The following is a 121,896-nucleotide window of genomic DNA, read 5'->3' as shown; positions in this document are numbered from 1 at the left end:
AACCCAACTGCAGTTTGATTGAGATTAATTGGACTGCACAATGAAGAAACATGATTTCTGAGAATTGTTAAAAACATAGATATCGGTTTTTTGCAAATGAACTCTTCATATGCAGATGTTGCACTGTAAATAGCTAATTATAAAGATATAATATACAGAGTTAGCTTAAATGTCTTTTTGATTGTATCCGTCATGTTTATTTAAATTTCATAGGGGATATTAAATGAATGCCGATCCATTTTGTTTATATAGCTATTACAAACATTTTCAATAGGCTAATAATAATAATCTTTAAAAAACCATTACATTTATAATAAGACTTTACCTCGCTAATAACGCCTCAGTCAGATAACATAAATGTTTCATTAGTTGCTTTTCACACGTAATCTGATACAATACAAAACACTCAAAAAAAGTCTTCATAGAGAGAGAGAGCTCTCGTAAAGGAATGGATGGCATGTCTTTAGCCATTAGATCTATCTCCAGGGATTTAACCTGCATATGAATAACACACAAAAAATAGAAATTGTCAGCTTTGTTACCTTGTCCCCGACCGTGTGTGTATTTATTTGTAGGACATAGGACTGACTGTAAAAACCCAGTATAACCCGGGATATCGGGTCTGGCTAACAGAACCCCGACTGACAGGATTGTTTTTCTTCTTTTTATTTGTATACGGTATAAAAAATTATGTCCCCATATTTTAGTAGGCCTATAACTTTTATAGTCTGTCACGTAGGCCTATAGCACAGAGAGTGGGAACGAAAAATAATATTTGATTCATGAACGAATTATTGACAGAACTATAAAACTATTATGGAAAAAAAAAAAAAAAACAAGACAATAGAACCCATTTTTTCATAAAGAACAAACTAAATTGTAATTAGAAGATTTGTATTTCCAAAACGAATCAAACTAATAAAAAATAAACTTGTTGATTCAAAACTACGCCATCCTTGATTTAAAAAAGTTTCAATAGCCTGCACTACTGGTTTAAAATCACAGTTTACTATAATTAGTTTACTATACATCTCGTAATTACAGTTTAATTTACATTTAATACTAGCTTAAATGACAGCCCCATTTAAAATCAAATACTGCACATGCGCGCAAAACATCCACTACGTATTGGATCTGATCCAGTACGTCATCGAGGACAGACTCGCGCGCGCCAGCATCAGTGGTGCGCTCGCTTATTTATGGCATAGATTTGCCCCCATAAAGCAGTCTGAGTGTTGAGACGCGGCCAGAGACAGTCAGTGTGAGGGAGAAACGCCAGCAGGGCAACTAACACAGTAAGTTACTCAACTTATTCAACTCTTCAGAGGACTTTTGGGTTTATCAGATTGTGTTGGTTTTCTTTCTACAAACACTGAGGCGTTTGGCTCTAATTTATAGCGACGATGGAGTAACAAACATTCTCCCGAGCGTGATTAGAAGATGTTTCATCCATCAATGCGTTAAGAAGTGTTAGTTTACATTAGCATTTAGATATCCTGATATAAAACGTTTTTGTTTTCTCTCTTTCTGTACGAGCAAGGTTGAGTTAATACTCATCAGTGTTTTGTGAGAGACGCTGGTCATGTGATATGAGTGTTTATTTGCAGTCGGAAGCACTTATGATTGATTTCATATGTTTGATGAATGGAGGCTAGAGGTGATGTGTTAGCGATATTTTACAGATTTATTCGAGATAAAATATCGGATCACCGCTAAAACGTGTACCTGTTTTATTAATATTTTGATTTATGAGAGTATTATTAGCAGTCTAAGACATCCTGAACGTGTGTATGCTTGTTTATGTTTGGATTAGCATACTCCTGCTTGCTGTGTAGTACAGTATGCAGCATACATAATGCATGGAAACCTGTATCGGCTACTAGACCCTGCTTGTTGAGGGTTAACCTCTAATATCAACTGTAGTCTTAATATATTAGTCTTAATGTGCAATTTTGAAGGAAAATGTAGTGATGGCATCACTTGAAGAGTGTTTATCTTTGCTTATAAGTATACAGTATATACTGTGCAGTATGCAATTTGTTTAAAACTTTCACAATTTTGGCAGTCCAATTTAATAATAAACAGATGTTCAAACTGTAGTTTATATTAGCTGTCGTAATGGAAAGTTGTATTGAACACATTGCATTATGGGATACAGTATTCCACGCTTAACTCTAGCATATACTGCATATTTTGACTTTTTCATGCATTCTGCATACACTATGCATACTTAAGGTCATTGCACACAGAGTCCAAAATTTTCGCACATTAAAAAATTAATATGACCTCACTTCATGTCAATACCGTTTACACACTGCCTCCGAAACTTTCGTCTGTCACAAAAAAAATTCAAATCAGGTTAGATTTTCTGTGTTTTTGCATCCGTAGCATGTATTTTGATAGGAAAGGATGAGGAATACGGAAAAACTGAAAAACGCACGTGAAAAATTCATACTCCGTGTGCAATGACCTTTAGTCGCACATATTATGGTATGCTCAAGTCTTTCTGGGAAGTTCGTATATATACACAAGATGGGGAGTCATTTTTATGACGTGTGTTAAATTTTAGAGCAAGATGGTGAAGATGGTGCATTTTCTACAAATATTCAGCAAGACTGATGAATAAAGACTGCGCATCAGGAGTGTTTTTGCGTTTTTTTTAATTCAGTTTAGGAATATAAGGTTTAAGGTGGTATAAATTGAATTATGTATTCTATCATAAGTGCTATTTTTGAAGGGTTGCAAAGGGGCGGAAAAATTCAGAATGTTTAAAATAAAAAAAATGGGGGACGTTTCCAGGAATTTTCTGTCCCTTTGCAACCGTAAACTAGCTTAGCTGGCTTTCTAAAAAAAATAGGTGGGTCCCAAATCGCGTACTTATGCACTATTCTATGACGTTTTGTAGCATAAACAGTGCAAGTAGTGTGTTCACACTGAAAATTCGGAAGAGAAAAAGTGCATTTTAAATACCTGGATGATGCACTTAAATCAGTGGTTCCCAACCACGATGCTGGAGGCCCCCCAACACTGCATGTTTTCCATGTCTCCTTAATCAAACACACCTGATTCAGATCATCAGCTCATTAGTAGAGACTCCAAGACAGGGGTCTCCAACCCTGCTCCTGGAGAGCTACCATCCTAAAGATTTCAGCCCCAACCCCAATCAAACACACCTGAAGCAGCTAATCAAGGTGTACAGGGCTACTTGATAATTACAGACAGGTGTGTTGCAGCAGGGTTGGAAATGAAGTTTGCAGGACGGTAGCTCTCCAGGAGCAGGGTTGGAGATCCCTGCTCCAAGACCTGAAATGGTTGTGTCAGACAAAGGAGAGATGCACTTCATTCACTCAACTGTCACAGCTTTAATTACGTCACGAAAGGGAAAGGGCTATCAGACTCCAATAGGTTGTTTACAAACACGTGAATCTGATGATGCGCGAAATGCAGCTGGAGGGCAGGAAGTCATTTTTTCTCCACAGGAATCAGTAGCGTGCATGTATTGTGCGTTGTTTATGAATGCTCAAATTGGTCAAGTGGAGATTTTATCGTGTACGAAAATGTGTTGCTCATAAGGAAGGAAAAATCAAGAAATTGACTGAAAAACGCAGGAAAAAGTGGCTTGTAAACCTGCGTCTGCGGTCAGGAGGAGCCGATCGGATAATGCTGGTGTGTGCAAATTGTTAATATAAGTTATAATAATATATTAATAAAGACATATATAAATATGCCACAGCAATGACGTCATGTGCAAACAACCTATTAGTAAAATAACCTAATATAATTCATACACTACATTGTTGAGTACATAGTGTATAGTGTGTCATTTGGGACGCAGCTAATGTGATTAATTGGATCTAATTGCGTCCACACACTGAAACTTCGCCAACCCAGAAAGTTAAGAGTTCCTGTATTTATGACTTTGTGATGGTGTTCATCATACGTACAGTCTTTTCAACATGACTTGAATGCACTTGAATGCACTACTAGAAATTAAACCGATAATATAATATACTTCTGTAAATACATGTTATAAAAATGACCATCCTTTTATTTAATATTCATTAGTTCACTTATATAAATATTTAGTTTTGGAAAGAACTTCCAGTCTGGGCTGATGTGTAGATGTGATCCCTTAAAGCGAGGCAATTCCCCGTCTGCATTGCTGGGCTAGATAGGAATGTGTGGTTTTGACTTAAAAGGCCAACCCAGACACTAAGAAATGAATCTCTTACATTGCTTTTCCAAGTCTTTAATTGGTTCAGGAAGGTGAATCCGTCTGCATTCCTGATCATAACTGAGCCAGTGCTGTCTGACTCTATGTAAGACCGCTCACGCTGTGGTCATATTCTTCCTCTCTCATTCTGGAAGGCCTTCATTCTTCACTTGCAGCCTGTTTACAAGCGCATGTTATCTGTTAGAGCAGTTTCTGGCCTTTCATTGTGGAGGAGTGTGTGGTTTGGATGCCATTGTCAATGCTGAGCTTAAAGTGATGTCAGGACAAAATACCTCAACAATGTCTATGGGCGGCTGTTTGCTCATGACCTCCAAGCATTTGACTAGATTACAGTGGATGAAACTTGCTTATTTTGAGTGATTGTGTCGTCTATGTGCTTGTAGTTACAGGAAATGATTCCTGCTGCATTGACCCCGCCACAGATGTGGAGGCTTTTATAGTTTGCAGTGGCTCAAAACTGGCTTTCATTTTGATTCCCTAACTAATATTCCACAGGCCTTGTGTCTCACTGTCTCTTCAAGAGCTTATATAACTAAAAGTCTTACATTATTATAAAAACACTATTTAGTTGTCATCTGTTGGGCTCAGTGTTTTGACTTTTTGGGAAGTCCAGAGGGTTCCACCCCAGTTCTGCCACATTTTCCCTCATAAAGCCTCCGAACTTTTAGCCTTGACATGCAACAGCAATGCAAAAATAGGACTCGGTGTACTGTGTTAAAATGACATTTTTTTGTGTATTTCCGTGTATTTTTGAATTATGCATTGCACTGTGTTGTGTTTCAGGGTTAAAGGAATACTTCGTAGACTATAATAATGTCCTGGCAGAAAATTACTAGTGGTTTTTTTTTTCTGTTTTTGTGCATAAGACCTTTATTACGCTTGGAAAAATAGAATAAAATACATAATTAAATGTTCTAAAGACAATGTCAGTTGTTTTTGCCATGGAGAAATGGCCAGCGTGACTCTAGAGCTTTGCTATTCAGTTGGTGCATAACAAGGACACTTCAATGCCTTCACCCGTTACATTTTTATAGCACAACACACACACAAAGCTGTTAAATGGTTTATCATTGCATTGTATATAATACTACTGTCTGCAAAAAAAAGGTTGATGCGCCAAACACTCGTCCAAAAATCAATCAAGGTGCGTAGATCCAAAAAATACAAGGATACAAAGATAAAAGAGATCCGTACTCATCCAGATAAAGCCTAAAAGGCTTATTTAATTTATTTCTCAGAGGTCACACAAAAATATGTGCAAAACTGTTTTTTGCCCTGTCCTGCACATATTTTTGTGTGACCTCTGAGAAATAAATGAAATAAGCCTTTTAGGCTTTATCTCTTTTATCTTTGTATCCTTGTAATATTACTGTAAAACACTGAAAAATGTTTGGCCTTTGCAATTCTAAAATATGAATTGCTATATAATTTACAGTAAAACATATGCTTTTATTCTAAATGGTGTTGTTTATTATAATTATTGACATTAGGGTGTTTTGTGTTAGCCTACATGTTCTGTTAATTAGTAAATGTTTATTGTACTGCTGTCAAGCAATTAATCCCATCCAAAATGAAAGATTTTGTTTACATAATATATTTTTGTGTACTGTCCTTATATATTATGTATATAAATACACACACTTGCACATATTTAAGAGTTTATTTTTGTTAAATATGTTATGTTATTAAATATATTTATATATAATAATATTTATTTATATCAATTACATGAATATAAATATATACATGTAAATGTTTTCAAAATATACTGTATATTTGTGTATTTATATAATAAACATACGCAGTACACACACATTATACAAAACCTTTTATTGTAGATGCGATTAATCGTTTGACAGCACTAGTTTATTGCCATATTCTCGTGTTGTGTGTTATGATGGTGTTTGTGTGTGTGTGAGCTTGTGCATGTCTGTAGATTATTATGGGCCATGTATGATAGATCTCTGATTCATCGTGTGGCTTTCTATTGCACCAGCTGTATTATGGCGTTAGCAGTACATGTTTATAGTTAGGGGTGGGAGAAAAAATCGATGCATCGCGATTCTCTCTCCAACGATTCTGGATCGAGCTTAGCTTAGTTTTTAACCAGATGTGCAATGACGCCGAGTTTGCTTTAGAAACACCCGTATTCTGCTTCCAATTCCTCACACACATACACCACTCGAACCTTCCGTAAAATAATCTTTCGGAAAGGTTGAAGCGAATTACAACGACATTCACGAGCTTCGTTGCACAGGATGCGCTGTGAGAGACGCGCGCTTTGGTTGATGTTACACTTGAAGTGTGCGGTCTCGCCCGCTGGTATTTTCTTTACAAATGCTCTACGAAGTCATCATTTATGTGGTTTGGAATGCAGTGGACTTAGGGGTGTGCGATATGACGATTTTTGATCGTGGACGATAAAAATGTCTCCACGATCTGCTTTTGAAGAAATATCGTAGTATCGTGCTACAGCACACATTATGTCAAATACAGTTCTGGCGCCGCCGTCTCTATATACTGTACAACACGACATACAGCAGTAGAGTTACTCTGACAGGACACTGCACTTATTCGCGATCGCAAAAGTACATTATTTGCACACAAGCCTTGCTGGTTAAATGTTTAATTCGCGCGCTGGTCTGACGTGCGCTTGTTCTGAGCACATACACCTGAAGCACGCGCACTAAAACGCCTGTCTAACAGCGCCTGATTACTCAACTAAGTTATATTTTGCGCTAATACTGTCAAAACACACAAGGTTTACATACAGACTGAGTTGGTTATCTCTAAAATGAAAGTAAATAGTTAAGAGAGAAACGGATGCGTGCCTGTATATTAGATGCGTGCAGCTCTTAAAGGGACAGGACACTAAACATGCTGTCGACTGTCATTAAAGGGATAGTTCACCCTAAAATTTAATTTCTGTCATTATTTACTCAGTGGAAAACCAAACAGTTGCTGGTCTACATTGACTTTGATAGTAGGAAAGAAAAATCCTATGGAAGTCACTGAGGACCAGCAACTGTTTGGTTTTCCACCTTCTTCAAAATAGCATTTATAAATGTTCAGCAGAAGAAAGAAACTCATTCAGGTTTAAAACAACTTTTGAGTAAATGATGATATAAAAATAAAACATTATGACAGAATTGACAGACAGATGACAGAATATTAATTTGTGGGGGAACTATTCATTTAACGTTAACAAAACAACAAAACACAAAGAGAAAAATCACTCACTATTCTTGACTGAAAATCTTTAGGAATCAGTCTATCTAGTGTTTTATTTTTATATTTGTTCATTCAATTTCATTGAATGCTCTGCTAAATACACCTATTGTACCTGGAAATAAAGCACTGTTTGTTTTATTTGTATATTATGTGTATTTGTAATGTGTATCTTTGTTCTTATTTTTTAATAAGAAAAATAAAATAATGACAAAGATTTTTTATCTTCACCCACTTTGGCCTAAATATCTGCCATGCATCTTTGTCTTTCTAGTTTGGCTGTAATGCTCAGACAACTTGTAAAACCAAAATAGTAAAACTAACAAAGAATCGGGATAAAAATCGTGAATCGTGATATTTCTATAAAAAATCGTGATATGATATTTTTCCCATATCGCCCACCCCTAAGTGGACTTATTTATTTAAAATATGAACCTCACTAACAGAAGGCTGCTTTCAATTTCAAATGCTGACGCTCGTGGAAAATGTAATGGATTTAATGGTTATGATGGGAATTGTATTGGTTTTAATGGAAATTATAATGGTGTCTACTGGTATGTGATGGATTCTATTGGTGGGATGTTAAATCCTATTGGAAAAATGCCCAAAACACACCACATTTTGTAATGGTTTTACTGGAAAAAGCTAATGGTTTATAATGGTATTTTAATGGAAACCATTAGAATTTCTGTGATGGTTTCTATTGGGCTTCTATTGTTTTTTTTTAGCAGGGAAAGATGAAGAAAAATCACTCTCAGTTCTTGAATGGAAAACATTAATTTAATCTTAAATACTGAAAGCACTCTTTGTTTGTTTGTTTGTTATGTTTCTATGCTCCTCTTTATTATTTGCTACTTGCTAGTATGTTTTGAAGTTATAGGCTATTAGTTTAAAATTCTTAACATACAACTGTTTTAATAATTTTTTTTATTTGTAATTATTTTAAAAAGTACTTAATTACTTATGTAAGGGTATGTAAATGTAAGGATTTAAAAATTCTCAAGTCAGTAAATTAATTAATTAATAAGTGGGGAATCGTTCTAGAATCGGAATCGGATCGAATAGTGAGGTGACTAAAGATTCCCACTCCTATTTATGGTACAATGCAAATACTTTAAGTAGAAAAAAACTGATTAAAAACAAATAGTTTGAAGAAGGTTGCACATTCTGAAAGTTTAGTGTGGAATGAGAACTTGATTTAGGCTAAACTCTAATATCCTGAGTGTACCGTTCATTATCTGCACAGCCCTGAGTATCAGAATGATGTTTGTGCAGCTGCTTGTAGAAGCAAACGACTTTATTCTGTCAGGAATCAGCTGAGTTAGAGCAAGATCTCTTGAAAACAAACCCTGATTGATCCATTGAAAACTACCGTACTTCGACGACAAAAATGTCAGACCGGTAGTTGGCCTTTTTCATGTGGTTTTGTAGCACTTCATTGGTTTATTCATGCTTTATGATCTATGATAAACCGGTGGAGGCTGTAGACTAAACACTCCTGGTCTGACTACACAAACCTGCATTCACCTCAAACGGACACTTTTATGAATCTGAACGTTGTGAATATTGGTGCTCTTCTCTTGGCCGGACCTCATGTTCCTATCTTTTCTTCATTGTTTTAAGTTCTTTCTGAACTGAATGGTGGGAAGGGGTCATATCAACAATCTACAGCTATTCCTTCCTCAATTGTATTGTCCGACTCTGAACCCCATTTGGATTGTAAAGTGCCCAAGTTTATCAATGTTCTTCATGAAGTTTAGAAACCGTAAAGTTCACGTCACTCTGTTGGTCGATTTCATCACTTAAAAGCTGATGTTTTGAATGGGTCTGGCTGAAAGATTGAGTTACATAGAGCCGTTAGGAGTAGTGTTGTCAAAAATATCGATATTTCGATAAATATCGATACTGAAATATCTGAACGGTACCAATATTAATTTCCCGAAGTATCGATACACCGATACTAGCCGAGCTGTCACTTTCACTTCTCTCCAAAGGCACGTGGACAAACACCACACGTGACCGCACTCGTCTCCTTCGCTCTGGTTAAATAGCACAAGTGAAGTGAATAGAAAGATGGCGAGTGCGGCGCCCCCCCGACCTCCCGACCTGCTCTGGTTGATAAAGAACACAGCAGGAGCGCTTTCTGTGGGGCTCTATGATTTCAGGCATTCACGGCAACCCGTCAAAATAAAAGTTTGGCTTAACTTATTAAAGACATTGTGCCAGAAATAGGCTATATTACTATTATTTAGTAGAATGTATTATTTAGTAGAATGTTAGTTTTTTTTTTAAAGAAATAATCACAAAATATTTTAATTTTAATAGTAAATCCCCTTCATTTGCCAAAAATATAAATGTTTAATTTTCATTAATTCAAATATAAATTAATTAAAATTGTTTTATGCCTTCATCTGATATCCAGTAAAATTTCAATACACAACACAGAATTTTCCCCCCACAGAGGGGGAAAACACATTTCATAAGGCTACTGTAAGAATAAATAAAAATAATAGACATGCTAAAACACAGAATTTGGTAACAATATAACATAAGGTGAGAAAAAAAAAAAAAAAAATTTAGTACGGCCCAAAACGTGTCAAAATGTTTAAATTGTATAATTTTCATGATTTTAATGAATTAGACATGCTTTTTGATTAATAGCATTTAATTTGACCATTAAAAAAAAGAGTCCAGAAAAATTCAAACGGAAAAAAATGGAATCCAGAAAAATTAAAATGGAAAAAACTGAATGTAGAAAAAAATAAAACAGAATTTGGGAAAAAATAAAACGGATTTCATAGGGCCCTATATCTGGAAATATTTTGGTTCTGAAGCAAATGAGTTGCTACAGAGCAGCGCTAACCTGAAAGACAGACACCCGGATCGATATTAAGAATTTCGAGAGGTTGGTAACTGTTCTCATTTTAACATTACTGAAACATTAACCAAGATGGCCTAGTATTGTTGCTGATATGAGTGTTGTCTCATTTTTTCATTGTAATTCTTAAAGTTAATATAATCTGACTGAGGAATCTTAGACAAGTAAATACTTTAACTGTGGTCAAATGTAAATTAACTGGTGCTTATTTAACTTTATTCAAAAAATGATTACTTAAATTCTGCAATTTGTCTTCATATCGCTCCACTGAGCATTGTTTTCACGTGTGATGCATGCATGTTTGCATTTAAATCTGTTCATCAAATAACGTTAATGTATTAACCAGCATTTATGAACGATGAGCAATGCATTTGTTACAGTATATTTTAGTCTTTGATAACAGTGCGTAATAAAAATACAACGGATCATGTTAGCTCTGGTCCAATGAAAAAAATATCAACAAATATAACTTTGGATTTTAATTAGTACATTTATTAGTAAATGTTAGTTTAAATTAACATTTAACTAAGATTAATAAAAGATTAATAAATAAATCAACAAATGCACTACTTAAAGACATTTTTTGTTCTTGTAAAATATACCGCATGTTCTCGACTTGTTACATTTATCTTTAAATTAGTTCAGTTTTTTCTCCGTGGTATCGAAAATCGATATTTTTCAAGGTATCGTATCGAAGTTAGAAATTCCAGTATCGTGACAACACTAGTTAGGAGTGAACAACTCAATAAATAAACGTAAAACACACAACTAATACATTATCCATTCACCACACTTACTTATTTTATTTTCTCGTTTCTAATTTGCACATACTTGACCTGTACATACATAGTCGCCTATATTATATATTATATATTGTGTATTTTTTTTTTTTTTTGCTGCTTGTACATTGGTCATTGGCTATTTCCTGTTATTTTGTTTCATTACCTGTGTCCTGTCCTGTTACTGTCCTTCTGTTGCACTGTGGAGCTTCTGTCACTACAACAAATTCCTTGTATGTGTAAACATACTTGGCCAATAAAGCTCATTCTGATTCTGATTCTGATTCTGACATGTTTGCTGGTAGTGTCAGGTTTACTGTGCCATTCAAGTTCCTCCACCTGCACTGAACTTATCTCAGAACATTTCCTGTTTAAGTTTAACTTGAAATCAAAATAAAAACAAATAAACTCAGGTATATATGAATGCTAAAGTATGGAATTAATACTTTAATACTATGAAGGTAAATATTATTATTTTATATTATTTTTTCATTTCTTTCAACCCAGACAGGTTGTTGACAGGTGAGTCTTGTTTTTATTCAGCTGGCCAGGCTGTTATTCCTTGGTTTACATACAGAATATAAAATCATATCCCATGTGCAGTTCAGGTTGAGTTTACAAAAGGACCTGGCAGTGAACACCTGTCTTCTCTGTTTGCACTGAAGTAGGCTTTATTCTGCTCCTTCACACTCCACATGATTTTTCCTCAGGCAGCAAGATGCTAAGTTTCAGCTACCTTTGTGAACAACAGAGATGAGAGTGCTTTAACATCTGATTTGTCGTTGTGGATTTTGAAGAGCCAACCAAACTCTGACTCTGATATTTTCCACTACAATTCTGCCTCTTAAAACTGAACGTTCCTGATTTTCAAGATCTGACTTGTTTAACAGGTGATGTGTTGTGCTGTAGTCTGATCTTCAGGAATGTCAAAATCTCATTGAATTCTTCAGTGGTCTGGTAACACATTTAGCCATAATGAAAGGAACCTTTCACTTCTGTCTAGAAATGTGTGCAAAGCAGGGTTGCCAGGTTTTTGCAACTAAACCCGCCCAATTGCTACTCAAAACTATCCCAAAATTAGCCCAATCGCGAAGCTCCTGTAAGCATTCTTGCTCCCAAAATGCTTTTAGTTAATTTATGAGCAACCAGTGTTATTAAACAACATTAGCAAAATGTCATGAAAATAGTCATTATGTTTGCATTGTTTTATTACACTGGTTGAAAGTGTCCGGTGAGTGGTGCTAAAATGTTAATGCTACTTACTTGACACTAAATCTGACCCTAAAGCCTACCCGATAGTGTTAGCAAAAGCAAACGTGAGATAAAAACACTTGTGTTGCCATTTTAGATTGCTTGTACAAGTTTTTGAGCTCGTTTATTGTGACGTGTTTCATGGACCTCAGCGCTATACCATGTGGGTTACCGAGCAAGTTTACTTCAGAAAAGCCATATACTTGCGGAGCTGGTTATGTGAATGTCATAATTTATTAGTTTACAAATCATGCGCTATAGGAAAATTAAAAAAATACGTTTCAGAATCAAAGTTGTTGGAACGTTTTACTGCCGCTAGTGTTCATTTCAGCTGGAGACTGAAGTCAGTTGTATAGGTAGGTAGGGTTTTAGATGAATGTAGGTTGCATGTCGTAGAATGAGTATGTTGCTTGTTATATGTAAATGAGATTGGCTAACCTCACTGCATGTGAAGCACAACATGCTTCACAATGTTGTTCATAAAGTTGTGGCCATGTTTCTGCTGAAAAAAACATTGATGTATAAATGTGAACAGTCATATGTAAACGAGTTTACGTTTCTGTTGTCATGCAACCCCCCCATAACCCAGATTTTGAGAGTTGTGCCATTGGTTTTCATAAAGAATTACGTGAAATGGGCCAAAAAAAAAGAGCCAGTGCCCAAAATATGTGAAGGTGGGCTATTTTAACGCATTAGCAAATGCATGGCCATGCGCTAAAACCCTGTGCCATTTGTAACCCATTTGCAGTTTGCCAACAGCTTGTGCTTTAGGCTGAGTAAGATTATGACAGACACCAAATTTGATTAATATAATGCTGAATTAAAGCAGTAAGTATGTGTTTTGAGGTCATCATGCCCTCATGTAAGGTCTGTCTCTGGGAATGTTCTGTTATTTCTCATGTGGCCCATTTCCTTAGCAAATGAATCAGTCTTTGTTACATATACCAGCTCAGACGTCCTTGAAATTAGTTTACCATTGATAGATTGGGAGGATGTTTGGTTTATTTTTGAGCCCAACGTTGGCAGTTTTTGCGCTGACACTATGTATTTTGAACTATATGAAAAGCACAATCTGTTTATTTTAACTTTCTGCTTGAACATACACCGTATCACATGTTCAGCATGTGTTTCCAAGTGATTCAGTGGAGTTTCAAGTGATTCAGCATATGTCTGTCCACTGTGTTATTTTTCCTCTCCAGTAGCGACTTTTTAAAGCAACAGGATGTTTTAAGACGAGTGACGGTATGTGGATTTAAGAGATGCATTGAGCTTTTCCCCACCCCTTTTTCGCGATTTTATTGCATTACTCAGTACATCTGGGATGGAAACGTTGGTAGTAAAGAAAAAAGAAAAGCATGCTTTCCCCTCCCCCTCTCCTTCTCCGTCTGTGCCTGCCTATCCCTCCTCCCTCTCCGGCGGACACGCCGACCGCTACTCCCATAGCCTGTCAGGAAGTGTTATGACTTGCTGCCGTAGGTCTTTGTGAGGCAGGCAGGAATGCTGGTGTTTCAGATCAGCCTTGAAGGGTGTGGAGTGAGTACTGCGTCTACTGCTGCGACCGCTGGTGCCTACAGCTCCATTCTCAGCTCACATCGGGACGGTTTGTCTCTATTTTTCTCTCTTTTTTTTTTTTGCTGCTTCCTGTCTCCCTCTACATCCCCCATTCTCTCATTAATGTTATACACTGGGGAAAAGCATTTTCTCTGTGTCTGTCTCTTTTCCTAACGGCACAGCATCTGTAAAAGCTCTCTGTTGTTTGAGTTCAGATTTGTTGCATCTGTTTGGAGTGAAGGAAGCAGCTTTGGGGTAAAAGGGCGGTTGTTTTAAGTGAGATTTTAAAGTGTATTTTGCATCTCGTCAGACTGGTAAATCCATTTTGTGTGTTAGAGCACATGGTCAGGTTTCTGTTTTTGAATAAAACCCTGAGAAAGCAGTTCGGTGGCAGTTTTCTTTTGCTTTGTAACTTAACATGGCATAATGGTTTTGACTTTGTTCAATCACTCGTGCAGTGTTGGCAGTCCTTAGAGACACTGAAAACTAGTGACTAGACAGGATTCTGTGGTTGCTTAGATTTGTGCATGACTCAATCCCATGAGGTCACGCTACTCTTCACTCATTTGGGAAGTAAACAAACCTTAGTCAAATTAGTCTACATCTATACTTTGAATTGTGAAGAAACTTATTAAAGCATGAATTCTGGAAGAATCGATTCAAACTGATGATTCATTGAAGGTATGTAGCACACAATGCTGTCTCAGGGAAAGGAGTGCCACAAGGGTGGACAACTGGCCCGTTTGTTTTTGTCTTTTTTTCTAAAAGAAATTCCAGTGAAGTTTCCATGTTGGCTTTCTAAATAGCTGAAGGATGACATCAAATGTAGACCTTGAGACAAAATCAGCCAATAACCTTAGTCTGGTGTTTTCTTTGAGGGTTATTCACACAATAAACAGTTTAACCGTTATGTAACGCTGGCATCGCCTTATTTTTGAACATTTTTAGAAGTCCATAACTTCATGCTGTTCTACTGGGGTGTGGTGGGACGGATTGCACCGTTAATGACATAAAGTGTTGGGGGAAAAAAAACAAGCTGGAGTGGCAACTATGGGAATGAAGATGTTGACATGCGCAAATGTCCTGATTCATTATAACTTCTTGTAAGGAACAGGAAGATACATCTTCATACTTGGGCAGCTTATAGTGCTGCAGTGCTGTGATCGCTGCATGTAAGAGCAGATCTCAGGTCGGAGCATGATTGAAGCTGAGATGCTGCATCTGTTCTCGGTTCAGTTGCTTAGGTTGGACTCTGCTCAACAGTTTTGCTTTTGTTGTGTCCTTGATTCAAATGGTTTGTCACCATAATCTGTTCTTTACCGCTCACTGACATGTTGGGCCAGTGCCATAATACTGCAATCAAATGGACTCTATTAATTATTGTGATATCCTGGACAAATATTTACCTTGGTTTTAGTGTATTGTGTTTAGTGCATTATTGCTTATTGTGTGTTTGGGTGATAAGGTTTATGCTATACTGTAAAAAATAAAGGTTATTTATCGACAGCTATGGTTCTAAGAACATTTAACATCCACAGAGTCTTTCCATTGTACAAACGGTTCTTTATAGACACAAACAGTTCTTTAGATTATTAAAATATTATTCACAGTAAGTTAAAAAAAATGGTTCTTTTAAGAATTGGTTACTGAAAGTTTTTTTTGGGGAGCCAAAACTTGTTTTTCTATGACATTGTTGCAGAAACCCTGTTTGGAAGCTTTATTTTTAAGAGTTTAGTTAAAAATAAATAAAAAATAATCCTACTGACTGTAGGACAGGGCGGACGGCATCTGGTGTTCAGATTTGTACACATCTTCATAACTCGGTGATAAAAAAACACGCTGATCTTCCAATGAAACGCATCCAGACTTTGACTTTTGGCTGTGGTTTCTTCATTTTGGTTGATTTATTCCAGCTTTTCTGTAGTCGTCTCTGTAGTTGACTAAACACAATGAAGCGGGATTTCAATAGATGTAGTAGTGTTTCAATCTTTGTCATGGCAAAGAATCACGTCACTGCGTTACTTGCATTACGGTGAGGTTGCATTCAAAAGGACCTGCCTTAACACACCCTCTCGAACATGCATTTTGCCCAAATATAGTCTACTCTGTTGCATGCTTGATAGACGTTTGCATGTCGTTTGCATGTCTTATCATCTTACTGTACAATCCCTCTTCCAGGTTTCTCTCTCAGAAGACAGTGTTCATTTACCACAGCTTGGAGGTTCAGACAATAAAGTTTTTGTCCTTCTCTCCCCAGAAGGACACACTTTATTCGACTGAGAGAGCTTCAGGTGGTTAGGAGATGGCAGGAAAGATATCCAAAGAAGAGCTGGAGGAGTTGCGGGAGGCCTTTGGGAAAGTCGGTGAGTGTTCTTCCTGTCTGACCAGTTTTGCCTATTCTAATCACCACTTGGCGTGCTACCCGTGAAGGTGCCTTTTTCCTTCACGTTTCTTGTGATTTCTACTGATTCGTCTTTGTTTTCTTTGCATATATGAAAACAGCTACGTGCAAAGCCGAAAATTAAGATGAGCAAGTTCTTCAAATAGCGTTTGGATTCTGGTTTAAAATGACATTGATTGGGAAACTCCAGACTGTTGTTTTTTGTGATGTGATTGTTCTGTAATGTTGTTTTCGGTCCTCCTAACTGCTTGTGCGGCTTGTTCCGTAACATTCTGCATTGTTGTTGCTCAGAGAGACATCTGGGTTTTTCATCTGACCTCATGAGTTGTTTGGCATCACCTGTTGCTTGGCGCTTAAATGGTCCTCATGGACTCTTGTACTCTTGTCTCCAAACAAACAACTGCTTACTGCCATTATATTTATTCTCCAAATATATTATGTAGTTTCTCTGAAAGATTCACTTTGAATGGGACTTTAATCTATTAACAAGTAATTATTTTTATTAATTCAGTAGCATTTTACTGTGCATGCAGTGTGAGTGTCAGCTACAAAATAAGCTCTGTTACAGTACCAAGTGTCTTGAAAGTGTTAGTTCATCCAAACACGACATTGTTTCTATACAACGCTGGCTGATGCTCTTTTCTTGAACATATATACTCACATAAGCTCTTAGTGTACTTCAGACGTGTTTTTTAAATGCCTGGAACATCCATTTCAGCCACTACCTGAGTTTGAGTATTGCATAGCGTATCAGAAGAGAATTAAAATGGTATGTCAGTAGATTTACAGAAAGCAATGCATTTAAGAGTGTAGTGCAGTTTTCTGGGTTTTAAGGTTTGTTGAATTTGAATGTTTTTCGTGGTCCTTGACAAGAATGTGCTTCAGACTACATTTTCCCATTTATCTGATTTCTCCAGCAGACAGCGCAGAAAATTGAGGCCTAAACTGTTGCCAAAGTCATGGTGTGACTTTGTGAATGCACGTACTAGAACAGTTCCTGATGATTTTTTTTTTAATGTTGTTTCATCTGTTTTAGTATTGCAGATGGCATATGTATATAGATCCTATAACACAACAGCTCTGTTTCAAACCCAGTGGCCTGTCTACTGCAGCCAGCTTTTAGCAAAACAGGCATTCTGTGCTTCCACATATTTGGCAAATACCAAGATACCTTCTGGCCAGAATCTAAGGCCATGTTGGGTCTCTTTTGTGGATAATACCGGAATGCATCACATCATTAAAAAGTGGCCTGTGTTTTAGTCATCAGCATACATTCTATAAATATAAACATTTTCATTGTTTTTGCAAAGTTTTATTTGTGTATAGATGTATTTGTTTTTGTATTAAAATGTATATTTATATTGACGTTATTAAGCAGCCTAAAATGCACCCAAGAGATATTTTCACATTTCCATAATGTATTATTTTGCGTGCATATATGCAGCAAAATGCAGGTTTTCTCAGAATTTGTTGCGGATCATTCATCTAAATTGCATTTCCTCACATTTTTTTTTCTTTGTAGTTGAGGTTTCTTTTTTTAAGCTGTTGAACCGCAACGTAACCCAATTGTAACCAAAATGTTTTGTGCTTTTTGGAAAGATTGAAGAAGTTGACACTAAACCAATAATTAAAATTTTTCTCCATAGATTTGAACGGCAATGGCTTTATCTGTGACTATGAGCTCCATGACCTGTTCAAAGAGGCTAATCTGCCCCTGCCGGGGTACAAAGTCCGAGAGATCATCCAGAAACTGATGGAAGAGGGTGACAAAGACAAGGACAATAAGATCAGCTTTGATGAGTTTGTGTCTGTAAGTCTCTCCAACCATTCTGTTCCTCATGGATGTGGGCCATATACATTCCTATAATAATTATACAAATGCCTCCTACAAATAGGATTTATATCTACATAAACATCCAAACTATGCTAAAGACTTGCTACACACGTAAATCACTTTTTTTCCCAAATTTTCATTGTAATGTTTGGATAATAAAACGTAGCCCAGTGAATCTACGCTTTGTTCTGTCTATAGATTTAAAATGTACTAATCAAATGTTATTGTTGTAAGAAAAAAAAACATTTACATGATCACATATACTGCTCAGATATTGTGCTGTGCACGCATGAGATTTTAATGGGTGAATTTAAATTACATCTTTTAGAAAACAGTTGAATAAAGTAAAAATGTTTACTTTAGCACGATTAACTAATTAGAATTAGTAGATTAGTAAGAATTGTATGTGAGTTTTAGAATTTAAAAACCAACTAATTATTCAGAAAGCACCATTACAGCTTTAAATCCCTCATTTGCATAATCAGCAGTATCTTTTAGCATTAGTAGGCAATACATTGTACATTGAGATTAGAGTTTCAGTGCTGAATCCAGACGGCATTTTGACATTGCATCATTTTAATTAGTGTAACTAAAAGAATGATGGAATAAAGATAATCAGTATTAAAGACTGTTTTGGAGCTCATCCCATGTGCTACAGACATGATGCTTCAAACTGTGTTAGTTGAATAGAGTTGTGCTACAAATATTCTAGATGATACAATAGGTTTAGAAATCCCCAAAAACTAATCTACTGGTCAAAAGTTTGGAATAACTATGATTTGTTTTTGAAAGAAATCTTGGTCATACTTTATTTTAAGGTCCAATTCTCAATGTTAACATACCATTAACTGTGAATTTTGCCTCAATAAACTCCTAATTTGCTGCTTATTAATAACTAAGGTAGTTTTAGTTTAGGTGTTGCGTAGGATTAGGGATGTAGAATATGGTCATGCAGAATATGTGCTTTATAAGTACTAATAAACAGCCAATATGTTAACAGGCATGCTAATAAACAACTAGTTAATAGTGAGAATTGGTCCCTATACTAAAGTGTTACCGAAATCTCTTATACTCATTAAGGCTGCATTAATTTGAAGAGTAAAAACAGTAATTATGTGAAATATTACAATTTAAAAGAGCCGTTTTCTATGTAAATATATTGTAAAATGTAATTTATTTCCGTGATCAAAGCTGAATTTTTCAGCATCATTACGCCAGTCTTCAGTGTCACATGACCATTCAGAAGTCTAATTATGTGGATTTGCTTCTCAAGAAACATTTCTTCTTATTATTATTAATAATGCTGAAAACAGTTTTTGCTGCCTAATGATTTTCTGTTTTTGTGAATGGTTCTGTGAATATTTTTTTTTTTTTTATTTTTCTGGATTTTTTTGGTTAACAGAGCATTTATTTGAAATAGAAATCTTTTGTAGCCTTATAAATGTCTTTACTGTCCTTTTTGAATAAAAGTATTAATTACAGTTTTTCATTTGTATTTTTTTTTACGTCTTAATTTTAAGAAATATTTCTTGAGCAGTAAATCAGCATATTAGAATGATTTCAGTTTTGGTGAGCATAAGAGACTTGTTTTAAAAACATTTTCAAAAATCGTAATTATTCCAAACTTTTGACCAGTAATGCACATTTAAAGGAGAGACCCAAGGCATATCTATAGATTCTGGTCTATACCTTTTTTGCAGTCAGTAATTGTTGATAACATTAAAACTCTTTCATTGAGACTGTTGACGTTTCCTGTAAATAGAGCGTCATCCCATTGAATGACCCTGTGTTTGTTTGCACTGCTACGAGGAGGTTATGAGCAGCTGCTAGCAGCCTCCATTCACTAGATGTTCCACTTGGCACTGACAGTCATGCTTTAATTGCCCTCACATGCCACATGTCAGAAAATATGTGCATCTGTTTAGTTTCAAAGACCTTGTGTGTGCTTGACCACATGTATTTTTAAATTAGTAAAATATGTTCTTCATGTGTGAATCAGTTGGTTGTATTCAAGCAGTAAGGTACAGTCAATGCTGAAGTCCCATGCTAAAGGTGCTATCAGACACATTGTGCAGTGACTATATTCACAATATAGCATGGCGTCAAGTGACAGATTTGACATAATAAAAGGTTTATTTTATTATTGTGTCATTTTATTTTGATGGTCTATTCTACTGACCATAAATAGCTTTGCAAATGCTTGTCAACTCATCCCACTAAGTATAACCCTAACCTAACAGTCAACTAATACTGTAATGAGAGTTAGTTGACATGTAGTTGCAAATTAATGAGAGTCAGGGTGTATTGGTGCGGATCTTTTGGGCAGATGGGAATACAGCAATCGCACTCGGGTGCGCACCAAACAACTGTACCGAGACCCAGCTGAAGAGGTGGTCTAGGTCCACATCCAAACGAACTCTGGTATGGTTTAATGGATGAACCAATGATTGGACGACCTTAAGCACACATGTGGTTTTGTTTACAGTTTCTGGTTCACTTGCAAAAAGGGCAGTGTGAAAGCGAACCGCACCAAAGCAAGTGAATTTTCAGACTTTCCTGGTGTGAATACACCCTTAGTTAACACACAGAGAAGTTGCAAAGCTACTTATTCAGTAGTTAGCAGAATGTCTCAAGTGGACTATCAAAATAATGTGCATCTTATCAAAAAATATCAAGGAGAACGTTTTATATATATTTTTTTTTATTAAGCGAAGTAGTTTCAGACGTGCAAACTAAGTAAATAGTTAGCTAATATTTGCATGTATGGGTACTGTACAGTTTCTGTATCATGTGTCTGAGCATTTGAGAATTATTTTAAAATTAATCTCATGGCCCCTGTGTCTGCACAGATCTTTCAAGAGCTGAAGAGCAGTGACATTGCAAAGAGCTTCCGGAAGGCCATCAACAGGAAAGAGGGTATCTTGGCTATCGGAGGTACATCTGAGCTCTCCAGTGCGGGCACACAGCACTCGTTCTCAGGTAAAAACGCCTCTTCTTTAACTGAATCAAACAAACCACTGCTTCCTTTTGATATAATTACATTGCACCACACTTCCCACTGGCTTGGAGTGTACAAGGTAAAGTAATGGTTTCAGATGGTAATCATATAGTCTTTGTGTGGATTGCCATATTCTTATCTTGAAAAGATACTTCAAACAATGATATGGTAATACCAGTTCCAAAATCCCATAACATACTTTACAGTAAGTACTGTACTATGTTTTTAGTTTTTTTATGTGATGTGATCTTGTTCTCTGTGTCTTCATCCAGAGGAGGAGAGGTTTGCTTTCGTGAACTGGATCAACACCGCGCTGGAACAAGACCCTGACTGTAAACATGTGTTGCCCATGAATCCCAATAAAGATGATCTTTTCAAGGCTGTAGGTGACGGTATTGTGCTCTGGTAAGTCAGACACACTCCTTAACATCATGTCTGTGGTTTTATTATTTTATATTGTTTAATAAACCAAATAAATACACATGCCTTTGCTTCCTTTTAGTAAAATGATCAACCTGTCAGTACCTGATACTATTGATGAGAGGACCATCAACAAGAAGAAACTAACACCATTCACAATACAGGTTTGGTTCTGATTTTAAGATTATTTTTTGAAATATGACTCTGGAACACTTCCATGGTTTTAATCCTTTTTTTCCCCCAGTGCATTAAAGAACATATGTGTTGGAGAGGGATTTGAGTCTAACACAAATCATTGTTTCTGTCTTGCAGGAGAATCTTAACCTGGCTCTTAACTCGGCCTCAGCCATTGGCTGTCATGTGGTCAACATCGGGGCTCTGGACCTTAGAGAAGGCAAACCTCATCTGGTATTGGGCCTGCTGTGGCAGATCATCAAAATTGGTCTGTTTGCTGACATTGAGCTGAGCAGAAATGAGGGTATGTGTGTCTGTTGCACAAACACGGTTTTCTTGTCCAAATAGAGCTGGCATTGTCATGGATGATGACAACATCCAGGAATCTTGACAAACAGATAAACCGTCTCTTTTAAAGACGTTAACTGTTAACCAAACTGACTGTTGTGGCAGACTTGAACTCTTATATCTGACCTCATTACTGGACTGAATGGTTTTTCTCTTCCAAAATTGAACTTAAGGGAGTTTAGACCTGTCTCAGAGGCTCTGTGCCTTAACAGTCCGGTAGAGAGTTGTCTAGCCTTGAGTCTGAACCTTGAATCATGCTTGAAAGGATCAATAAACATTTATATTATTACATAAAATTGCTTTTCATCCGACAGACTGCCAGAAATGATTAGTCACAAAGCAGGACTGGGATGACAAATTATGTAAACAAATTATATAATTGCCTTGGCTTGACATTTATAGATCCAGTGATGGTTCTGTATAGAAGCATAAGCGTCTTGAACTGCAGGCAGCAACCATCAGTAAAAGTGAGACAAATGCGCTGTCTTCTGGGTTCTCATTGGGTTAAAAACCCATAAACATGTTGCTATGTTCTGGATCAGAGGTTTGATATGCAGAGGTTGATATGCAGAGGTTTGTGTGCATAATCAGGGAGAATAGCTAAAAGAACACAGCAGTAATCTAGCCTAAAATGGTGTTGTTATTAATGGGCCTTGCTAAACAGTGATTAGTGAATAGCTAGGGGATGTTCCTTCATTTAGGCCAAAGTTTACCAGCCAAGCTGAGATCCATGCAATTACCTTGTTGTCCTTAGTGTAGCAGTAGCAGGAAAATCCATGTGACTGGGGGTAGATAGCAGCAACATTGTGTAAATGACAAAAAGGAAAGGGACCCAACACCGAACCTTGAGGTACTCCAATGGCTGGTTTGATCTGTGAAAGGGAAAAAGAGACCTGGTAGAAATATGAACAAGAAAACTGAAGCTGGTCTGTAATTTTCTGCTAGTATAGAGTTTTGAAAGTCGTGGGTTTACCTTTGCCTACTTGAATGTGGTTGGAAAAGTATGGGCACTACAGTAAACACTGGAGAAACCGCTGACAGAAATGTTTAACATAACAAATGCGTTGTGGTGCACTTTGAGGATGTGGAAAGAACCTGGTCAGTTTGAAATTAAGTGAATTGACTTTCTGAAGCACAACAGGGATTGAGAAATTGTCAGTGTTCAGCGAATGCCTAAATCTTATAAGTGACTGTGTGGCAAAAGTTAATACACATTAAAATAATTGGATTCGCAGCATTCTGGTTAACTGATACACATGGTCTTGTTTTAGCTCTGGCGGCACTGTTGAGGGATGGAGAGACATTAGAGGATCTGATGAAACTGTCTCCAGAGGAACTGTTGCTTCGCTGGGCCAACTTCCACCTGGATAATGCCGGCTGCAGCAAGATCAACAACTTCAGCCATGATATTAAGGTCAGTCTTAATGTGTTTGTTTACTGTGCTCTGATTGTGTGTCTGCATGCTAATAAAGTATCAGATCTCGGTTTCTACTAATGTTTTCATAAGGTTATTAAGCATGAGAATTGTGGTGGTAGTCACATATCTTTTATATTCATTTAGTTGTAAGATATGAAAACTGTTGGTCTGAGTACCACTCTCATATGAGGGCTTTTATTCTATTATCAAGATAATTGATATAAAATTGATTTCCTGCTTATTGGCGTAACATATTAGTATGTACAGATGTATTATTATCTTGTAATGGATGATAATGTTCATAACGTTTCTCTTGTAACACATGTAACTGAAATTGGAGCTCCAGAGGAAACCAGTTGTCAGATATCTTTTCTACGGTCAACTTGACTGCATTCTAATTTCTTAATGTGATGTATTCCAGAATAAAAAAAAAAAAAAAAAAAAGATTATAAAAAATATTTAAAAAATGATTTTCAAATATTTTCCCTTAAATTTTATGCGCATCAGTATTGATGTCATGTTCACTTTCAAGGAAAAACTAAAATGTCATGACTTGGCTTTACTAATCATATTATGTATTGTAAGAGTCATAAGCACTTTCATGGTCAAATTTTAGTGAATATTTCCATTACGGTCCTGTTGTTTTGAATAATATTTGCCAATCAGTGCAATAGTGGTTAAACGGTCACAGATAAATATGTTGATTTTTAGTGTTGTGTATTAAGGAAATCACTATTAGTGTTGCTCATACTTTAAGTTAGTGTTTCTATTAAACCGCAATGGTTCTTAATTCTGGTCCTGGGGACCAGTTGATCTCATAGAGCCTCATGGTTCCTTAATGAGCTGATGATCTGAATCAGGTGTGTCAGATAAGCAAGACATGCGCTGTGTCTGAAAGCTGAAAAAAGCTGCCTTTTAAAGATGTATTCCAAGGTAGAAAGGCATCAAGGCACATCCTAATCTAATGTTAGTTTCACTTCCTGTCTCCTGAGATGCATTTATCTGATCGATTTTTGAAGGCAGCAAAGATCTATCCTTCGCTGCCTTTGATATCCCACAATCCTATGTGTTCGATTCTGTGACAATTGAGCTAAAACTAAAGATGGCGTCTGAAAGTTGCTGTTGTTGGTCAGTTTGTGTAAATGTAGGTTTTTGACCAACTTTATCCACTTTTGATGTCATTTCTAGCAAGAAATTAGTATTGCAGTAATTTTGTTGTAGATCATTAAACTGTTACACTTCCCCAGACGCCTGTCTGAAATCAGTTCATGAGGTAGCTATGTTCACGCACAAGCGCAGTCTACAAAGTCATTGCCTGATAAGGCAGCGAGTCATCAAGCTTTCAGACGCAGCCACAAAATGTTCTGAGCAGAGGGACATGGCTTATTGAGAAGAGGCATTCTATTATTTTTCTATTCAAATTCAGAGTTATATATAGAGCACACCATATTATAAGGACTTGGGAGTGGGTGGACTATTTTGACTTCAGAGCACCACAACATCAGCATATCATCACCCTAGCATTGTGAAAGGGAGTTTTTCCATGTACTTATAGTTCTACAGAGACTTTAAATGATGTACTACTAGAGTATATTAAATGACATGTACCTGCAAAATATACATATATATTTTTGAATAACATAAAACGTGTAAATGTAAAATGGAAAGGTTTATGTAGACATGTTGCACTTTTTAAATCTCTTGAAGAACTAATGGATAGATGACAGATTTACTTTAGCTTTCCTTAAAAGGTGAAATAATTCTCAGCCTCAAATGAATGGAGTCATGTTGCCAAATGTATCCAAATTAGAATTTACATAACAGCTAACTCCATTTTCTCTTTCATAAAGGCAGTTCACCAGAGTGAAAGGGCAGTTACTTTGACTCTCAAATGCTCTGGCATACCATGAATTTTATAAAACACGCGAGGGGTCATTTAGTATCTATAAAAGATATGTGACCTGAGCTGTTACGTGATTTCCCTCTTGACTCATTCGTTCTCAAAAAAGGGGTTTGGTGATAAAGACTCAGTGAATCTGATCTCTACTGAATGATTTAACTAATATCTGTCTCTATCTCCCTCTATGCTGCAGTTAACAGATTTGTCAAACTGTGTAAAGGTACTTTTCCAAATGTACTGTAGATCGGTTACAGTATGCATTTTTGTTATTGCTTTTGTTTATTCATTCACATCTACCACATTCATGTCCTTAGGATTTCATGCATGATTGTGTGTTTCTGATATTTTCTCAAATCTCTATTGTGTCTGGTCTAAATATAATTTGTAATGTAAATGTATTCTGCTGCCTTCAAGTCCTTTGTGATTTTGGTCAAAATAAAATGGATTCATTGGACCATTATGTAGTTGCAAAAGCATGTTGCCTCATAGTATTTTTGGCAAGCCTTATCATTATTCTTCAACAACAGCGCAAACTAAATGCATAGAAACTAAATTGTACCAGCAACATTCAATGGAAACCTAAATGTGATTAATACCACCTTATGAAATGATTATTTTACCCCATAAAGCCTGCTTTATCACATTTGAAATGGAAATATCTCAGGCCTCTAAATGATCAGCATTATCAAAACTTGAAAAACCCGTGGCACACAATCTACTACATGCCTTCTGTCATAAACAGTGACAACCCATGTTTATATGCATTTTAAATGTGACCCTGGACAACAAAACCTGTCATAATTATTAAATTATATTACATCATCTGAAAGCTGAATAGATGAGCTTTCCATTGATGTATGGTTTGTTAGGATAGGACAAAGCTGAGATACAGCTGTTTGAAAATCTGGAATCTGAGGGTGCAAAAAAATCTAAATATTGAGAAAATCATCTTTAAATTTGTCCAGATGAAGTTCTTAACAATGCATAGTTTTGATATATTTACGGTAGGAAATTTACAAAATATCTTCATGGAACATGATCTTTAATTAATATCCTAATGATTTTTGGCATAAAAGAAAAATTTATAATTTTGGCCCATACAATGTATTTTTGGCTATTGCTACAAATATACCCCAGCGACTTAAGACTGCTTTTGTTGTCCACAGTCACATACAAGTAGCCTGCTATACTGTTTTAAAGATCTCATTGATATACATGACAAGCTAACAGCATTTCATATGCACCAAATTGCATATTTTTGCTCAGTTTGGGTCTAAAATGAAAGAGATTTTCCTCCTTGAGTGTGAGCTCCATATACATATTATATGAGCTAGAAAATCCTGTATCAAATATGATACTTAGCAAAAGGCACATTTGCAAACTTTTAACATTGTCAAATTTCAGTAAGTCTGGGCTCAAAGAAAATCCCACATGTATTTTGTAGAGATTTTGTAGAGAAAATAATTTTTTAATCACTGAAACACTAAAAACTGTTTTTTAAGCCTCTGACAATCAATAAATGTTTTATTTCAGCTTTTAACACAAAATTAAGTAAACATTGTTTTTTGTTGAATGCAGTGGCACAATAGATTGTGTCTCTAGTAATTATGCCATTTATGGCATTCGTGTGCTTTCAGCTCATAAATACAATCCTACAGGCAGGACTTGAAGGCAGCATCACACTACATGTTCATTGAAAGATTTCTTTATTTTTTTCTCTTCTCTTCTCGCTCTTGCAGGACTCGAGGGCTTATTTCCACCTGCTCAGCCAGATTGCGCCTAAAGGTCAGAAGGAGGGTGAAGATCGTATTGACATTGACATGTCAGGCTTCAGCGTGAGTTCAAATTATACAATTTCAAAATGCACATCATTCACTATGCATTTCTGTGTCTTAAACCAGCCCAAAAATGTGGGGCCGGAAACATAAGATCAGCTTCACCATATCTATGGTCTTATAATGCATTCACAGTAGTGAGCTACTCTCAGTAGAGGAGGAAGGTTTGTATCAGAATATCAAAGCTTCAGTCACTGTATCAGCTCATTGTAAGTCAGGACGGAGGCAGTTCATCTCAGATGTGTGATGAGGCACCTTAGGGACTTCCTGAAAGCCTCTGACCGGGAGCTTCCTGCTTTTTGGAGAGCAGTTGTCGAGCATCAGCAGTTCAAACACAAGTGTTTCTGTGGGAGTCTAAACTTGGCATCAGAGGGTGAAAGTGTATGCAAACCTGGGATTGATTCTTGTAATCATTGCCAAAATGAAGAACTACAAATTCTAAGCAGGATGGGTTTCGATGATAGTGAGTTCCATTAGAAATCAGCAAAAAGCCACTGTTTATTGTACATTGTGTTCCAGTCTGTGGCCCCGTGGCAGTCATAACACTGCAAATGCCACAGTCCACCCCCAGTATGCCATGATTCAAGTCATTCACTGGTTTGGTTCAGGACAATAACAGCATTGCCCATTTCCTAGCAGCATCTAAACAGACAGAGGTCTGATGTTTGAGTGCTGGGTGTCTCATGTGAGTGTATTTAACCCCGCACGCTGGCCAGAGCAGCTGTTATTGACTGTGCTGAATGAGGTGGCTGTGGTCCGGCCGGCAGCTGCTGTAGCGCTGGGACACGGTCAGGGCCATTTCATTATCAACATTACCCAGTGTTTCAGCTTTCTGCTGCCGTCGTGTTGTGTCAAATAAGGTTTGTTTTCAATGCTTGAACTTCCATGTATTACGTTCTGTTTCAAACTAGTGAATCGCCTCACATTTTGTTGTTTACTTGTGCAGTTCAAGTGCACAATAGCTATAAAAAAATAAATAATAAATCAATAAAAATACATTGTTGAAATGTGTATATACCTGTACACTAGCATTCAACAGTTTGGGGTTGGTGAGATTTATTAATGTTTTTAAAGAAATCTCTTCTCACCAAGGCTGCATTTATTTGATCAAAAAAGACAACAATAATGTTATGAAATATTACAGTTTAAAATAACCTTTCTATTTGAATATATTTTAAAATGTAATTTATTCCTGTGAATTTTCAGCATCATTACTCCAGTCTTTAGTGTCACATGATCGTTCTAATATACTGATTGTTATCGATGTTGAAAACAGTTGTGCTGCTTCATATTTTTGGATGCATAGTGATACATAGTTTTCAAGGATTCTTTGACAAATAGAAATGTTTAAAAGAACAGCATGCATTTATTTTTTTTATCTTTTTTTTTTATACATAGAGTAAATCAAAAAATGACTGATCCCAAACTTTTGAAGTTTATTTTCTTTAAACAACCCATCCTTTCAAAATATAATAATAAAGCAACAAACAATGCAGTAAAAAGTATTTTAGAGGTTATAAGGCATCGCAGCTCCTTATCGCTTGTCTTCTTGTCATTGCTTCATTTGAAAGTCCTAAAAATGCAGCCTAGGTAGGCGGCTCGCTAGGGTTTGGGATGAAGCCTTAATGTACACGGCATCATTTTGATTAGAGTTCTGCACTATTCCACATGTAACTGATTCTGAAGATTGTGAATCTGGCTCAAGTAATCTACTTTTATTGTCTATGCAATTTCTCATAGTAGTGTTTGTTTGATTTGTGCCGTCTGTTTTCTCACTAACCCATGGGATAGAAAAGGAGATTGTTTTGCATCTGTGGCTTAAGCAAATGTGTCCAATTGAAGCAGAGAGGGAGAGATTAGTTAATTTGTCAGCACCTGAATGCAGTGAATTCTGTTTGGCAACGATCTCAGTTTGTCCTGGTGTGTGTTCTGCAGGAGAAAGATGACCTGAAGAGAGCCGAGTGTATGCTGCAGCAGGCAGACAGGCTGGGCTGCAGACAGTTTGTCACGTCTACTGACGTCGTGTCTGGCAACCCTAAACTCAACTTGGCCTTTGTGGCCAATCTCTTCAACAAGTACCCGGCGCTGACCAAACCCGAGAATCAAGACATCAACTGGGGACTTCTGGAGGGTGGGTGTTTTGCTCATGATTGTTGTTCTTTCCTGTCTCATTTTGCCTTTTTAGCATTTGCTAAATACATGTGCCACGTAATGACTCATGAAAATGGGTGGCATTTCTTCCAAACACTTACTTCTAAAAATACACTGGATGGCATCACAGAAGGGACATTCGGGATTTGTTCTATGGAAACTGGTGAAGCGCGTCGTCAGACAGAGATTCGAAGGGAGGGCCTGGTTGCCTCATTTCCTGAGGCCTGAGCAGTTTACGCCCTTTTGGTGAAGGTTGCGCCCTCTTGTGGTACAAAACACACAAAAAACATTTAGACCTAACCCATGTTTTATAGATAGCATTCTGGTCATTCTATAATTTAGAGTACATTTCATGTCTATTGATATTGTTTGTTTTTTAACCATTTTCTTTAATAAATACAATATTTTACTCATTAATAGAGCACATAATATAATGTCTCACACATTTTATGCTGCCTGTTTTTCCCCCGAAATGTCCACCTCTTGAATTGATGATTCAAAATAATGAATAAAACATGTTAAAGTCAAGATTATCTATATTATTTTAGAAAAATAGGTTGTTTAAATGTTTTTTCAAAGCATGTGACCAGCGTCATGTAGTCATTTTCTTCTTTATTGTATATTATGTAGGTTTATGTATGTGTATTGTGAATTCGGATGTCTGTGAATATGCTGCAAACTCACTCTTCCAGTGGGGATAAATAAAGTAAACATGATTAATTTCATGCAGTCACTTAAGATTGTCTAGAAATATTGATAACCGTATACAGTAAGTTTGTATTTGTCAGTAAACTACATTAGTCAAACAATGATAAATGCTTCTAAAGCATTTGATTTCTAGTTAATGTTAGTTGCAACACTTACTAATGCATTATTAAAATCAACGTAGTATCTCTTATCATTATTATTTAATGGATCTGCGCTAACATGAACTGAAAATGAACAGTTTTGTTTTTGTTAACTTGCAGATTACTAGCAGATAACTTTTATTAAGAAAGATATAATATATAAGGTATAATAATAAAATGTATTGCTCATTATTAGTTAATGCATTAACTGATGTGTTATGGCCGAAATGTTCTCTGTGTTAGTAAGTCCTGTGTTGGAGGACAGTGAGTAACTCCTGCTTTGCTTGGTTTTCTCTAGGAGAGACTAGAGAGGAGAGGACTTTCAGAAACTGGATGAATTCTCTGGGTGTCAATCCTCATGTCAATCACTTATACGTGTAAATCACACGCTCTCATACCTTCATGTCTTAAGCTGTTTCGTGAAACCCTAATCAAGTTGATAATGAAATTAAATGCATGTCAAGTGTAACATTGTAACTGTAAATGAAATGAGATGTCAGTGCTACATTTGAACGTTTCGGTCTTTTCCTCCCCTCTCAAGTGATCTTCAAGATGCTCTGGTCATCCTGCAACTTTATGAGAAGATCAAGGTTCCTGTCGACTGGAACAACAAAGTCAACAAGCCTCCATATCCTAAACTAGGGGCCAACATGAAAAAGGTATTTATTCTACAGTCATTACCCTTTCTCCAAAACCTGCTCTCTGAGGACACACACATGCAGAATGGTTGACCGAGAGAGAGAGATAGTGTTTCTAATCAGCTCGTTTTCTGATTGGACATGCATGTGTGTGTTTCTGTGTGTCCAGCTGGAGAACTGTAACTACGCTGTGGAACTGGGGAAGACCAAAGCCAATTTCTCGCTGGTGGGCATCGGGGGGCAAGACTTGAATGATGGGAACCCCACGCTCACTCTCGCCCTGGTCTGGCAGCTCATGAGGAGGTACAACTCAAACTATTAGCACAGATATGTACCCAATAAGAAAATTAGCATGGACAGTATAGTAAATATCAAAATGTAATTCATAATTAATATTGTAAAACAATTTGTATACACTATCATTCAAACTATTTTTGAAAGGATGCTTTTATTCAGCAAGAACACATTAAATTGATCCTCAAAGTAACAGTAAAGACATTTATAATGTTCTGAAGGATTTGTCTTTCAAATAAACAAAATGTATCACAGTTCCACAAAAAATATGGTAGCACTTTATTTTGATAGTGTACTTTACATTCTACTAACACTGTGCAACTACATGTCAACTAGCAGTCATTAGAGTATTAGTAAACTGTCTGCTTAATAACTTCTAACACTTTATTTTGATGGGTCCACAACATACTGAGTATGAGAAACTTTGCAAGTATATCTCAATTTATTCTACTAACCCTAAACCTACCCTACTGAGAGTTAGTAGACATGTTATTGTGAATTAATGAGAATTAGTTGACATGTAGTTGCTAAGTTACTTATAGTTAGTAGAATGACTAAAGTGGACTATCAAAATAATAATCAGAAATGTTTCTTGAGCAGTAAATTAGCATATTAGAATGATTTCTGAAGATCATGTGACACTGAAGACTGGAGTAATGATGCTGGAAATACAGCTGCGCATCACAGGAATAAATTACAGTTTAAAATGGATTCAAATAGAAAAGTAATATTTAAATGGTACTATTTCACAGTTCATTTTTTATTTAAATGCAGACATACCAGAATTCAAATTATTAGTTGCAAAAAAGCAACCTAAATAATAATTTATTTATTTGTTCTATTTTTTCTTATTAGAACATGAATATAAAGCTTGAAGAGTTTATTTATTAGTATAAATGTGCTAGTAAACTGATTCTGAGGAGTCTTTGTGCTGTGTTTCTCCAGATATACTCTGAATGTACTGGAAGGCCTGGGCGACGGCCAGAAGGTCAACGACGACATCATTGTCAACTGGGTTAATAAGACTTTGTCACAAGCAGGAAAATCAACCAAAATATCCAGTTTCAAGGTGCACAAGCCTTCATTTATCTGCTAAAGCAGCCCTGTATTCATGTAGCTGCATGTGTTGGTTGAACATCAGAAGTAAGTGTAATGTTCTGGACTCTAGGACAAAGAGATCAGCTCCAGTCTGGCGGTGCTGGACCTGATTGATGCCATCCAGCCCGGCTGTGTCAACTATGACCTCGTGAAGAGAGGAAGCCTTAGCGATGAAGACAAACTGGACAATGCAAAGTAAGCTTTCTAACTAACTAAATATAGCTTCCAAAAACACAAGCATATATAAAGTAATAAAGGGCAACTAAGAAACTCATCCCGATACTCTCCATTGACTTTGTATTGCAGAAGGCTGCCTCCTTGTCATTTCTGACTTTTAACAAAAAACTGAACAATGTCTAAAAGCTGCTGTGTGACAAAGTGTTCAGTAAACAAGTTAAAAAACCCAGAACTACATTTTAATAAACCGTTGACCCCAAAAAACAAGCGTTTTAGGACACAAAAGTAGAGAGCAATATGTCTGAGAACTACGCTCACTGGAGGAAAACGTAATCAGGAAATATTCATTATTTTTAACCATGCCAAAGGATTATTTCTCCACCCGATGTGAACCTGAGAGGAAGAGATATATTGAGAAACTTAATTTTATTGGTTTTTGTCAGTGCTCCTTTTCCTTTTGTTGGAGAAATGATCCAAAATGAATGGTCCAACGTGAAATATAACACGTCGCGCTGTACTTTTGTGTCATTTTTTGGGGGTCAACAGTTTTTTAGCTTGTTTGCTGTACACCTTGTCATGTAGCAGCTTTTAGGCATTGTTCTGTTTTTTGTTATAAGTCAGGAATAACAAGGAGGCAGCTTCCCGCAATACAAAGTCAATGGAGAGAGTTGGATTGCCCCCCCCCTCGCTGTGTCTCTATAGCGAGCTTATTTCTGTCCGTCTCTTGCAGGTATGCTGTATCCATGGCCAGGAAGATTGGTGCTCGTGTGTATGCCCTGCCTGACGATCTAGTGGAGGTCAAACCCAAGATGGTGATGACCGTGTTCGCGTGTCTAATGGGCAGAGGGATGAAGAGGGCATAAAACGGGACCCTGCGGACAATCAAACGCTGATGTCCCACCCAAAAGCCATTTTGCTGGTTGAAAGGCTTCTGGTTCAGTAAATTTATTACAACCACAATAAAATAAAAAAAAGCCAACAGATGTTAAAGAATCAAGTTTAAGTTTGGCAGGACTACAATGTTCAATGCTTGAAGTTTTTGGAAAGGGAGGGTTGGTTCTTTTAGACCAAAACAATTACAATTCCATCTGCAAAAGGGACAAATTAATACCAAATTATATCTTCGAAGAAATGCAAGATGACTAAAACATATCTGCTCTGGATCCAAACCATGTCAGACTCCGCTTTGCAATACTCTATTTACATAATTGTTAAAGGATGTATGTATGAGTGATAGGTGTAGTTTTTGGACATTTAGAGTCACGACTGGCCTTACTAGATGCAGTATTGCCTCTATGCAGATTGATGATTGTGTTTGAATCATTGAATTGGACCGCTTATTCTCCTTATGTTTTATATGTTACAAAATTTACCAGAAACGTTTCAGTGAGACACTTTAACACATTCCGTAGTTAAACCTCAGTGTACTATGTGTCTTATGTATATGTATACTCTTTTTACGTACAAGAGACATCCAAACAGAATGAACTATGCATGAGCTATATTTTTATTTAAAACAATACACTCCTCAGAAAATGCCTTTAAAAGCTTTAAGCATTAACCAATCCATGCTGTGTTCAATACGAAGATGACAAATAAACTTTGGTGCAGAGGAAGGTCATCGCGTGTGTTCAATGTCAAACCTGTTAGCGTTGGTTGATGATAAGTGACCATGTTGCCGGGAATGAAACTGGAAGTGGCTGGTCATATGGCAGCATGTTATCTATGGACCGAATCAGCTCAATCCAAATGTCTGTAACTCAAAAACATCATACAAATAAAGCAGAAAATGCAACTGTGCATAGTATTTCAGCTTCAGCATGTCTTCTTTTTTCTTTCTCTATGAATGGTGTTGTGTTGTGAGGGTTTGGATGAATTGTGCTGCTCAAGTAAACCGTAATGTCATGGTGTAGAATTAAACATTTTACTAGTTTACTAATCAAATACCTGAATCGGATTAGTGCAAATTACAGACATTGATCATGTTAATAGTATAATGGCAAACTGAGTATACTTGTTTTAAATACTGTACACAGTATGCTGTTTTTTTGTTTTTTTAAGGCATTTAAATCCACAGTTTATCAGTAATGGCTAAATAATAGAAAGGATGGTTTTGGGGGTCAAAAGCCTTGTTGAAAGGCATAAACGGTCTCTTATGAATATACTTCTTCTGGTTAAATAGTCCAATAAAAGACTGTTAGGTCTGTGATTATTTTGGAAATGACTATCATTCTAGCTCCAAAATGTCGAGTCAGAAGTTTGGAATAATTGAGATGTTTTAATGTTTTTGAAAGAAATCACTAAGGCTGCATTTATTTGATCAATAATCCAGTAAAAAGAGTAATATTGTAAGGTAACCCTATAGATTAGGGAACACTATTCACTAAGTACGGTAGTTGCTTTTTAGCATGCATATCAGCTGTTTATTAGTACTTATAAAGCACATATTAATACATGATCACATTCTAGATCCCTTATCCCTACAATAAGCAGCAAATTAGTAGTTTATTAAGGGAAACTATCTCAGGTTATAAGAGTAACCATGGTTCTCTGAGAATGGGAACAAGATTGTGTCTGAGATGAGGGACTGCCTCCAGCATGTCTGGTGTCTGAAGCAGGTCAAAACACAACATTATTGATTGACGACAGTCCATGGCATCACTACCAGTGTGACCTTGAGTATGAAAGGGCATCAGTAGTGTCATCCTCTTTTGTCTGAGGAAGTAACTAGGCAGTCCAAAAATGAGCAATAAGGTGTGTCTCATTGTCTTCTCATTGAGCTCTTGAGATGTGGAATTTTATGGGCAGGAGTTTGAGGGCACTACTTTGCACTCAACCCTAAAGACTTGCATGTCAAAAAGCACTAGCTGCTAACACTTGATCTTGCTGTCTTCGGGTGGTGTGATTTCAGGAACCTGACAAAGCTCATTTCAGGGTGACGATCCTGGGGCCTCATTTATAAAGCATTCATATGCTCAGATTTGATCTTAGAGTGTGTATACGCTTAAATCTATGTCAGTGCTCATATTTGTAAATCAAAAACTGACTTTGACGTGGAAAATTGCTTAGCGTCACGTCAGGGTCTGAGCAGAGGTACGCACTTTTTCTTGTTCAAGTACTGCAGGTATTTGAAAATATAAGCTGTTCTAAATTGAAGCATTTGGTGATCTTTTACATGTTAATGACATTAATTAGGAGTCGTTTACAAGGTACAGCTGAAACTGATCATTTGTGATGCATAGATTTCGCATCTAAAAGAGCCATGTACGTGTGTTTTCTGTACGTACGTTCATTTTATGAATAACACGTATGCGTATTTGAGAAATGATTGTAAGATTCCATTTTAGGATCGTTTCTGTGCAACATTTTATTAACGAGGTCCCTGAAGTCCTGATGGGAAAAGGAAGTAAGCTCAGTATTAACCAAAACTGTTCTCAGGACTCCGCACAACAATAAGGGCATGCAAACCTTGTTGCAAAAAAAAAAAAAAAAAAACCCTCTTTAAGGGGAACAGTCTGAGCTTGTTTCGTATGACAGGTTTTAGTCATACCTAGCTATTCGAATGAGAGGAGGACCCTTTTTTTGTAAGGGTTGTGTAAGGATCGTAGCTCACGCCCATAGCAAAGACACTATTTAAGGGAACTCACTCTGAACCGCAATCTTTACAAGTACTCTACAGCAACAACTGTTAACAATTTGTGAAGAAAACTTCCTGCTGGGTTGTAGAGTTCAGAAAAGCTCTTCTTGGGGAGCAGAGGACGCGCGTAACAGGGGTACACAACCCGAGGATGCACCAAACAAATTAAGTAGAAAACCACGTCCCTGAGGTGGTGCTATGAGGGAGCTTCCAACTTGAAAGACCCCAATATCTCGGGGAGTAAGCTACAACCTTAGAAAAAAAACAAAAAAACATCTTGTCTGCTAATATAGGTGTTTATCATAGCAAACTAGGCATGTTTTCAGAGCTCACTTTCTTCTCCCTTTTCACATCTTGTCTCTTCTGCAACTTACCTCTCGGTGAAGGAGGAGCTTGAGTGGTGACACTCACCTTCTGGCTTCCAGTCCTCAGATCGGGACGGGCCAGGGCCCTCAGAGGCTTTGGATTTAGACCGGCATGGAATGTACCTCTCAAAGGCAGCCGACTGTTCTTTCACCTCCTCCTGAACTTTCCAACCACTGTTTCAATGGATGTGCCAAACAGCTCGGAAGGCAAAATGGTGCAAAGATGAGAAAGCTATCAGAAACCCCACACACCTCCTGAAAGGTTTTGCCTGAGAGGATTCTATGGTGTTCGCCTAGAGACCAGCTACGAACTAATGGCTCCTGAAGGCACAAAAGAGCATGACATGTACTACTGACACTTTTATTTTCACAGTTGAATAGAGAAAAGTGACTTCATTCTCAAGCCCCTGCCCCTTTAATTGCCAATGGAAAAGTGCCCTTTTGGTCCAGTCTAGGTGGTTTAGTCCTCCTGGAGGCCCCACAATGCATGCACTTGCTTCCGCTTCAAGTCGATTTTTTTTTTCTTTGCACACAAAAAGTATTCTCATAAGCTTTGTAAAATTACGGTTGAACCCCTGATGTCACATGGACTGTTTTACCGATGTCCTTGCTACATTTCTGGACCTTGGAACATTGCAGTTGTGTTGCTGTCTATGGAGGGTCAGAGAGCTCTCGGATTTCATCAAAAATATTATTAATTTGTGTTCTGAAGATGAACAAAGGTCTTACAGGTTTGGAACGACATGAGGGTGAGTAATTAATGACAGAATTTTCATTTTTGAGTAAGCTAACCCTTTAATTATAATAATCAGAAATGTTTCTTGAGCAGCAAATCAGTATGTTAGAATGATTTCTGAAGGATCATGTGACACTGAAGACTGGAGTAATGATGCTGAAAATTCAGAGGAATAAATACATTACAATAAACAAAAAGAAATGCATTACACAGGGAAAAATGCATGAATATAGAAAACACTTCTTTTAAATAGTTATAATATTTCACAATTACTGTTTTCAATGTGGTTTTGATCAAATAAATGCAGACTTGGTGAACATAGTAGAATTATTTAAAAAAACAAAAAAAAAAAACATATACTGGTAGTGTAGATCGTCCTATATGGATACCAGGTGCCTTTTGGTCCATACTGGGTGATCTTTGACCCCAAACACACCACCTCACTGCATATGATTCAAAATTAACTTTGTCCTTTCACATAAGTAGTTTTCAGTAAATACATTTTTAATAAAAACATTTCATAATGTATATAATAATTGTCATTCAGTTGGAAAGACACATTTTAATGTGGGCCTTTAGATGTAGTATTATGAACAAAGTATTTGATTTACGTCAATATTTCTGTAATCATTTCTCTTGTGTGGTAAATCAAGACAGCAGCAGTAAAAATACTGTTCTTTTTTTTACCACTGAGGACATGGTTGAGGATCCAGCAGCAAACAGTCCCTGTATGTGTAATCAAGTGCTGACCAGAGCAAAGCACGAGCATTAAAAACACAGCGCTGCAATCAGAGCACTTCAAACACACAAGCATCTGCTGGAATAACAATAAGCCTGAGCACAGCGCTCGCCCTCTCAGAAAACCACAGGAGGAGCTTTCAATCACACAACTGCGCTGGACATGCAAACACATCAGAGTTTAAAGAAACAGAGGACAGAGAAAAAGACATAGAGATTGATGTTGAAGCTGCTGGGAGAGACGAGAGAGCGGTGAGGAGGTGTGTGATGTCTGAAGTGCCGTATGGTAATGTGTCTCTCATCCCCCTCCTGCCTCCAGACACGCATCTCCCCTCTCAGCCTCATTTCAATCACACCGCAGCCCTTCACATCAGATTTCTCTGGAATAAACGCACAAATCCATCAAACAAGCAGGTAAAACATCACTGCGCTGAAGTCAGAGGAAGATTCTTCAGAGTTTAGGAAAGGAAGGATGTTTGAAGACTTCAGAAGCATGTTCTTCAAACTCATGAAGAATTAATACACCACCACTTGAACCTGAAACAGCTCAAAAATACAAGCAGGTAAGTGAATAAACACAACACTTCTATTGCTTAATCATCAATGTACTGTTTTAGGAAATCTTACATGTGCATATTCTAAGTAATTGTAATTATTAATCATCTAAATAATAATTTGAGATATTCCCTGTTAGATCCGTTGATGTTCAGTGCTAAAGCAATGGCTTCAAACTCAGCCATAATGATCTGGAGTCTAAATTCACTTTTTGTCATCTTATGATAACAATATTTTTTAAAATGCTTACAATTTTAACAATATTCAATTCAACTGCGGCCTAGCACATTCTCAGGAAATGATGCCATTTTTGCATGGAAATTTCAAAATGGTTTCATAGTTACTGCCAGATGAAGCACAATAGTCTCCATAGACATTGAAGAGCCACCGTAAGAGGACGACGGGCCAATTCTTAAACTATCAAGGCCAGTCGACTTACATAGTGAATAAATATATACAGTATACTACCAGTCAAATGTTTGGAATTAAGATGGGGTTTTCTTTCATGTTTTTTGAAAGAAGTCTCTTCTGCTCATCTGATTTTATTGGATCAGAAATACAATCAGAACAGAAGTATTGTGAAATATTATGCAGTAACTGATCAAAAATAAAGACATTTATAATGTTACAAAATATTTATATTTTAAATAAATGATGTTTTTGTAGATTTGAACTTTCAATTAATCAAACATCCTTAAAAATGTATAATGTTTGTAGTGTTTTTGTATTGCAGCATTACTGTATTTTAATTTGTACAAAGGTATTATATGATTATATATATATATATATATATATATATTTTTTTTTTTTTTTTTTTGCAGGCTAAAATAACATACAAGCAAAGTGTGCCAATTAAATATCTGCTTGAATTTGTACACTGAAAAGCATCTTTACCATCATAGGAGTAAGGTACATTTTAAAATATATTAATAAAAGAAAATATTTATTTTTAACTTTAGTAATATTACACAATATTACTGTTTTACTGTGTTTTAATTAAATTAATGTTGCCTTGGAGCACTGAAGTAAAACATTTTAAAAAGAGTTTAACACATTTAGGTCATATTCTTGCATTCAAATGCAGCTAGATGGAGGCAATTATTATGATTTAGACTAGAGCATGTAGTTGTTGAATGGAGACATGTCTTATTCCAGGACAAACTCTTTTACAGCATGACCAGCCAAGTGTTGGTGGAGAGCATGGATTTATCAGCTCACAGACTGTCTGTGAAGACGTCTGTTGAAGATGAGTCAGAGCACGCTGATAGCACTCTCAGCCGGTGAGATTGCAGTTACAGCTATTTTTGAACTCAACAATTACTGTCAATTGTCTAATGGTCAGATACGGTCTGTCAGTCTGTATAAATCCCCATTTTGACTCTTTTGCCAATGCAGTGGTCAGTCCATATGTGATGACACATCCTCAGAATTACAGCGAGTGGCCACCCTCGAACCGCGTGGACTGAACTCACAGAATTCCTTCCACGGCAGAGGGGCGCTGTCAAGGTGAGCGGCACGGACAGACAGTTTCTTCAGCTCATTTGGATTTACAACCCGAATTCCAGAAATGTGGGATTTGAAAAAAAAGAAAAATAAAAGATTTTTTCAAATCACATGAACCAATATTTTATTCACAATAGAACATAGAGAACATAACAAATGTTTAAACTGAGAAATGTTACACTTTTATCCACTAAATGAGCTAATTTCAAATTTTATGCCTGCAACAGATCTCAAAAAAGTTGGCACGGGGGCAACACAGGGCTGAAAAAGCAAGACATTTTGAAAAGATTCAGCTGGGAGAACATCTAGCAACTAATTAAGTTAATTGACATCAGGTCTGTAACATGATTAGCTATAAAAGGGATTTCTTAGAGAGGCAGAGTCTCTCAGAAGTAAAGATGGGCAAGGCTCTCCAATCTGTGAAAGAGTGCGTAAAACGATTGTGGAACACTTTAAAAACAACGTTCCTCAATGTCAAATTGCAAAGGCTTTGCAAATCTCATCATCTACAGTGCATAACATCATCAAAAGATTAAGAGAAACTGGAGAAATCTCTGTGCGTAAGGGACAAGGCTGAAGACCTTTGTTGGATGCCCATGGTCTTCGGGCCCTCAGATGACACTGCATCATCAGCATGATTCTGTCATTAACATTACTAAATGGGCCCAGGAATACTTCCAGAAACCATTGTCGGTAAACACAATCCACAGTGTTATCTGCAGATGCCAACTAAAGCTCTATCATGCAAAAAGGAAGCCATATGTGAACATGGTCCAGAAGCACCATCGTGTCCTGTGGGCCAAGGCTCATTTAAAATAGATTTTTTTAAAGTGGAAAAGTGTTTCATGGTCAGACGAGTCCAAATTTGACCTTCTTGTTGGAAATCACGGACGCCGTGTCCTCCAGGCTAAAGTGGAGGGAGACCTTCCAGCGTTTTATCAGTTCAAAAGCCAGCATCTCTGATGGTATGGGGGTGCATAAATGCATATGGTATGGGCAGCTTGCATGTTTTGGAAGGCACTATGAATGCTGAAAGGTATATAAAGGTTTAGAGCAACATAAGCTCCCCTCCAGACGACGTCTATTTCAGGGAAGGCCTTGTGTGTTTCAGCAGGACAATGCAAAACCACATACTGCAGTTATTACAACAGCATGGCTTAATTGTAGAAGAGACCGGGTGCTGAATTGGCCTGCCTGCAGTCCAGATCTTTCACCTATAGAGAACATTTGGCGCATCATTAAATGAAAAAGACGACCACAAACTCTTCAGCAACACCAAAACTCCAGAAACTCAACCTCGATGCCCAGACATCTTCAAACTGTTTTGAAAAGAAGGAGAGATGCTACACCATGGTAAACATGCCCCCTTCCCAACTATTTTGAGACCTGTAGCAGGCATCAAATTTGAAATTAGCAAATTTTGTGCATACAATTGTAAAAATTTCTCAGTTTAAACATTTGTTCTGTTATCTATGTTCTATTGTGAATAAAATATTGGCTCACGTGATTTGGAAATCTTTTAGTTTTTATTTTATTCAAATTTTAAAAAAACATCCCAACATTTCCAGAATCCGGATTGTATTCAAGTATGGCCTTTGGAATTTAAATCTGAAATGGTGGTTTTTAAAAAACATTTTTTTGTATTTTCTGGTGTTGTACTTCAAGTGCACAGAAAATATATTATATGAAGTCAGTATCATATAATATGTCATTTATGTCATAGAATATAGAATATGTCATTTAAAATCAGTCTATTTTCTAAAAGTTTTATAATATATATTATTATTTCTATAATTTTTATGTTTTATAAATGCAATTGATATAGCTTATTGTGAAAACTTTGTCAGTGCATGTTTCATTTTTTGAACATTTGAAAATGTTTTGACCTCATAATGTTTGATTAAAATGCCATAACTGACACTATCAGACTTCTCTCTGGTAATGTATGCTGGACTTCTCCAATCGTTTTGTCCTCTTTAACTTGTCCTGTAAGCTCCTCCCCACCCACCTTTCAACATCCAAACCACAACCTATGGATAGAATCAAGTCTGTTATACTCAGATCGGAATATGGAAGAAAAGATGTGTTCTTAAAGCTGAACAAAGATAAATCAGTGACAAAAAAGACTAAATAAACGCTGGTCAAACACAAAATATTTTAACCAAATTATTCAAGCAATTTCTGAACAATACAGAACACCCCATAACCAAAGGATAGAGCACTTATGTTGAGATTATTTGGCATGGTGCAGTACCTTTCAAAGATCACCATACTTTAAGTCAAAGAACTCGAGAAGATTTTTTTTTAGACTTAAGGTCAAGACCTTAGTTAGTTGTGTCTTAGTACCAGTTTTGATGAAGGAACTCATGAGAATTTACCTACAAGTGTCAAGCACCAAATCTCTGGATTATTTACCATTACTGTATTTCTGTTATAACCGGGTGGGAAGATGAACTCTTATAGTACAATTCTAGTGATACAGAGAAGACTGTGATTGCTCAAGATGGATATTTTCACACTGATTCATTAGTTCCCTTTGTTTCCAAGGCTGGTGAGTATGGTGGTCACTCTTAGAGAATGGGCCCATAAAAGCCTTCAGGAAGAGGAAGAAAGGCCAGATTCTTTCTTAGAGCGCTTCAGAGGACCTGAACTCCAAATTGCTCCCAGTCGGATAAGCATCAATAGACCCGATCATGATGGAAACAACAGTGCCAAAAGCAAGTGAGTTTGTCGTCTCACAACATTATGTACAACTGTATAAAATTTCTACTGCCTTGCTTAACACCCATGCAACCACAACATTTATTAAAATGTATTTGGTTATCAGGAAAAAGTCTGATGTTTTCATATTGGCTCCCGCTGATGACCTGTACTACCGCTGGCTGTTTGTTATTGCCACAGCAGTATTGTACAACTGGTGCTTTGTGGTGGCTAGGTAAGACAAAATAAATGTCTGTTTTTGGAATTTAAAGCTCAGTACTGAACATTTCTGAGCTAAGATTCTAAAATGAATCCAGTGATTCCAATGGAAAATTAGCCAGCAAATTATACAGTAAAATAATATGAATACTATAAGTGGAAGAAAGAATAAACCTACTCGTTTTGGATTCTGAATGCTGAATGCAGGGCCTGTGTGGAAGGTATTTGTAGCAGCTGTTCTTCCATTAAATCCAAACGGTATAATTAGACCTCAAGAGCAAGTGTGTGATCTAGGCTCTCATTTGGATGATGATTCATGTAAATAAGCGTTTTTGTGTCATATGTGAAAGGGTTAGTCCTGACTCAAGCTGATGGTGTTTCATTATTCATATCCCAAACACAGGGCCTGCTTTGATGAGCTTCAAACCAGGAACTTCATTCTGTGGCTGGTTTTTGATTATCTCTCAGATGTCATTTATATACTGGACACCTGTGTGAGACTGAGAACAGGTCAGAATCTTCTATAATCTTCCATGTTTTTGGAAGCGATGTTGTCACACTTTGCTTTAATAATTCAATAGGTGCTTCGGTACAGTGTATATGAGTAATCATAAAGAACTGACAATGTATATCTTCACCATAGGTTTCCTTGAGCAGGGTCTTCTGGTGAAGGACCTTGTCAAGTTAAGAGAAAGCTATTTTCACACAATGCAATTCAAGTTAGACCTGCTATCCATACTACCCACTGATCTAGCCTACATCGCCGTTGGCATTCATGTGCCAGAGCTGCGTTTCAATCGACTGATGCGCTTCTCACGCCTGTTTGAGTTCTTCGACCGCACAGAGACCCGCACAAACTACCCTAACATATTCCGCATTTGCAACTTGGTGCTCTATATCCTAGTCATCATTCACTGGAACGCTTGCATCTACTTTGCCATCTCCAAGTCTCTGGGATTTGGATCCGACCAGTGGGTCTACCCAAACATGTCTGATCCTGAGTTTGGGACACTCACTCGAGGATACGTCTACTGCCTTTACTGGTCAACCCTCACACTGACAACCATTGGTGAAATGCCAGCTCCGGTGCGAGATGAGGAGTATGTTTTTGTTGTTTTTGATTTTCTTGTTGGTGTTCTCATTTTTGCCACCATTGTTGGTAACGTAGGAGCCATGATATCAAACATGAATGCCACACGGGCCGAGTTTCAGGCTCACATCGATGCCATCAAACACTACATGCAGTTCAGAAAGGTCAGCAAAGAGCTGGAAGCCAGAGTCATCAAATGGTTCGACTACTTGTGGACCAACAAGAAAGCAATTGATGAGCAGGATGTCCTGAAGAATCTGCCCAACAAACTGCGGGCTGAGATTGCAATCAATGTGCACCTGGATACACTGAAGAAGGTCCGTATCTTCCAGGACTGTGAAGCTGGACTTTTGGTTGAACTGGTGCTCAAGCTGCGGCCTCAGGTCTTCAGTCCCGGAGACTACATCTGCCGAAAGGGAGACATAGGAAAAGAGATGTACATCATCAAAGAGGGTCGCCTTGCGGTTGTGGCTGATGATGGGGTGACCCAGTTTGCACACTTGACGGGTGGCAGCTGCTTTGGCGAGATTAGCATCCTCAACATTAAAGGCAGCAAAATGGGCAACCGACGCACTGCTAACATCCGTAGCATTGGCTACTCTGACCTCTTCTGTTTGTCAAAGGATGACTTGATGGAGGCTGTAATGGAGTATCCGGACGCTAAGAAAGCTCTGGAAGAGAGGGGAAGACAGATCCTTCTGAAGGAGGGTCTGCTGGAGGAGTTGGACGCAGGTGGAATGGGAGAAGAACGGGTTGAGGAGAAAGTGGAGAGGCTGGAAGCTTCTCTTGAAATACTACAGACTCGGTTTGCTCGATTACTGGCCGAGTACACAGCGACTCAACAGCGACTGAAGCAGAGACTTACAGTACTGGAGTGTAGCACACGGCACTCTGGCAGCGGATTCCTCTCAGATGGCAATGAAAGCACTGTTGATGGTGACGGTACACACAGTGAGGTCAACATCCAGTTCTGAGCACTTGCCTCTGAGATAAAACCTTATACATTAGTCTTAATGACAATTCAATAGCAATAATGTATGAACACTTTACAACAATCATAGAAGTCAAAAGTTACACAATTATTCACATGCGTGTGGAATTGTGGACAGTAAATGTCATGGAACTGACCTGATTGTCAAACAAAACATATAATAACAAGGTTTTACCCAACCCACTTAAAGGTGTACTTTTTGTGTGATGTTTTGCTAATAAAAAAAAAAAGATTCACACATAAAAAAGAACAGCACTTATATACCATTAATTTGTATAAACAGATGAGAGTCCACACATATCAGTGGCATAATTAGGGCATAATAGGTCTCCTTTAATGGTTCAGTTTGACCAATAATTCACTAATTAACTTATGTTTGTGGGGCAGAAGTATACTGTGGCAGATTATGTTGGTTGTTTTAGGCCTTGTATTGCTAAATAAAAAGTATGATCAATGTTTTCTCTTTAATGATTACTTGCAGTCTAATTACTAAGCCTCTGTTCTTTGATTTGGAAGCATCAGCCTTTGTGCAAAGACCAACAAGTCTGCTTTGGTGAGTCAACCAACATATTGCCCAATAAAAGTATGGTCACTCAGCCTGTAACTTTGTTGTAATTTATTGGAAAAATGTCAAAGGTAGTTGACTGGTAATTTTCTGAAAGGACATTATTTGTGAAATTTTCAGATGTTTTCTTTGACTCTAAAACAAAGCACAATTCAAAATACAAGTAAAACAGTAAAGAAAATTCCTTCATATTAATATGTTAGTACATTGGGCCCTATTTTTATGGACTTTTTTCAGAGTGCAGGCAGATATTTTTAGTTTGTGTATTCAAAATAACAAATAGATACAATTGATACCTAAATTCTGCAAACTTTAAACTTGATCTTTGTATTTTATCAATGCAAGCAACTGTTTTGGTTACCAACATTTTTCTAAATATCTTATTTTCTGTTCAACAGAATAAGGAACTTCATACAGGTTTGGAACAAATTGAAGATGGCCAAATAATTACAGAATTTTCATTTATGGGTGAACTATCCATTTAAAGGTTTGTCATGGAACTATTGATGTCTAAAAGAGCCTTTACTTTCAAGAGTGCACATCATGAGCCTGTCCACCCCTGATGATTTCTCATACATAGAACTGAATTTATCAAGAAAAGGTGTTAAATTATGTGTTTGATAACAACTATACACTGTTAGATTATACACTGTTCATACCAAATATCAAGTTCCTAATAAATTTTCTTTTGACCCAGAGCTATAGAGAAAATCTTAAGTGCATAAGTCGTAACTAGTTTTATAACTGGCTAACCAAGTGTGAGGTTCCCCCAATGACTCTGTCCGCTGTGATTAGTTTGATTTCTCATTTCATTGTCTTCAGTCAGGTACCGTAATAGTGGGAACGAAATTAAATAATAATAATACAGCAACTCTACAGATGAGCACAATTTTATGTTCCTTTGTTGGCGTATTTTCTCACAACTAGTTAATTATCTAATGTTAGTTTTCTTTATTTCTATAAAAGTAAATTTACACAGGATTGTGGCCAATGCGTATAAAAGTACAAAATAAAAGTGAAAATTCCAAGCAGTCAAGAGATGAATCTTTTTTTTTTTTTTTTTTTACATTTTCATAGCTCCAGGGAAAATGTCAGACTTTCTAGTGACGTATGCCTGACATCTCCAATCATTGAATCTCAATAAACCCCGTCCTTCCTCAATCAACTGCAAGCTCACATTCATTTTTGAGTGTAATTCCCACATTTCAAAATCCAGTTAACAACTGGGACCTGTTGCATCATCAGTGTTCTTCTTCTTCTTCTTCTTATTATTATTTTGTAAATTTTTCATCAACTTTTTTTGTCTTATAGCCTACATGGTATTATGTCTTAATTTGTCACTGGAGTTGTACTTTCAGTGCACTGAAATGCATCATTTCCACTACTCAGTGAGGTCTTAATAGGCAAGAAGATTACTAAAAACACTTTATTTTACTTATATGACTTACATATCTTTGTAAATGTCTGTTCAAATATATATTTAATTAATGTATTTTTGTATAGTTGTATAGTTGACGGGACCAATGAAACTCTAGAAACTAAAGGCTTATAAAGACATAGAGACTAATGAGCAAACGAGATGAACACAGGTGAGAATACTTAACGATGATAGACTAATAATGAACTAATGAGAAAAACCGGAACAAAACCAAATATGGGCAAACAGGAACCAAACCGTGTCAGATATCGGCCCCTCCCGGAAGGTGCGTCCCACACCGTAACAGACACATCGGGGAGGGGGGGGGGCGGGCACCCTGGAGGCTGGAGCAGGGCCAGGACAGGGAGGAGACTGGGGAAGCCAGGGTGGATAAGGAGATTAGGGAGGCCATGGCGGGACTGGACACTCGGGAGGCCATGGCGGATCTGGGGACTCAGGCAGCCATGGCCCTATTATTTTTTCAGGAGGCCATGGTGGGACTGCAGACTCGGGAGGCCATGGCGGGACTGGACACTCGGGAGGCCATGGCGGATCTGGGGACTCAGGCAGCCATGGCCCTATTATTTTTTCAGGAGGCCATGGCGAATCAGGGAGCTCCGTGGCCTTGGCTGTTTAGAGATCTGCTTCTAAACAGTTAAGCACATTTTTGAAAAAATGATGTGGGAAGTGTGTTAAGATAGCAGGTTGACGATTTAAGGGGCTGAACTATTTCTTCCAAAATGTTGCTATCAATTGCCAACTTGTGTGTAAGTTGGCAATTGATAATGTGTGACCTCTATATAACTGGAAGTTGAGCCAATCTCCTTTTTGATATTATTGATCTTCTCAGAAAAGAAGGAAGCAAACTCATTGCATTTGCTGTCGGAGAGCATTGTCTTTACATAACTGCTTTTGGTTTTCTCCAAGATTATTTTTTCAAGCTGACCTTTCCCGGAGCAATATCATCAATAACATTCTTAACTTTTGAGTTAAATGAATCCAGGAGAAGATCAACAGAGTCTACAGAAATGCTTGGAGTGAAAGATATGGCCTTCATAAATAGCGCACCAGTGTTCTCGTTAATGCATCTCTTTCTAGATTCAGTGGTAACAGAGATCAATATATCAAAGAAAATACAGAAGTGATCAGATAGTGCTACATCCTTGATTACAATGGATGAGATGTTTAGACCTCTACTGATAAGTAAATCTAGAATGTGTCCACGATTTTGTGTGGGTCCATGCACATGCTGAATCAGGTCAAAAGTGTTTAAAACAGTTATACCGTCATGGCCAAAAATATCGGCACCCTTGGTAAATATGATAAAAGAAGGCTGTGAAAATTAATCTGCATTGTTAATCCTTTTGATCTTTTATTTAAAACATTCACAAAAATCTAACCTTTCATTGGATAATAAGAATTTAAAATAGGGGGAAATATCATTATGAAATAAATGCTTTTCTCTAATACACATTGGCCACAATTAACGACACCCTTTTATTCAATACTTTTTGAAACCTCAATTTGCCAGTTTAACAGCTCTAAACTTTCTCCTATAATGCCTGATGAGGCTAGAGAGCACTTGTGCCCAGTGACCCATTTTTGTGTTGTGTTTGGATTATTGTTTGATTGGAAGATCCAAACATGGTCCATTATAAGATTTCTAACAGAGTCAGTCACTTGTTGATTTTTTTATCTGTTGCTATTTGATAGAATCCATGATGCCATGTGTCTAAACAAGATGTCCAGGACCTCCAGCAGAAATATAGGCCCACAACATCAAAAGTAAAGCAGTATATTTCATTGTACACATGGGGTACTTTTTATCCCTGTGTTCACCAAACCCATCTTGAGTGTTTGCTGCTAAAAGCTCATATTTTAGTTTCATCTGACCATAGAAGCCAGTCCCATTTGAAGTTCCAGTCGTGTCTGATAACTGAATATGCTGGAGTTTGTTTTTGGATGAGTGAGGAGATTTTTTCTTGAAACCCTCCCAAACAACATGTGGTGATGTAGGTGCTGTTTGATAATTTTTTAAAAGGTTTTCTGACCCCGAGACTCAACTATTTTCTGCAATTCTCCAGCTGTGGTCCTTGGAGAGTCTTTAGCCACTCAAACTCTCCTTCTCACCGTGCATTAGGACGATATAGACACACGTCCTCTTCCAGGCAGATTCATAACATTTTATGTTGATTGGAAATTCTTAATTATCGCCCTGATGGAAATGGGAATTTTCACTGCTCTAGCTCTTTTCTTAAAGTCACTTCACTAATTTGTGAAGCTCAGTTATCTTTTGCTGCACATCAGAAATATATTTTTGGTTTTTCTCATTGTGATGGATTATTAAGGGAATTTGGGCATTGTTTTCCCCCCTATTTATATTTCTGTGAAACAGGAAGCCATGGCTGGATAATTTCACGTTCGTAATCACCCTGGAGTGCTCAAAATTGTGAATATTAATAGGAATATGCTTCAGAGATATTTTACTCATAAGAATTTCTAGAGATGCCAATAATTGTGTCCAAATGTATTTGAGAAAAACATTTATTTTATAATGATATTTCCCCCCATTCTAGATTATTTTTCTGTTCCTGTGTTTACATATTTTCTCACAACCAGTTAAATAATTAATGTTATTTTCCTTTCATTTCTATAAAAATAAATTTATACTAGATCATTGTTTCCAATGAATATAAAATAATAATAATAATAAAAACTAAAATGGAAATTCCAAGCAGTCAAGTGATGTATTTTGCTTGTAGTTGACATGAATCCATGTGTAATTTTCATTTATTAAAAAAAAACAACAACCAAAAAACCTTTTCATGATGTCAGACTTTCCTCTGGTGATGTACGCAGGACTTTAGCAGTGATTAAACCCCATCCCTCCACCATCAACTGCAAGATCACATTCATATTTGAGTGTAACATCAATCAAAATTAATCAAATCTAAAAATCAATCAAAATCCAGTCAACAACAGATGAACAGAAACAAGACCTGCCCTACATTTTTTCCTTTTCGATAAAAACAATAAGAAATCCATAATAAATGTGAAAAAAAATTATTAGAGTGGCTTGAAGAACAGTTTGAGTCAGTGGTGGACAGTAACGAAGTAGCTTTATCTGTACTTTAGTGGAGTAGTTTTATTCTGACTAACTTTACTTCACTACATTTAATAAAACACGTCGTTACTCCTTATAATAAATCACGATCAAATATATCTTATAATAAATCACAATCAAATATATCTTATAGTAAATCACGTGCTCCGAGACGCAGAAGCGGTGTCTGATTCACGAACAAACTAGCCCTGCCTCCCAATGTCAAGTCAAGTCACCTTTATTTATATAGCGCTTTTAACAATGTAAATTGTGTCAAAGCAACTGCACAATATCAAAATCAAAATCCTCTGGCCAACAAACCAGCAGTTCAATTTAACTGCAGCAAAGTCAGATTGTAAGGTCTCAACTAGTTCCAGTGGTCATTTGGTAATTCTGTATGTTGTCTGAGCGTTGGCATCCTCTTAGGTCCTCTGAGGGGTTGGCATTATCTTTTCTCAGGTGTTCGGTCATCTCAGATCATTTAGGGGTTGGATCCAGACTGAAGCTTCTGTCATTCCTAGTTACCACGGGATGTTAATCCCGTGGCAGAAACAGAGACAAATAGAGACATAATTAGCGTAGCTGCTGTTCCATCTAAGCAAAAATGATTTGTTCAACCCAAGCTAAAGAATAATAATAATGTACATTTGATCAGATATACTACAGTACAAGATTATAAAATGCATTATGTGAATGCTTGGCTAAAGAGATGTGTCTTTAATCTAGATTTAAACATAGAGAGTGTGTCTGAACCCCGAACGTTATCAGGAAGGCTATTCCAAAGTTTAGGAGCCGAATGTGAAAAAGCTCTACCTCCTTTAGTGGACTTTGCTATCCTAGGCACTACCAAAAGTCCAGAGTTTTGCGACCTTAAGGAGCGGGTTGGATTGTAGCGTGGTAGAAGACAAGTTAGGTACGCAGGAGCTAAACCATTTAGGGCCTTATAGGCAAGTAATAATATTTTGTAAATGATACGGAACTGAATAGGTAGCCAGTGCAGAGACTGTAAAATTGGGGTAATATGATCATATTTTCTTGATCTGGTAAGAACTCTAGCCGCTGCATTTTGGACTATCTGTAGCTTGTTTATTGAAGATGCAGGACAAACACCTAGCAGTGCATTACAATAGTCCAGTCTAGAGGTCATGAATGCATGGACTAGCTTTTCTGCATCAGAAACAGGAAGCATGTTTCGAAGCTTGGCAATGTTTCTAAGATGGAAGAATGCTGTTTTTGTAACATGGGAAATATGATTTTTAAAGGACAAGTTGCTGTCTAATATAACACCCAGATTTTTGACTTTAGAGAATGTGACAGTGCACCCGTCTAGTTGTAAATTGTAATCCAAGAGATTCTGTGTATTGTTTTTTGGTCCAATAAGTAATATCTCTGTCTTATCTGAATTTAATAGGAGGAAATTATTGGTCATCCAATCTTTTAAATTTTTTACACAATCTATTACCTTAGATAGTTTAGAAGTTTCACCTGGTTTTGTTGAGATATATAGTTGAGTATCATCAGCATAGCAATGAAAACTAATCCCGTATTTTCTAATAATATTACCAAGAGGCAACATGTATATTGAAAATAGAAGAGGACCTAGGACTGATCCTTGTGGTACTCCATACTTTACTGGTGATAATTGTGATGACTCTCCATTTAAATGAACAAAGTGGTAGCTATCGGACAGGTATGATTTAAACCACCTTAAAGCCTGCCCTTGAATACCAATATGGTTTTGTAGTCGATCTATGAGTATATCATGGTCTATAGTGTCAAACGCAGCACTAAGATCAAGTAATACTAGCAATGAGATGCAGCCTTGGTCTGAAGCAAGAAGCAAGTCATTTGTAATTTTAACAAGTGCAGTTTCTGTGCTATGGTGAGGCCTGAAACCTGACTGAAATTCTTCATAGAGATCATTTTTTTGCAAGAAGGAGCACAATTGAGCAGACACAACTTTTTCTAAAATTTTTGACATAAACGGAAGATTTGAAATGGGTCTGTAATTTGCCAGTTCATTAGAATCTAGTTGTGGTTTCTTAATAAGAGGCTTAATAACCGCCAGCTTGAATGGTTTTGGGACGTGACCTAAGGCTAACGATGAGTTAATAATATTGAGAAGCGGTTCTTCTGCTACGGGCAACAACTCTTTCAGTAGTTTAGTGGGTATAGGATCTAATAAACAAGTTGTTGGTTTAGATGCACTGATAAGTTTATTTAGCTCTTCCTGTCCTATAGTTGTAAAGCACTGCAGTTTTTCTTTGGGTGCGATGAATGAAGCTGAAATACTAGACGCAGTAGAATCTACATTTGTTATTGTATTTCTGATGTTATCTATTTTATCAGTAAAGAAATTCATAAAATCATTACTATTAAATTGTGAGGGAATATTTAGATCGGGCGGTGTCTGTTTATTTGTTAGTCTAGCCACTGTGCTAAATAAGAACCTTGGATTGTTTTGGTTATTATCTATGAGTTTGCGGATATGCTTTTACCCTGGCAGCTTTTAGAGCCTGTCTATAGCTGGACATACTGTTTTTCCACGCAATTCTAAAAACTTCCAAGTTAGTTTTTCTCCATTTGCGCTCAAGATTACGAGTTTCTTTCTTGAGAGAATGGGTATAACTGTTGTACCATGGCGCAGTACATTTTTCTCTAACCTTTTTCAATTTGAGGGGGGCAACAGCTTCTAATGTATTAGAGAAGATAGTGCCCATGTTGCTAGTCATTTCGTCTAGTTCATGTGTATTTATGGGTACACAGAGCAGTTGAGATAAATTAGGCAGGTTATTTGTGAATCTGTCTTTGGTGGCTGGAACAATAGTTCTGCCCAGACGATAACGCGGAGCCATATAATTAATATCAGTAATACGCAGCATGCACGATACAAGGAAATGATCAGTAACATCATCACTTTGAGGTATGATATCTATATCGGTAAGATCAAGTCCATGCGATATAATTAAATCTAGCGTATGATTAAAACGATGAGTGGGCCCGGTGACGTTTTGCTTGACTCCAAAAGAGTTTATTAGGTCAGTAAACGCAAGTCCTAACGCATCATTTGTATTATCAACGTGAATGTTAAAATCTCCGACAATTAGCAGTTTATCAACATTAACCAATAGATCTGAGAGGAAATCTGCAAATTCTTTTAGGAAATCTGTATATGGCCCTGGCGGTCTATACACAGTAGCCAGAGCAAGAGATAAGAGAGATTTATTTTGCATATCTAACAGTGTAACATTAAGCAGAAGTATTTTGAATGACTTAAACCTCCTGTATCCTGTTTTCTGAGTAACATTGAGAATATCACTATATATTGTTGCCACACCGCCGCCACGGCCAGTCTGACGGGGCTCATGTTTATAACAGTAGCTCGGTGGAGTAGACTCATTTAGACCAAAATATTCATTTGGTTTCAGCCAGGTTTCAGTCAGGCAGAGTACATCAAAATTATTATCTGTGATCATTTCATTTACAATAACTGCTTTGGGTGCGAGTGATCTAATATTTAGGAGCCCAAGCTTCAAAAATTGTTTTTGTTCATTTATTTTGTGTTTTTCTGGTTTAATCACGATCAGATTTTTTCTAGATCCTGCATTAAATTTATATTTTGACCTCGCTATTCGGGGGACAGACACAGTCTGTATAGATTGGACAACGCGGGTACTTCTATCATTTAAGTGGGTAGAACAAAAGTCATTTGAGAATTGACTTACTAGTCAGATGGAGCGTAGCGTTCTGGAGATGTTGTCCGACAGGAGTTCCGCTCCGACTCTGCTGGGGTGCAGGCCATCAGCACGGAAAAGCCTAGGACGCTCCCAGAAAAGATTCCAATTATTTACAAAGAGCAGTTTCTGTTCTTTACACCATGACAATAACCATTCGTTTAAAGCAAACAGTCTACTGAACCTTTCGTGTCCTCGTCGATACGTCGGAAGTGGACCTGACACGATGATCTTCGCCGAGGGCGATGTGCTGCGTACCGTCTCGATCAGGCTCCTGTAGTCCCTCTTCAGTGTCTCCGTCTGCCGCAGCTTGATGTCGTTAGTCCCCACGTGCAGCACGACAGCCCCGATGCTCTCATCGCCCTTCAGGATCGCGGGTATCTGCGCAGAAACATCGAGAACACGAGCACCGGGGAAACAGTGTGTGTGCACTTTACCTTCAGCTAGCGTAGCACGGACGTGCCGGACGATGGAGCTTCCGACGATCACAGCGTCGCGTTCCGTCTCGCGGAGGGGAGCGAAGCGGTTCCGGGTGGAGATCTCGAAGACCGGAGGCGGCGAGGTTGTCCCCCAGGGCCTGGCTCGCGTCTTCCGCTGCTGTTGTTGCACCCAGGGTCCGTGGCGTCCCGGCGCCGGAGTGAAGGACATCTGTGAAGACCGCGTCCTGGGTGCACAGTGTCTGTATAGAGAAACGCACGGAGTAGAGGTGGTGGGAGTGTTAGCAGCGTGCTGTATACTTACCCCGGACTTGTGAGCTTCAGCCCGGGATGTTTCCAGCGCGGCTCTCCTCTCTCTCAGCTGGGCCTGCTTCTCCACCAGGTCACGGATCTGCTTCTCCACGGCCTCCAGCTCCAGCTGCACCGAATGCAGCTCGAACGTGTCCTCACCTGCACTCAAAGGTAGACACAAATCCGCCATTTAAGCAAATAAGAGTGAGACAAAGGCAATGTGTGTGAATAGAGTATTAGCAGTGTAAGCTAGATTAGCGGCAGGCACGCTGCCTATGCTAACAGGCTATAAGCTAATAGCAAACACGAGAAATCAAAATAAAACTAGTGATAACAAGGCGCTCCGATTGTTTTTGTTTTAGAATGCTATTGTGGATATATTCACACGTTATAAAAATGAAAAAGATAGTGTATAAAATAGTTTTAAGATAAAAAAAAATAGACGATAAAGAATCAACTTGACAGAGCTCAAACTCAAAACACGTAGTCACAAATCCGTATCACAGATCACAGATCAGTATCAATGTGCATACTATCCACCCTATCTGCCCTAAATAGTATTGAAAATGACTAATGTCACACAGAATTTAGGATGGATATTAGCACATTGGGACGCAGGCTGATTCTTTTCAATGAATGTGTTAAATCGGTTCACAAATCTCACCAAATGATTCATTCACGAACTGAAATGATCCGATTGCAGCTGTTCTCGACTCAACAACTCACTGATTCAAATGAACCGTTTAGAGCGAGTCTCCAGTCAACTGAACTCATCTAAATTTAGGATTAATTATTGAAACTGAAAATCATATTTAGGTCAAATCATATTCAGTTGTTTGTGAACTAAATCTGCTGTAAAGGTTGATCTATGAAAATAAGTCAATATTGTTAGCTGATGCTAACTGTCTAGCTAACAAGCTCGCTGGTGCTAAGTTGAGGTAATTTTTAGATATAAAATCCTAAATATTTGTATTCATCCACCTAGATAGATTACATCCGAGGGAAAAAGAAAGGTTGTGATGTTCAGAACATACAGTAATTATCAAAGTGGGAAGTGATGTCCTCTGGGGGCATTTGGGTGTTTTTACACCACAGACAAGGATTGAGAAGAAAACAATTATGAAAATCTAATTATATTTTCCTTAAAATGTTCTTCCTAACTTCAAGCCTTATTCTCGTGTCATATATAACTGTGATATTCTGCAAAACAACAAGCTTTAAAACACTTTTTTCTTACTGGTGAAAATCAGATCAATCTCAGGTATTCTCTCAGGTACATCTCAGTGTAAGCTTCACAGTGAACTACTACATCTCTCTCCTCAGCATAGTCCAACAACAACAAACATATATCTTGACTCCATGTAGTGCTTATTTTGGGAAAATCACAGGTAGGATTATAAAAAATATATGCTAATATAAAATTAAATTAAGTAGTCTATATAAAATTGCTAAATAAATTTATCTATTAGTACTTTTTGCTTAAGTACAAACGATTCCAAAAAAGTTGGGACACTGTACAAATTGTGAATAAAAACAGAATGCAATGATGTGGAAGTTTCAAATTTCAATATTTTATTCAGAATACAACATAGATGACATATCAAATCTTTAAACTGAGAAAATGTGTAATTTTAAGGGAAAAATAAGTTTATTTTAAATTTCATGGTATCAACACAACTAAAAAAAGTTGGGACAAGGCCATGTTTACCACTGTGTGGCATCCCCTCTTCTTTTTATAACAGTCTGCAAACGTCTGGGGACTGAGGAGACAAGTTGCTCAAGTTTAGGGATAGGAATGTTGTCCCATTCTTGTCTAATACAGGCTTCTAGTTGTTCAAATGTCTTAAGGTCTTCTTTGTCGCATCTTCCTCTTTATGATGCGCCAAATGTTTTCTATGGGTGAAAGATCTGGACTGCAGGCTGGCCATTTCAGTACCCGGATCCTCCTTCTACGCAGCCATGATGTTGTAATTGATGCAGTATGTGGTCTGGCATTGTCATGTTGGAAAATGCAAGGTCTTCCCTGAAAGAGACAACGTCTGGATGGGAGCATATGTTGTTCTAGAACTTGGATATACCTTTCAGCATTGATGGTGCCTTTCCAGATGTGCAAGCTGCCCATGCCACACGCACTCATGCAACCCCATACCATCAGAGATGCAGGCTTCTGAACTGAGCACTGATAACAACTTGGGTTGTCCTTGTCCTCTTTAGTCCGGATGACATGACGTCCCAATTTTCCAAAAAGAACTTCAAATTTTGATTTGTCTGACCACAGAACAGTTTTCCACTTTGCCACAGTCCATTTTAAATAAGCCTTGGCCCAGAGAAAATGCCTGCGCTTCTGGATCATGTTTAGATATGGCTTCTTTTTTGACCTATAGAGTTTTAGCCGGCAACGGCGAATGGCACGGTGGATTGTGTTCACCGACAATGTTTTCTGGAAGTATTCCTGAGCCCATGTTGTGATTTCCATTCCATTAATTTTGCTTATTAGTATGGTTGAACTGGATCATCAAAAGGTCAGCAGCAAAGACATTGGTTAATAAAATAGGATTCGATACATTTGTGTTGTTTAACATTTAATTACTGCAGGTATGCGTCATATTCTGGGTTTGCATTTCACTGTTTTAATTCATTTTGATGAATACTAAATCTGTTTTTTGCGAGTGGGATGAATTCATGCACATTCACATTTAAATCTATAGTAACAGCATGCTCACACAGCGCACTGTCAGTCAATAAATGGGGAAAAAGTAACGGAGTGTCTATTTAAGTGCAAATAGCCCATCTTGTTGGCAAAGGCTATGTACACTAACTCCACCCACTAACGTATGATTGGGTTAGTCAACAATAACAAAAGAAGTTAGTTCAACATTAGTTTCAGTGGTGTAGATGGTAAGGCGTATGCTTTTTGACGCGATCGACCGGAGTTCGAGCCCACCTTTTGCCAAACATTTTTTTCTCCCTTTTCAAATCTCATATCGCATCAGAAAGGCATTTATTTTCAATAAAAATGAAGGAAATAATCAAAAAGTTGAAAATAACGTATCGGGTAGGGTTAGGGTAGGTTTAGGGAGGGCTTTATTGTCCCAATAAGGTGGCATCCATTTAATAAATTTGTATTAAAATTATAATTTACACTCAGTACGTTATTATTGCGTACTGTTTTATAATGTACTACAATACTGAGGTGCAGATAATTGCCACTATTTGCAATAAGTAGTATAAATAGCAGAAAATCTTGCTATTTTAAAAGTGTAAATAGAATCTATAGCTATTTGCACTTAGTGTAAATAGCGTCTATCGCTATTTACTTACTATTGGAAATAGCCGCTGCCAAAAAGTAACTGGCGTTACTTTTTTGAGAAAGTAACTCAGATATTTTCTAGTAAATTAAAAAGTAATGCGTTACTTTACTAGTTACTTGAAAAAAGTAATATTATTACGTAACTCGCGTTACATGTAATGCGTTACCCCCAACACTGCATACATATACATACATCGAGCGTTAGCGTTAATTCTGGCAGGTCACGTGAGTCAAGCTTGCATCAGCTGATTCTCAGCCGATCACATCTACCTATAGGAATACGACACCTATTGCGGCATTCCTATATAAGCTCTATTCAGTTTGAATCGGCAGCTTTTCCCGCTTGCTCAGGAGCAAATTAGACAGCAAATTCCATCTCTATGGGAAAGCTTCAATCAGGAATTTTCATGGGTTCATTTCTCACAGAGTTCTCACCAGATTCAAGTTTGTGAACTTGAACGCGAATTCGCCGTGATTGATATAAGCTGATAGACTCGGAAGTGACCTGAGCAAGCACTGCTTCTCACAACGATATATCATTGATATAGACTCTTGCCTGCAATGCCCGCAATTCGCTGAAGTTGTGCTAATGTGACTGCATCAACAACACTTTTACAAGAGATCTGCTTTCCCTGCTGGAAGAAGCAAAGATATCACGGAGGGTTAAAGCATACGTAACAACTGAACATTTAACCCTTTATTCATCTCACTCTGAATGTCTTCACGAAGCTAAGCGAAGTTCTTTTTCATTCTCATTGCCTTATGCTATGTTGGCAATTATGCTATCAAATATTGCTCGTTGTTTAAGGCAGTTGTTCAGTAACATGTTTGTTTGCTAGGCATGCTGTTGCTTTAGGCTCATTGGTGTATCTTGACACACTGGTAACATTACCCAGTTAAACTTACCACAGCCAGGCTTATTTTTAATCTGTTTAAGGCTATCTGATATGACACAGGCTTGCTGCTTAAGGCTCATCTAGTATTGGGAATTATGTTTCATTAAACTTATCCTACCATTATTTTCAAAACGCTGTATTTTAAGTTAGTGATATGCTGTTGCTTTAATTAGTGTACCTGTAACATGCTTGATACTAATGGGCAGTATGTAGATTTTGCTACCAAAGGTTATTAATGCTAACGGTTATCTGGATAAGGGCTACATGGTGTTGCCTAAACTTCGGCTATTGACCATATGCTGTACTGCAATAAAGGGGCATGCTGCTCTTCTCAGCTGCTTATTAAAGAAGAGCACCCCTTCGCTGCTTCTCTTCTTCTTAAAGGGCTTGCTGCCCCCGTCTATGCTATTTCAGAAGGTATTTGCTTTAAAGCTGTTAGGGTATAGGGATTTCGCTTGCTTTTAGGGCTTATCTAGTGCTCAGTATCATGTTTGTTGCTAGACCTGCTTGTTGCTTTAAACTATTGGTGTTACTGCAAGTGCTGGTACTTCGTTAAATTTGCAACAGCAAGAAGCTAATGTTTTGCTGTTGTTTAGACCATCTGATTGTTCTCGAAATATGCTTGTTGCTTATGGCTCATCTAGTATTGGGACTGCTATTTCCTTAAGTTTCTTGACTACTGCAACATGCTGTGATTTAAGCAAGCAACATGCTTGCTGCAAGCTATCGAGTGTATTGGTAAGGTTTTTTGTCTTCGCTCATGTGGGTTGTCAAGATTGAGGACACGTAACACAACGAGCACAATGTCAGTGGGAGACGACACACTTGTAAACTGATGAGTTGATTTGAGTTGTTATATGCTGTTTTATAGAGTTTTTAAATGGATGCTGAATCTTTTAGGCCATGTAGAACCGGCGATCTCTTGAACCATTCATGTTTGCTCATATGGCTGCAGTGCGCTGTGTTTGCTGCAGATTAGGCTGCCAATTCTAGTGCGTTTTCTGCATCTTTTTCAGGTATTGCATTAAAGGGGCTTGCTGCTCTTCTTAGCTGCTTATAAAGAAGAGCACCCCTTTGCTGCTACTCTCCTCCGGTAAGGGGCTGCTGCTCTTCTTAACTGCTTATAAAGAAGAGCACCCCTTCACTGCCTTCTTCCTGCTGCCGCAGTCTCTGCTATTTTAAGAAGGCTATGCTTCTTTCAGAATGCCATCAGTTGTGGTTTGGGCGGTTCTGGCCTATCGTGTGTTGGGGGGTTCTGGCCTTTCGTTTGTGTTGGGGGGGTTATTATTATTATTATTGCTGCTCTCCCTGCTCATTCATGACAGGCTGCACGGATGGACAGGGAGTTTTGCCCAGAACAGAACCATACCGCCAAACCAAACTTTATGCTGAGTATCTATCATTTTGACGATAGTGGTCCTGACAGAAATCGAGCGTTAGCGTTAATTCTGGCAGGTCACGTGAGTCAAGCTTGCATCAGCTGATTCTCAGCCGATCACATCTACCTATAGGAATATGACACCTATTGCGGCATTCCTATATAAGCTCTATTCAGTTTGAATCGGCAACTTTTCCCGCTTGCTCAGGAGCAAATTACCCTCCTCCATCCCCAACTCCTCCTTTTGCGCAGTCAGGACTTTGCTTTCTGATTTTACTTGCTGAATCAGACTTCTTGAATAATGTTACACTTAAATATCATTGAGTACATCAATGATATCTGCTTTGTTCTGTTCTGTTAACCCTTGGGGGGTTATTATTATTATTATTGCTGCTCTCCCTGCTCATTCATGACAGGCTGCACGGATGGACAGGGAGTTTTGCCCAGAACAGAACCATACCGCCAAACCAAACTTTATGCTGAGTATCTATCATTTTGACGATAGTGGTCCTGACAGAAATAGTATGACATGTAGTGAAATGTATTGTACGACTGTCCAACAAATTGTCCAACAAAATTAAGAAAAACCTCAAGTTTACAAAAATACAAATAGAATAAGTACAGTAAACATATATATAGAAATAAACTAGCAATAAAATAAAATAACAAATAGATATGAGAATAAAAATAGATATGAAGAATAAAAATAGAATATGATTCTATATGGATTCTATAAAAAGTAAAGTGTATGTCAGTGATAAAGTGTCCGTGTGCTGTGCAGTGCAGTAAAGTGTATAAGTGAGTAAAAGGAATACTAAAGACAAAGACAAATGGTATGTAAATCCCACTCATTTATCCTTACGTGACCTTCTACAAATTAGTGCAGATTGTAATGAAAATGTGCAAAGTGGAAGTGTGGGGTGATGTGATTAGAGTGGAGAGTGGTTTAGACTCCGAATGGCCTGCGGGAAGAAGCTCCTCCTCATTCTCTCTGTGTTCGCCTTCATGGAGCGGAAGCGCCTCCCTGAACGCAGCAGAGAAAAGAGTCCATTGTTGGGATGGCTGAGGTCCTTCACATTTGATATGTCACTTCACATTTGATATGTTATCTATATTCTATTGTGAATAAAATATAAGTTTATGAGATTTGTAAATTATTGCATTCCTTTTTTATTCGTAATTTGTACAGTGTCCCAACTTTTTTGGAATCAGGTTTGTACATAAAAAATCGAGTACTTTTTTACTTTCACTTGAGTAAAATTGAAAAAGGAGTACTTTTAGTGGATTCATATTTTATGATCCGTTTCTATACTTTTACTCAAGTACTTGATTTGTTTACTTCGTCCACCACTGGTTTGAGTAGATTTTTATTTATGAATGAGACCCTTTTCCTTTGATTACAGTGTTATTGAACCATAAATTGCAAAACAACAAATTCTTGTACTTTAACTGATCTAAAAGCAGAATGAGATTTAACTGTGATTTTCTGTTGTTACAATCAGTTTAACTGGTAAGATCCTCAGAGGAGAAGCTGTGCAGTGATTAGATAAGAATGGAAAGACAGTCTCTGTGAAGGTTGTTGTGAATGAACACAGACAGATGTTAGTTAGAGGATCAGAGAAGGACACCTTTCCTCTGTCACAGTCCAGCTGAACTCTCACACGCTGCAGCTTCTCTTTAACTGCCAAGAGAGTCAAGGGTTGATCTGGGGATTTTGAGTAGTATTTGCTGTCCGCGTACCCCACACGCCAGACATTAGTCTTAAAGAAAACCAATCCCTTCCTTTGGTTTGATGCTGTGGTTATTCCAGCACTCCAATATGTATTGTCTCCAACCTCCACATCCCAGCAGTGTGCTCCTGAGTTAAAGCCCTCAGAACCCAGAACACACAGATACCCGTCAAACCGCTCTGGATTATCAGGAAGATTTTGACCAACATCACTGAACGATACACTGGTCAGATCAGCAGAGAATGTGAGCCAAGGATGTGCTGTGTTTGGATCTAGAGTCAATGGAGCTGCAAAGAGAATAAAATCAGATTAGAGGATAAAATATGATGTATATTAGAAAAGTAAACCTAAAACATAAACATACACCATGAGGAATAGACTGTGTTTTGTAGTCATTAAAAGTTTGCTGTATGATCTGATGAAATACAGTTCAGATTCACTTCAACTCCATAGAATTTCAAGTGATTATTATATATATTTTTTTTATCATGCATGTGAATCTGTCTGTGTTCGTTTATATCTGAATAACTGAAGTTAGACTGAAGTACAACAGCAGTAAAATTGAAGTACAATGAAGTACAATGAAGTACAGCTGTAGATCTGCAGTATAATGAAGTACAGATGCAATATAACTACAGTTCAGTGATACGCTGAAATGCAGGAGAGGATTTCAGATGCAAAAACTTCTACGTCTGTCTGATTAAATTTATTTAATTGTATTTATCTTTATAAGCATTTTTTTTAAATAAAGCTCATGAGATTAGGCTCAGTAATTTCACTTTAATGGCAATGAGGTTCTTTTCATAAAGTCTTCTTGAAAAATGGAGGAACTGGTGTATGCTGGGACCAAACTCTCCCACTCTTTCGCTTCAAGCCCCCAGATATCAACTAAAAAACGGCGGGCCCCACAACCACCAAAGACTGCAGGCCCAGCTCACCCTCCTCCTCCTGCGAGAGCTCTCCGGCCGCTGCCACAACGTCAGGGCCCAAACCCCTCTCCATCTGGTGTAGGTGAACCAAAAACAACTGATAACAGCTCTCAGTGATATGTGTCGGGTCCCCGCTATATTAGCACCAACATTCACAAATGTTTACAGAACAAGCGGGAACCCAGTGTGCCTGTAGCCTCCTCTATTTCTGTTTTATTAAGCAATAGAAAGTCTAAGGCCTTCTCAAGCCGTACGGCTGACCCATCTAACCTGCGGCCTATAATGCATCAATCTAAGATTGCTGTAGAGACTAAATGTAATTCCATCAAGTTAGCATTTTTAAACATTCGCTCACTTAAAAATAAATCATTTCTGATCAACGATTTAATAACCACAAACAACCTGGATTTTATGTTTTTAAATGAAACATGGCTTGAAGACAGCTGCAGTTCAACAGTCCTCACTGAAACAGCCCCTCCTAACTTTAATTTTATAAGTGTCTGCAGGACTGTTAGGAGAGGTGGAGGTGTAGCTGCTCTGTTTAAAGATGTTTATCAGTGCAAGCAAATGTCATTTGGTCAGTATTCATCTTTTGAATACCTAGGTATTGTGCTGAAAGGTGCTCCACGCACCCTGTTTATCATTATTTACAGGCCTCCAAAATATTCTCCAGCCTTTGTTGATGATTTCACTGAACTGTTATCAATGATTTCCTCAGAGTTTGACTGTTTTGCTATTGCAGGGGATTTTAATATTCACATAGATAATGCAGAAATCAAAACTACAAAAGAAATTATAACTGTTTTAAACACTTTTGACCTGAGTCAGCATGTGCACGGACCCACACACAATCGTGGACACACTCTAGATTTACTCATCAGTAGAGGTCTAAACATCTCATCCATTGTAATTAAGGATGTAGCACTATCTGATCACTTCTGTATTTTCTTTGATATATTGATCTCGGTCACCACTGAATCTAGATCTGTCTCTATCAGAAAGAGATGCATTAACGAGAACACTAGTGCGCTATTTATGGAGGCAATATCATTAACACCAAGCATTTCTGCAGACTCTGTTGATCTTCTCCTGGAGTCATTTAACTCAAAAATTAAGAATGTTATTGATGATATTGCCCCGATAAAGGTCAGCAAGAAGACGGGGAAACAGAAATCAATTTGGAGAAAATCAACAGCAGTTCAGAGCATGAAAAGACAATGCAGAAAAGCTGAGCGGATGTGGCGGAAGACGAAACTTGAAATTCACTATAGCATCTATAAAGACAGCCTTCATGCTTTCAATGTGGAACTAGCCACAGCTAGACAGACTTTCTTTTCAAACCTTATAAACAGTAACTTAAACAACACCCGCACTCTTTTTGCGACTGTTGAGAGACTGACAAACCCCCCAAGTCAGATTCCCAGTGAAATGCTCTCTGACAGCAAATGCAATGAGTTTGCTTCCTTCTTTTCTGAGAAGATCAATAATATCAGAAAGGAGATTGGCACATCCTCAAGTTATGCAGAGGTCACACAGATTCGACCGCAATTTCAAAAAGAAGTGACTATGTGTGTTTTTAAAGAAATTGATAAAAATTTTTTGGAAGAAATAGTACAGCACCTTAAATCTTCAACCTGCTATCTTGACACACTTCCCACATCCTTTTTCAAAAATGTGCTTAACTGTTTAGAAGCTGATCTCTTAGAAGTGGTGAACGCCTCACTTCTTTCTGGGACTTTTCCAAACTCCCTTAAAACTGCAGTTGTTAAGCCCCTTCTGAAAAAGCGCAATCTTGATAACACCATGTTGAGCAACTATAGACCCATATCAAATCTTCCTTTCATAGGTAAGATTATTGAAAAGGTAGTTTCTAATCAGCTGAACAACTACTTAAACTCAAATGGATACCTGGACAATTTTCAATCTGGTTTCCGAGCACATCACAGCACAGAGACAGCACTCATTAAGATAATAAATGATATTCGCGTCAATTCTGATTCTGGCAAAATATCAGTGCTGGTACTACTAGATCTTAGTGCTGCGTTTGACACTGTCGATCATAACATACTTTTAGAGAGACTGGAAAACTGGGTCGGGCTTTCTGGGATGGCACTCAAATGGTTCAGGTCATACTTAGAAGGGAGAGGTTATTATGTGAGTATAGGAGAGCATAAGTCTAAGTGGACGGCCATGACATGTGGAGTCCCACAAGGCTCAATTCTTGCACCACTCTTGTTTAACCTGTATATGCTCCCACTAAGTCAGATAAAGAGAAAGCTATGCTGATGATACCCAGATTTACCTAGCCTTATCTCCAAATGACTACAGCCCCATTGACTCCCTCTGCCAATGCATTGATGAAATTAACAGTTGGATGTGCCAGAACTTTCTTCAGTTAAACAAGGAGAAAACTGAAATCATTGCATTTGGAAACAAAGATGAAGTTCTCAAGGTAAATGCATACCTTGACTCTAGGGGTCAAACAACTAAAAATCAAGTCAGAAATCTTGGGGTGATTCTGGAGACAGACCTTAGTTTCAGTAGTCATGTCAAAGCAATAACTAAATCAGCATACTATCATCTCAAAAATATTGCAAGAATTAGATGTTTTGTTTCCAATCAAGACTTGGAGAAACTTGTTCATGCCTTTATCACCAGCAGGGTGGATTACTGTAATGGTCTCCTCACCGGCCTTCCCAAGAAGACCATTAGACAACTGCAGCTCATCCAGAACACTGCTGCCAGGATTCTGACTAGAACCAGAAAATCTGAGCATATCACACCAGTCCTCAGGTCCTTACACTGGCTTCCAGTTACATTTAGGATTGATTTTAAAGTACTTTTACTCGTTTATAAGTCACTCAATGGCCTAGGACCTAAATATATTGCTGATATGCTCACTGAATATAAACCGAACAGACCACTCAGATCATTAGGATCGAGTCAGTTAGAAATACCAAGGGTTCACACAAAACAAGGGGAGTTTAGCTATTATGCGGCCCGCAGTTGGAACCAGCTTCCAGAAGAGATCAGATGTGCTAAAACATTAGCCACATTTAAATCAAGACTCAAAACTCATCTGTTTAACTGTGCATTTGTTGAATGAGCACTGTGCTATATGTCCGAACTGACTGCAATACATTTTATGTATAATCATTTTCTTTAAATTTATTTTAAATCATTTTCTATATCATTTTAAAATTCCTTGTTTTTATTTTTTTTTTTATTTCCATGTTTTTATTGATTTTAATGTCTATTTCACTTTCTTTTATGTAAAGCACTTTGAATTACCACTGTGTATGAAATGTGCTATATAAATAAACTTGCCTTGCCTTGTACAGGCCCTGTACTGCAGTTATACTGTATTGTGCAACATGTAGCAAGTGCCGTGGTTACAGTAGACTTGGCAAGTCTTTATTTTTTTATTGTAATGTAGACTCCCTATAAAATGTTCATACAAAAATATCTTTGTACAAAAAGTATTCGCCTATGGAACATTTCACCCACATAGATTAATAGCCCACAATGAATTATGTTTGCATCATTATTTGTCTTGTTATCACTGTAAAGCAGCTTTGAAACAATCGGTATTGTATAAAGCACTATATAAATAATGGTGATGACTTAAATTGGTTCAGATCTTCAAAGAAAAGTGCATGAAACAGGCAACCTGAATAAACACAATATCCAGTTTATTAATGATAACTTTGTATTTGCCTTTGTTTCATGTTAATTTGTTTAGGAATATCTGGCAATATTTAGTGCTGGATATACTCAAAAATAGAATAAATCAGGATTTTTGATTAGATTTTTTTCACAGCACTGTACACCAGCATTTATGTTCAGTAGTGTGACATTAATGTGTGGAAATGGACATTTTATCAGTGTGTGATTGCTATTTTCAGGAAAATGCACTGGTAACAACTAAAAAAAGACGACCAAAAATATAATTCAACAGAAGATGATGGCTGTGGTGAAACAAGCACTCAAATAATGGTGAGCAGTAATCTACTTTATTGTATCTTTTGTTAACTATTATCTTCATAGTTTAGAATGCATAATAACTGCTATTGTATTTCAGGAACTAAGACCTGTGGGAGTGCTGGAGAAATCAAGTGTAGCTCCTCAACCATGGAAGAGATCTTCAGACATGAAGAGATTGAGGAGTTAAATGAAATCAAAGATTTACAATATTAGTGCCATTTCAGTATGCCAACAGAGAGAGAGCTGAGGGAGTGGAAAGGTAATGAATATCTAGTTATATCAGCAATTATTCTCAATGCTTAACATCAGCTCTCAACAGTTTTTTTCTGGATTTTGATTCTCTCTGATTGACTGGAAGGTGTGCATTAAAACAATGAATGCAGATAATTACAATCAGTTCAATCACCATTTTAAATCAATGCGCTGCTTTTACTGTAGCACACACATACAGTCATAACGCTAGATCTAATGACCTGTAAACAAACAAACTAATGAAAATTAACTTAGTTTTACCCTCCAGTCAAACTGTACTTCACAAACATTAAAGGGATAGTTCACCCAAAAATTAAAATGCTGTCATTAATTACTCACTCTCACGTCGTTCCAAACTCGTAAGACCTTTGTTCATCTTCAAAACACAAATTAAGATATTTTTGATGAAATCCGAGAACTTTCTGGCTCCTCTATAGGCAGCAACGCAACTTACTCATTTAAGTTCCAGAACAGTAGGAAAGACATTGTGAAAGTAATCCATGTGACTCCAGTGGTTTAACCTCTATTTTGTCTTCTGTGGCATGAACACAACACTCATGCGTTGTAATGTTCTCATGAATTAATTACTCACCCTCATGTCATTCCAGATCCTAAGACCTTTGTTCATCTTCGGAACACAAATTAAGATATTTTCGATGAAATCCAAGAGCTTTCTGACCTTCCATAGACAGTAATGTTTTGTATTTGTAATGATAATAATGTCCAACTGTAATGTTATGAAGCTAAAAGAATACTTTTTGTGTACAAAGAAAAAAAAAGTGAGTTTATTCAACAATTTATTTTATTCCGTTAAGTCTCTGCCATCATTCACGACAGTACGACATGAGGGTGAGTAATTAATGACAGAATTTTTGGTTGAACTATACCTTTATTACAAAAATGTTACTGGCGAAGATGTCCATTGAGGAAAGATGTCCATTTAAGTTAGACATCATATTTGGCCACTACTGGATAACAATAAAATGTATATAAAGTATAATGCTTAAGAACACCTTTACCATTATACTGTCTGGCCCGGTTTCATCTGATGTAGGTTAATTTTAAGTTCATATATTAGAAGGGCGTAAGTGACATTTTTGGTGAAATGGAGATATATATATCTATCAAACGAAAGCTCTTAATGAGCACTTTCTACTGGTAAAAGTACTGTCAATGAGTTTACAAATTTTTATTATAAACAATTGGTAAAAGTTTTGTTTTGGCTCTCCTGTAAAGTTGATGAAATGTCACTTACGCCTTTCTGGTTCTCACCCCTCGATATATTCTATATACAGTATTCTAATAATATATTTAAATTATAACTTGTATATTTATAAATTATATGTTTTTTTTCTATTATTATTATTGTTATTATTATTTTTAATGTAACGATAAAGAGGGCAAATAATTGTGGAGGACTCTGTACAGTATTTAAACATGATTGTGTCTATGCGTTTTCCCAGAAATGCATGTTATTGTGTAAAGGATAGTTGCATGGACTATCAATGGAGGAAAAGAAAGCTCTCAGATTTCATTATAAAGATCTTCATTTGTGTTCTGAAGATGAATTAAAGACTTGTGGGTTTGGAACGACATGAGGGTGAGTAATTGATGACAGAATTTTCATTTCTGGGTGAACCAACCCTTTAACTTCTTTTACCTGCAGAGTGTTCAAAGACATTGTTAATGCTGACCAATATGCCATAAGAAATTAACAGTATATGAAATGAGTAGTATAAATACTTTTCACAAACACTTGGTGACTGTTAGAGAAGCTGCCTGACACAAGGGTAAGTGTAACACACAGTGACTTTATTTGTAGAGATCGTGCAGTGGATGAGTGCGGCTGGTGATGAGAGGTGAGTGTCCACCTCGAAGAAGTTTGGGATGCCAATGGGGAAGGAACTGAGTGTTGTCTTTGTGCTTTCCAGGAGCAAGGAGCAGAGCATCCGATGAGGATCGGGGTGACAGAGAAACTGACCACGGAGAGGAACAATCTGGACACAGGGAGACAACGGGATGGAGAACAGGAGGTAAGTACTACAGGTAAAGGGTAGGAGATTATACTCATCGATTTTGGTTTGCAGGAATGGAGTCCACGTTGGATTAACGATATAGGACCTTAAGTGACTGGAGGTGAGTGCTTTTATGTGATCCTGATGACGGTGGTGATAAGGAGCAGGTGTGCATGATTAGTAAAACGGTGCAGGTGAAAGTGATCGTGATGACGGTGGAGACGGGCCTTTCTGTGACATTACCTCCCCCTCCTGGAAGGTGCGTCCCGCGCCGTAACAAAATACCAGGGAGGGGGGGTGGGCGCCCTGGATGTCGATGGAGGAGAAGGACACTGGGGAGGCATCCAGGGCGGAACCAGAGACTTCGGGAGACCATGTCGGTTCGGGGGACTCGGGAGGCCATGGCGGATCTGGGGACACGGGAGGCCTTGGCAAGACTGGCGATTTGGGACGCCACGGTGGGACAGGAGGTTCCGGAGGCCATGGCGGGTCTGGATACTCGGGCGGCCATGGTGGGACTGGAGACCCGGATGGCCATGGCGGATCAGGAGACTCGGGAGGTCCTGGCGGGACTGGAGTCCCGGATGGCCTTGGCGGATCAGGGAGCCCGGGTGGCCATGGTGGACCAGGGAGCTTTGTGGCCTTGGCCCTAGGCCCGGCCACGCAGGCCACGGGGATATAGCCCCCCCCCAAAATTTCTTTGGGAATGTTCCCCTCTAGAGGCACCATTGGAGGAGCAGGCTCTGTGGAGCACTCAGGAGGAGCGGACACTTCGGGGTGCTCTGGAGGAGCGGGCTCCAGGGGGCGCTCTGGAGGAGCGGACACTGGAGGGCGCTCTGGAGGAGCGGACTCTTGAGGGCGCACAGGAGGCGCGGAGCTGGACAGAACCAGGGGGAACTCTAGGGGGCGCTCTGGAGGAGCGGGCTCCAGGGGGCGCTCTGGAGGAGCGGACACTGGAGGGCGCTCTGGAGGCGCGGACACTGGAGGGCGCTCTGGAGGAGCAGACACTGGAGGGTGCTCTGGAGGAGCGGACTCTTGAGGGCGCACAGGAGGCGCGGAGCTGGACAGAACCAACGTAGACGCAGGAGGGCGCTCTTGTAGCGCGGACACCTGAGGGCGCTCTTGCAGCGCGGACATTAGAGGGTGCACGGGAGGCGCGGAGCTGGACAGGACCAGCGGAGACGAAGGAGAGCTGGACGGGACCAGCGGAGACACAGGAGGGCGCTCTGGTTGTGCGGACACCTGAGGGCGCTCTTGCAGCGCAGACATTTGAGGGCGCACAGGAGGCGCGGAGCTGGACAGAACCAGCGGAGACACAGGAGGGCGCTCTTGCAGCGCGGACACTTGAGGGCGCTCGGGAGGCGCGGAGCTGGATGGAGCCAGCGGAGACGAAGGAGAGCTGGGCGGAACCAACAGGGGCTCTAGAGAGCTGGACGGAACCAGCGGGAACTCAGGAGGGCTGGACGGAACCAGCGGGAACTCAGGAGGGCTGGATGGAACCAGCGGGAACTCAGGAGGGCTGGACGGAACCAGCGGGAACTCAGGAGGGCTTCATCGCCGCGGACTGGGTTCCGACCTGGGATCGGAGACTCTCCAGACACCATATTACAGCCTCCTGCCAAACAAGTTCGGTGGTGTCTGGGAGCTCCAGAGGTTGATGGCGTCTGATCCCAAGCTGGAACAGCGTCTTGAGCGTGTCACCATCTAAGGAGCTGGCGAGGGCGAGCAGTATGAAAGCCTGGGCGAATTCGAGGGGGTCCCTGGGTGGCTTCTGGCAGATTAATAAGGACTGCTATCTCTTCTGTTCTTGGTCCGATCTTCTGTTAGAGAAGCTGCCGGACACAAGGGTAAGTGTAACATACAGTGACTTTATTTGTAGAGATCGTGCAGTGGATGAGTGCGGCTGGTGATGAGAGGTGAGTGTCCGCCTCGAAGAGGTTTGGGATGCCAATGGGGAAGGAACTGAGTGTTGTCTTTGTGCTTTCCAGGAGCACGGAGCAGAGCATCCGATGAGAATTGGGGTGACAGAGAAACTGACCACGGAGAGGAACAATCTGGACACGGGGAGACAACAGGACGGAGAACAGGAGGTAAGTACAACAGGTAAAGGGTAGGAGATTATACTCATCGATTTTGGTTTGCAGGAAAGGAGTCCACGTTGGATTAACGAGATCGGACCCTGAGTGACTGGAGGAGAGTGCTTTTATGTGATCCTGATGACGGTGGTGATAAGGAGCAGGTGCGCATGATTAGTAAAATGGTGCAGGTGAAAGTGATTGTGATGACGGTGGAGACGGGCCATTCTGTGACAGTGACATCACAATTTGGGATTTATTTTAAGCATACTAAATATGCCCATAGTGAAAAGTGTAACTGAAACTTGAGAATTTCTGATTTTTGTTTTTCCAGACTACATCCAAAATAGTGTTTCCACATATGAGATAAAGGCAGTCATAAGAACCAAGCGGAACGATGAGGATAAGCTCTTCAAAAAATGAAACCTGTCTGAATAATGAGGGAAGAAATGTGCATGAGTCCATGATTTGTAAATAAACACTAAATACATTTAGTGTAACTCTCAGCCTGTTATTTTAAGTTTAAAGAAAAGTAAAATCATTTATTGTTGCATTGCTGTTTGAGACATTCACTGTTGTTTTGTACCTTAATTCATTATATTGCAGATATGTGCAAATAAAACTTGTTATTCTGAATATTCTGGTTGCATTTCAGTGTTACTGTACAGCATTTTATTAGTATTGCACTTCGGTAGTATTGAATTGTACTTTAGTTGTATTATATATCGCAGTGCTACTACAGTTTTATTGCAGTATAACAGTAGTACTACTTCAGCTGAATTGCAGTAATACTGCGGTTCTATTGCAGTTGTATTTCAATAGTGCTTCAGATGTATTGCAGTAAAACGGCAATAATGCAAAATAAAGGTTTTTCGTGTCCAAAAAAACTGCTTTTTTCTACATGTAACAAAAACTGCAGTATTAAATTTAAAAAAACTGCAGCAATTTTTTGTAAGGTTTAATCTTTTGTACTGGTATCTACTGAAGTCAGATCTGCTGCAGACTCACTGTGTTTGAGAGTCTCCTGCATCTTCTTCCAGACTCTGAACCGCAGGTTACTCAAGTAATGTGGCACATGAATCAAAGCTCCTGAACTCATCTGTGGATCCGGCTGGGAGATCTGGACTCTGGAAGAACATTCAGGATCAGAACTGCAGAGGATTTGAGTTCAGATCCACTGAGAGAAGAAACACCAGCAGCTCAACTTACCTTTCCATCGTGATGCTAAACTCCTGGAAAATAGAGAGTTTGAAAAACATTTTAATAACTTAAAAGACTTTTCTCATTGTTAATCAGCATCTCTAGGTAATTGGTAAGTTCTTTTGTGCAGAAACAATGAAGCTGAATTCAGTCATCACCTTCAGAAAGCAGACATCGCTGGCTTTCATCCTCTCATCCGTGTCTTTGATTGTGTGAGAAAGAGCTGAGATGTGTCTGTTCATCTCCTCCAGCTTCTCCTTCATCATCTGCTGCTTCTGCTCCTCTTCCTCTCTCAGTGCAGTGATTGTAGCTGCTTCTTCATCTCTGAGAAACTGATGAATCTTCTCAAACTCCTCTTTAATCTGACGCTCTGTGTGCTCAGCTTGAGACTGAAATCACATCACATTCACTTCAGTCAGCCCTGCTTTAACACTCACTCCACTAATGTCCATCATCAACTCTTTACTCCATATCCTCACCTTGATGTGTTGCACTGTTTTATCACACTCTGCTTTCATTTCTTCTGCATGTTTGAGCTTGTTTTGTAAAGATGTCAGTGCTGTATTCAGCTCTTCCTACAAGTTAAGATGAAAATCTGTTAAACTTGTATTGTATACACAGCTATTATTAGCAAAGCACTGTGTTTAGCGTAATGAAATAAAATAAATTTGTCTCACCTTGTGAGATGAAAGCACTTCTCTGATGGGTCTGAATGTGTGATTGACATGTTTCTCTGAGTCTCTGCACACTAAACACGCCGGCTGTTTGTCCTCCAGACAGAAGAGTTTGAGTTTCTCACTGTGTAAACTGCAGATCTCCTCAGATCCTGATGAATGTCTCTCTTTTATCAGTGAATCACACAAGTTTTTTAACGCTAGATTACGTGGAGGATTCTCTTTTGAGGATCTTCTTCTGCAGACGGGACACTCCTGAGTTTTCTTGGTCTTCCAGAACTGTTGAAGACACTCTTTACAAATACTGTGACTACAGGACAGAAGAACAGGATCCTTGAAGATTTCACAGCACACGGGACAAGAAAGCTCTTCCACAGATTTTGAATCCATTTCCTCTTCTTCTGCAACGATCTACAATTTACTTTCACTTTCTGAACACTGCTTTGAAAAGTAAATAACAATTATAATTACAATCAAAATCTATTTCGTGTGATAAACTTCTCAAAAACTCCTCATTTATAGAGACCTCCTTTGAAGCACAGCACTCTTTTCAGCTTTCAGTATGATATGTAAGAGAGAAATCATAAGACTAGTCATTACCTGGAAGGGTAAAGGTTGTGAGAGGGAGGAGTTTCTGATGAGCTTTTGAACACATACTGAATGTATCGTTTCATTTTAACTTTAATAATTTTTACTAAAATGTTCAGTTATAATAGTTAATAAATAATAATTAAAGAACAACAAGTTTTTGTTTCTAGAGCAGTCCAGGACCCTCCTTTAGTGCAAACACTGACTTTTGCTTGTTGTCTTTATTTATTTATTTATTTTATTTATTTATTAATAAATATTAATAGTTTCCGATTATCGCCTTTGTAACAAACAAATAATAATAACAAACAAATAATAATAAATGAATTACTATAATTAATCTGTACTGTGTTTCTCCTCCAGCTGGCGGCGCAAGCGCAGAGTTAAGGGGGTCGCACACCGCGTCTAGGACAACTCGAGGTATCGCACACCAGACGCATACATTCTATACGCTCAAATTCCAAACATGTTCTGAGCTCTTAATTTGTGTGTTTGGACTTTTTGGGTTGTCTCTTCTTTTTTTTCTGGGTCTCTGGGGCCGTTCTAGAACTTCTTCACTTTCAGTCCCTGCTGTCTCCGGTACTGGGCTTTCCTCTTCTGAAGTCATTTGTGTCTAAATCACCTTCATGGATCGACCCATCCATATAGTTTTCAAAATCCACATTACTGATTGTACTGGGGAAAAGACAGAGGGGACAAAATTTTTACTACCATTAAAGGGATAGTTCACCAAAAAATGAAAATTCTGTCATTAATTCCTCTCCCTCATGTCGCTCCAAACTCTTAAGACCTATGTTCATCTTCGAAAAACAAATTAAGATATTTTTGATGAAATGACATGAGGGTGAATTTTCATTTTTGGGTGAACTATCCCTTTAAAAGTCTACTTCAAGTCATACTTTAATTATATGTATTCTTTGTTACAAAGTTAATTTTAAGTGCATTACTACAAATTACTACATTACTACAAATATTACCTTCGATTTTGTAGAAATACATTCAGGAACGAAATTGCAGCAGCATATTTCCATTCCTGTTGACGCATTGCTCCAGAGCCACTTGGCAACTGTTGTATTTTATTCCACTTAATGTAGTTGTCTCGAAGTGACTTCCATCTTGTCCTGCACTCATTTTCTGTGAAGAGATAGAAATTCGTGTTTATATTAATGCTTGTTTCACAGGTATCTGGCCTCAAGAAATTAAATCAGAACGCTTGCCTTCCACTATCGTATGGGGGAGAGCACAGTGTCTAAAGCCATCAAAGACACATGTGTGGCAATTAACAGGCGCATGATGGATACACACCTAGCAAGACCTACTGAGCAGGAGTGGAGGAATATTGCTTCAAAGTTTTCAACTAGGTGGAATTTCCCTAACTGCACAGGAGCGATAGATGGGAAGAACATCCTCCTCTTTGCACCACCTCATTCAGGCAGCCTATACTTTAATTACAAAAAAAACATTCTCTGTAGTATTATTGGCTGTGGTCGATGCTGAATATCGCTTCCATCTAGTCCATATTGGAGAGTATGGACGGTCAAGTGATGGGGGTGTCTTTGCTGGCTCAGCCATAGGGAAGGCATTGGATGCAAAAAAGCTGGAGGCGCCAGATGATCAGCAGCTACCAGGAGCAGAGCATTTGAGGAAGATGCCATTCACCATTGTTGGGGATGCAGCATTCCCGTTAAAAACCTATCTGATGCGGCCTTACCCTGGTCGAGACTTATCCACACAACAATGCATCTTCAACTACAAACCCGATTCCAAAAAAGTTGGGACACTGTACAAATTGTGAATAAAAACAGAATGCAATGATGTGGAAGTTTCAAATTTCAATATTTTATTCAGAATACAACATAGATGACATATCAAATGTTTAAACTGAGAAAATGTATAATTTTAAGGGAAAAATAAGTTTATTTTAAATTTCATGGCATTAACACATCTCAAAAAAGTTGGGACAAGGCCATGTTTACCACTGTGTGGCATCCCCTCTTCTTTTTATAACAGTCTGCAAACGTCTGGGGACTGAGGAGACAAGTTGCTCAAGTTTAGGAATAGGAATGTTGCCCCATTCTTGTCTAATACAGACTTCTAGTTGCTCAACTGTCTTAGGTCTTCTTTGTCGCATCTTCCTCTTTATGATGCGCCAAATGTTTTCTATGGGTGAACGATCTGGACTGCAGGCTGGCCATTTCAGTACCCGGATCCTCCTTCTACGCGGCCATGATGTTGTAATTGACGCAGTATGTGGTCTGGCATTGTCATGTTGGAAAATGCAAGGTCTTCCCTGAAAGACACAACGTCTGGATGGGAGCATATGTTGTTCTAGAACTTGGATATACCTTTCAGCATTGATGGTGCCTTTCCAGATGTGTAAGCTGCCCATGCCACACACAGTCATGCAACCCCATACCATCAGAGATGCAGGCTTCTGAACTGAGCGCTGATAACAACTTGGGTTGTCCTTGTCCTCTTTAGTCCGGATGACATGGTGTCCCAATTTTCCAAAAATAACTTCAAATTTTGATTCGTCTGACCACAGAACAGTTTTCCAATTTGCCACAGTCCATTTTAAATAAGCCTTGGCCCAGAGAAAACGCCTGCGCTTCTGGATCATGTTTAGATATGGCTTCTTTTTTGACCTATAGAGTTTTAGCCGGCAACAGCGAATTGCACGGGGGATTGTGTTCACCGACAATGTTTTCTGGAAGTATTCCTGAGCCCATGTTGTGATTTCCATTACAGTAGCATTCCTGTATGTGATGCAGTGCCGTCTAAGGGCCCGAAGATCACGGGAATCCAGTATGGTTTTCCGGCCTTGACCCTTACGCACAGAGATTGTTCCAGATTCTCTGAATCTTTGGATGATATTATGCACTGTAGATGATGATAACTTCAAACTCTTTGCAATTTTTCTCTGAGAAACTCCTTTCTGATATTGCTCCACTATTTTTCACCGCAGCATTGGGGGAATTGGTGATCCTTTTGCCATCTTGACTTCGGAGAGACACTGCCACTCTGAGAGGCTCTTTTTATACCCAATCATGTTGCCAATTGACCTAATAAGTTGCAAATTGGTCCTCCAGCTGTTCCTTATATGTACATTTAACTTTTCCGGCCTCTTATTGCTACCTGTCCCAACTTTTTTGGAATGTGTAGCTCTCATGAAATCCAAAATGAGCCAATATTTGGCATGACATTTCAAAATGTCTCACTTTCAACATTTGATATGTTATCTATATTCTATTGTGAATAAAATATAAGTTTATGAGATTTGTAAATTATTGCATTCCTTTTTTATTCATAATTTGTACAGTGTCCCAACTTTTTCGGAATCGGGTTTGTACAATGTGGTGGAAAATGCCTTTGGCATTTTGTCATCTTGCTGGAGGATCAGGATCAACATTCACCCTGACAAAATAAACATCCTTATTTTGTCAGCATGCCTCCTGCACAACTTTCTTCTCAAGCTAATGGAAGTACCCAGCAAGCAATAGCCGTCATTTCAACGTCTCGGTTAAATATAGACCCGATATAGTCTGGCTATGTGTAACCCACTTTTAGCCCAAATAACATTTAATCTGGATACATTTATTTTTCTCCAAAATAACTTGTGAGATGTATGATATTCCATCATGTAAGCAAAGTCAACTGTGATTACAAGTTGTTTGGTTTGCATGTTATATGTGCAGGCTGTGCGTAGCCACGATTTAGCTCGTATTCAGACCCGGCTATTTGTAGCCCACTTTTAGTCAGAACTGATTAATTGTAGTTTTTTGCCAGGAAGTGCATGAAATGGTTGATATTCCATCATGTTCGCATTGGTAATGATATCTACAAGGTTCAATGTGTCATTTCACGACATGGTCGATCTGTAGTCACGATTTAGCTCCGAATTGGACGGGCTATATGCGGTCTGCTTTAGCCCACCTGGCGTAATCAAGGCAATCTGGTCTACGTACGGCTTGGCTATAGCCTTGATTCAGACCACATATATAAGAATATTAGTCTTAGAAATGTTTTCGCTCACACAGCTTAATGTTTGCTGTCACACATAAACATAACATTCATACACAATCTACGATATGACTGTCTATCATTTCAAATTAAATCAAATGCAATTGCATTTCTCAACCGCTAGATGGCGCAATCAAAACACTACTGAGACATGACTACTGGGACTACTCGCATTGCGCGACTAGATCACTTTAGCCAGATCTCGCGATAAACATTTCCGCCATTTTGTTTTACACGAGGCAGCTGTCGGAGAGCAACGGGCGAGCGACACTCTGAAAAGCGTCACATTTCTACTTCGATCTTGTAAGTATGCGTTTTATTTTTGGTATGTTCATTGTTTAAATTAGTTAGTTGTTATAATGTGTAGAAACCGTGACATTGTAACATTACCATTGCAGAGTACTATTTTTCTCCAACAAGTTAACGTTACCTGCACGTGTTATTGCAACTGTGTGCCCTTCTAAAATGTATCTAACAGTTCAATTCAATGTGGAGAAACTATGAAACTTATCATTACTATTTTTTATTATTATTAAATATACCAGTATATTTTTGTTTTTAGATTAGAGTAAGAAATAATAGTTTTTTATTTAATGCAAATTTTCGAAGTACTTTACATAAAACATAAAAAAGAAATTATAAAAAAAGATTTTTTCCTTTCCAATTAATAAAAGGTAGTGGCAAACAGTAAAGTCTTTAAACTTGATAAAATAATTAAAATATGCAGCATACATTCAGTTTTCAGTGAATTTGTTTCAGATATATGGTGCATAAAAACTGAATGCTGCTTCTTCATGTTTTGTTTTGACTTTGGGGATATAAAAGTAGCTGGCTACTGTCCCAGATGACCTGAGAGGTCTGCTCTGGATGGTTCATAATGCATCAGAAGATTGGAAATTTACTTTGGCCTTAAAATGTTAATTAATTTAATAACCAGGTGTAGTATTTTGATACTAGACAGACAGATAGCCAGTGTGAAAACCTCAGAAGTGGAGTGATGTAATCCACTTTATTTGATTTAAAGACACTGTTTATTGCAAATTATCCAGCAATCAGTCAACAAAGTAGGCTACAGCAATTTAATATACAGTACACTTGTCAATGACTAAATGTCTTGTTACCAACATTCTTCAAAATATATTTTTTGTGTGTGTTCCAAAGAAGAAAGCCATACAGGTTTGGAACCAAGTGAAAGGGAGTAAATGATTACATGCTTTTTTAGTTTTTTTTTAAGTGAACTACCCCTATAACTTTGTTCATTAGAGTTATACGAGTAAGTGATAAAGAATGATATATAGGGATAGTTCACTTTGAAATTAAATTTTGGTATGTTTTAGCTTACCTTAATGGCATCCAAGATGTAGGTGTCATTGTTTAATTTGGACTTCTCTGTGCATTCTCTTTCAGGTGGTGACCATATAGACCTGCATTATATGACTGACAGACAAGAATGGTTTGACCTAAAAATATCAAAATTGAAACTACTGCGGAAACAAAGACACCGACATCTTGGATGCCCTTAAGGTAAGCTAAAACATACCAAAATTTAATTTCAAAGTGAACTATCCCTTTAAAAATGAGGGAAGAACTAAAGAAATGAAAATAAAATCTGTTTTCACCTTCATTAGAATGATAATTAAAAATACTGTAATCGAACAGCTTGATTTCAGAGAGGGGTAAACATACAAGAAGATAAAAAAAAAACACTGGATGGATATCTATCATTTTATGATGGTTGTGTACAGGCACTGCCAACACACATATAAGTACAATCAACTTGTAAAAGTGCATGTACCATTATATGACCCCTTTAAAAATGATTGTCCACAATGCTTTTCTTGAGCAATAATTGTTTTCTTTTTCTCATTTGGCAGACGCAGTGATGACCAACTTTCCATTGGCGACTGAATGGGAAATAAAAAATGCAATTTCTGGTCATTTTAAACAGGCACCAGGGAGAGCAGGGGGCGGGGGTTATGGCTATAAAGCTAACAATTAATTAAAAATTTTATTATCTTAAGTTGTTTTACATATTTTTGCAATATTTTATTTGTTCATTTTTATGTTTGAATGTTGTCTAAGTTGTTAATATAATTGTTCTTAATAAATCCCTTTATATTCAAGTAGTTTGGATGGATTTTCATTTATGAGAACCTGTTATATTTGAGTGAAAAGAATCCTTATGCCTCCTTTTGTTGTCTATTACATGTATATGTAGTGTAATTGATGACTAGTCTATTCTTGGGCTATGGTTAGACGTCTATTAGATTTTCACTGACAGCCCAAAATCAGCCTTGTTTTAGCCTAGACCCATATTGCCTGTCTATTAGACGTATATATGTAGTCGTTTAATAGCTGTCTATTCTTGGGCTATGGTTAGATGTCTATTAGACGTATATATGTAGTCATTCAATAGCTGTCTATTCTTGGGCTATGTTTAGACGTCTATTAGATTTTCACTGACAGCCCAAAATTAGCCTCGTTTTAGCCTAGACGTCTGGGCTGTGTTTTGACGGCTATTAGACGTCTATTAGACGCAAAATTGCTTGCTGGGTAGAGAGGTGGCTAAATACGAGTGCTCCAACTACTGGATCAATGGATCAACTAAATCTCTACTGCTGGTGGACCTCGTGGTGCAAGGGAGGCCTACACTGTTCGAGATAAATTCTGCTCTTATATCAACTCTGAAGGACATGTATCTTGGCAGAATGAAATGGTGTAATGGTCACTATAGTGTTGCCTTACTGACGGGTACTTTATATAATTTATATAATAACTTTAATAATTTAATTGATATTAGATTTGATCACTTCCTAGATATCTAATTCCTATTTAGCTCAAAATTTAGTCTCTGATTACCATTATTATAATTAGCATTCATATTAGGCTAGATTGCCGTTATTCAATTATTAGCATTGTTTTGTATTATTATAAGCAATTTCAACATTTCTTATGTTGTAGCTACTAATATGATTTTTTTCTCAATAAAAACAAAGATGCTACATATGTTTTTGCGTAAGGTATGCTTATTTCTTTGTTAACTTCAATTATAATCATTCCTGTTGAGGTAGGTTGTCTTAATTCAGCATGATTGTTTACGTAAAATAACAATTGTCAGTTTGTGGTCAACATTATTGTTATTTTTAAGGACATTATGAAGTTAAGACAATGTCTGTACTGTACGTTATTTTATTATTGTACTGTACAATTACATACAGTTGTTGCTAGACTGTCACTGAACATTTTACCTCAGATCGTAAATTAGACATTCTTACCTGAAAAACCGATGACATCGGCAATCTTCCTCCACGCTGATGACTTCCTTATGTTGTCTTTGAAGAATCAGTGGTTTGTGGCATATAATTCTGGGTATTTCCCTACTCTATTTAAATGACCTGAAGTGTGTTGTAACGGTTGTGTTCTGGTAAATCCAGTAGGTGGAAGCCGATGACAGTGAATGTAATCACGACAGGCAATTGTTACGTTGGCCTATACTGTAAAATTTTGCGTATGTAAAAATGTCTCAAGAGAAATATAAAAGATTAAAAGGATTATGTTTATTATACATTTAATTCATATATTTTCATTTTATTCAAGCTGTAAAACTAATTTAAGTTGTACAGTATTTTGCAGCAGTGGTATCTTGGTATATGGCTAATGTATTAACAACGATTTGAGACAAATATGATGTTATTTAATATAAAACAATGCAGATGGCGCTCTGTGGCGCGGCAGGAATTTGAACAGTGTCCTGAGTCGTCGCTGGGCACCGCGAACAGACGCCGAATGACGCCGCCGGTGTGGGTACACACATAGAGAACAATGTGTTCGAATTTTAAAGACATGGTGCTGCGCTTCTCATTCGGTGTGCGACCCCCTTTAGACTCTGCTAGAAACTACAAAACACATTCAGTCCACAGAAACAAAGAAACTCAGAGAAGGGAAATAACTGAGCATTTAAAGATAGTGTTGTGTTTGACAAGAATCACACTGACACAGCAAGTAGCATCAACTTGTCGTCTCACTTTACTTTTTCTCACTCCCCGTCCCAGACCCCAGTAAACGAACACCTACATTGGTCAGGCATGACAAAATGCTTTCAGCACAATCGAACTCGATGCATCACTGAACACTAACTCAACGTCTTATCAAACAACACGTTTGAGAGAACATAACATTCCCCCCCTCCTACAGGGTTTCACACATGAAATGTTGACACAAAGTCCTGTAAGTGCCCTGGGCGAGAACGAATGCGGACAGGCCGTGGAGAAACAAGGGGATAAGGCTGGGCAGCCTGTGATGGACAGGCACAAATCTCAGCTGGCAGGTTGATAGGCATGTCTGGAGCCTGTGTTGGAGCTATCTGAGGTCTCAGCTGAAGTGCTGGGGTGTCCTACCAAGCTGGGGGTGTGGCTTGAGGCGTGATGCCTGTTGTATGTGCCGGGGGCGGCACTTTGCAGAGGCGGCTTGCGTGCCACCGTGTGCCATTGCTGAGCAAGAAGGTGGCTGGGCCCAGCTGATGAGTAACTTGGAGAGGGGCAGACCAATATGAAGCGAGTTTGTTATCTCTGTGGGGCCTGCGAACCCTGACCCAATCTGCGGCCTTTATGTCAGGGACCTTAACACGTGCCGAGAGATCAAATTTCTGCTTCATTCTTCTCTGCTGGCGGCTGACGGAGGCCTTGACTCTCGGTAGTGGGCCCTTAGGTAGTGCGGGGCTGAGCCTGTCGAGGGGAAGGTGGAGCTCACGGCCAAGCATGAGGAAAGCTATAAACATAAATAAAAACATAACATAATTAAAAACATGATTTTTGAAAATTAAAAAAAAACCCGGAGGTATCTGTTTTTTCAAATAAACTCTTCATATCATGTTACAGTGCTTATTGTATCCTTATAATAATGGATACAGCACTGATGTGGGCATCCTGGCGATAACATATGAAATGAAAAAAAAAAAAAAAACACTTTGAAGTTGCCAGTAAAGACAAAAACATCGTGGATGAATTTAGATATGAAAGTTTTATCATTGTAATGTAATGTAGGTCATCGTGTATTGTAATGCAGATCAAAAACCCTTAATTGCTACATGTACTGTTAGACTTCACTTAGACTAAGTCGCTTTGGATAAAATGATTAATTCTTTGCAAAATGATTAAATGTAAATAAAAATATGAATTTATTCGAGACCTATACAGCGCATGCGTGTAAAACATGCACTATGTGTTGGATCTGATCCAGTACGTCATCGTTCTACAGGCTGCAGCGAGGACCTCTTGAAAGTAGTCCCCAGCTAGGTAACTAGTTATGATATAGCTTCTACTTTCAGGTTCCTAGCCATATTGACCTAGAAAATCGCAACTTTTCAGGATCACTGTGAACAGGAATCAATTGAAAGAACAAGCAAACCTATAAAGGAAAGATGTTTATGAGTGTTTGAAAATGGGACGTGATTTAAAAGTGCAAGGATACACAGATGCTTGGGGTGAATTTGCCATTAATTTTCTCAAACTATACAGTAAATATATTTGAAAATTATTGCAATAATAGTCAGGGTCACTGTTAACAGGAATCAACTGGAAGAATGAGCAAACCTATTAACCTATTAATTTGTACAAAAATTGTACTGTAGATTTAACTTGAAAATTAATACAGTAATATTCACTGTAAACAAGTATCAGTTGAAGAAGTTACACACACACACACACATAGCCAGGGGTGCACTTGATATAAAATAGCAATAAATACATATTCTGATGTCGCTATATGGTCTTTTTAGGGTTAAATTACATTTAATGTAGACATATTTTGGGTCAGCTTGAGCAGCAGTCTACTGAAAATATCAGCAAAAGTACAAAGGAAACGCCGTTATGACAGCTTCTTTATATATATTTTGAGCGCTCCTTTCAGTCTTATTATCAAATGAAAGGTTAGATTTTTGTGAATTTTTAAAATAAAACATCAAACGGATTAATAATGCAGATTAATTTTCACAGCCTTCTTTGATCATATTTACCAAGGGTGCCGATATTTTTGGCCATGACTTTAAAACTTTTGTAACACTTTTTAATAAGTTTTTAGTTTTTAACATTATATAAGTTATCATGAACAGTATTTTTATAGCATTTATGAATCTTGGTTAATGATATGTTTAAAATTGACTACTACATTATGAATTAAAATTTCTAGTTAATGTACATCAGTTACAATACCATGAACTAAGATAAACAATTGTTTACTAACTAACATAAATACAGTAAAAAATATGTTGTTCATACTTAGTTTGTTAGTTTTGAATTAACTAATGTTAAAATCTATATTCCTGAACTATACTAGTTAACATGAACAATGATTTTATAACATGTAATAATGTTAATTAATGTCAAGCCCAAAATGTAATACATTATTAAAATTTAAAGTTGTTTCTTAACATTACTTTATATATGTGAATTAACAAAAAAATATATTTTTAATGTTAGTATTAACTAACATTAAAAAGATTAATAAATGATCTAAAAATAGATTGTTCATTGTTAGTTCACGTTATTTAATGCCTTAAATAATGTTAACAAAAGAGACCTTATTGTAAATTGTTGCCAAAATTTTTTATGATCTATTTTCATAAAATTAGAATATCATGAAAAAGTTGATTTATTTCAGTAATACCATTCAAAAAGTGAAACTTGTATATTAGATTCATTCATTACACACAGACTGATATATTTCAAATGTATATTTCCTTTAATTTTGATGATTATAACTGACAACTAATGAAAGGTTCGCTCGAGTAGCCCCAGAGTGCACCCTGGATGATGGGGCGGGGCGATACATTAAGGTGGGCATAATAAGTAAATAAGTAAGACTTTTTACAATAACTAATAATAATATAGAACTTAAAACTAACTTTATCGTGCTGTAATCAATCAATCAATCAATCAAACTTTATTACAAACTCAAAGTCCAAATAAAAGACAATAGGACAACATATGCAACCCATAGCATCTACCACACACAATAAAGAGTTATAAAATACAGCAGTACCAATATCTCCACTGCTTTGATGGATACAGTGTAGTACTAACCCTTATATTTGATAGACCCCCAATAATCTCATTTTTAAAAGCATTTAGCCGGCAGATAAATCTATATATAAGGTTTCGTAGCAGTGCTTTAAAAGTGATTACTATTGATCTCACAAACATTTCACTTGCACTATGCCATCTAGGTCTCTTTATTAAAATTCTCATAGCATCATTATAAACTCTTTGGTTTTGAGACTTTAGTCTTTGCAACTTCAGGGATCTTATCTATGCACAAACAGCTTGTAACACTCCAAAGAGAAAGGAAAGCTTGAAATCGCATCATATGACCCCTTTAACAAGTAACACTTTCACTTAATCTGAAGAGAAACTAAACTTATGTACAAGTATATTCACCTGCATATACATCATGCGGTGTTGCCTTTCAATATCCTCATCATCTGCCATGCGTTCAGTGATAAGATGTCCAAGGTATTTTACTCGCACACACACAGTGAGACTCTTATAAGACTTAAAACTTAAAAACTGGAAAATGTATACTTTTATCCTCCGTAGTTCTGCAAATCATAACCACACTCTTATCAGTATTATATAAAATATCATGTTCAAGACCGTAATTAATACGTTAAAGGTAGGAAAAGTTGGTTTTCATCAAACAAAAAGAGGGCGTTTCCCAATTACTGGGCGTTTACTCATCAGAAAAGCACGAAAGCCCTAGGCCATGTCATATTTTCTTTTTACTTTCTGAAGTTTCTGACTATTTTGTTATGTCTAGATCACTAGAACTTATGATGAGATCAAAAAAACAAAAAATAAAACCGGGAAGCTGTGTGTTTTTCCCCGGTGCACAAGCGTACACGGAAACAAAGTCTCCTTGAAGTCTTGCATCTTCAGAACAGGAGCCGATTGAAATTAGATTACATGTAGATTAAAATTAAAATTAGAATTCATTTAGATAAGATTTAACACATTTGCTTAAAGAGGTTTTGTGTTTGATTAGAAATAAAAGCAAAAGCTGAAGATTTGTTGTAGTGTATCTTCCATCAGTGTCTTTGTAAATCTACTCGATCACTAAAACTGATGGTGATTAACCTCATTCTTTTGTCTCGATACATAAAGAGACATTTGTATAGATGGACAAACATAATCACCTGATTTTGTAAATATGGCCATTTGCATTAAGCACCAGTTTGCGTTTGTCTATCATTTAAATTAATAGCTTACGTTTACAAAATTAGCCTTTTTAATGACAGTAAAGTCCATGATGAGTCATAATACAATTCTCAATGAAATTAAAGCTAAGTTAAATTATTTAAAAATAATAATAATAAGATTGTTGTTCAATTTAATTTTATACATATGTGGCAGAGATGGTCAAGTAGAGAGAGATTACAGAACAAAGAAGACTAAAATGTTTAACTATTGATCAGCTACGCCTCACAGAATCCAGCGGAAATAACAGCCTTATCAAAGACACACAGGTTCACTGCTAAAGACAGGATGAGCACAAAACACAACAGGCACTTTATTCAAATACAAAAGTTACACAATACATTAATTCCAGACCAGGCCTCAATCACAAAAGTACAATAATGCATAGATACACAAAAACAATAGAAAATAAAGGAGGTGGACAGCAGGGGTCCTTAGACTTCCACACAACCCTCAACAACAAAAGAAACCCCCGCACACTTGTGAAAGCACAACAAATTATTAAGCACAGCACTCTATGTGCACACAGCAGTACATTATAACCACAGCTGGACTCTCCCACTAGAAAGATTGACTGAGAAATACAATACAAAAAAAAGAATAAACAAAATCACACAAAGTACAGAAAGCAAGGAGCAGCCGCGGCTCGTCTATAATTAAACATAATATGAAACTCCAAAAATATTCATCCAAAACATAGACCTCTATATAAACTGAATCAATAATAAATTATACATGTGTTCAGCATTCTGCAACACATATTTTTTAGGATTTTCTAGACTATTTTGTGGTAAAGTAAGCAGTATATATGAAAATCCCGCACATGTATACATGATACTAAGCAGAGCAGATGGTGCCTGAGACCTCCTCTGTTTTTCTATGTGGAGAAGTGTATCAAATTAATAAAGTATACATCCTTTAGTTTAAATGAGCTCACATGAAAAGCCTTTATATGGTTCTATTGTGTTTAATGTTTGTTCTGAGAATAGACATATGATCTATTTTCCTCGCCCGAATTCCTCCACAACTCGTAACATTGTAAATCAACATCTGGAGCTGATAAATACTATATTAAGGCAATTATTATACAGTATTTTATGTATGTACTTCAACATTAGCGCCACCCACAGGATGACACAAGAACATTAGATCTCTGCCAAAATTCTGTCCATGTGTTCAGCGATTAGAAAATAAAGCTTACAAAATGTTTTTCATATATTAGTGCTACGACCCAGAATCTGCCCAAACTAAATTTACTACTGGCAAGAAGAGCAATACAAAGAGAATTACACACTCCACAACAAACTAAAGAAACATATATAATTATACTTTTGTATCTAAACAAATGAACAAACTTCATACTTTTCAAAAAAGGAACAAAAAATAAATAAAGAATATCTGCTCAGAAGAAACACGTCACAAAAGGAAACAAAATCATTTTTCTGTCCAAAAAGTGCAGTTTTGGGGGGATTTAAGGTATTAATGAATTCTGTTGCAGAGCTCTAAAGATTCTTTCCTATTACAGCAAATCTAAATCAGCTTGATGCGTTATAACCATCAGCATTATTAATAAAGAAAGAAAAATAAAGAGCAACCTGTGTGTTGTTCAGTATCTTCAGTGTGTTTGATTCTGCAGGGTTCTGGATCTCTCATCTTCTCGCTGTCCTCTTTAATAAACTCAGTCTTTGCAGATTTCAGCTCTTCCTGATGCTCTGATGCTCGTCTTCACTCGTAAACTGATGGGAATATTCCAGCATTTATTGCTGAATTGCTGTGGGCGGAGCTTCACTGATGATGTGATTCTTGTGGGAGGAGCTTCAGAATCTATCTCAAGTGTTTCTGCTGTGATTTTATTTCTACTCTTCTTTGACAGATCAGATTTGTTACTTTACATTGTTAAAATATACTGGAACAGAAACTGCTAAATACTTTACGCTGAGCCCATAATGAGCCACGGGACACATTTTAAATCTATGTTAATATAGATAAATATGAGTAAAGTTTGACAAGGAAAACAATAAACATTGCTTGTGCTGCTTTATTTGAAAAGGTTTATGGTCTTTGTCTTCTTTGATCTAAATTGATTATTGAAATGAATGTATAGTTATCATAAAAGCAGACTATATTTAGATACGGACTGCTGTAACCTGTAGTGGTTGATGAAGATGAGTGTCATTAGTTTTTGAGTTATTATTGATGTTTCATGTGATATTTGTAAAGGAACGGGTCTGACACAGATGGTAAGTGGAGTAACAAGGTGTTTATTTACAGCGTGCAATTGTGAATAGCAAACGTGAGGAGTCTTCGGATGTGGTGAGTGTCTCTTCGTGAGGTTTCTGGTGAGCGGAATGTCAATAGTAATCAGTCTTTCTGATCTTACAGATCCTGGGGGTTCGCCGCGGCTGAGCGGCTGAGAGATGCGGGGATCCGATCGAGCCAACGGAACAGACGAGGAAGAGGACTGGGATGGAGAAGACAGAAGGTAAGTAGGGACAGGTAAGTAATCGCAGGTAGTAATACTCAGCTTCGTAAGGTAGCAGAGATGGTCCATGTGGTAATCCGGAGATCGGACAACTGGTGACTTTGGTGACTGTGGTTATATGTGGTTGGTGATAATGAGGTGCAGGTGCCGGTGATTAAAATTCAGGTGAGGTGGATCGGGGTAACTGGCTCTGGGAGGAGCCTGGTCCTTCTGTTACAGTACCCCCCCCTCCACGGCCCACTCCTGGGGGCCGACCTCGGCGTCGTGGTGGTCTGCCTCGGCCTCGAGGTGCAGGACGATCCGGATGGGAGGCGTGGAAATCATCCAGAAGGCTGGGATCGAGAACATCATCTCTGGGGATCCAGGAGCGCTCCTCAGGCCCGTACCCCTCCCAGTCCACGAGGTATTCTAGTCTCCCACCACGACGCCGGGAGTTTAGGATGTCTCGGACCTTGTAGATGGCTCCATCTTCAATGATGAGTGGGAGAGGGGGTTCCTCGGTTGGACCAGGCTCTGGGGAAACAGAAGGGTAATATGGTTTGAGTAATGATACGTGAAAAGTGGGGTGAATCTTGTATTGTGCAGGGAGCTGAAGCTTGAAAGTGACCGGGTTGACCTGTTCCAGAATGGTAAAGGGGCCAACGAACCTGGGACTCAGCTTACGGCTGGGCAGGCGTAGCCGAATGTCTCGTGTGGAGAGCCATACCTTCTGTCCAGGCAGATAGGTGGGTGTTGCTGAACGACGAGCATCGGCGGCGATCTTCTGCCTGCGTACTGCCCGTTGCAGGTGGTGATGTGCTGAGTCCCAGACTCCCTCGCTTTCTCGGAACCAGTGGTCGACCGCAGGCACATCGGAAGGTTCTCCGGACCAGGGAAATAATGGAGGCTGGAAACCGAGTACGCACTGGAAGGGAGAGAGTCCAGTAGAAGATTGACGGAGTGAGTTCTGGGCGTACTCGGCCCAGCCTAGGAACTGGTTCCAAGAATTCTGGCGGCGATGGCAGAAGGTTCTCAGGAAGCGCCCAATTTCCTGGATTTTGCGTTCAGTCTGCCCATTAGATTGAGGGTGATAACCGGAAGTCAAACTGATGGTCACACCTAGGAGAGCGAAGAAGGCCTTCCAAACACGGGAGATGAATTGTGGACCTCTGTCCGAGACTATATCTTCAGGGAGGCCGTAGTAACGGAATACATGATTAAATAATAGTTCTGCTGTTTGCATGGCAGTGGGGAGTCCAGGTAGAGGAACGAGACGGGTGAATTTAGAAAATCTGTCGATGATGACGAGAATGCAGGTATTATGGTCGGAGGGTGGAAGATCCGTGATGAAGTCCACTCCTAGGTGTGACCACGGGCGGTTGGGAATGGGTAATGGCACCAGCTTGCCGGAAGGGAGATGACGGGAACTCTTGGATATGGCGCAGTCTGGGCAGCCCTGAACGAACCTTCTCACATCCCTGGCCATGTTCGGCCACCAGAAGCGATCGCTTAGCAGCGAGAGAGTAGCGTTGGCCCCTGGGTGACCAGTACCAAGTGAAGTGTGAGAGGAGTGGATGAGGGAAGTGCGTTGTGTCCTGGGAACATACTGACGATCAGGTGGGCAGCCCGGCGGATTGGCAGGAGGAGTATCGGAGGCCACTGGTGGAGAGGACCAAGCAATGGGACTTACGATAATGTTGGAGGGCAAGATACCTTCGGGCTCCTCGAGAGAATCCTCCTTGGTGTGAAGACGAGATAAAGCGTCCGCCTTGGCGTTACGGGAACCTGGACGATAGGAGATTTGGAAATTGAAACGGGTGAAAAACAATGCCCATCTTGCTTGGCGTGGATTTAATCTTTTGGCGTCTCGTAGATATTCGAGGTTCTTGTGATCGGTAAGCACGAGAAATGGTTGAGCTGCCCCCTCCAACCAGTGTCTCCACTCCTCCAGGGCAAGCTTGATGGCCAGAAGCTCCCTGTTGCCGATGTCGTAGTTCTTCTCCGCTGGGCTGAGCTTCTTGGAGAAGAAGGCACATGGATGGAGCTTGGGAGGCTTCCCCTGCTGCTGCGATAATACCGCACCTACTCCAGTTGTTGATGCGTCCACCTCTACGACGAAGGGCAGTTCTGGATCGGGGTGGACGAGGAGTGGTGCGGTAGTGAAGGCTTCCTTGAGACGGTTGAAGGCATTGGTGGCATTCACATCCCAGGCAAGGGACTTCTTACCTCCTCGTAGGAGGTCAGTGAGGGGGCTTGTGATAGAACTATAGTTGGCAACGAATCTTCTGTAAAAGTTTGAGAAACCCAGGAAGCGCTGCAATTCCTTGATCGTGGTGGGTCGAGGCCAGGATGTAATTGCTTCCACCTTCCCCTTGTCCATGCGGATGCCACCGTGACTAATGATGTATCCAAGGAAGTGGACGGATGGTTGGTGGAATAGACATTTTTCTGCCTTGAGGTAGAGCTGGTGTTTCCGTAACTGTTGAAGGACCTCCGCAACGTGGTGGCGATGTTCGGCCAGGCTCCGGGAGTAGATCAAAATGTCATCAATGTAGACTATTACAGAGCGATGAAGAAACTCCCGGAGCACCTCATGCATGAAGCTTTGGAAGACAGAGGGGGCGTTGACAAGCCCATAGGGCATGACCCGGTACTCATAGTGCCCTGTAGGGGTTACAAAGGCGGTCTTCCACTCGTCCCCCTCTCTGATGCGGATGAGGTTGTACGCGCTGCGGAGGTCCAGTTTGGTGAATATGGTGGCACCGCGAAGCTGTTCCAACGCTGCAGGGACAAGAGGAAGTGGATAGCGATATTTAACCGTGATGAGGTTTAATTTACGATAGTCTATACATGGACGGAGTCCTCCGTCCTTCTTGGCCACGAAGAAGAAACTTGAAGCAGCAGGGGATATGGAAGGGACGATGTAACCCTGTTTGAGTGCCTCCTCAATATACTCCTCCATCGCCTTCTGCTCGGGAAGAGAGAGGGGATAAATCTTTCCCCGTGGTACTGGTTCACCCGGAACGAGGTCGATCGCGCAGTCCCATGGCCGATGAGGTGGTAACCGCGATGCCCTCTTGGGGCAGAACACGTCCCTGAAAGCCTCGTAGTCCGGTGGAACCTCCACTGATTGTTTCTCCACAGGGCTCTCCACGGACGTGGCCTGCACAGACAAATTAACCACTGGACGTGGAGATGGTTTAGGCATATGTGGGAAACAGTGCGGGAAACAGTTAGTACCCCACTTCAGCACTTCTCCAGAGGCCCAGGACAAAACTGGATTGTGCTGAACCAGCCAGGGTCGACCCAAAACAATGTCTACTGTAGATTCTTCTAAAATTAGTAAATGAATACTTTCTTGATGGAGCTGCCCCATTCTCAGCACTAGGGGACCGACACAATATTTGACTAACCGACGAGTGAGTGGAGTACCTGTTATGGCTTGGATCTGGTAAGTGGTTTCGGTGGTAATGGGTGTGAGGTGGAGTTGCCGGCTGAGTTTCCCCGAGATGAAGTTCCCCGCTGATCCGGAGTCCAAGAGGACTGTGACTGGCATCAGGTGGTTTACAAGAACAATATTAGCACAAGTGGTTAAGGGGTTCATTTTAGGGATGTGAGGGTGCATACCACTCACCCAAAGCCTAGACGGACGAAGGGTGCAGGATTGAATTCGGTGGTCAGAACTCCCACAATACAGGCATAAACCATTGGTAATTCGCCTCTGTCGTTCTGTTGGTGATAGATGGAAGGTGTCAGTTTGCATCGGTTCGGAGATGGGTCTAACCTCTGGCTGGTGGCTTGGAGGAGTGTCAATGGCGGTAACGGTTGTGGTTTCTAATGTACAGGCCCGCATCCGGTTGGAGCAACGAATGGCAAGTTGAATGAACTTCTCTAGCCCAAAGGTGTCATCGTAGGCTGCCAGCTGAATTTTCAGGCGGGTATTCAAGCCTTGCCGGAAAGCAGTTATCAATGATGGTTCGTTCCATCCACTCGCGGCCGCGAGGGTGCGAAACTTCAGGGCATATTGATGAATGGTCTGATTCCCCTGACGAAGTTTATATAACTGTTCCCCCACTGAAGAATCACCTGGAGAGCTGCTAAATACCTCCTTAAAGTGAGCGAGAAATTGGGCAAACGAATGCGTGGCAGGTCCAGCTTGATTTAAAATTGTCTCCGCCCATCTTAATGCGGGGCCTGTGAGTGACGTGATCACAAAGGCGATCTTCGCCTGATCGGTCAGGAACATCTGAGGATGTAAATCAATAGTTAGGGTACATTGGAGAAGAAAGCCATTGCACTCCTCTGGATCACCTGAGTAGGGCGCTGGTCGGGCCATGGGACTGGCGTACATTATCGCCGAAGAAATGGTTGAGGCGGAAGTGACGGGTGTGGTAACAGAGGCCGGTGGTGTTGGTGAAGCCGGACGGGCTAATACCCGTTTCAAGGTGTCGACCAGTTCCTGGAATGGGTCGTTTACACTCATGGTGTAGCCGTCTTGGTCCGATCTTCTGTAAAGGAACGGGTCTGACACAGATGGTAAGTGGAGTAACAAGGTGTTTATTTACAGCGTGCAATTGTGAATAGCAAACGTGAGGAGTCTTCGGATGTGGTGAGTGTCTCTTCGTGAGGTTTCTGGTGAGCGGAATGTCAATAGTAATCAGTCTTTCTGATCTTACAGATCCTGGGGGTTCGCCGCGGCTGAGCGGCTGAGAGATGCGGGGATCCGATCGAGCCAACGGAACAGACGAGGAAGAGGACTGGGATGGAGAAGACAGAAGGTAAGTAGGGACAGGTAAGTAATCGCAGGTAGTAATACTCAGCTTCGTAAGGTAGCAGAGATGGTCCATGTGGTAATCCGGAGATCGGACAACTGGTGACTTTGGTGACTGTGGTTATATGTGGTTGGTGATAATGAGGTGCAGGTGCCGGTGATTAAAATTCAGGTGAGGTGGATCGGGGTAACTGGCTCTGGGAGGAGCCTGGTCCTTCTGTTACAATATTGTGTGAAATAACAGTATTATCTTTCAGTAGAGCATGTTTTATAGGCTTTTATCTTATATCCTGACTCTTATAATCAGTTTCTAACAGCAAACACTCAGAATAAAGTGAGATGATCTGCTGATGATCCTGAATGTCTTGTTGAATGAGTGTTGATCGTCTGAGAATCATCAATATTAACAGCTGCTGAAAACACTCTTTATTTCATGTCAATAGTTCCTGTTTTCTCCTCATTTATTATGCTGATGTCTTCAGAAATCCTGAAAATGCTCATTTAAAGCTCATTTTATTGGTTTCAACAGACTGAGGGTTGTTTGTTACAAACATGTGCTTTTTTTCTGACTTTATACTTTCAAATGTTTTTTTTTTCTTCTTATCTGTTATTTTAATTAATATATAATGTTAGAATTAGATACTTAATTATGTTAAAAATGTGGTAATTAGCATCAGTTTTTTATGATAGACAGATGCAGATGCTTAAATGTGTCAATTAGTATATGAGTCAAAGACAAAAATGTGTTTTTCGAGCAAATCAGGCATATTTAGAACAAAAATAATTTGAGGACATATTCAAATACTATATTTAAGGATCATATATAGTGTAGCCCCAAATTATTCTTTAATTGACATCTTAATTTTTATATTTGCCACTATTCTTCACACTAGGTTTTACCCAATTGTTAGCAATAACTTTTTAATTATTTAAAATATAATAAAATACAGTATGACCACGTTTTCTTTTACATATTTTAAGAAGTACAGGTCAGAATAACTATGTTGTTTTATATAAATATATATGTTATGCTGAATGATGATGGGACATTATTTCACCTATATTTAGTGATTTTGCTTTCACAAAATGTTTGAAACATATAGACACTTTTGTAAATTTAATTTGATGCAGACACTAAAATTTGATATCTGGATCCAGTAATAGATATATTAAAAACTTATATATTTATTTTATTTTATTTTGGCAGATAAGCTCTTCCCACAGAAATTACATAACTTTTTCTGCGTTCTTTTAATTCTGCTAAGAGGGCAAAACAAACAAATGTTATCTCAATATGTTAAAGTGATTCTGTCACAGACGGAGTTTGGGTTCCTTGCCGCTGTCGCCTCTGGATTGCTCAGTTGGGGACACTTGATTTCTAGTGATTATCGTCAAATTGATTTCACAGATACTATTTAAACTAAACTGAGCTAGACAATGACATCTCTGAATTCAATAATGAAATGCCTTTAACTGAAAATTGAGTGTTTAATATTATTATTATACATTACTGACACTCTGTCCTCCAATCTGATACTGTTAAGCGCTTTGACACAATCTGTCTTGTTAAAAGCGCTTTATAAATAAAGGTGACTTGACTTGATTTTTTTCTATAATGATACTTACAGGATATTGTGCTGATTGTGTTTTTGTGCTGGTCTTGGCTTGTTTAGGATAAATAAATATGATACTAAACCACCAGTAGGTGCCATAAAGTCCCTGTCTTAATGAGTGATGCATTGAATCGTTCATTCAACCCACTGAGTGATTGATCATTACCTTCATGTCTTTATAAATGAATGAATTGATGGATCATTGACTCAAACAATTCATTCATTTAGAAACTGAGCAAGTGACTGTCTTCATGAATGGACTCTCAAGATGTGCTTTTATTTGTTTTTAACATATTCGATAATGTCAGATTGCACATCATTTTAGATATTATGGTAAACAATTAAGATATTATGGTATGATAACAATCACACAGCTTATATGTGAAGTAACTTCTAGGTCATACATCTTAACTTGATACAAATTTGCAGATCAAACGTTCCAGTCTCCCGCAATTGTTTTTGTGTTTTAATGGAATCGTTTGTGTTTTAATGGAAATCAATGGAATGAAACATGTAGTGTGACTGAACACTAATAATTACAAAGTTTTTAGTAAAATGAGTTAAACATAAAAATTATGCCAATGCTGCATCATTTGTAATGTTAATATTACATTAGATAATTGTGTCATTGATCAAATCAATTTTATAGTTCTCACTACAGAAACATGAGATTTGTGTAAATGTATTTTTAGTATAGCATGAAATGAATGTATTTCAAAAACATTTTCACTAGGGAAGGCATCTGTAAAGACTTTTTAATTTCCCATTTGGCCAAACTGTTAAGTGGCTGAGATTACCATTTCAGTAAAACTAATCACATTCAATTAACAAAGCTGATGTAAGGGCTTTTTTGTGATATTTTATCACAATGGATTATTTCTTTTAAACTCATTAATGCAATGTTTTGTTCATATTGTCAGAAGATGTGCCCATGTTTTTATACACGAAACTGAATAAAACATCAGTGCCAAAAAGGCGCATGTGACTTTAAATAAAAATAATAATAATTTGACTAATTGTTAAAATTGTCACGTGTCGGTTTCCTTTCAGTTCTGTTTTGCCCTTATTTGGTAGTTTAGTTAATGTCCTAGTTTAGTTAATGATTCATCCCATTCACCTGTTTTGTGTTAATTATCTCGTTTACTCCTTTGTTCCTGTTCCTTTTATAAGCATTCAGTTTTGTTCTACCCTTCATCGAATCTCAAAGTAAAGTTATGTTTATGCTGCTATTTCTGTTGTTAATTCATCTGCATGATTACAAGAACCTGTTTATTCTTCATCCCTCGTCGTCCTGCATTCCTTCTCCAGCAACGCATAACAAAAATAGTGTTCAATAAGTATACTGTCATCCATGCGTGTACACATTTTTATTATAAATGATTAAAATCAGTACACAAAATCAGATCAAACTCTGGTACATTTTTGTTTTGGCCCTTCTGTAAAGTTGGTGAAATGTCACTTACACCCTTCTGGTTCTCACCCCTCGATATAGTGTTTACACAGAACAGATTGCTTGAAAGCAGCTTCACAGTAGAACAAGGTGACTGATGCCTCTAGTTGAGATTGCTCCTCCAGACTGTGCATTTTTTAGTTCTCCACGGGCCTCTGGACATGGTGGTGGAGTGATACTTTCTCCAGTTTTGAAGTCCAGCTATTGAAGGTTGATGTAAAGGGGCCTGTACTATGTGCTTTATCATTATGTGGATAACGTTATGCATGACACTTATTAATGTTCTGCATTTCTGTTTTGAGCTGCACGCGCTAAAGATGACCGATAGAATGAAGCATTTGATAGCAGGTTTTTAATCAATGGGATTTAACTCATCATTTATCTCATAGAATACGCTTCGTTATTTATACAACATAAAGTTAATATTACGATTTATAGGCTATCTGCTCAAAATGCCACGAATGCAGAAGTGAACGTGTCTGCGCGGCTCTGAATGAACTCTTGATGTGGAAGCGTTCTTCACGCACGTTCAGAAACACGGCTACTAAACTCTAAAAATTCACAGCGTTTTATTAAAATAGTGTTCTCATTATAATGTTAATTTTCAAGCGGGCGTGAGCATGGGTTGGATGAGACGTTTGGAATGCTTGGCACGTAGCTGGTGGATTTGGGCGGAGATGTTTCTGGGCAGGGGGGAATGGATGGGTTGATGAAGGGGCATAAGGTGGTGGAGTGGGAAATGGATCGGCAGACCGCGCATGTAATGTTACGGCAGCCTAAAAATATTCTGTTATGGCGTTCGGTGTCCAGGGCTCCCCAGTAAGGGGCTTGATTCCACTGGGCCACTCGAATGGCGCATTTAGCTGCAAATAGTTTGTGGTACGTATAGAAGTGGGAGCCTCCTTATGATAATGCGAGTTCGGCAACTATCGCAAGATAGTCGCCGAGCTTGCGTCTTCTGTGGGGAAATTCAGTGCAAATAACTTCCGTGTAGCGGTTGAAAGCGATCGTGAATTCGGTGAATGATAAGATATGTGACGGGTTGTTAGCTGTGTTCTTTAAAGTGACGGAAAATTCGCCGCAGTCAATTTGGCGATCAGCGGACGTTGGTGAAATTGGTGACAAAAGGGAAAAAGGTCTATATCCGCACCTGACAAGATCTGTGTCCTGATGGAGTTGGCTACGGGGGCTGGTTCCAGTGCGAGCGCATTTGGCGGGATGGGTAGGGGTGTGGCTGAAGAAAGTGAGAATGGACCTCGGGAGGAGGGAAGGGGAAAGTTAGCCGCCGAGGCAGCTAGCGGAGGCATGCTTGTGCTTGGGAAATTTCGAGGATCGGAGGAAAGGGAGGGGAAGAGAGGGGAAATGGAGGGCGCTGGGGGTTGCGCTGTTAGCGGCTGAGTGCTCGCGCTTGGGTAAGCTCGGTGAGCAGAGGAAAGGGAGGGGAAGAGAGGGGTAATGGTGGGCGCCGGGGCTTGCACCATGGTTAGCGGAGGCATGCTCGCGCTTGGGTAAGCTCGGTGAGCAGAGGAAAGGGAGGGGAAGAGAGTGGGAATGGCGAGCGCCGGGGTTTGCGCCGATTGCGGAGGCATGCTCGCGCTATACGTGTGTGGTGGGGCTTCTCAGTGTTGCCAACTTCTTTCGATGGAAAGTAGCTAAAGCCAGTTTGAAAGTCGCTAAATGTCGCCAGATAACGTCATGCGCTAATTAGCATATTCATGACGTCATCACATTGCCTTTTACATTTGTTTGTCTCTCTGTGCTCATACTGTATTTTAATGCAGCCAAATTCTCAATAAAACTGTTTTTCTTTATATATTTTACTGTTTATGTTGTCAGTCAACGGGATAAATATGAAATAGTGACTGAAACGCAGCCCTTTAAGAATACATAACCAGCTCTCCCTCCTAAGAAGTTAGTCTGCACAAAAATCCTGATTTACAATTGGGCCATCGTCTGACGAAATCAAATAATACACACAAGATAAGACGAGAAAATTCCTGTGCTGTGGTTTCGGCAATATTTGCATGTAAAATTAGAGAAGCAACATAATATATATTTGAACTGAACGCGCTGCTTACTGAACAGAGCAGATACAGAGAAAGAGGTGCGTGCGCGCTGACCTCGCGCCGTTGCGGCAGTACCAGCGATCACAGAGACTCGCTAAGGTTTGTCAAAGAAGTTGCTAAATTGGCAACACTGGGCCTGCTGGCCATGGGTAGGGGAGGGGATTGGGAGTGGGGTGGGGCCGGGGCTTTGGGTGGTTCCTCGCTGCTAGCGGAGGTGTGCTCTTCGCCAGGATGGGTTACTAGCTTGGTGGCTCGAGGTGGAGGGTGGGGGCTGGTGGCAGTGGCATCCGAGGTGCGGCCTAAACTTGCTGAAGGCCTTCTGGTGCGGCCTAGTGGCTGGAGGCCCATCCCAGAGCGAGTGGTGAATTGTTCTGGTCGAGAATAAGGAACGCCGCCGCGGCCCTGGCTTGTTCTAGTCACTGCTTTGGACGGAGGTGAAGAGTTTGAAGGCTCCCCGGACTGGAGAGAAGCGTCGAGGGCGAGGAGATCTGGCTTTGTAGAACGACTTGAAATGATGATGCTGGCGCTGGTGAGTACCTGGCGAAGTCCTGCCACGGTCCAATTTTCCGCGGCTGGGGCGTAAGAAATGGCTGACATGAAGGAGGATGCTGGAGAAGGTGGCTGACGGCTTGAAGATGCAGGTGATGGCGTGCCTCGATGCCTGGATGTATGAGCGGGTGCTGCGCAGGAAAGCCGGCGGCGCCGTGTTGCAGCCGTGGGCTCGAATGTGATGTCCTGTGGAGCGCTGGTGCAGAGGACAGCTGCTGGTGATGCAGGAGGATCCGTGGTTTCCAAGGAATTTTTGTTTGCGAAAAGTTCTGTCTCTGACATGGTTCTGCGATTGGGTGTGCCAATGTTGGAAGACGAGAGATAATGACGGTAAGACTGCTTGGTTATTTATAGGGATTCTCTCTCGTGCTGATTGGATAGGTGGTGTAATTGCTGATGATGAATTGGCCGTGTTAATTACCTGCGCATGCTCCTCCCGAAATTTGTTAATAAAACATCACTTCTTTTCAGATTCTTATTTACAGCATTATCATAATAGGTTGTATATTAACTTATTCGGAGAAAACCGGTAGTTCTATGTGAAATCAAAGATTTGAGCACCTCCATATAGCCAGAGTGGCATGATCATAACACCCCGCGAATATTCGACTGTGAAATTGGGAGTCGAATCAGGCTCCTCCTATCGAAGCATCGAATTGTTGACTATTCGGGGTCACCCCTAATATCAGTATATCTGAGTTTCATACTCATAAAAATAAAATAAAGTTAATCGCACAGCCCTAAAGTGCAAGAATTTTATCCGGTGGGAAAGGGGCCAAAATGACTCTTTTGATGTTGAAGGTTGCAGACCCCTGCCCTCGGGGGTCACGCTGTATGGATCTTGGGTGTTTGCAGGCCTGGAGAGTGTAACGTAAATTCGCCTTTTCCTGTTTCCGGGCTTCTACTATGGATTTATGCATAGTGTCCACGAGGTAGCACTTAACCGTATGTTGCTTAAATGACTCTTCAGTTCGTCGAGACAAAGGAGTTCTCTTTTCCTTGATTGGATTAGCTATTATCACGTTGAGACAATGAGGGTGTTGTCAGTTTTACCACCTCGTGATGGCTGTGTGGGGGAATCTTTAGATCCTGTTTTGGGAATGTGTTATTATTCTGCAGCTTTTTGGTGGGTCTGTTCTATAGAGGCCTTACACAACAATATAAAAAATGTAATCTCAGTCTCTCTGTTACAGTTCATCTTCCTAAACAAGAACTGTTTGTAAAAACTTCTGCTTTCCTTCATGAAAGAGTAAGCAAACTACAAGTGACACATATGCATTATAAGACAATTGAACATAATATGAAACTCATAAGAAAGCACACTGTCTATCACGAAATAAAATTACATACAAGAATTAAACTTTCTGACATTGTTCTTTGGGGAGGAACTCCATCTTTGAGTTGATCTGAATCTCACAGTTCAATCTGCTGGTTTTGACGATGAAAACTTTAGATAATGTTTCTTTGTCACGTCGCTTATGACAGATTTATCCAGATGATATTATATTGCTTGATGCATTGTTACAGTTGGAGAGGACACGAATCAGACCTGAAAGTGCTGGATCTGAAGATGATCTACTTACTGTGAATGTTTTTTGTATGACTGTGTAGAGTAGAGGATTGATTGAAACACTTGCCACATGCAGTGCAGTGATACGGTTTCTCTCCAGTGTGAATCCTCTCGTGTATTTTCAGGTGTGCTGACCGCCTGAATCTCTTGTCACAGAGTGAACACTCATAAGGTTTCTCTCCAGTGTGGATCCTCTCATGTGTTTTCAGGTCTCCTGACTGAATGAATCTCTTGTCACAGAGTGAACACTCATAAGGTTTTTCTCCAGTGTGAATCCTCTTATGTATTTTCAGTTCTCCTGACCGACTGAATCTCTTGTCACAGAGTAAACACTCATAAGGTTTTTCTCCAGTGTGAATCCTCTCATGTATTTTCAGTTCTCCTGACCGACTGAATCTCTTGTCACAGAGTGAACACTCATAAGGTTTTTCTCCAGTGTGAATCCTCTCATGTATTTTCAGTTCTCCTGACCGACTGAATCTCTTGTCACAGAGTGAACACTCATAAGGTTTTTCTCCAGTGTGGATCCTCTCATGTGTTGTCAGGGTTCCTGACAGACTGAATCTCTTGTCACAGTGTGAACACTTGTAAGGTTTCTCTCCAGTGTGAATCCTCTCATGCAGTTTTAAATAGCTTGCTGTAGTAAAAGTCTTTTCACACTCAAAGCACATGTACTCTCTCACACCAGTGTGTATTTTCTGATGTATTTTCAAACTTTGTAGCTGTGAAAAACTCTTTCCACACAAATGACATGAATATGGCTTCTCTTTTGTATGAACTCTCAGGTGATTTTTCAGGTCGGAAGCTCTCAAAAATGTTTTCCAGCATTGATCACATGTGTGCGGTTTCTCTCCAGTGTGGATGCTTTCATGTGTTTTCAGCTGTGATGACACTCTGAATCTCTTGTCACAGTGTGAACACTTGTAAGGTTTCTCTCCAGTATGAACTCTCATGTGTGCTGTAAGGCTTCCTTTTATTGTGAAACTTTTCCCACACTGATCACAAGTGTATGGTTTCTCTCTAGTGTGGATCCTCTCATGTTGTTTCAGGTGTCCTGACTGACTGAATCTTTTGTCACAGTGTGAACACTTGTTAGATTTCTCTCCAGTATGAACTCTCATGTGTGCTGTAAGGCTTCCTTTTATTGTGAAACTCTTCCCGCACTGATCACAAGTGTAAGGTTTCTCTCTAGTGTGAATCCTCTCATGTGTTTTCAGGTCTCCCGACTGACTGAATCTCTTGTCACAGTGTGAACACTTGTAAGGTTTCTCTCCAGTGTGAACTCTCATGTGAAGCTCAAGACTCTGTTTGCTTGTCAATCTCTTTCCACACTGAGTGCAGGTGAAATATTTCTTGGCTCTTCTTTTCTTTAAATCTTTCTGAGTTTGAGAGCAACTCAATGGTTTTTTTCCAGTTCTGAAGTGTTTGTTTCCCTCAGCTTCACTCAGTTCTCCATTCTCCTCATTTTCTTCAATCAACTCTGAAATTAAAGTAAAAATGGTTTATTTTCATCAACTCATAAAAAAAAAAGAAACGTGAAAAGACGAACCCTGATGTAACAGCAGAAAGTAGACAATTGCTATACAACATTTTGATCATTTTGATGCAGTTTTATAAATACATCTGTAACGGGTCCCCGAGCGGGTCTCGAACCCTGATCTCCCTTGTGGGAGGCGGACATGCTTACCAGGATTTTCTACTGAAGGCATGTTTTTTTTTTCATATACCCTTTAAGTGTCTATAAACCTGGAAAGTGGAGAAAATATTGGTGAGGTGCTATTTTGTGCATTATGTATTCAAAAGGAACAGGCATCCTTTCCATGAAACATAATAATAGACATTATTTCTATCTGAACTGTAGTCTAACACCACCAAAATCTAATTTGTAGATTTTATATTTACAAAGGGAATGGGTTTGTACAAAAATTGGATAATTTGAAAAAAGTACCCAGTTTACAGAATGTGTCCCTTATTATTTGATTATTTAGCTATATTACTGCAGAGCTCTAAATAAATTTCAAATTTCAACACAAATAATCTAAAACTACTTGAAACATTATAACCGTCAGCATTATTAATGAAGAATAAAGAATAAACACCAACCTGTTTGTTGTTCAGTATCTTCAGTGTGTTTGATTCTGCAGGGTTCTGGATCTCTCATCTTCTCTCTGTCCTCTTTAATAAACTCAGTCTTTGCAGATTTCAGCTCTTCCTGATGCTCTGATGCTCGTCTTCACTTGTAAACTGATGGGAATATTCCAGCATTTATTGCTGAATTGCTGAATGTGTGATTGTTGTGAGGAGCTTCACTGAACATGAATTTCTGTGTGGAAGAAGCAGATTTGCCTAAATCAACAAGAAATCAGTTTACTTATTTTTAACTAATTTACACATTTAAAGTCCATGTGAACCGGAAGTTTGCGACCGTCTTTACTTCCGTATTGTGACATACGTCCGAGAGAAACAGAATATTGAATGATGAAAATAGAGTGCATGGCTTGTTTTTTCTTCTGCAAATTGATTGGATGTAGTAAAGTAGGCGTTTCATTCATAAATTAACACTGACAGTTGGAGGGGCGTGGTTAAGGATGTCACGCTCCTGCCCAATCCGTCAAACTGATGTCATCAGATAAGGCCCATCATTTTAGAGAGGAGGAGCATTTTCAGATTTTGATTAAAGATTATGAAGGCCAAATTATTATTATTTTTGGGGGGGATTGACTTACATGGATGAATTGTTCACCACAAAAATAGCAATGTGCGCTAACAAAATAAAGATAGTCAAATTTGATTTCACGCGGACTTTAAGCATTAATATAAGTAAAGCAGATGTCCTCCAAATTCTATCTTTGAAGCCTTAAAAATACAAAGTGTTGTCCAGGGCCAGTTCTAGACATTTGGAGGCCCCGCATCCCCAATAAAAATCAATATGCATTTATTCAATCAGAAATAGTTCCCCTCACTCTACAACAAATATTTTTAATTTAACGGTATTCAGAACAGAACAAGAATGAAAAATAAGTATTTATAAAATTACATATTAAACTTTAAAGGTGCCATATAATGAAAAACAGTCTTTACCTTGGCATAGTTAAATAATAAGAGTTCTGTACATGGAAATGACATACCGTGAGCCTGAAACACCATAGTTCCCTTTCAGTCGGTCACTCCGAGTCACGTCGGATGACCGACGAAATTGGGATCTCGCCAGAGAGACCAATCCACTTCGAGTGTAACTAAATGAGCCAATGGACATTGGCATGCGATCCAGCTACCGCTGATCACAGCGTGAGCATAAGAGGCAGCAGGTGCACCGCATTAATTCATCCTTTCGCTTCGGAGCCGAGTGGCAGTGCATCACTGCTGCTCTCCTATCCTGCGAGTGAGAAAGAGCGAGCGAGTGTTGGCGGTACGGCGCAGCAGCGGTGGTCACGTCGGACGGGAAAAAAGATTGTCTTCCGGCTGACAACCACACTAAGAGTGTGCGGTGGCCAGCTCCCCTGCGTGCTTCAGCACTGAAAGAGCAAATTTCTCTAAAAGAGCAACACGGGTGATCGCATCTTTTTAAAGATGTCCTATTACCCGTGCGTTTCTGGGTGTGGTCGTTTCCTGGCGCCTCAGGACGGTCACGATTGCTGCCTCACGTGTCTGGGCATTCAGCACGCTGAGGAAGCTTTCATGGATGGTTCATGTTCTCTTGTGGGGACATGACCATCTCGGACTTGCGTAATAGACTCCGTTATGTCAAACATGGCGGAGTCCCTCTGCCTCTGCCGCGATCCAGCGTTCGTCCTGGCACCCAGGGTGACGCTGCGTCGGGTGGAGTCAGAGGTGATTTGAGGATCACGGTGAGGGCATCCCCAAGTGGAGCTCCTCACCCCTCAAGCACTCCGCAGCCGGTGGAGCTGCCGAAGGAGCGTGCTGGGCCCTCTGCTGGACGGGGTGCACCAGGCGTTTCCTTTGGTGCCCCCTCTGACGACCAGATATCGATCGCTGCATCGGAGGGTGAGCACTCTCTCTCCGGGGATGACGACTTGGCTGCGTTGCCCCCTTCGGGTGTGGTAGCGTTGTCTGAGCCAGACCCAGAGATGACGGCTATGCTTTCTCGGGCCGCCGAGAATGCCGGGCTCGTGAGGAATCCTCCACCGCGTCTTGTAAGCGTCCCGATCCTTCGAGGTTGGACGAGTGGTTTCTCGGTGGGGGTCGTGCTGGTTCTCAGCGTCCCCCTCCGGTGCCATTCTTTCCGGAAGTGCATGATGAGCTTACAAGATCGTGGAAGGCACCTTTTACTGCCCAAAACAAATCTTGTGGCTCCTCCTCCCTCACCACCCTCGATGGTGGGGCCGCTTTGGGGTACGCGGGCATCCCCTCGGTGGAGAGGTCTGTGGCCATGCAACTATGTCCAACAGCCGCTACCACCCTGCGGGGTGACCCGTGTCTCCCCTCACGGGCCTGTAAGTATTCGTCAGGTCTAACTGGCAGTGCTTATAGAGCCTGTGGGGAGGCGGCTTCTGCCCTCCACGCCATGGCGTTATTGCAGGTCCACCAGGCCAAAGCCTTGAAAGACCTGCACGAGGGTGGTCACGACCCAGCGGTTCTACATGAGCTGCGTGCTGCGACGGACCTCGCGCTTCGAGCGACGAAGCTGACCGCACAGTCTCTGGGTCGTGCGAGGAGGGCCGGGTGGAGAATCTTTTGTTTCGGTTTGCTTTTGTTCCACCGCTGGCCCAGCAGCCAGCGGTACCCAAAACATCTATAAAAGAGCAATTTCCTCAATATCTGGGTCTCAAGAGGAGGAGAGTGGTGACCCGTACATCACGGGATCACTTCTCTCCTCCTCTCTCGCCAGGCAGAGGGTGGTTGCCCAAGAGCACCCCTCCTGCCCATTCGTGGAACCAGGTAAGGGCGGTAGCACTCGAGTCCCCGCTTCAAGTCGTCAAACGCCGGGCTGTCACAAGCCTTAAGCCAGGTTCCTGTGTTTCCTCCCGCACGAGGAGGAATCAGGTGAGTGTTACACTACACACCCAGACCCCGCCCCCTGCCGTCACAGGCCCCAGGGCGGGTCCCTGTGTTCCACCTCGCTGCCCCTCTGCGGGTACGTCGGTGGCCCCGCTGGTCCCGCTGGCACGGTCTCTCGGAGCCTGGCTAGCGCTCCCCAGTCCGTCTCGGTGGCTCCTGCGGACCATCAGACTCGGCTACGCGATTCAGTTCGCCCGGCGTCCCCCGAAGTTCAGGGGCATGCGGTTCACTTCAGTCAAGGCCGTCGATGCCCCTGTCTTGTGTGCAGAAATCACATTCCTCCTGGTGAAGGACGCGATAGAGCCGGTCCCTCCAGCCGATATGAGGTCGAGGTTTTACAGCCCTTACTTCATTGTGACCAAGAAAAGCGGTGGGTTACGACCGATCTTGGATCTGCGAGTTTTGAACCGTGCACTTCACAAGGTGCCATTCAAGATGTTGATGCAGAAACGCATTTTCAGGTGCGTCCGTCCCCTAGATTGGTTTGCAGCAATCGACCTGAAGGACGCGTACTTTCAGAGGCTCCTGGGGCATATGGCTGCAGTTGCGGTTATAGTTCCGCTCGGTCTGCTCCATATGAGATCGCTTCAGCACTGGCTCCATGGCCGAATCCCGAGGTGGGCGTGGAAACGCGGTACTCTCCGGGTTCAGATTACACCGGCCTGCCGCAAAACCTTCAGCCCGTGGTCAGATCCCTCATTCCTTCGGGCAGGAGTGCCCCTGGAGCAGGTATCCAGGCATGCTGTGGTATTCGCAGACGGGGAGCCACGTACAATGGGCACGCAGTGTCAGGGGTTTGGACGGGTCCCCAACTGCGTTGGCTTATCAATTGCCTCGAGCTGCTGGCAGTACGCCTCAGAGGGCGCCTTCAGGGCAAGGACGTTCTGGTCCGTACAGACAACACTGCGACCGTTGCGTATATCAACCGGCAAGGCGGTTTACGCTCCCGTCGCATGTCGCAACTCGCCCGCCACCTCCTCCTCTGGAGTCAGAAGCATCTGAGGTCCCTTCGTGCCATCCACATCCCGGGAGTGTTCAATCGGGCAGCCGACGAGCTGTCTCTAGCTGCACTTCCAGGGGAGTGGAGACTCCATCCCCAGGTGGTCCAGCTGATTTGGAGTCGGTTCGGAGTTGCTCAGGTCGACCTGTTTGCATCTCCAGAAACCACCCACTGCCAGTGATTCTACTCCCTAACCGAGGCAACGCTCGGCACGGATGCACTGGTGCACAGCTGGCCCCAGGGCCTGCGCAAATATTCGTTCCCCCCAGTGAGCCTACTAGCACAGACACTGTGCAAGATCAGGGAGGACGAGGAGCAGGTCTTGTTAGTGGCTCCATATTTGCCCAACAGGACCTGGTTCCCGGAACTCATGCTCCTCGCGACAGCCCCTCCCTGGCCGATTCCTCTGAGGAAGGATCTGCTTTCTCAGAGACGGGGCACCCGCGTCCGGACCTGTGGAAACTCCACGTATGGTCCCTGGATGGGACACAGAGGTTTTAGGTGACCTCCTGTCAGCACGTGCACCGTCCACAAGACGGGCCTATGCTCTGAAGTGGAACCTGTTCATCGAATGGTGTTCCTCTCACCATGAGGACCCCCGGAGATGTTCGATCAGAGCCGTGCTCTCCTTTCTGCAACAAGGGTTGGAGCGTAGGCTGTCCCCCTCCACCCTTAAGGTTTATGTTGCTGCCATTTCCGCTCAACACGACCCCGTAGAGGGGAAGTCAGTGGGGAAGCACGATCTGGTTGTCAGGTTTCTTAGGGGGGCCAGGAGGTTAAATCCTCCTAGGCCTCCCTCCCTACCCTCTTGGGATTTGGCATTGGTGCTAAGAGCCCTACAAACTGCCCCCTTTGAGCCTTTGCAGTCAGTCGAGTTGAAGTTTCTCTCTATGACAACCCTACTCCTGACTGCATTGGCCTCGATCAAGAGGGTAGGGGACCTGCAGGCTTTTTCGGTCGACGAATCGTGCCTCGAGTTTGGGCCGGCTGACTCCAGTGCAACACTGAGGCCCCGGCCCGGCTATGTGCCTAAGGTTCCTACCACTCCCTTTAGGGACCAGGTAGTGAACTTGCAAGCGCTGCCCCTGGAGGAGGCAGACCCAGCCCTAGCTTTGCTCTGTCCTGTACGCGCACTGAGACAGTACGTGGATAGAACTCAGAGCTTCAGAACAGCTCTTTGTCTGTTACGGAGGACAGCAGAAGGGGAAGGCTGTCTCCAAGCAGAGGATGGCCCACTGGATAGTGGATGCCTATGAAGCACAAGGTGTGCCCTGCCCGCTCAGGTTGCGTGCTCACTCCACTAGGGGTGTCGCATCGTCCTGGGCGCTGGCTCGTGGTGTCTCGCTAGCAGACATCTGTAGAGCTGTGGGTTGGGCGACTCCCAACACATTCGCTAGGTTTTATAACCTACGTGTCGAACCGGTTTCCTCCTGTGTTCTCACCTCAAATGGGTAGTGGCACTGAGATGCCCGGCTCAGAGTCGGCTTGCGGCGTCCTTACGCCTAATTCTCCAGAGAGTTCCTTAACCAGGCAAACCCTGTCGAGTCCTCCAGCACTCCGGCGTCCGGACGTGGCGGAGCGTCCGGCGCCAGGCCTTTTAGCCAATGAATTCTTGAAATCTGGTGTGAGGCTAGTGCCCATATGAGAGACCCTGTCGGGATCCCACATGTGTATCCCACGGTATGCTTATTAGAGCCATGTTTCCCCTGGCAGACCATGTTCTGCCATCTCTAATGATGCAGCCTAAGCCATCTCAGAGACTTCCATATGCTATAGGGCCCTACGGGGTTACTTCACATGTCTAAATGTCACTTAACCCCCTCTGGGAGGAGGTGACTCCGCAGTGTGCCTCTTACAAACGGAAGGGCACGCTTCCCAGTGTTATCCAATTCCTACTGGTGGGTTGCTCAAAGAACAACAGTAGTTGACCTTCTCTGTGTAGAGCCCGGTCCTATCGTCTGCCTTATAGGAAGGATCAGGAGGCCTACACAGAGCACTGGAAGGGGCAGCTTCTGTGGCGCTTTGGTAGTGATCCCAATTTCGTCGCTCATCCGACGTGACTCGGAGTGACCGACTGAAAGGGAACGTCTCGGTTACGTATGTAACCCTCGTTCCCTGAAGGAGGGAACGTAGACGTCACGTCCCGTCGCCACAGTCGCTGTACCACCGCTGAGCTGCCAGGTCTCCGGCTCGGCTCCTCAGCGAAAGCATGAATAAATGTGGCGAGATCCCAATTTCGTCGGTCATCTGACGTGAGGTCTCCGTTCCCTCCTTCAGGTAACGAGGGTTACATACGTAACCGAGACGTTTCCTCCTTCTTATGTAAATCTTGTGATTAAAAAAAAGAGCACTGAAAAACAGGCGAATCAGAACACAACACCGACTGTGACGCAACAGTCGTGATCACTACGTCCCCAACATTTGCATAAACCCACCCTTGTTCGAGGCCAGCCGCCAGCCGAACCATCAGAAGTTCTGCAGGTATTGTAAATAAAAGAGCGCAGACAACAGCGAAAATGGCAGATCATAGAAATAAATGTTATGTTACAGGCTGTGCAGGGGATGTGAAGTGCACGGATGGGTTGGTGTCTGTATTCAGAAAGGCACGGAAAGCAAATAAAGTGTTCTAATAAAATAACGCAACTCACTAAACACCAAAGGGACATGGTTAGCTCCTTGCTAGTTGTAGCCTGTTACACTGCAGTATATAAGATTTTATTTACCACATAAACAGATTAAGGAGAGATGAGGATGATGGCGAATGATTTACAGATCCTGAGCACCACTGACAATCTTCTGATCTTCTAAAATGTGTGGTAAGTACTGTCGCTCCATAATATAAACATAGTTTGTGCAATCGCGTCTCTTGAAAGTGAAATTATAACGCGATCGACCGATCATTCAAAAGCAGTTTCAATGCCTCGCGTATTAATAACGGCTCCCTGATGCCCCCATTTTATATACAGTATAATTACCCGATGATATAACTGCGAGAGAAAGTATTTAAATATATATTTTCCTCCCTGCGTTTCCTTCTTGCTGTGAGTTACTGAAATGAGCCACACTCTGAAACAGTGAATCAGAGCAGAGCTCAACACTGAGCAGACTGTGAAAAAGCCAATCAGAGCTGAGCTCATTATTATTCATGACCCTGCCAAATAAGCCAATAACAGACCGTTCCATTCTAGGGAGAAATCCTAGGGTTGTAAATGGACATGTAAAATCGTTTCTGGAGATTTTTTGCCATTACCTAATCCACATACCTTCTATGTAGATATCAGAGAACAGTTTAAATTACTGCATCAATGCATTCTATGGCACCTTTAAAATAAAACACAAAATAGGTTATAGTGGCATTCATTATACACAGCATACAAGCAAAACTGAAATGGCATTGGGCTCATGAGCCTTTCTCATTCCACAATAATCCAAATGTTTCCATTTTTGCCATATTTGTAACATTTGGTTGCTAAACTATTATTCATTATGTAGCCCAGCGTTTCTCAAACTGTGGGGCGCGCCCCACTGGTGGGGAATAGAGATGTGACAGGTGGGGCGCGCCAAACGGGAGGAAATTTTCCTTTTTATGCCTTATATGGTAACGTGAGATCAAATCTTCCGGAATCTGGAGCAAGACCACGCACTAGACTAGAGAGTGACTGCGCTGTGTGTGTGTGTTCAACGCGTCATTTCAGATTCATTTTTGTATTCATGGTTACAAATGAAATGTTTAACCTTTTGAGCGGTATCCGGTTTGGTCCCATATATGGTATTTTTATTTCTTTGCTCCTGAGAGTACGGTCCCAGAAATGGGATTTAGAATGTTCAGTGACGTGACATAACTGCCAGATTCAAATTGTGCTTTCGCGCGTTGGTTGGTGCTGAACCAGAGAGGGACGCGCTCAGCGCTGTCATATATCACAACTATGCATTGTTTTCAACCTAATAATGTTTATTTTAGGATTCAGACATTTAAACACACATAAGCACTAGTAAAACAATACATTTGGAGTTTGTAAAATACACACTGATGTCTGTGGAAGCAGCAATAACAATCTATTCAAATATAATTTGACGACGTGTGTTATTCACATCAGACAAACATAGTGGAAGTAACTATAAAGTTTACTCTATTCTTCTCGGAGTTCACCTTTCTTGCATGTACTTCGGGAGAAACTGATGACAGACAGGACTCTCTGAACTGAGTCGCAAAGAAACAAGGTGGCGCCCATCTCACGTTATAGATCAACATTATTTATAAAGGTTTTTAAACGACCAAACACACTCACTTACACATTTTTGAGAATCGGAATATCAGATAGTTGATGACATGGTAAGCAACTTTGAGAATATTTTGAAATAAAAAAGGAAATTAAGGCGATCTGATCATACAGTGTTAATAGGTGCGTTCGACTTGAAGCACGGCTACAGACGGTGGTCAACGAGAGTAGCCGCTTGCAGTCAGGGGCGGAGTTGAAAACGGAGTCGTCAAGTCGGACACTTCGGGGCTCTCGTAGTTTGCTGCATCTACCTCAGTCATGGCAGATCATGTGGCGTTTGCTTGCTTTATTGCAGACGAACTGGAAGCTATAGAAATGCCGTTATTGTTGTATGAAATTGAGCACAATGAGCAACGAAAGTGAGTAAAGGTTCAATGTAATAAGTATTGTTTTTATATATCCAAAGGGACATGGGACCATACCCAACACCAGTGTGACTCGTTATTTCTAATACTAACCAATCAATGCAATTACACTTAACAATTTTCATTAGAAGTGATTCTTTTTTTATTACTATGTTGGTTTATGTTTTAATAAACCTTTAAGATGTATGTATTTAAGATGTTTGAAAGGGTGTCATCACGACTGAAACAAGTTTTAAGTAAATAAACAGAATATATTGAAAATTTGACTTGTGCAGTATGATTCATTATGTGTGTTTTTGCTATACTGCAACTTAATAAAAATAATCTATGAAGATAATAATTGTATGTACTAAATGTGATTTTCATTACAGATAAAAGAATTAGGATGTTACATATTTGTTTACTTATTTTACTATTTCTCCAGTTAGGTAAGCACATTTTAGTAAGACAAAACACCATGAACATTCATACGTGAAGGCCTACGGATAAGCCCAATTTATTTGCCTTTCTATTATGATTTATACCAGCTTATGAAAGTGATCTGAATGTTGTATTAAGTTGACATCCAGCCAGAGTTGTTGGCAGTAATCACATGCAAGTGAAGATGGATGAACCCAGCAACTAGACAATTAGTATCAATCAGAATCCATGATGACCACATTATATTAAAAGTCTGTAAGATTGACATTTGATTTATTCCATAAAAAAATGATTATCTAAATAGGTTATGCAGCTTAATACTGTAAAGGGTCTGTATGAAAAAGGTCCAAAATAAACCTATGCACAAAACCTATATAAACGAATTAACAAAAAAGTGATTGCAGTACAAATAATTGTAATCTTTTAATAAACATGATTTACGAGATGAAGATGACATGAAAAGTTAATTTATTTTTATTTTTATTTTTTTGAAAGGCCGTATATGAGCATTAGTGGGACTGAAGTTGTCAGAATAAACCCGAAATACACGTCGTTGTTGTCATGTGGTGAATTTGGCCAATCGTGAAACAGCTGTGTCGTCATCAGCGCTCCCGCAGTCGCTCTGGAGAAATTGCGCCGGCTGAGTCAACCGGCTGCTCTCGAAACGCTATCGCGGTACTTTGATGCCACACGTGACAGTGACGTGTGGTCGGCGTCGGTTCAAGTCGGACTAAATTTCTAACCGGCATGCACTGCTTCAAGTCAGCCGCCGATCGGTCTGCTAAGTGCTGCATGAAGTCGAACGCACCTATTGTGGCTGCGGTGTGTCACGTGACAAATATGACACGTCGCCATGGAAACATTAAGCGGGAATGTTATAAAATAACAGTCACCTTGAAAAAAAACAATTGCAGCCACTAATGCAGTGATAACCTGCCGAATGGATTTCTCTTCTTTTCTTTTTACAGATTGCAAAGTGGCACTTTTATATCTTTTCTATTTTTGAAATTAGTAAAAATTTTGACAGCTGCACTTTTATTTTCTCTATTTTTTTAATTTCATGCAAGTTATGATGACACAGCTGCACTTTTATTTTCTTTATTTTTGAACGTTCTGTTATTTTATGTATATAGTTTGTATTTTAGATACAACTTGTTACTCCGATACTACTTGTTAGTTCAATAAATTGGAACATGTTAAGCTTGTTGCGCATTTCATTAGCATTGTGTTGGGGCGATGGGGGCAGGTGGGGCTTTAAAATTCCCCCTTGTCTAAAGTGGGGAATGACCAAAAAAGTTTGAGAACCACTGATGTAGCCTAAACAAGGCGTTATACTTCACTCATGTTCTAATATCTGTGTAAAATCCTTCACACGAGCAAAAATGTTTGTTTGGGCGCTGCACGCTGATTTTACAGTGGACCTTTTAAAATAAACAGTGTAACTTAAGTTTGGTTGACTGCATTTTAGTTTGATGAAGAACGACTGAAATGTCAGGCAACGCAAGAAATAATGTTGTTTGTGTGTGCGTGAGGTGCCTGTGCGATCAGATGGACTAAATCATATAAATATATTAAGAAAAGAAATAAAATGCATTAAGAGTGTCACAAAAACGAGCGTATACTTGTTGCAGATTTTTCCTTTTGATAATTTGTTAATTATATTATAACCCAGGCATCCTCAAATCTGGCCCACTCCTGCAGAGTTTAGCTGTAACCCTAATCAAACACACCTGAGCTGCTAATCAGAGTCTTCAAGATCATTAGAAAATCACAGGTAGGTGAGTTTGATCAGGGTTGGAGCTAGACTCTGGAGCAGATTGGCCCTCCAGGGAAAGATTTGAGGAACCCTGGTATAGCCTATTGGATATTTTGTGTGGTCCTATTAATTTTATTCCTTTTATAGACTTAATTTCTGTTTTTCTCCTTTCACAGAAGAGCTGCAGGTGCGTGATGTGACGATGTGTGAATCCTCATGGTCTGTGGTTTACGCTGCTATTCACGCATATAAAGCTAAAGCCCTGAATAAAAAAATATATTAAAAAGACATTCTAATCTTACTGGTCAGTGATCGACTAATGAGCTTTGGTTATCGGTCAGGAAAATAACCTAAATGAACAAAATTATGCCATTCTACAGTTCTGCACCAGATTTATATGCTGCATGCAAGTGCAAAAGAATGCATATGCCAGTGAACTTTGTTACGTGCTACAGAGAGAGAGAGAGAGAGAGAGAGAGAGAGAGAGAGAGAGAGAGAGAGAGAGAGAGAGAGAGAGAGAGAGAGCTCCCGTCGTGAAGCGCTTTCAACAGCGCACTGAAACACGGGTAAGGACGGATTTACTAAAGATTTCACACCCTATAAAGTTCTCATTATAATGCTTATGTCATTAATGTTTACGGCAGATTTGTGCTATATTTTCATCTACATTATCAAGTGATTGCTAAAATGGCCTGCGTGTTTTCGAAGCTGTGTATGTAGCTAATCCAGATATCACTAGGTGACTTCGAAGCCAAGCTTCTCTCTCTTCTCACGTCTATACTTTGAACCGCATGCTGTTGCAACCTAAACAATCAGACCTCAGGGTGCCGTCCAAAGTGCTGCTATAACCAATCAGATTTTTTCTCCCACGATCATCGTTTTCATGATCGATCATCGTTGTCACGGCCAAGTACTTGAGTACTCGATCACTGTTGCACATCCCTATTATTTAGATAAAAAGTTATAATACACCAAAATCAAGCGTAGCGTTAGTTCTGGCAGGTCACATTAGTCAAGCTCGCATCAGCTGACTCTCAGCTGATCCCCATCTACCTATAAGAATAAGACACCTAAGCATCCATATAAATGGTCCCTCAGTATTATCAGCAGTTTCCGCATTGCTCAATAGCTAATTACCCTCCTCCATCCCCAACTCCTCCTCTGTCAGTCAGGATCCAGCTTCTGATTATCTTTTGAATCAGACTAATTCAAAAATGTGTTCATAAAATTACTGAACTTTATCTGCAATAATTAGTTGGATCTGTTCTGTTTACCCTGGGGGGTTATCGCTGCTTATATACTAGGCTGCAGGGACTTCTTGCCCAGAACGGAACCATACCGCCAATCCAAACTGTATGCTAATTGTCAATCATCTTTGACGATAGTGGTTCTGACAGAAATAGTTTTCCGTTCCAAAGTTTATAGTACATTCCTAGTGTCCAGACTGACTTAAAACTAGAGGCTGATTTATAGGCAGGCGTATCTGCAGGCAGCTAAGTGTTGCTGTGTAACGCCGTACTGGAGAATCTCTCTCTGAGGCTGTGAGACGGAGCAGCTCTCACTCTGCAGCCGTGTCTCGTTCAAACACAGCTTCAGCTAATGATGGCCGGGAAAAACAGACCGGCATGATATGTAAGACTTTTCTATTAAAATATCCAAAAACCACTAGAACAGCTTTATATATTTTGCTGACTTGTGTACTTACGTTATGACAAATGTTTCAGAGCTGCTCTGAGAGAAAAACCTAAATAAACATTTCCTAGTTTTATTTGAGAAAAAACATCATCAAATCCTCTCTGAAACTCAAAGGTCCACTACAACCCGTCAAAATAAAAGTTCAATTTAACTTGAAGTTATGACAGAAAATACAGTATATTAGCACTGTACAATATACTTAAGCTATAACAACAATAGTAATAGTCTTTATAATAATGGATTTATTTAAACCTTACTTTTAAGGAATATCATGTTTGTCCATGTTTTAACTTAGTAATACCTCTGTTGTGCTGCACTTTCCCAAAAATAAAAGTTGTTAAATTGTCATTTGATAACATTAATTAAATTGTTAAAGTGTGATATAGATATACATAAGTGTTATAGATTTATTTTATTTTTATTTACATTTTTTTCAGAAAGGAAGCTTCAATTCTTTAATTAAAATGGTTTCAAGAGTGTTGCAATAAAAGGATTTGTTCACTCAAATAACTTGTTCATATTCCTTTAAGAGTCATTGTCACTGATAAGAATTATTGTTTAATACATACCGTGAAACCGTGATATTTTCTGAGAAGATGATCATACTGTGAAAATCTCCTACAGTTACAACCCTATACTCAGTACACAAGAGCCATACCCAATTACCTCTTTATACATGTACAGTACTCAATTAGAATATAATTACTGTGATTCGGCAAAAGCTCCCACAATCCAAATGTTGTAGCTCACATTCAGCAAGTCAGTCTGGACACAGAATTTACTACAACTTTGTAAAAATCATTCATTTGAATTAATGACTGGACGTAGTTAACGTTTTGTTTTTGCACCATGACTGGAATTTGTAGACGGTCCCTTAAACAACATTAGCGCTTATCTACACATAGCTATACATATCTGACATGAGAACACAAAACATTACAATAACTAATAATAATCTAGAACCTAAAAGCGACTATAAGAAATCTGATCTGCCAAAGATAAATCAATAAAGAGAAGAGAAGCGTTAGCAGCAATCCATTCAGTAACAGCCACATTATCAGTCCAAACATGGAAAATGTGTCTCATGTTTGTGTTTCTTTAAACACCGTGAATTCCTCACCTCTCCTCAGACTCCGAGAGAAATGACTCGCTCCTTTATCAGACAATGACTTTACAGACAGCTTGTGTTCCTCCGAAAGAGACTTCAGACAGACTTCTGAGACAACATCAGGATTTAATGATCTACAACAACAGAGCTTCGCTGAGAAGACAGTACTTCAATACTACTACAATACTACTTCATTACTACTACAATACTACTTCCTCCCAAGAAACCAGCCTCTACATCAAAGATGGAGAAAAGTTCCGGACGGAGAACAAAAAGAGGGCGTTTCTCAATTACTGGGCGTTTCCACATCAGGACAGGCCTCTTAACTCTTCAGAAAAACACGAATGGCATATTTTCATTCTACTTTCTGGACTTTCTGGATATTTTGTTATGTCTAGATCTCGAGAACTCATGACGAGATCCAAATAACACATTTGCTTAAAGAGGTTTTGTGTTTGATTAGAAATAAAAGCAAAAGCTGAAGATTTGTTGTAGTGTATCTTCCATCAGTGTCTTTGTAAATCTACTCGATCACTAAAACTGATGGTGATTAACCTCATTCTTTTGTCTCGATACATAAAGAGACGTTTGTATAGATGACAAACATAATCCCTGATTTTGTAAATATGGCCATTTGCATTAAGCACCAGTTTGTGTTTGTCTATCATTTAAATTAATAGCTTACGTTTACAAAATTAGCCTTTTTAATGACAGTAAAGTTCATGCTTAATACAATTCTCAATTAAATTAAAATGGTAAATATATATATATATAAATAAGATTGTTTATCAATTTAGTTTTATACATATGTGGCAGAGATGGTCAAGCAGAGAGAGATTACAAAACAAAGAACAAAGGTCTCAATCACAAAAGTACAAATCCAAGGAAACACTCTTGATCTGGGATTCAGTTGCAAATTAAACAAAAGTTTGTGTTTCAAGGTATTTTGTGACTTTTCTTAAATCATAAACAAAGTGCAAAACATTTGATTTGTTTAATTTCTTGATAATTTTATATTTTATAATAGTGAATTATAATTATAATTTTACTTATATAATTTATAAGTAAAAATTAATGACTAATAAGCCAATAAGTGCTCCTCTTCTGCCATCTACTGGTTATTAGGTGTTTTTTTTTTTTTTATAATTCTTTGTTTACCACAAAAAACATGTTATTAAAATAACAGCAATTACATTAATTTTAATTATTTTATTTTTTATTTTATTTTTTGCATTATTTTAATTCTGCTAAGAGGTTATATTGTGATTTTGAAAAAAAAATCTCAATATTTTAAGGGCTTTTTCTATAATGATACTTACAGGATATTGTGCTGATTGTGTTTTTGTGCTGGTCTTGGCTTGTTTAGGATAAATAAATATGATACTAAACCACCAGTAGGTGCCATAAAGTCCCTGTCTTAATGAGTGATGCATTGAATCGTTTATTCAACCCACTGAGTGATTGATCATTACCTTCATGTCTTTATAAATGAATGAATTGATGGATCATTGACTCAAACAATTCATTCATTTAGAAACTGAGCAAGTGACTGTCTTCATGAATGGACTCTCAAGATGTGCTTTTATTTGTTTTTGACATATTCGATAATGTCAGTTTGCACATCATTAAAACAACAATTAAGATATTATGGAGTACTAATACAGTCCAGTCAGTGAAGCTAAAGTAGTTTCGCAACTGCTCAGATGACCCTTCTGGCCACATTTGTATAGTTTTAACAGATGGTTTGACCCTGTTGATAAGTGGTCTGTCTGCCGGAGTCAAAAACAATAGCATGTGGTCAGACAGTCCTAGATGGGGAAGAGGTGACGCCTTATATCCATGCTTGATGTTACTATAAACATGGTCAAGTATATGTTTTCCTCTAGTTGGACACTGAACATGTTGATGAAATTTTGGGAGGACAGTCTTTAGATTTGCTCTGTTGAAGTCACCAGCTATTATAAAGACCCCATCTGGATGGGCCTGCTGTTGTTTGCTAATGGCAGTTAGCAAGTAGCCCAAAGCTAATATTAGCATGTGGAGGTATGTAGACAGCAGTAATTACAATAACTGTAAATTCTCGTGGAAGGTAGAAGGGGCAACATCTTACTGATAGTTTAGCAGTAACTGTAATCCTGATTCCTGAGTATTTACCTGATTCCTGCACAAGGGTGTCTTTTATTTCTTGTCTTATGATTGCGATTCCTTTCTCTGTATTGGAGAAGGTGATTGCTTCATTCCTCAAGATTTTTTCTGCAAACTAAAAAGTACCATTTTCAAACAAACATAACTAAATCAATTCAAATTAAGAGCCTCATTTGTATATGCAGTGACTGCGTATTGAAAAGGAGTTACACGCCCAAGTTTTGTGTGGAAGTAGTAGTAAGCAAGAGAACAATGCTTTGCTTAGCAAGCACCACTAATGATTATATTTCAGTTAAGTAGGAGGCAGAAAAAAAGAACATTAGTATATCATAATTAGTATGGTACATTAGATATTATTTGAAAGCACATAAATGACTGTAAATCAGCACTGCACACATTCTTTTCTACCACCCAACACATGAGTGCTGCTGGGAAGATTTTCTAAATTACATTTTCTAAGCTACCTTAATAACAGGCTATTTTTAGACATAATAATGATAATATACATAATCTTAATGAAAACATTAGGGGTGTAATGCTCAGTTTTGAACATTTTTGGTACAGCAGGGGTAGAAAACTATTTTTTTTTTTTTTATAAATGGTGGTTTACTGAACAATTTGTGTCTCTGCCTTTAAATAAACTCAATTATAATTACAATTTTCTTCAGGATAAAAATATATCTCAGCTAATGCTATACAATAGGGAGCCCTATTAGAGCACATTACTATCCAGCTAGCAGGGAACGTTCTCAGAACTTTGGCTAACATTCCGTACAGGTTTGGTTGATGTTTTAGAGAAAACGTTTGAATGTAACGTTCAAAACATGTTTTAAGAATGTTTCTCATTTCAGGTAATGTTCCTATAATGTTAAGTGTAAACAAAGCTAGAACATTTGACCTGTAACATTTTCAGGATGTTGTTTAGGTAACATATTATATAATGTGCTCAATAAAACATTGCCACAATATTTTAAGATAACAAAGGGATAAAAATCTCTCAGCCACATCAGGAGGATGTTATAAGGATGTCATTGAGGCCGGAGGTGATGGAATATTTTTATAAAGCATTCTTGTAATGTGACGTATTCACAAAGCTACATTTGACCTGAAAAATGTTAAGGATATTTTGAGGATGTTGTTGTGGGAACATATTATATAATGTTCTCAATAAAACATTGGCACAATGTTTCAAGATGACAAAGGAAGAACACTCTCTTAACCACATTAGGAGAACTTTATATTTCATTTTTTGAGAATGTGCGAGTTAAAATTTGAGGTGGTCGCACTTGTACGAGTGCATGGTCTGCGCTGCTCCAAAGCCTCTGCTTCATACAGCGCGCACTGCATGGTGGATCCGGCATATCATTATTTATTGTAGCTATACAAAACACATTTAGTTTATTTAGTTAGACTTTTATTTTTAAATTAAATGATGAAAAAACTAATAAAGTGTGATAATACTGTTATATTTTAAAATAAAAAGGGAGTATTAATTACGAATACAATTATTTTATATTACATTTAAAAATAAAATGATAATAATTTTTTTTTTTTTTTTTTTTTTTTTATTAGAGTTCAATTTAATCAGACAATTAGTATAATAAGACATTTGGGCTGTTACCATACAAATGAAATCAGTATCAACAAAATTCATCTTTGCAATGTAGAGGAAACACAGAAGCTGCATCTGAAGTGGAATAGATATATTTACCCACTGTTAATGCAGCTCTGAAGGACATGGAGTGCTTTAATCTGCAGTTACAAATGAACAAATACTGTTTTGATTCATGAAACGTTGCATACTGATATTTGAAATTATTAAAAAAATTTAAAATACTGTAAATGTGAAATTAAAAGCACCAGTAGGTGGCATCAAGTCACTGTTAAGAAGTGAGTCATTGCGAATGAACCGAATCATTTGATTCATTCAGCCTCGAAACGCTGTCATGTTGCTCAGAGACGGAAAAAAGTGCTGTGGCTGAAATTATTTTTGTTGTTGAAATAGCGCAAAAACAGGAAATATGCTGTCATATAATATAATAATACTCAGTTCAGTTATGTACATCCTGCATTAGGTATCTGTGTGGAACCAAAGCTAATAATTTAAGTAATTTTATTACATCATGAAGTTATGTTGTTACAAAGGTAATACCAATTTTTTCTTAATGAACAATTATAGAAAATATGCAAAAACATTTATTTTCTAAATAAATCTTGAAGTACAACCAGCAGGAGAGCAGTGATGTCTGGACTGAATTGGTTGAAAGTATAGTGTGTTACAGTAAAGTTATTAACAATTTTTCATAATAAAAATTAATAAAAAAATGTGCCAAAGCCATTACTTTAAAAATTAGTTTTGTAGTATAACTAGCAGGAGAGCAGTTATGTGTAAATTGAGTTTGGTGACACTACAGTGCGTTAGTGTAAAGTTATTGAGTATGCTATTAGTCAAATAAATTGGCGTTTGGCACTTTGCAGACGGTCCCTTAGGACTTGTCTCTCAGACGCCAGCGCATTTAGATCAATGTATTTTATACAGAGCGGAGGAAATCTTGTTCTGATGAAACCTTGCTTGTAGAAAAAGAAAAGAGGCGTCGTTTGTGTATTAAAAACGATTTGCTCGTGAGTTATTGATCCGGAAAAGTCGAATCTGTCAATATCTGGCCAACTTAACCGAACTCTCGGCTTAACCATCAGACTTCAGTATAGTAAAGCACATCTCTGTGAGCAGACTCTAGCTCGGCGAGAAAGGCTTGGAACTGCCGGTGTTTAAGTCCGTTTGCTCTGATGAAGTTTATACATGACACCACCACCTTCATGACCGAGTCCCACTTCAAAACTTTGCAGCTGAGTGTTTTCTGGTGAATCAGGCAGTGGACTTGTAACGGGGGGCTGAGACCTCTATTCATGCGTCCTATAAGCTCCCTCGATGGGCCAACCATACTAGGAGCCCCGTCGGTAGTGATGCTGGCCAGCTTAGACCAGTCTAGACCCAGCTCTCCCATTGTTTGGCACACTTTACCAAAAATAGTAATGGTAGTGCCTTTTAGACATTGAAGGGCTGCCAGCTCCTCGGACACTTCAAAGTTTGAGCTAACTCCGCGAAGAAAAATTAGCAGCTGTGCCGTCATTGTTTTCATCCAGTGCTAATGCAAAAAAATCTAATTCTTTCACTTTCTCCTGCAGCATATACATTATCCCCCATTTCTTCAATTCGTACTTGTGGACAGACTCACTGCATTTAAGACATCTTTTTTATCGGGGCACACCTCCACAGCAACAGCATTCATGCATTTCTTGACAAACTCACCGTCACTGAATGGCCTACCACTGGTTGCAATCAGTTTAGCTGCCTGAAAGCTCATTGTGTCATCTCTTTTAATTTCCTCGCTGGCTTGCGCGTGTCACCTGTTCGATGTAGTAAGATGTATAATGTGGTTTCTCAGGTGACGTCCCAGAACAAACCAGACAGCAGTCGTTACAGTGGGAGAAGTATCTGATCTGTTACAGTCACAACAGGAGATAATGCTCACAGCGATCAGCAAACATGCTTTTGTCTTTCATCATTACTGTACAACCTTATACATGCTTCACAATATATACTGTAACTATGCATATTGCAGCCTTTTTTTGCATAGTTTGTGTACACTGTACATTGTTACAAGAGAGTTTGTATTACAGAAAATATTTGGTGATGTTCATCGCTGTAGAATGTGTTCTTTTTGGTTTAGAGAATTCATAATTAAAAATAAGCAGGAATTGTAAAATAGAAGCATGTCTTATTTCTAAATAT

General features: G+C 39.2%; 5 protein-coding genes across 9 annotated transcripts; 2 read left to right on the top strand and 3 right to left on the bottom strand.

Moving 5' to 3' along the window:
* Window positions 1-1,144: 1,144 nt before the first annotated feature.
* On the top strand, window positions 1,145-34,271 carry LOC306853668 (plastin-3). 3 transcript variants are annotated; one of them, XM_079391240.1, is made up of 16 exons: window positions 1,145-1,295; window positions 16,179-16,284; window positions 17,969-18,132; window positions 21,006-21,135; window positions 21,427-21,559; window positions 21,657-21,738; window positions 21,887-22,052; window positions 23,368-23,510; window positions 27,153-27,248; window positions 29,184-29,379; window positions 30,546-30,624; window positions 30,789-30,906; window positions 31,055-31,188; window positions 32,125-32,248; window positions 32,348-32,472; window positions 33,185-34,271. In XM_079391240.1, exons 2-16 carry the CDS (start codon window positions 16,224-16,226, stop codon window positions 33,315-33,317), a joined length of 1,884 nt encoding a protein of 627 aa, XP_079247366.1. In that variant the 5' UTR covers window positions 1,145-1,295; window positions 16,179-16,223; the 3' UTR covers window positions 33,318-34,271. The 3 variants fall into 3 exon arrangements, with proteins under 3 accessions (XP_079247366.1, XP_079247365.1, XP_079247367.1); XM_079391239.1 differs by lacking the exon at window positions 1,145-1,295 and adding an exon at window positions 13,779-13,970; XM_079391241.1 differs by lacking the exon at window positions 1,145-1,295 and adding an exon at window positions 13,921-13,970 and having other exon boundaries at window positions 16,182-16,284.
* A 5,387-nt stretch (window positions 34,272-39,658) lies between these two features.
* Window positions 39,659-44,971, top strand: cnga2a (cyclic nucleotide gated channel subunit alpha 2a; the record flags this gene model as incomplete). The annotated part of the gene is made up of 6 exons (XM_079389983.1): window positions 39,659-39,765; window positions 39,881-39,991; window positions 42,536-42,709; window positions 42,816-42,923; window positions 43,311-43,417; window positions 43,551-44,971. The coding sequence occupies 6 exons, from the start codon at window positions 39,659-39,661 to the stop codon at window positions 44,969-44,971; spliced, it is 2,028 nt and encodes a 675-aa protein (XP_079246109.1).
* Window positions 44,972-50,358: 5,387 nt separating this feature from the next.
* On the bottom strand, window positions 50,359-54,725 carry LOC306852862 (uncharacterized protein; the record flags this gene model as incomplete). The annotated part of the gene is made up of 2 exons (XM_079389982.1): window positions 50,359-50,590; window positions 53,799-54,725. The coding sequence occupies one exon, from the start codon at window positions 54,723-54,725 to the stop codon at window positions 53,802-53,804; it is 924 nt and encodes a 307-aa protein (XP_079246108.1). The 3' UTR covers window positions 50,359-50,590; window positions 53,799-53,801.
* A 350-nt stretch (window positions 54,726-55,075) lies between these two features.
* LOC306853647 (zinc-binding protein A33-like) lies at window positions 55,076-73,602 on the bottom strand. 2 transcript variants are annotated; one of them, XR_013782758.1, is made up of 7 exons: window positions 72,982-73,585; window positions 72,784-72,879; window positions 72,463-72,693; window positions 72,314-72,336; window positions 72,113-72,231; window positions 61,534-62,136; window positions 55,076-55,599 (listed from the first exon to the last, which is right to left on the bottom strand). XR_013782758.1 is itself a non-coding variant. In XM_079391205.1 (6 exons), exons 1-6 carry the CDS (start codon window positions 73,366-73,368, stop codon window positions 61,592-61,594), a joined length of 1,401 nt encoding a protein of 466 aa, XP_079247331.1. In that variant the 5' UTR covers window positions 73,369-73,602; the 3' UTR covers window positions 61,295-61,591. The 2 variants fall into 2 exon arrangements, 1 of the variants encoding a protein (XP_079247331.1); XM_079391205.1 differs by lacking the exon at window positions 55,076-55,599 and having other exon boundaries at window positions 61,295-62,136; window positions 72,982-73,602.
* A 26,614-nt stretch (window positions 73,603-100,216) lies between these two features.
* LOC306853642 (uncharacterized protein) lies at window positions 100,217-102,609 on the bottom strand. 2 transcript variants are annotated; one of them, XM_079391200.1, is made up of 3 exons: window positions 102,419-102,553; window positions 102,003-102,061; window positions 100,217-101,795 (listed from the first exon to the last, which is right to left on the bottom strand). In XM_079391200.1, exons 2-3 carry the CDS (start codon window positions 102,022-102,024, stop codon window positions 100,321-100,323), a joined length of 1,497 nt encoding a protein of 498 aa, XP_079247326.1. In that variant the 5' UTR covers window positions 102,025-102,061; window positions 102,419-102,553; the 3' UTR covers window positions 100,217-100,320. The 2 variants fall into 2 exon arrangements, with proteins under 2 accessions (XP_079247326.1, XP_079247325.1); XM_079391199.1 differs by lacking the exon at window positions 102,003-102,061 and having other exon boundaries at window positions 102,419-102,609.
* Between the last annotated feature and the right edge of the window lie 19,287 nt (window positions 102,610-121,896).

The sequence above is a fragment of the Barbus barbus genome, assembly GCF_936440315.1.
Source record: "Barbus barbus genome assembly, chromosome: 33".
Classification (NCBI taxonomy): Eukaryota; Metazoa; Chordata; class Actinopteri; order Cypriniformes; family Cyprinidae; genus Barbus; species Barbus barbus.
Note: the sequence above shows the minus strand (reverse complement) of the source record. Positions and strands in the feature narration are given on the sequence as shown.

Bases quoted from the DNA above. Each gene is read 5' to 3' on its own strand.
- LOC306853642 (XM_079391199.1), bottom strand. From the start codon at position 102,476: ATGAGAGATCCAGAACCCTGCAGAATCAAACACACTGAAGATACTGAA. The intron at 101,796-102,418 runs GTTGGTGTTTAT...CTTTAATTTCAG, and splicing joins AGATACTGAACAACAAACAG to AGTTGATTGAAGAAAATGAG.
- LOC306853647 (XM_079391205.1), bottom strand. From the start codon at position 73,368: ATGGATTCAAAATCTGTGGAAGAGCTTTCTTGTCCCGTGTGCTGTGAA. The intron at 72,694-72,783 runs GTGAGGATATGG...ATGTGATTTCAG, and splicing joins AAACAGTGCAACACATCAAG to TCTCAAGCTGAGCACACAGA. The intron at 72,232-72,313 runs GTAAGTTGAGCT...ATGTTCTTCCAG, and splicing joins TTTAGCATCACGATGGAAAG to AGTCCAGATCTCCCAGCCGG.
- LOC306853668 (XM_079391240.1), top strand. From the start codon at position 16,224: ATGGCAGGAAAGATATCCAAAGAAGAGCTGGAGGAGTTGCGGGAGGCC. The intron at 30,625-30,788 runs GTAAATCACACG...TCCCCTCTCAAG, and splicing joins CATGTCAATCACTTATACGT to TGATCTTCAAGATGCTCTGG. The intron at 31,189-32,124 runs GTACAACTCAAA...GTGTTTCTCCAG, and splicing joins GTCTGGCAGCTCATGAGGAG to ATATACTCTGAATGTACTGG.